This window comes from Pipra filicauda, unplaced genomic scaffold (assembly GCF_003945595.2).
Source record: "Pipra filicauda isolate LSUMZ 115617 unplaced genomic scaffold, ASM394559v2 scaffold366_size716523_pilon, whole genome shotgun sequence".
Classification (NCBI taxonomy): Eukaryota; Metazoa; Chordata; class Aves; order Passeriformes; family Pipridae; genus Pipra; species Pipra filicauda.
Window position 1 is genome coordinate 549748 of NW_024104494.1, and position 144179 is coordinate 693926.

General features: G+C 39.1%; 2 protein-coding genes across 3 annotated transcripts; one reads left to right on the forward strand and one right to left on the reverse strand.

The window, feature by feature from the left end:
* The first annotated feature begins 1524 nt into the window (after positions 1–1524).
* On the forward strand, positions 1525–119876 carry CDH2 (cadherin 2). 2 transcript variants are annotated; one of them, XM_027731326.2, is made up of 16 exons: positions 1525–1779; positions 13610–13724; positions 81015–81238; positions 83055–83201; positions 84291–84446; positions 86148–86292; positions 87352–87524; positions 92816–92953; positions 93314–93499; positions 95573–95829; positions 97179–97321; positions 98526–98759; positions 99088–99321; positions 100573–100712; positions 111812–111976; positions 119082–119876. In XM_027731326.2, exons 1-16 carry the CDS (start codon positions 1540–1542, stop codon positions 119286–119288), a joined length of 2904 nt encoding a protein of 967 aa, XP_027587127.1. In that variant the 5' UTR covers positions 1525–1539; the 3' UTR covers positions 119289–119876. The 2 variants fall into 2 exon arrangements, with proteins under 2 accessions (XP_027587127.1, XP_027587124.1); XM_027731323.2 differs by lacking the exon at positions 1525–1779 and adding an exon at positions 1932–2499.
* On the reverse strand, positions 17349–18070 carry LOC120323894 (zinc finger MYND domain-containing protein 19-like). Its single transcript, XM_039384643.1, is given in 2 exon segments — positions 17349–17486; positions 17489–18070. Coding segments are annotated over 2 exon segments (720 nt in total).
* Positions 119877–144179: the final 24303 nt, after the last annotated feature.

Below are 144179 nucleotides of genomic sequence, written 5' to 3' on the forward strand. Positions count from 1 at the left end.
TCTTTTATTTTTTTCAGGCCTTTAGGGATGGATGGGTTGAAGGATGTGTGGGGCCAGGCTCATTTAGGTGACAGGTAATTACTCTCACCGGACAGTTGTTTATGGAATTGTTTATGCTGGGTGCTTTGCATTTTGTAGAACACTTGTAAGAGTGAATAAATGCTCAAATACAGTCATTAGTAAATGCTAATATTTTGCTTACCTACCAGAAAATACAAACAGGAGTCTATTACTCAGGGAAAGTCACTGTTTCAGAAGCAAATCCAAGCAATTCTCGTTAGAATTGCTAAAGAGACTGAACACGTGTTCCATGAGGTGCAAATCCGGGAAACTCTTCCTTGTACCAATGTTTAAACATCAGCTATGCCCTTCTTGCTTACTTTCACTAAGTCTTGGGCTAAATTTTAATCCGAAATTCATGACCAGGTGGTGTTTCCCTCACTTACTGTTCTTCACAACTCCTGGGATCGGTGCAATTGCATGGGCTACAACTTTAAAGAGGGCCCGTGAAGGGAGGGGTTGGCGGGGGTCTGTTTTTCTGATTGAGGCTGCTCGTCTCGGCTGAGTCTCATTTAGTTGTTATGACTTGCAGGTGGTGAGTGGCTCGCTCGCTGCCCGGGCCCTGCTCTGCCCCGCGGAGGCGGCGGGCGGCGCGGTTCCCGCTCCGGCACCGGCGGGCGCGCATCTCCCCCGCGGCTTCTGGGCCTGTCCTCCCTCTTCCCTGACTTGGGTACAGAGCTGTATCGCAGCTCACAAGGGACCACTATTTCCAGTTTCAAGACTAATGAAATCAGCATCGTAAAAGCGCGTACTTACCCTGCCTTTCCCCGACAAAAAATATAAAAGCAAATCCGCTGTTTCCTTTCAAAACATGAGCATGACGGTTTGTTTTATTTTCTAAAGCGGGGGGAGGAAGTATTTTGCTTCCAAGTTCAAGTGTAAAACAAGATGCCTTAAAATAAATAACGCACCATTTTGAATCACTACTTCATGAGACTGTCTAGGGGCCAATGCCTACAAATCCTCCCCTTATTATATCCAAGGATGGAAGCTCTGATGCAGGGACACAAAACAACTTCGCCGACTGACCTATGGGCGAGAGAAAATCTGTGCCAGCTCCGCAAATGATCCAGCACTGGTACTCGCTTCTCTAACTGTTCGCTCAGCAGCACTTCCCACCTCTCTTCCACACGCTGACGTTTATGGACAAGCCAAGCTTTTGAAAACATTTGCTGATAAAATTCAGCAGGTAGATTAGGAAAAAAAATACGGAGGGGAGGTGGTTAAGAAAAACAAAAAAAGCTAAGCAGTAACAGCTGAGCGGAACTTGCCGAGCCGCCAGCACCCGGGCAGCGGGCGAGCACCAGCGGCGCCCCCGCAGCTTCTCACTGCACCGACTGTTCCCTGCCGAGCACGGCAGCTCCTTCCTTCCCCAGCAAGTTCTCGCCCCCCCCCCCCCAAACCATTTCAGTGCACCAAGTGTGTGGGTTGGAATTTATTTCGCTCCCCCGCTCCTGAGCTGCTGGTGTTGCAGGGTGAATGGGCGCTGGCGCCTGCCCCGCTGCCCTCAGCGCCCGCTCTCCGGGGACCGAGGAGGGGCAGCGCTATTCGCAGGCACAGCGGCGAATTTCCCCGGCGCTCACTCTGCCGTGCCGTTCCCATTGGCCGTGCGGCCGGCAGGGAGCGACGGGAGGGGAAGAGGGAGCTGCCAGCAGCAGGGAGGCAGGCAGGCACCGGGCGAGCGCGTACACAGGCGCACGGCAGGCAGAGGCTGCTGGGGTATTGTTATCATTGTGCTTCGGCGGAGGGCTTTGCCTGCAGGGGGAGGGGTGGAGGGAGGAGAAGAAAGAGGGGGAGAGAGAAAGTGCGGGGCGAGCATGCAGCAGGGCTGGGGCCGGCGAAGCGGCGGTGCTGGCGTGCCCGGGCTGAGGCGCTGAGAGGAGCCGCCTGCCCGAGCTCGCTGAGGGCCACCGGCGGGAGGAGCGAGGTGGGCACGATCCAGACGTGGGGAAGTCAGCCAGCCGAAGGGAGCCGCCACCGCACTGGCCTCGCAGCAGCAGCAGCGTCTACTTCTTTCTTATCTCCCAGCCTTTTGTTCGCCCATCCTCCTCCTCCTCCTCTTCCCTGCCCACCCTCTGCACCGCGTAGGGGGCTCGGCAGAGAGACAAGCAGGCTGACCCAGAGCTGAGTTTCATCCATCCTCCGCCCCCCGCTCTCTCTGCCGTCTCTCTCTTCCTCCGCTGCATCGCTGCCCATGAGCTAGAGCGGCAGCCGGCTCCGGCAGGCGGGGGCAGACGCCGACCGCAGCTCCCGGCAGCTGCCGCTGCCCGACCCTCCCCGCCGCTCCCCTCGCCCCGCTCCGCGGGCTCCAGCCGCGCTCCGGAACTGCTGGGGGCCGCCCTGCCGCCGCCCCTTCTCGCCTCCATGTGCCGGGTAGCGGGAGCGCCGCCGCGGATCCTGCCGCCGCTAGCGCTGATGCTGCTGGCGGCCCTGCAGCAGGTAAGCACCGCCGGCGGGGAGCGGGCCGGGCTGCGGCTCTTTGTTCTCCTACGGGCGGCGATGCCCGGGGAAGGCGGGAGAGCCGGGGGGCAAATGGGAGGGGGGGGGGACAGGCAGGCTCCGCTTTGAGGAGGGGGAGTCTCGGGGAGGGGTTCGGGGAAGGTGGCAGTCGCCGCTGCCCCGCTGCCGGTGTGCCCCGCGATGGCTTGTGGCCGCTTGCGCGGAGCCACCTGCTCGGGGCAGCCCCGCCGGGCTCCGGTTCCGCGCTCCGGGGAGACAGGGGAGCTCGTGCCCAGGGCCGGCTGAGAGGGAGAGGGTGGTCCCCGAGACGCGAGAGGTGACGGGGCGCGGATTCCCCCCCCTCGCTACCGGGAGAGCAGGTGCCGCGGGACGGGGGGGCCGGCCGGTCCCCGCGCGGCCGGCAGGAGCACGGGAGCTCGGCCCCGCCATGAGCGCGGGGGACAAAGTAACGGAGCGGGGAACGGAGCGCACATCCCACTCTCCCGCCCCGCGTGGGGAAGGGCGGGCGGGGGTGCCAGAGAAGTGCGGGGAAGGGGGCGGCCCCCGCGTCTCGACTACCCCCTGCTCCCGTGCCCACTAATCCCTTCCCGGGAAGAATTTAATCAGCCTCCGCCTGGGCGCTGGGCTTCCCCACCCCCTGCCGCTAACGGGAATTTCCACTGGGACGGGCTCGGGCTCCGAAGTGTTTAATTTATTATTATCCGAGTCCTGCTGCTGCCTCGCCGGGGCCCTCCAGGCGGGCTCTGTCCCGAGTGACGGGGTCCTGGGCAGGTGGTCGCGGGACGCGGGGAGGCGCCGGGCACCGCCAGCCGCGATGTGCTCCCCGTGGGGTGCAGAAAGTAGGGGTCTGCGGCGAGATAGGACTGCCGGGACGCTGGGGGGGGGGAGAACGAGGAGACGACAAAATGGATCCCGGTTGGGGCAGCGAGGGCAATGCCCGCGGGACGGTGGTTGGGCTCCCCTCCGGCAGCGCGCGGTGTCCGGAGCGGGCGCGGAGCCCGCGGAGCTCCCCGAGCGGAGGTGGGAGGGTGGCGGTGGGTTCCCCGTTCGCTTTGTGCTGGCTGAGCTCGTATCCGGCGCCGCGCCGGGGGTGGAGAGGGCGGTAAGTCCGAAGGACAGATGGCGCAGATCATCGCCTCTTAATGGTATTTACGGTTGGGGCATTTCTGCCGGGCCGGGGGAGCGGGTTGAGGCGAGGCCGGCAGCGGGGCCGGGGTGCTGGGGCGGGCAGGGCGCCCTCCCGCCGAGCCCGCAGCGGCTGGCGCAGGGCGGGGGTGGCGGCGGGCGACAGCCACTGTCCATGGTGCGGCCCCGCCGCCTCCGCCGCAGCGGGGGGCAGGAGGAGCCCGGCCGTCCGCCCGTCTCCGCTTCTCCGTCCCTCTGACACCCCCATCCCCTCACGGGTCCCTAGGCGAATGAGTCCCTCCCGCAGTTTCTGAGGCTGTCTCGGGGGCTGATGACTTGCACCAGGCGAGGTACGAGGATTTTCCCTTGAGTCTTAGGGGGACGCAAGGCAGGCTGGCTGGCGTGACACGGGAGTATCCGGCTGGGCATGAGCGGCTGCATGTGAGAGCAGCCACCCTGTTCAGAAACTTGTGATGTGCCACTTACCGGCTGTTGTTATGTTGGGTTGTGTTGTTTTTTTTTTAAAGTCCTTATGTGCTGTTTACTGTATGTGCTTTCAGTTCTGTTTAGTCTTCCTATCTCAATAAATCTTTAAAGCACAAAATCTGCAGTAAGCTTTTATTCCGGTTTTTTTTTTTTTTTTCTTTTACCCAAGGCAGGTTTGAAATTGAAGCACAAGCTATGAATTAAGGACAGGAGCTAACCGTGTTGCTTTTATGTATCACTCAGTGTCACTGGCACGTTACGGTTGGGGAATCCAATTTCCCCCTTGTTTGGGTATCCATTAAATCAGGTTAGGGTTGATTTTTAATAGTGTGTAACAAAATTGGAACTTGGGTATGAAATCAGATTTATAGACCTGTGTCTGTACGACACTTTCATTTTAAAAGCTCTTTTTTCCTCTCCCCTTCTTCTTTCACGCATACTGCGGAGAACCTTCCCAAGCTAGGTGCAGTGCTAACTTTTTATTCCCCTGTCATCGCACCTACTAGTTTTGGTTTGTAGGAGGTTATCTGTGTCAGGTTCTTTTGAAATGCTGAACCTTTCCGCTTAGTTTTTCCTCTGTGCAACACAACTGCTATCTACCTTTGTTTTCTACAGTTACTAATCAGTTTGTTGTTTGTTAGTGGTGTAGAAAAGCTGACATTATGGAATTACTTGAGAGATTGTAACTGGAATCAGATTTTATGGCAGATCTGTGGATGTTGTTTATGTACAGGAAACGGGGCTCTAGAGTTTTAGCAATATGTAACCTGCTCAAGACAGAAGAGAATGAAAACTGCACTTTATTTTGCTGGTTAGCAGATCAGTATGAGTCTGAGAGTATTATGTGAAAAAAATCCTGACAGAAAAGAGGATAAAAGGAGTGAGTCTTGTTTTTCTGGCTAAAACAACAGTTCCAGTCCAGCAGGATTTAAGAAGGAATGGGAAAGCTAGCATGAGTTTACAGGAATGAAAATACTGTTAGAAATAAACTGGAAAGGGGAGTAGAAATTGTGCTCAAAAAGGGAATAATTTTTTTTTAACATATAAGGTGATTGAAGCACTCTGTGGATGTTGTCCATTTCTAAATCAAAAGCAAGTAAACAATTAAGCAGTTTTGGAGCCTTTGGAGCTTAGGTGACAGGTTTGAATTCGATTTATGATGACAGAGGACATAAGTTATTACCCTCTGCAGGCAATTTTGGTCATCTTCCAGGTCTTAGCGAATGTATCCAGGTGATAAAGCTACTACCCTAAATGACACTCCCGTTAAGCTGCCTCAGCTGAGAATTCGGCAATGGCGTTTCTTTCCACCTCTACCCCTCTAGTAATCAGCACCAGCAGTAGTTGCTGGCAGAATTGGGATGAGAAATATTAATGTGGTTTTATGAAGAAGTGGCAGCGAGATTTCCTGTTGTGGTTACATATTCTGTCTCTCACAATATACCTGTGTCTTAGATATTTTTTTATCAGTCTATTTTAAGTAATACAGTAAATATACAATTGTATAAACATAAGTTTTAGGATGTTTCTGATTTTCAACCCCATTAACAGACTCCAACATCATTAACTCCTTACAAAGTGAACTGAAATGAATTGAATGCATTTTATAACACATCTCATAAGCCCCAGACCAGGATAGCTATGTGAGTACCTCAGTCTTTTTGGAAGTAGATCTTTCTGTTCTGGTTTTACTTTGTCTTCAAAGAATCTATTGGAAAAGTTAAATGTGGCAGGCTGTTGCAGCAGAGAGCTCTCTAATCATTGTCTCTCTGGTCTAGGTGATAGTGATACCACTGACACAGCCTCAAAATTCAGATACTTTTTTTCCTTCAGTTCTGCAATTATCTCTTTGGATATTAAACTGAATATATTATTTAAATATATATTTTGTTACAATAATTTCTAAAAACTACTTTTTGCATCTATTATAGGACAGATAAGGTTGCGTAATTCAGCAGCGAGGTTTTGGAATTTAAATCATTGGTTGACAAAGCAGGAGATAATTTTGTGTATTAAATGAGTTCTAATTGTCTGGCCAGATATTATAGCAAGCTCAGGAATACATATACTGCTTACATAACCAAAGGTCTATGTTCTCTTCTGTTGTCAATTTATGTATTTTTAATAAATATGTGTTTTCTAGAGAGCCTTCTAGTGCTCTCTCTCCTCGTGGGTAGTACTGCTACCTAGGCATGCAGCTTAGCGTGCTAGGAAGATGAATGTATAGTTTTGATACCAGGTTTTAAAATATTGTCTCAAATTACCATATTTTTGAACTACATCTAGTCAAGAGTGTGCAATTCAAAAACTTTCTATCCCTTGTTTTCCCTTCTGCTCCCAGAAGTTGGGGGACCTCCCAGAAACATCACTGGAAGAACCCTGTCATGTTCTATCTTTCTTAGTTTCATTGATGCTTTTATATCAATAATTTAATTTATTAGTTTTTTAAATAGCTGAATACTAACACATGAGACAATTTAGCTGTGACAGAGTTGCATGTGTATATTTAAAAATAGCTTGAGGAAGCTGTGAGTAAAGTTATTTTTACTCAGTACAGACACTATTGTGTAAGGGACTTTTTATCATGTGGTAAGGAGAAGGAATTTTTGAATGGCTTTTTCTGCCTGAGTTAGAGAATAATTTGCCAGTTAAACTCTTTCTGTTTCTCATTGGTTTTGTAAATGCTTTTGTAGATTAACAAAAAAGTTTAGAAAACTTGCAGTAGTTTCAGTAGTTCACCACTGCTCCCGTTAGGAGGAGAATTTAATTTATTTCAGACAGTGTATACATACATACAAAACATAAATCCATTCCCCAAAGGTTCCCTGGCATTTTTATTTTAGATTTTTGTTACAAAGTGTGGGAGGAACCTGTAGTGGCCTTGCTGAATACCTGTGTACTTCCAGTAACCCAGTGGCACTAGTTGTACGTAAGGTGCAGTGAGACATGTCAGAGTGAAGAGTAATAAAAGCAAAACGAATACTTGATGTCTTTTACAGTAGCAGTGGTAAAGTACTTCTCACGTACCACTGAACTGGGACTTGCTCATTGGCCAAGTTAATACTGGTATACAAAGAAATGAGTCTTGAGAGGAAAGAAAGGTATTGTACGTTACTGCAGGATGAATTTAGTGAAGATTTGTATTTTGCTAAAGTGTGTTTGTAGTTTGTGAGATGAGCTGAGAGGGACCTTTTTCACCCAGATGTCAGGCCATGTTGCAGTTCACCTTGAGAGGTGTATAACCAAGTCTGCATGATTCATCATTTGATTTGATCTTGCAGTTCTCGTTGAAAGATCATGGGAGCTCCGTCTGAATAAAGAAGAGAAATTAGGCTTTCTATTTTTAAATGGTTTATGAAAACAGATACAAGATCAGCAGCTTCCAAGATGGAAGGTATATCACTGCCAAATCTTTTCAGTGTTTCAGTTAAACTATTTGGTTTTAGTCAGTATTCGTGTATTTAATTAAATATCATGTTTCCAAAAGGCGCATTTATCCTCTCCTCTAGGCACTCCTTGACATATTTAAAAAATATATTTTTACCAACAGACTCCTCTAGGGACTCTTCCATTCCTTATAATTAGCATATAATTATCACCCAGCAGCTGAAGACATAGTTAAGATTTTGTGATCCCCCCAAAGAGGCCCAGCAAGGCCTCCCCAAAGCTCAGGAAAAAGCAGCATCCTCCTGTACACATTAGCAGCAGTTTTCATGTGCTGAGACGTTCAGTGTGAGCAATACAATGGGTATTATCAAATCAGAGAGAGGTCATTTCCTCTTGTAGAGAAATTAGAATGTATGGTCCAATACAGGACTGGTTTATTTGGTTGAGATGTTTTTATTATTATAAAAACAATGTAGCTTAGACTTACAGAAATTCTATTTAGTTTTATTATTGCAGTTGAAATTTTAAGACACCCTACTCTGAACTGTGACTTACTTGAAGAACCACGTGTTTTGAAAGATGCAGCACTCCCATGTTCTCCTAGTTGAGGGAGGGGAAACGTCCATATCGGGTGATGGCTTTGAACTATGTGGGATATACTAAATGTCTTCTTTTTTAGTAAAGCAAATGAACATTGTTTCTCAGTTGGAGTTAACAGAATAGGCTATGAACATGTTTTGTAAAGCTGGCAGATGAACAGGTTGAGAGTCCTTGCTGAGAAGGACTTGGGGGTGCTGGTGGATGAGAGGCTGGACGTGACCCAACAAGGTGTGTTTGCAGCCCAGAAAAGCAACAATATCCTGGGCTGCACCAAAACTGTGAGCAGCAGGTCAAGGGAGGTGATTCTGCCCCTCTATTCTGCTGTGATGAGACCCCACCTGGAGTGCTGCATCCAGCTCTGGGGTCCCAAGCAGAGGAAGGACATTGACCTGTTGGAGGGTCATGAAGATGAGTAGTAGAGGGATGGAACACCTCTCCTATGAGGAAAGTGTGAGAGAATTGTTCAGCCTGGAAAAGAGAAGGCTTCAGTGACCTTGTTGCAGCCTTCCAGTATCTGAAGGGAGCCTACAAGGAAGGTGGAGGGAGACTTTCTGCCAGGGCATGTAGTGACAGGACAAGGGGGAATAGCTACAAACTGAAAGAAGGGAGGTTTAGATTAGATACTAGGAAGAAATTCTTTACTATGACAGTGGTAAAGCACTGGAACAGGTTGCCCAGAGAAGTAGAGGATGCCCCATACTTCAACTTGTTCAAGGTCAAGCTGGATGGGGCTTTGAGCAACATGGTCTAGTGGAAGGTGTCCGTGCCCATGGCAGAGGGATTGAAACTGGGTGATCTTTAAGGTTGCTTACAACCCAAGGCATTCTATGATTCTATGAACCTTTGGTGGTTTAAAACAACTTTCTTTTAAAACACAGATGTTGCAGATTTTGTCACTTGGGGGAGGTGCTTGAGAGCTGTAAGTATTGGTTTAATTTCTGATCTAAATCTTGTGGTTCATGAAACAGAGCATTAAGTAGAAGTGAAGATGGCCTAACGAAAACCCTTTCTGGTGTAACTGAATGACCTCTGGGAGGATGTAGCCTGGCACCCACTTTGGAAGCTCTTGGCTTCCTGAACAATTTGAATGAAAGGCACATTTCTTTTGCTTCAGTTGCACTCTACAGTTGAAAACAAATTATACTTGACTACATTTGCTGAAGTACTGAGTACTGTGGGGGTATAAACTGTTGCAGCTTTTCTTTGCAGCAAGTTGGAGATTTAAGAGAGTTGCTTAACAGTTTGAATTTTAGCATCTAAAGCTTTTCAGAGATGTTCTGTCATCCTGCAGAGTATCTTTTGTATGCCTTATGGCAGTAAGTAGAAACTTGCTATGAAATAACACCCACCTTTTACAGCATATCCCACTGTGTCAGATAATGTCTCTACACAAAACTAAAAATGGACAGGACAATCTCTAGAGTTGCAACCTAAGTTGCAAATGAGTATTGGGTACCATCCTGCCTTTCAAATTAATGAAGAAACACCCAGTCTTTAAACACAGTCACAAATGTTTCTGTGATCTGTGCTTAAGTTCAGTATTACTGTCATAACTGCAAATTAATATTGGTTATTAAGGAGGAAAAGCTCGAATACCCTGTTCTTGCTTAGTCATACATATAATTATGTCAGACATTGTTTTGAACTTCATACAATAATGTCCTGGTGAATTGGCTGGACTTGGCAACTAGTAGCTGTACTGTGTTCAATTATACTCTATAGTATGATATTTTATCTGGTGCATACCCCTCTGTTTCTCATTTTACTACCTAGGCTTATTTTCCTATAGGAGTAAATTACATTGATTATAAAAGAAAGCAGTCTTTCAAAAGCAACTTCCCTTGCATTTTGGTACAATTGCTATTAAGAAATCTTATGTTGTAATACATGCAGAAGAAGAGACTTTGAAGAACAGAGACTTTGATATTTCAGATTAATGTAGCTACTATTGAACTCCTGTGGTGTATGGCATATTCGGAAGTGGTGAGCTTACATTTTGAAATAGATGTTTCTTTAAACGGATGTTTCCAGACGTTTGGAATTGCATTTTAAATATGTCTGCTTTTTAGAAACTATGGAAATTGGAAAGGGTTATTAATCCAGAACTGTCAAGACTAGTGAAGAAATCCTGCTTGGCTTTATTTTTATTTCAGTTTACAAACTTCACAACTGTGAGGCCCATATTGGAAAACTTCTACTGGTGATGTTTAGAAAAAGATGTAAATGTGAATCCTTTAGAATTATAAAATTGAGATTGTCAACAGGTTGTTGTGGTGGTTTTGTAATTTATTTTTTTTAAACTGAGCTGAAATATAACCTTGGAATTAAAACACAGATTTCTAGATATGAAACTAAAGTGAGGAGCACGGTATCAAAATTGCAAACTTAACTGTCTAAGTATATCAAAACGGTGAATTCTTTTAATTGATTGAATAACAGTTTTGGCAAAGGACTTCTAATTTACATCATGATGCTTCAAAATTGCAGTTTGTGTGTTGCATTTAATCTGAGATTTTACAGTACTGAGTTTATATGCATGATCTGACACCATGTTTGACCAGGTGTTAGCTCTCTAGCATCTGAAGATAGTAATGCTTATTACTCATTTTGCAGCTAAAAATGACTAAATAAGTCATAAACGATGAGGAAAGCAGAAGAATACTTTTTCAATAGTAACTCTATTTTGCTCTAGCAAAGTCTGTCAGCACTTGAGAGGAGAATTTTCCAAGTGCTGAACTTGTTTAAAGTTTTGTAACTGCACTGAGTAGGTTTTATGTGGGTACAAGCTAAAGTAATTGCTTTCCATCTTAAAAGACAGAGTTTTTTTGAGTAGAGTCCTTCTGTAGATGAATGTACTAGTAATATTATCTTATGTTTGAAACAGTCTTGGGAATTGTACTAGTCACACAAAACTCTGTAAATTACAATAATGTAATTTGTAATCATGATCTTCATTAGCTTTCACCTTTTGCCCCAGATAAGGGGATAAAAATATTTCAGCATCCTCCTTTGCTTGGAGTTAAAATGCTTTAAATCTTGAAGTACTCTTAGGCTGAACTCGATATGACCTGGTGTGTCTGAAGTTGCAACTTCAACTTAATTCAGAACGCTTAACATAGGGCAATTAAGAATTGCTGAAAATTTGAATTCTTCTTTCCCTTGTGTTTTCATTCTGAAACAATCTTTACAAAGGGCTGTTTTTGGAGAGCAGAGTACAGTCTTTTGTTTCTGGATAAAATCGATGGCTGCAAATGAAAGAATAAAGAAGGCTCTCTATTCATGTCCCCCAGCCTTTGTTTCAGTGGGCATTGTTTCAGTTTATAAGAGCTGTTTAGTACATATAGATTACTGGAAAGGCTGAAAGATTCCCAGGCACATGGGTGCAGACTTGTTAAAAATCCTGCTGTCTCCTCAGCTGCCCACCAAACCACCCAGTACCTTTTTATATCAATGATACCACGAAAGTCTATTTTTTTTTCTTTTCCACCACATTTACTTTGACATCATCTTTTGTAGAGTAGTTTAAATGAGTCTCTTACTATTTTTCTTTCAAAGTATGGGAACCTTATCAAACTTGTGATTTGAGTTCTAAAGCTGAGGAAACTGGCAGTTGGAATTTTAATTATTTCTGATTTACCATCTTTTTATCTTAAAAACTCAGTGTTTAAATAGACTGTTTGGGCTTAGCTACAGATCCAAGTTCCAGTTTTGCAGGTAACATAGTCCCATGGTAATTTAAACTGTTGCTTTATGTTTGCTTTCTCTTTAGGGTCCACATATAAACATTTTCAAGTACATAAGCAATTGTACATGGGGAGATACCTCTGTAGAGGTTAAGTCACAAGTGAATCCACACCACAGTTTCCATTAACCTGAAACTCGATAGTTATGAAGTTGTCTCACTGAGCACTTACCTGGATAGTGAATTAACTTGCTAGTTATGTAGTAAATTTTTAAATTTTTTAATTTTTGCTAGTGTGAGTGTTGAGTTGCACAGTTAGGAATGTGTTGGTGTTAATGTAGAGCAGTGTGTTACAAATGCCTCCTTGTATTAGTGATAAAATTATTCTAGTAGGGCTTGGCAGGCTGAGCTTGACCATGTGTATATCAGTGGAGAGATTATGCTTCTGTCCAGTCCCTTTTCCGTGACGAAACCCTTGTGGTTTGAGGTGCTCCTGTCCCACCTCTGCTTTAATACTCTTTTTCCCTGAAATTACTATTGTAAATTGGTGAATAACATCATCCTGTCCTCTTTCTCTGTCCTTTTTTTTTTCTTTTTCGTATAGGGCTTTCTTTGTCAAGTGTATGCAGATGTGCTTACATGGCCTTGAACAGGTCTGCTTGGTGGAAGACCATCTGAGAAAATAAAAAGGAAAATCTAATTTAAGTCTTGATTAGATTTAAGTATGACATAGCGGCACAGTTGCTTGTGCTTTCAAAGACCATGTACTACATCTGGGCATGCATGTGGATAGGCCTTTATTTGGCACGTAGGCATGTTTGAGATTGTGCGAGGGCTCTCGCGATTTCTTGTACGTATCTCAGCCCAGGCTGGCGTGGGAGCTGGTCTGTCTGCCTTGTGCAGTGTGAAAGGGATTTTGCCATGTATCGTTAGGTACTCACATGTAAGATGGGCTGTTGTCTTATGCAGCACTGAAAGGAGACAAAAACAACCCACTGAAAAGTCCTTTGCCACAGAACTGTCCTGGAAAATAGCTTAGCTATCAGAAGTATCTTCTGAATGTGGAAGATACAGAAAAAACAAGTTTCCAAATGCTGTATTATATTTTTTAATAAAAAGACATTTATGAAACTCTTTTAAGACTGTGATTTGAAGGTAAACTTTCTTAACAAGTGAGAGAAAAAACAGTTTCAGTGGCTCAGCTCTACCCTTGTTGTGCAGATTTGATAATGAGCTGCTCTGCTTTTAACTTAATGTCCCTTTGAAATGGAAGGAGATTGCATTGGAAACATTTGGCTTTATATGGTATCTTTTTGAATGCTAACACAAATGTTAACGTAGTGCAAATGTAACATTTTATCTTGGTTTAGTTGTTCTGGTACAACCTCACATAGAAATACTCTAAATAAAGCATTTTAAAGCAGTGGTTGAAGTCATTCCTCTCAAGTTATCTGTCTGTGAAAAAGTTGCCAAAGGGTTTTGTGCAACATTTATTTCCAGAGGAAGGAATGTTTTTGTTCCCCTTATGATTCCCCTTCAGTCTTGATGGCTGGTTTAGTGGAAATGCTCAGTTGTCAGAAGAATCAAGATTGTGTATTATTTAGATCTTACCAGACAAGTGGGATTTGTTCCTTCCATTCCAGTTATCAGAAAGATTAACCCTTTGCCCTCGCGGTCCTAATTGCAGGCATTCAGAAACAAAGATTCTGCTTGTACAAGACAGCAGCAAAATGGAGTACATGCCAACCCGAATGTTTCTCTGGTGAATGAGGGTTGCAAGTATTACATAAATTTTGTCTTATGTTTCAGGCACCGATAAAAGCAACCTGTGAAGAAGATATGTCATGCAAGACTGGGTTTCCTGAAGATGTTCACAGTGCAGTGGTGTCAAGGAGTGTACATGGAGGACAGCCTCTTCTCAACGGTATGGTTAGAAAGCATATTTTGATTTTGTTATTATTTTTTTCTTTGGTTCCTCTAATTTTAACCATAAATCACTCTGAAGCGTTTTTATCCTTAAATAGGGCAGAAACTCGTGCAGGAAAGAACATCAGCTGCTCTGTGATTATTTTTTGATTACTGTCATAGGACTTGGAAAATCTGTTGGCATTAATGGCAGCACATGCACCTCTGACTGTAATTTGAAAACTCCAAATGTTGGAGGACTTCCTGTTGTTGTCCACTAATTCTCATTCTCAGCACATCATTCGCACTGATGTTTCAGTCTATACCTAGAGCCCAAGTATGCATGATGAAGAGGCAATGAAAATTTTCTTTGTGCGTTATATCTTTCATAGAAATACTGCACTTACACCCAGTCCTAGCACTCATATTAATGCAGAGACAGTTCCCTTACTGCTTTTTTGTGGCAACCTGAGAAGAGACACCTATGAAAAGCAAGTAACAGGACAGACAGCAACATGAGAGAGTGATTGTCTGTGAGCCCTCGGTCAGTGACTGCAGCACTGCAGGCTCTGTAAGAAGCAGTGCCAGGGCTGTCTCATAGACAGCGTGCTGCTCTCTCACCCTGGCACCTACCTGCATCTGAATGGCACAGTGCCCAGGCTCAGGATGCTGGTGCTCACGTTGTGCTTGGTGAGTGCAAGCCCTTGCCTCCGCCGGGGATGCCCTGCGGTCAGTACATCTGCCCGCGGGTTGTCCAGGTTGGGAATACAGTTCGTTGTTCTTCTTGTGTCTCTATTTTTCAGGGATAGAGTAGGACACAGAGGCACATGCTCTGAATCTTTCCTAGGTTTCCCAGCCACTTGAGTTTCAGTATACAAGTTTGCAGAAGTACAACATTTTAAAAAATGTGCATTAATTCGTCTGCTTTCTGAACTGGTAACATAATTTTTTTTAAATCTAATTTAGAAATTGTGGAACTAAGAACATCAGTTTTAGATGGTTTCAAAAACAGCTTAAATAAGGGCTAATTTAGTTTAATTTGTTGTTTCTTTCATATATAAATTTGGCTACACAGTTCAAGATATTTAAATGAAAAAAATTCTAATGAGCCTGCAAAACAAATGAAATAAAAGCTATAGTCTTGACTTTACAGGCTGTATGTAGCAGTCTCTCCTTAATTATATTTTACAGACCTGTTTTGTGCTTTCTTAGAAGTATAATGGAAACTTGAGTGCGGGATGAATCGATTAGCTTTAGTGTGTATTTAAACTTGAGTTGTTAAAGTTTTTTTCTGTTCAGTTTCAAGGAAATATATTCTACCACCACAGACTTTTCTTTTATTAAAGGATAGCTTAGAAATTTATGTATTAAAGTAAATGTTCTGCCAATTGAGAAAATAATAAAAAGGAAAGAGAATGTTCCTCACTTTCCCACCAAATGGGAGTTAATAGATGGCTCTACTATAGACTTTTGCAATAGCTATCAGCACTGAGAACTCCTTGGTGGGCGATGAACAAACATGGATGGGGGTGGAAACAGGAACACACAGCACAGCAGACAAGTGCTTGCCAAAGGTGCCACCTTGAAATCACCACGTGTTTTTTACTGGTTAACTGTCAGTTTGTCTTAAAATGGAGATCACACAAGTTGTGAGATCTACTCTGTCTTGTGAAAGTTCTCTTCATTCTATGAAATCAAGACCCTTTCTGCAACTTCTCCCCTTTCTTTTTCCACCAGGAAACACAGTGGACTGGACACTAATTATCTGTTGGTATTGCTCATGCAAACCTGATGATAATGACTGACCAGCATTAGCTGAATCTCAACTAATAACATAGGATGACAGACTGACTTCCTTTTTCATTACTCGTGCCATTCCCACAGTCCCCTCCCTTGCTTCTCAGAAGTGAGTGAAGCATGACTGTTGGTTTGTCCTTGAATGGTATTAAAATGCATAGCATTTTAGGGAAGTAAGAATTGGAAACACTGTATGAGGCAAACGCTATGTATCACACCATATCAGCTGGTTGAAAAATGACCTGGGGGAGTCTTTTTCCTGCCACCGTTTCCTCAACTGAATTTCTGCAGTGGTTAATTCTTTTGAAAATTCTGATGTGCTTAAAAGCATATAATTTGCTGGTTACACATAAGCATGCAGTCCATCATTGCATAGCTTTGACTTAAATTTAATTATACTGTCATTTTGAAATACTATTGTTGTCAAAAGCCTATTTTCTGGTTATTAAACTAGATTCAGATGATGCTGCAAGTTAACTATAGTTGCATGACATTTGCTTCTTGGGGATAATCATATGCCTGATTCTGATCTCTGTTGCCTTTCCAACTTAGGTTGGAAAAGACCTCTAAAATCATCAAGTTCAACCATTAACACAACACTGCCGAGTCTGTTATTACACTGTCCCCCTAACCACCTCATCTGCACATCCTTTAAATACCTCCAGGTTTGTGACTCCACCACTTTCCTGGGCAGCCTGATCCTATGTTTGACAGCCATTTAGCTGAAAAGAATTTCCTAATATCCGACCTAAACCTCCCCTGATGGAAGGTGATGCCTATTGCTTGTTTCTGCGACTAGAGACCAACTGCCACTTCAATACAACCTCCTTTCAGGTAGCTGTAGAGAGCAGTAAGGTCACATGGTTGGCCTTGGCCCACTGATCCTCTGCAGAACCTTCCTACTCTCCAGCAGATCAACACTCCTAACTAGCTTGGTGTCATCTGCAAACTGACTGAGTGTGCGCTTGATCCTCTCTTCCAGATCATCAGTAAATATACTGAACAGGACTGGCCCCAACACTGAGCCCTGGGGAACACCACTAGTGATCGGCTGCCAGTTGGTTGTAACTCCATTTGCCACCACTCTGTGGGCTCAGTCATCAAGCTAGTTTTTTTTATACAGTAAATAGTGCACCCATCCAAACCATGAGCAGCCAGTTTCTCCAGGAGAATACTGTGGAAAATGGCATCAAAGGCTTTGCTAAAGTCAGGGTAGACATTATCCTCGTCCACTAAGTGGGTCATGGTAGGAGATTTTGTCAGGCAAGCAGAACCTGCCTTTTCTAAACCCATGCTGACTGGGCCTGGTCCCCTGGTTGTCCTCTGTATGCCACACAACAGCACTCAAGGTGATCTGCTCCAAGACCTTCCCCTGCACCGAGGCTGACAGGCCTATAGTTCCCCATATCCTCCTTCCAGTCCTTCCTGTAGATGGGCGTCATACTTGCTCACCTCCAATCAACTGGAACCTCCCTGGTTATCCAGGACTTCTGTAAATGATGGAAAGTTGCTTGGTGACCACTTTTGCTAGCTCCCTCAGTTCCCTTGGATGGAACCCATCGAGCCCCATAGATTTGTGTATGTCTAAGTGGTGTACCAGGTCCCTGACCATTTCCCCTTGGATTATGGGGCTTCCTTCTGCTCCCCCTCCCTGTCTCCCAGCTCAGGAGGCTGCATACCTGGAGAACAACTGATCTACTATTAGACGAAGGCAAAGGAGGCACTGAGTACCTTAGACTTTTCCTCATCCTTTGTCACTATAATTCCCCCCACATTCGGTAAAGGATGGAGATTTTCCTTAGCCCTCGTTTAGTTGGATGGATTTTTAGAAAGATTTTTTTTTTAATTATCTTTTAGGCTGTAGCCAGATTATGTTCCACTCTTGGCAGTGTTTCTTGTGGGCAGGCCAGTCCTCCTGCTGGCGCTGCGGCCCACAGTACTGTGGGACCTGGCAGTGCCCACAGATACTGAACTCATGTAACTCATTTTTTCAGTCATTGTGCATGAGGGGTAGTGACATTCATAGTATGTGCAGGAGTTATTTTTCTGCTCCAGGATGTCCCCTTTAGTGTTGTAATATCTTGTTACGTTGAGGACAACAAACTGCTCTTCTGGAGGGTCTGTAGGAAACTGTTGGATTGCCAGCCAATACAGAATTTGTTCCCTTTCTTTGCTAGAGGTTTCTTCAGCTTTGGGCTTCCACCCCCAAGGGGCAAGGCGCAGATTGTCCAGGCAGTTGTCCACTGTCACTGAGTTCAGATGTACCACCTGAAAATCAGGAGCAATCCTCTCCCAGTGTCTCTTCCACAGCAGCTCATGCAGGAGGCGGCCGGATTCCCTTCCACGATTCTTGTTGAATGCATAAGCAAATCTTTTAGCACCATTTCCATCAGCATCTACCTCTACTTTGGCCTTTCTAATTTTCTCCCTGTATAACCTTGTGACATCCTTGTAGATGCTTATACTAGTTTCTGAATGATTTAGAGATGAAAGCCTTAATTTCCTTTGGTTTTGTGCATTGATACCAGAAGCACAGAGACTTTGTGGAATTCTCAGCTGCAGAGTCATTTGAACCTAACTTGATGCTTTCTTGACAAGTTGCTTCTTAAAATACTGACCAAGAAAATGATGATATATTTATTATCTGTCTTGTTCATTTGCTTTGGTCTAGTACAGTGGGGGACAGGCTTCTCTTAAGTGCTTTGGCTTCCATCTCACCAAAATTTAAATAAAATTAGTGCTGTCGTATGACTTGTTGGTCTGCATTCCAGCTTTTACAATAAGATAGGATATCTGGCTTTTAAGTACTGTTGTAAGAAATCTTTATTTTAAAAGTATCAGCAGGGTTCCATCATGTACTACATGATACTGTATGTTTTCTGAAGAGGTTTCTCTTTATTCTTGTATTCAGGTGGTGCTTGTTTTTGAGGGAGGATTGGATTTGTTCCCATTGCATTTAAAAAAAATATATATTTGATAATAGGTGTGTTCATTCATATGGTTAGGACATTCATATGGCATCTACTAATTTGTCCTTTTGTGCATGAGAGGCAACTACACGTTCAGTTGTTATCTAGGTGTTCAGTTGTCCCAGTATGTGAAAAATTAGTGGAGCAGCATATTCAGAATAACATAAATTGGTGAAGGGAAAAGAAACCCTACATTTATTAATGTGGGTAGAGGGGGGGAAAAGAGACAAAGATAGCTGCCCCTGCTGTCCTTGGTTTCAGGATGAGTAAACAGGGAAAAGCATCTAGTTGGGGAGTCACAGCAAAAGAAGTTGGAAACTACTCCTTTAGTAGGTTGTGACTGAGCTGTGTAGGAGGTAACCCACACTATATAGGCTGTGTCCTGTTGCCTCCTTCTGGCGGAGTATCACCAATGCCCCATGCTCCCTTAAACACTCTTCACTGGTCATAGCCTTGGAGACTTCAAAGCTGATGTCTTACAACTTGTCTTGCACAATGTCTGGCAAGTCTGACTTTAAGATATAACATGCTTAGGTCACTGTACACATTTAAGCTAAGTCTTGTAGGCCTGGTTTTGAATTTGTTTATTTTGTTTTACATGTTGTTCCACTTGGTTCCAGTCACTTCAATGAAATTACGGTGAATTTTACCAAAGAACTCAGAATTACTACCTTAATTTCTGTAAAGGGAGAAAAAATGAAGTAATAATTTTGGAAACAGAAGTAAAAGAAACTTCATGCACTGCTAAAAACCATCTTAGTAATAAATCCATGGAGTTTTTAGAATTTAATATACTTTGAATTATTTTAGGACTTAAATGTTCCAACATTTAAAAAAAGAAAATAATAATAGGCAAATAACTCTGCAGCCATCACCTAGCAGAACTAGATATCTAACCCAAATTTGTAGACACGGTACTTATGACTTGTTTCTGTAAACAAAATGCGATTGCTGTTTGGAGGGCCATAAATAAGATGTGATATTCAGAGAAGGAGAGATTAAGTTAAGAGAGAGTTCCATTTAATATATTAAATGCCCTTGTTTGTGCTGGTTTTATCACATTTTTGTAGTTCATCCAGGAAAAAGTACTTGTGGCAGTTCAATGTGTCCAGCCAGTTTATCTAATCTTTGTTCTATATCCTGCAAATTTTAAGATACAAATAATGCATTTCAGCTAAAATCATTCACCTAGAAAGGTTACTTGAATGGTTATTTGGTGAATCATTTCTTAGAGATTCTTACTCTGATAACTTATTGTAGCAGTTTCTTATCTTTCAAAGACATTATTTTAACGTTGTCTGTCTTGTTACTAAGTGCATGATTTTAGTTTTCTGCTAAGCAAATTCATTCCTAAATGTATCCTTGGAGCGCTGTGTAGCTATAAAATATTTCTAATCTCTTTGAGTGGCACGATGATAAAGAAAAAAATATGTTTTGGTGTTGATCACAGAGATAAGCAGTGATTATGGATGAGTAACGCCGCAGTTTCATGAGCCATTTGAGCCAGAGTAAGCATGGGCGTCAGCTTTGCCGAAAGAGGCACGCTTGCACCTTCCTTCCTCTTTGAGCCTGGTACCAAGTGCTCATAAAATGAACAGGGTTAGCCAATTTATCTGGGGTAAACTTGCACTCCTACTCCTTTAGATTTTTTTACTCAAAGACCTTGTATGTTTAAACAGAACTATGGTCTCCCTGCTGCCTTTTCTCTTCTAGCAGTGAAATGCTTAGAAAATAATATTTGTTTTGATGCTTTCAAACTGAGTGACAAAACTTGATTTTGGCATTCCCACAGATTTATTTTGTAGTTTGCTGTTGAAAATGCCAATTGGTCTGAAACAATGCAGAAATGTGTTGCTGGGAGAGCGGCACTCAGGCATTGCCTGGCATTTAAGAGTAACTAACATTTCTTCTTGACATAGTAGCGGAGGGTTGCATGGATGCTGTCTGTCCCAGGTGAAGTCACTTGGCTTTCTCTTATTGCTAGTGGTGTTTTATTATTCTACAAATGTCTATCATCAGCTAAGAATAGAATTCTTTCTAAAAAACTCATAATGCTTCAAACTGAAGACGGCAGCACATCTTTTAAGATTTATGTGTTGTTCTTTTCTGTGAACAGCTCTCATATAGTTGTATTCTTACTATGGCAGCATACACTGGGGGCTTTGATATTCCAGTGCATATTAACTGTAGAGCCAGGGGAAGTGCTTTTAGCAGAATCATATTTTCCAAGAGGGAAACTAGTTTTTCCCTGGGAAAAAAAAAATTGTCCTTTTTTTTTCTTTCCATGAAAAAAATGAAAATGGTAACCACTTTGTTTGAAGTCTCCTTGCCTTAAGCAAAAAGACAAGTTGACAAGTTCCTTCCAGGCAGACAGCCAAAGAATCTCAGATGGATGGGGTCTCTCTATGAGCTGCTGGCAAGCTGGGGAAGAAGTGTTTCAATTCTTCCCAAAAGTATTGTTTTCTGAAATTCTTTTCCTATACTCTTCATCTTGCCCACCCTTGCAAAAATAAAAAAAAGAAGAATCGCACAACCCACCATCCTTCTAGTTATTCTTTTAAGCCTTAGTGGGAGTAGAATTTTTTTTCCCCAGAAACTTGTGTTGGGAATATGTGGTTTAGTTCTTTTTCCCTTCAGTTATCTTAATATTTAGTAGATCTAGTTTTGTCCTCTTCCATGTGAAGCAGAGTAAATTTTAATGCTGTTGCTTGGTGATGCTGTGCCTCGTTGTTTTATTTTATGTTACAATTGCATTGCAGTTTTTCGTTTCTTGCCTTTTTAATCCTTTTCCTCTTCTTTTCTTGAACAGTTTTCCTGTTTGTACTCTTTCCATGCCCCACAGCATCCTAAATTCTCCAGTGTCAGTTTTGAGCTTACTATCCTGGATTGAAAGAACTGCTTCTGTTTACTTTAACTACACTAGCACAGTACCTGTTTTATGATGCCTCTTATCTGTTCACGTACCAAGCTCTTAATGTGTTCTTAGATACTTTTCCCCTGAAAATCAGAACTTTCTTCTGCTGAAGCAAGAGACTGCTTTTCTTGAGATATGGTTTCCTTACTCCTTTTTCCTCATTCCTTAAGCATAGAATATATCCTGGAGTACACATAGCATATGTTCACCTTGATGAACAGTGGTAAAAAACCTATTTGAATGATGACTCCTTTTTGTCTGACTTGTATGTGATATCTGATTTTACTCTTGAGTATTAAACTATTGACTAATGTTGGTATCTTCTCATTGCAAGCTTGTATATTGAACATTACATATATATAAACAGAGAACAAGGATAAATAATGAAATGTGGTGATGTTTTGAATATGTACAAAGGACAAATATTTCAGAAGCATAACTCACATTATCCCTCGGTGGACTGTAAAGCTATTATGGAATTGTAGTATGTGCATCAATTTGTATATCCAGTATCAAAGAATTAATCACTTGAGTTCTAGATGAGAAGAAATTCTTAAAGAAACCTATAAACATATACTAAAGAAAATGTTTTCCTTTTATGGAATATTTGGATTAGAGGTGGAAATATATTTTGTAGTGAAATCCTGAATGAACTATTCTGTCTGCTTTTTCCAAAGAAGAAACATGATTTACCCTTATTCCGTGCATTTATTTCTAGTGTAGGCTTTTATATCTACGTCTTGATAAAGAGAAAAATACGGAGAAGTTATGGAAATCTGGAATGGTTGCAGTGTTCTGGGATCTGTAAATTACTCTCTTAGTGAATTAGTCCAGCTCAGATAGTAATTTCCATTTATGATGCATTTACTTGGAATGCACTGAATTACTTAGTACTTATTCCCTTTTCCTGTATTCAGCTGGTTACTTGCAAGGGTCTCAAAGGTAGTGTCCTTTTTGTGTGCAGAAATATGAATTATGAGAACTGAGTTGTCAGCTGCTCCAGTAAGCTCTGGGCATGGCTCAATGGAGGATGGCAAAGGAGTTGTTTGTTTCTGCCCTCTGGAGCTGGGTCTAGCATTATGCTCTTTCTAACACCATTTAGTGTAGCCTCAGTTCAGTTTTGAACTATGCCATCTGGCTTTGATTCCCATGGGGCCGTTATTTCTCCTGGAATCACTATAGTTAGAGCCAGTTCAAAGCTGACCAATGCTCTAGGGAAGGCTGGGAGGAATGATCGTTGCAAAGCTGTGGCAGAAAGCCTCCCCAGCAGGCAAAGGTGCCTTTAGGTATGGCTGATTTATTTAGAGATAGAAGAAGAGTTGCTGTTGCATGCAAGAGCTGCAAGGAAAAAAAAAATTGTGTCTTTGGTATATAACTGTATGAAATACATGGAGCAAAAATTCAGGTGAGGCCATCTGTGTTAGCATAACGTGAGACACATGGTATGTATAATTACGCATTCGAATTCTCGCTTAAGACCACAATACATCTTTTGTTGACTTGTCATTTTTCTAACAATCTGGAAGACAAATTTACTAGAGCATCCTACTGGACTGATATTTCAGGAAAACGTCCTTTATTGTAAAACACATTACCATACTAAATACAGATAAATTCCTGTAGTATTTAAACACTTAAAGACTACATCAAATCAAATACTGCTGTGTTGAAAACTTGGATGTGAGTCAACAAATCCAAGTACAGTTTGAACTGCTCTGATTTGGGTTGAATGCAGTGAGGCAGATTCATTGTTTTGGTTTGAACTTGAGACACTCAATGTGGGGGCATTTTTTTAGTCTGGAAATGATAATTTTTGGAAGAGTTCACTTCCAAGCTTTCACAACACATCCAAGGCACTATAGTTAGCCCTGCTGAACTGAGGAGAAGGGAGGAAGAGAAGGAAAGTGCAAAGGAACAGGGTCGGATTTTTTGGATGAAATTTACTAGAGTTTGTTGTTATTTTCTAATTAGGCTGTAGAAGGAGCGACTGGCCTTTGGTACACTTTAAATCTTTCCAATTTAAGGCCACAGGTGGTTTTCAACTCCTCTCCATATGCCCCTGCTGGTTGATGTGTCCTCCACAGGGCAAGGAAAATAACACTAGGGGATAAATGGAGTGAAACTCTGGAGTAGAAAATGGAGCTGAGTCTAGGGAGAAGATGAAAGCAGAAGAATCCAGGTTATGAAGGATGGTGGAATGAATGGAGGAATGAACCCTGGTGTTGTTCAAGGGGGAAAGGAAAGCACAGGTTCTCCACAACCCTATCACAGAGAAATTTGGAATTAGTTGGAAGAAGAGAGCAGAAGCAACCTAAGATAGAAAGGAAGGTATCTTGTAGTACTTTCAGATTTCTTCGTGACATCCAATTTGACTTAGTCATGGCCATCTGAACCCACCCTAAAGGAAATGCTGAGGACCCAGTGGAGCTCGCCAGTGTGAATTAGGTGAGCAGCTAGTGCTGAGAAGCTTTTCTGGGAGAAACAGCTTGGCCTTTTTGACACCAAAATGACAGCAGGATGTCTGTATCTTCCCTTTTTTTGCAATTTATACTAATGCTAAAAAAATTAATTGTCTGGGTATTCATCCAAGATCAGAACATGCACAGGGAAGAGCCTTTTTAAGATATACTGATCCTATAGCCAAGACATCAGGTTGGCTAAAGAAGTACCTACAGCTGCACATCATGGCTTGTCCACTGTTCTGGAGGCATCACTGGGTTTGAGCATTGTGAGTCCATCAGTGTCTGTTGAGTGATCTGAAAACATGTGATTTGGTACCAGTAATATTTTTTTTCCTTGTTTCTCACCTTGTGTATAGATGTGCAGTTTTAAGTGCTTATGAAAACATAAACCTTAAATGAAGCTAGGAGAGGATATGCCAAGAATGTAACTCTCTTTTCTATAGGGATAAATACATCACAATGATGTAGCTGCAGGACAAGTGAGTTAGATCAGCAAGATATTCTGTCACAGAATTGTTCCTGCTTTTTCTGGTGGGCTTTAGGTCAGCTTGTGTTGCTGATTTGCTGGGACCTGTTGCAGTAAAGGAGATAAGTTAATGAGAAATGTGGTCTGTTAGTGGTGATGAGAGAAAGGAGGTCATAACAGAATGAAACTCCACTGTGTTGGATTCTCTATTAGTTTTTTTGGTTTTGTTTTGGTTGGATTTTTTCCTCTCCTCTTTTCTTCCTGCAGTGCAACTGAGAGCTCTCTTCCTGTTTTAATTTATTCCAGGATTGGGCAACTGAGGATCAGTTCCCTCCCATCCCTTGCTGCCTGCTGCATCCCAGCCCTACCCAGGCATAGTAGTGAATTGTGCTGGCGGTTCTTAGCCAGCAATCCCATTAACCCGCCAGCCTGGCTGCAGATAATCCTGGAGAACCAGGGCACCCACCACCGCCCGCTGCTGCCATCCCTCACCTCACTGGCTGCAGCCCCTGCCTGCCCGTTGGCACTGATGCTCCGGGCAGAGGAGCAGCACAACATGGCTCGGGTGCATCTCCTCCTTCTCTGAGCTGCCTGCAGAGCTTCGGAAACTGGCCCATTTTGGTTTTTTTTCCTCTTCCTTTTTACTGTCTGCTGCAGTTTGGCAGACCTGTGAGCAGGGGCAGATAATTATGATCTTGTCTGCTCGCCTGCAGGAGCAAGCTCTTTCTTGTGCATTGTGCTGCCTTTTAAGAAGTAGATTTTGTTTGGTTTTGAAAGTTAATGGCATATGATTCTCAGGTTGTAGAGAGGAGGAATTATTTAAGGCCTTCTGTGAGTTCCAGTTTAACATTCTCTTAAATAGGAAAGTTAGGAATCCCTAAAAGCAGAATTCGTAACATAAAAGCTATCAAAATAGCACTGCAATCTGTTAAAACGATTCACTGCAGTTTAAAATGTGAAATAAATGTACACTAATTGTTTTGAATGGAGACGAAGATGTTGTTTGAAGCCAGTCTTAGAAGGAATTAGTGAGATAGCACTGCAGTTAATGGTGGAGCACTATTTTTCTGTAATGGGCTCAGCAATGTTCTCTAATTAGCTTGCAAATTGATATTCAAATACAAGTAAACTGGCAATCAAATACAAGCAAAACATCTATGTAAGTAGACTTTGGTGTCTGCATTTAGCATACCTATATTGAAATTATGTGTGGGTGAAGGGTAAGCTCTTAGTTGTTTTCAGGATAGAGCTTTATTAATGGTGGCTCATTGGTTACAATAGGTCAGTGTTTTGGCTTAAGCGCATGAAAAGAGGAAAAAGAAATTCCTTTTTTCCACAAGTGAGTAGCTTTTAAACATTAGTAACATAATGCTAAATGTGTATGAGTTTTTTCCCTGTCTTTCTTTCAGGTTTTGCCAACTTGTGCACAGATTTAATACATAGCTGAGTCAGTGGAGGTTGTGTTGGATTTTGGTCATATTTGTGTTCATTATTAAAATTATTGCTGTATGGTGTAGCCATTTAATTTCAAGCCTTATGCCAGAAACTGGATGCATAAAATACTTTTGGTGTTTATGTTGTAAGGTTTTCTACAGCATAAGGTACAGGTTCTTGAATTTAATGCCTTGCTCAAGTAGTTTTCCACAAAGGAGAATCACAGAATGGTTTGGGTTGGAAGGAACTTAAAGATCACCTAGTTTCAAGTTCCCTGCTGTAGGCAGTGGCACCCTCCACTAGAACAGGTTGCTCAAAGCCCCATCCAACCTGACCTTGAACACTACCAGGGTTGGGGCATCCACAGCTTCTCTGGGCAACCTGTTCCAATGTCTCACCACGCACAAAGTAAAGAATTTCTTTCTAATGGTACAAGAAAGCTAGTGCATAAGAACTGTTGTTGGGAAAGGTAATTAAAGATCATACTTTTAAAATTTGGTTTTCAGGTTCTTTTAATGTCTTTATTTTCTAATCTGTAAAACATCTCTCAATCATTGACACACTGATAACTTGCCAACTACCCTCTGTGAGCATATTGTTTATTGACCAATGGAAATGTGACTCTATCTGTGAGGCAGCTGTGTGGTTTTATCAACCCCTCATACTCCTTCCATCATGATGTTTGTTCGGGATCATCTTTATGATAGAAGTTCTTTGGAATGTACTTCCCTAAATCAAATTCTTACCACTATGCATTTGTTAAATTCAATTAATGTTTGCATAGATTTAGCTTTCAGTGCTGATTATTGTCTGAATTCGTCAAGGGGAAAAAAAAAACAAACAAAGCCAAAACAAAAAAACCTTGTGTTGTTTTCTGTAAAGCAACTAGTATGCATTTTACACCATAGAAATAATACATCAGTGAAAGTCTTTGGCTTTCCAAATCCGTATGTGCTCTTCTGTTCAAATACCCACAGTCTTCCCTTTACAGTGCTTCAGTGCACGTTTGTGCTTTTATAAAAAAAATTTATTAGTTTGGTTCTCAGGGGATGGGTAATGGGGGACTGTACGTCCCTTGGAGGTCATGGGTTCAGATCAGACTGTCACCTGCATCCAGTAGCCACTAACTTACAGCTGCTTGGTAGGTTATGCAAAAAGAGCTTTGGTTGATTTGGTTTCTTGTGAAGGAGTCTCTGTTGAAAGGGTACTTATTACATAAGAGCAGAAATACTGCTGAAATTATTTGAAACTGGGACAGCACATGTGGGCAGGGAGTGCTCGTGTGTGCGAAGGTAGCTGCAGAAGGTCAATATCACAGTGCTTTCCCAACTGTCTGAAAGAGAAAAGCAATGAAACAGAGTGGAATTCTAACCTCTTGGAGCATATTTATGCAGAGCTGAGGTGTGTTAGGGTGGGAGTTTTAACGGCTTGGAGCAAAAACCACATCTAGTAGTTCAGGTATCCGAGGTGTTTTTGCCTACATGTAATTGGTTCTATGTGTTTCCCAGAACTGGAATGAAATCTGTATTGCTTTGAAACTTAAAATACAAATTAACAGCAAAAGCAATCCCTTTCATTCTTACCCTGCGTGTCACTATCTGCACTTCTGACCATGTCAGGTCTCAATTAAAATCTGGTCATTGTGCCTGTGTGCAAATTAAATATTTAAGAATTATACGTGTCATTATTTATAAAAATGGAACATTTTTTCGTCAGAGAAGCTGACTTTGTCACTTGTTACAGCTGCAAATGATCTGCAATTTATTTCCTCCTTAAGATTTTTGCAACAAATGCTCCGTAATTTACAGGTGCACCCCAAAAAGCCAAAGTAGTCACTAAAATGGAAAATTTTTGTTAGCCTTCAGTGGGTTTGCTATTTAAAGGAGGTGCTGTTTAAAGCACAGGTGCAGCTGGCTTTAGGACCCAATTTTCCAAGAGAGATCCTGGCAGAACATGGCTGCTCCACTGTGCTGGGCAGATCATAGTGCAGTAATGAAGCCTGGCTTAAGGTGGCCACCTTCTCACAGTCTGTGGTTTTTATATTTCATCTGATTTAAAATAAAAAGGAAAGCTATGGACTCCTAATAGTATTGAGTTGTGTGTTCCTCACAAAAACTGATACAAATATACAGAGATTCTTAATTTTTTAAGCCCCATCTATCATGCAGGCCGTGGATAAAAGACTGAAGAAGTAAGCTCTGAATATTTGTTCCTGTAAGTGACTATCAACTTTAAAGTGGTACCTAAACTTTTTGTAGGGTAACCAAACAAAGTCTCTGAGAAAACTGGTTTTGAAGACTGCCTGCTGTCTGCTCAGAGGCGGTTGTGTGACTTCTGTTGCATACCATGAAAGAACACTGTGCCTGGGTCCGCTTGGGGAAGAAAATGTGTAGTGCTGTTTGTCTTTTTGGAGTGATCCACAGCTGTGTGTCATGCATGGCCTCGCAAGCAGCATGGACCTTGGCAGGAGCCGATCGATGGATGAGGGCCCCTTTGTTTGGGAGATCAATACGCTGTAATGAGCTCGGTGCTCCAGTTCTCTGGTAAGGATCACTGGGGGGATATGAAGGTTCCTGGTTTTTTGCAGTGAATCAAAACGAAATTTACATTTGAAGACTTTTTTTCTCTCATAGAGGGTTTGAATAACTTTTCTAAGTTACCTTTACAAACTCTGAATGTCCTGTAATATGAACTCTGAGGTTATCTGTAGGCTGGATGCTACATGTTTTTCATGATAACTTCTTTTTGAAAATACCATCAAATAAATCAATAACAGCTTAGTTAGTAAGAACACCAGAAGAGTTTTGGAATATTTGATTTGTTTCCTGACCGTTACTGGAGGTGGTCTGTGTTTATTCCTCTGAGTCAGAGTTGATGTTTTTAATATGGAAACAATTAAAATATTGTGAATATGAGCCTAGAAGATGAGCGAAGTCTGGTAAGGGTTTTATGTAGTTCCTTATACATGTTTTTTAATTGCAATAACTTCTCGTAAAGCATTTCTACCCTTGTAGAATGTATAGAGATAGTTAATTAGTTTGGTAAACTGTTACGCCAGTGTTTTAATTAATATCTGTCAACCATGTATATTTATGATGCAGAGAATTTTTTGGACTATGTATAGTGTGAAAATGTCACTGAAGGTCAAAACATGGTTTCTTTGCTTATGGGTCTTTGTTTTTATTTGGTGCTAGAGTTATAAAGTCTGTGTATTACTGTTTTAGTAAGAATCTTGCTATCTTACATTTTAAAATTTTTGCTAGCCGTGCACAGATATGCCACCAGATAAATTGAATTCTGAATGTACTGTGCCATGAACTAAGAGAGAAGAAGGTCACCTTCGTGCCATAAATGCAAACTGTGTTTATAATATTGCTCACATACTTGATGTTAACTTTGCTAATTTTTCCAGCAGCAAAAGGGAAGATGTTTATTAAGGAAATGATAACATTAGACAAGTCTTTAGAAAGAGCTGGAAATGGCAAGAGGACAGTGAGATCTTTAATACTTGGTAAGGGACAGGCAAGCGGGTTTAGGTTGTTTCAGGATGTACTGGATTAGTTCTGATAAAGTCATTGGGGAATTATTATTCATTTTTGCACAATCTCTCTGCTGCCCTTCTGAACGCAAAAATGTGCATGTGGATGAACATGACATTTCTCAACTTTTGGACTGATGCTCCTACCAAACGTTCAAAATACATTCTCCTCACTATAGCGAATACAGTTTAGCTTATAAAAAGCTTTTGCTACAGGCTGCAGAATTTTTAGTGGTTCCCTGACTTGAATCATCAGGTGTCCGGAGCGCTCCAGGGTGGATGTTGCAGGTTCCAGGCACTATTGGTGGCTTTTAAAAAAAAGTTAACTCATCTGTGATTAAAAGACTTAAAAGGTGCTGTCATGGGGGTTATTGGCAATGGCTGGGAAGGTTAGGAGGCCAGTTTAGAAGACTGATTGCCCCAAGTTCCCTCACTGTAAGAGTACAGTTCCCCTAATTTAGAGCAATGCTGATATACAGTATAAGAATTGTAGAGCAGCATCAGCAGCTCCCAAGTAGAGAAGCGTATCTTGCTAGTGAGAGACAAACATAAAACAGATGGGCAGTAAAATAACATTTGCTGATAATAGTCCTACTTGTGCCTCACTCTCCCAGATCCAAATGTACTGGGAGACTTGACTTGGTGTGGAGGCACTTGGATTGCTCTGGATTAGGTGGCTGAATGAAAGCTTCGTCTCTGTTTTTGGTACAGTCATAGGTAGTAGGACTAAAGGGTGATGGACTGGGGGTGGGGGGAAAGAGGTGTTTCAATGAGGAGCTGAATGGTACAACTTCTCTGATGTGAGTCACACTGGCAGAGAAGAAGACAACCCAGTGTCTGTCTTCACTGGTGATATAGGAGCTCAGGTAGGTTTTACTTCTCAAGTGTAAGGCCTAAGTCCTGTATTAGAACAAAGTGATCTAAGGGTAAAATGCCATGGGAGAGGGCAGACCCACATATCTTCCTAGCCCTTCCCAGAGCTCCAGCTGCATCTTTTGTGCTAGATACAGTGATTGTGCAACCTCAGTATGAGTCAATGCATTGGGCTGATCAAACAGCAGGCTTACTCTGGAGTGAAAGAGAAATGATACTCCCATGGATCAGCTGGATAAATCGCCTTGTCCCATGGCGTCACCACAGTGGCTTCTGGGAGAAGAGGGAGATGGGACTATGGGCTGCAAGACCACCTCTTTTAGCAGCATCTTGTGCCTAAATCATTTTAATGGTCCTACCAGAAGGGCATCCTAGCTGTGTCTAAATATTGCTCATCCTCTACTGAGGTCTTCATCCTTTGTCTCTCAGTGGCCAACTGTACTGCTGTGCTGTCGTTTTAGATCTGCAAAACCAAGGTGGTTGATTTGAGCATCTAGTATGCAAATGAGATGACCTTTTCACTGTGATTACATTTTTTTATTAATGTATAAATCATGGATATTTCACCATTAACTCAAGCCCTTCTGTGAAATATGAGAATGCTTTGCAGCATTTTAATCTTTTCTCCAATCTGTCCAGTCTCTCTCCCTCCACAGAGACAATACAGCAGTAAACCCCTAAACAAGTGACAGTCTCTTCAGACAAGAAAAGTTGTAGGGCTTACTGCAAAGGCAAAATGCAACAAGCAAATTTGACTACTGTATATGTAAGCCATTTTTGCATGCACTGCCTCTTGAACTCTTTCTTTAGTCACCTGACAGTCTACCTGAGGTGCTCCAGGGGCTTCAGCACTGTACTTGATCCTCAAACTCTTCCATGTAAAGAGCTTCGAGGGACAGTTCTGCTGGAGCCTCCTGCTGTAACAGAGGATGCTGCTGCCTCCTGTAAGGACTTAAAGAGCACAGTGAACTGTCTCAAGAGAAGCCACCACAACAGATAAACACAGATGCAAAACAGGAAGGCGTTAATTCCAAGGCCTAAATGGAGGTGAAGGTTTGGAATTAGCACACTGGACAGAATTGTGCTGTGCAAACTGTGAGAAAATGCAGACTGGCAACAATAGAAAGCCAGGCCTGATGAGGCATATCTGGGTAACCTGTCTGGACAAAAATTCCCGCCTGCAGACTGTAAGCACACCAGACAAAACTCTGACCATGGCAAGGTGTGGAAAAGGGAAGTAAGTCCTTATGCACATGCCAGCCCACATTGTGGGAATGGCACCCCCATGAATACTTGGGTCTTGGACTGTATAAATGTGGTACCCCAGAAGCACAACTTCGGGACCCCCACCACCAAGCAAACTAGAATGAGTGAAGAAGGACTGGTGGGACGTGGCAGGGATCCACGTGATAGGGATCTGTTTACACAATCTCTGTCTCACTCTCCTTCTCCCCTCCCACTTCCTTTCTCTCCTTCTCTCTCTACCTCATATTTACTGTTAAATAAAATCTGTACTATTGACTTCGGGGCATGGTCTTGTTTGCACCTTAATTCGGACAGGGGCATCTTTTAATAAGCAGATCCTAACACCTCCATGTATCCATCCTGGTTCTCTGCTGGAGGCAGCCATCCTGCAGCAAGGCTGGTGACGCAGGCTGCCTGTCCGGGCTTTGCCTCTGAGGGTCGAAGCCTCCTGTGAATTATCAATAAAGATGTGCTGACGCCAAGGCAGCAGCAAAAGAACTGGAGCAGCAAGACAAGGATCCGTGTGCCCTGCTGTCAGGTTTTACTTGGCACTGTCCTCAGCAAAGAGTCAAGATAGATGTCTAGAGATGGGAGTATTTTGTGGTGGGAAGGCAAAAGAGCCGCAGGCCTCCCTGTTTGGTTACAGGGACATTTGAAGTGGTCTTTGGAAAGTGGTCTACAGCGCTTTCTGAAGTAATTTTCTGCAGCAGCTGGGCTTCCTGCTCCTCAACTAAGGCTGAAGTCTAGTTCCAGGTGCTTCTACTGTGGCAATTGGGGTTAAAAAGAAACATTCTCTGTGATTTATAATAATCAGCTTAATTAAGTTGGGGTTGAAAACAACAGGAATGTTCCCTCTTAAGCTGAAGATGATGATTTGTTTTGGAAAACATTTTTCAAGCTTCCCATTAAGGGAGAGGAAAAAAAGGCAGTCTTCTAAACTATCTACTACAAAGTTCTTTAAATAGCACAATCTATCTCTCCTCTTAAATTAGTGGTCAGATTAAAAGTAATTCATCAAAACCAGTGGATTTACATAAGTATGTAGTATAAGAAAGAGGAAAACTAGGTCCAGAGTTTCTGGGAATACTTGGAGTTCAAGGCAAATCTGGATAGTCTAAAATCAACCACAAACTTAGTAAGTTTCTAGTATTTGGGTTTGGGGTTTTGTTTGTTTTTTATTTTGGAATATCTCAACTGGAAAAGAGAGATTCTGTGGAAACTGCTGGGGATATTACATTCTAGAAAAGATTTACAAATTATTTTTGTGAATGTTACTGGGACTGACAGGGATGCTGATTTATTGCTCAGGGATGAATAGGAATAAAGATGTCTCTACAGACTAATAATTAGTGTGCTTTTGTGTATGATGAAGAAGAGAATGTATCTAATGACACAGATGTGATTCTTCAGATAAAGATTTTTTTGATATCTGATTTTATTTTAAACTGACACAGTGGTCAAGATTTCTGTTACTTTTTCTTATGACTTACATGTTTTCCTAGTATGGTTTTCCCTTGAAGTTGAGTGTTTGTTAGTTCTTTTTAATTAGAATACTGATGTGCAGTTGCATAACTAAACATCCCAAGTTACATTAGTGTTTCCTACTCGTTTACATGGATTATTTTTTTATTTGCCCTTGACTTGTAATGAGCCTATGAGCTACAAGCTATCTTTGTGCCCATGGGCAGATCCTGATGCTAAAAGTAAAAGCTGACAGCTGCGGCCAGAGGGGGTTTTTCAATGCAATACAGTGTGGCTTTGCCAATAATTTTAATTTTCTAAGCAGACTTTAAGGGGAGGAGGGGGGAGCTTTCATTGTTGTGTCAAAAATTTAATGAAGGCATTTCTTTTTTATTCTTTTTCCTTTACATATGAAATATTTTGTGCATTTGTGAGAACACCGTGAAAATAAATCTGCAGTATTTAGACAGATGTAGTACAGAATGATTTCCTCATCTGAATTCAATGACTGCCTGCCTTGCATGGGTGGCAGTTGTCATAGTGCAATACTCCAGAAGTAAATTGTACTACTAAAAAAACCAGAGCAATTTCAAGAAGTACTAGGTACTTGATAATATTCAGCTTTTCTGGAATGCTATATAAGGTACTGAACATGAATACTACATTTTAAAATAAGCAATTTTAATACACTTGCAACAGTGCACCTATTAAGCAGAGCTCAAGAAATACTTCAGGATAGTTAAAGAGCATCTCAGTCTTACTACAAGTATTCTAGGTGAGGAAAGAATAAAACACAAGAAAAAAAAATTATTGGAGGGATGAGTCTCAGTTGATTAATGTCACCGTGGATTTTTCTTTTATTCCAAGTCACAAGCTGGGAAATCCATGAGGAGGATTAGAATATGGAAATCAGTAGTTTTCTGCACACTTACCGTTAAGACTGGTAGTTAGACATCAGTGCTTTAACTTTTTCTCAGTTCTGTCAAACTGCAATAGATGTAAAAGCATGGGACATCTGTTATTCTCAAATGATAAATGCAGTACCTCAATGATAATTAAGTTTTATAGGCTCAGGTCTCATTAGATATATTGTTTTGTTTTTTTCTAATTTATGTTCTTGAAGCAACAGAAAACAGTAAAATTTCATCATTATCAGCACAGAGGCTGTGCTCCTAAAGTCTAGAAATTCGTGGTTAATACCGAAGATGAGTAGTGCCATACAGTGCTGAAAAATAGAACATCTTGTCAGCTGATACAGGAACTACAGGGAACATCACACTGCTTTTTGGGAATCCTTTCACTTTCTAGTCTCTGATGCTGTAGGGAGCAAGAGCCTACATCCTGTTGTGTGTCATTAGAAATGCCAAAGGGTTGAAGGTGATTTGGAGGTGGAGTACTTGCTGTGCTTGATGTAGGAGAGTTCAGCTGGGAGACTGCACTGGCCAAAAAGGTCTCCTCCTTTGTTCAAGCACCCTGTTCCCTTGAAGTGTTTCCTGAGTGCTTTCTCCATCTCTCTGTTTTTATACTTAAATTTCTCACTACCTAAATTTCAAAAGCTGTGGTGTTTGGTATTTGGGAACAATTTTAAAGTGGTATGACATTGACTTTGACAGTAACCTTGGAGAACTTGGAGGAACAGGATTTTTAGAGAGGGATGCTAAGAATGACTTAAAAAAATGCAGAGCAGTGTTCATAGTTCAGAGCAATTGTGCCTGAGAACTTCTCAGTAAAAATGTTGAGGTGTGAATGGGCTTTTTCAATAATGCAAGAATTCTGCTACGTACTAAAGGCTTTGATTTTTAAGAAAACAAAGCAAAACCAAGAAGACCCTGGTTTTATGTAATCTGTTGTGCAACCTTTATCTTTTTTTCGATGCTGTTGAACAGCTCAGTATGAAATACTGGTTTTTGAGACCTACTCCAGTTTGTCATCTCCCATGGTGCAGCCTTTGCTCTTACAAGGATACCATTATGCATACAGGAGAATAGCATGTGGATTAAAAATATCTCTCAAAAGTTAGAAGGCTATTTGGAAGTTGGCTAGTTGGAAGTCATTGGTTGCCTTTACTGAAACATTGCCTCCTTAAGTGATGTAATTCATTACAGTTTGTTTGTAGTGCTTGGCTTTGTGTCATTGGTCAAGGTGGCTTGTGTCCTGTGAATCTGAAGGGCTGATCTAAAAAACCTTTGTACTGTGCATCTGGGAAGGAAAGCTGTGGGATCAGATAGCTCTGAACAGAGCCACATGTACTTGGCTGCTGTGTGATGATAGAGGCAGAGGCATGGGCAGCCCCCAGGCATGGTGGCATTTGTGTGCCATGGGAGGGAAGGCAGTGGGTTTACAAGGCACAGTGTGCTACCAGTTCTGTCAAGCAAGACTAATCTGTAGCTGAGGAGATTAGACCTGTGCTCCACCCTTGCACCCGGAATGAAGGCTCAATAGCAATCTTCAAAGTCTTGAGTGACTTGAGATGAATTTCTTAAAAGTGCATTTAAAAAAAAAATAAAAAGCAAGTGTCAAAGCTAATCTCTATATTTAAGAAGGATCTAGCTATAGGACAAGCTTCCAGAGACTATCTCAAGTAGAATAGCCTTTTGAGAAGAAAAATTAAGTCTTAAGTCAAAGAGCAACTGTCTGTTTCACCCGTAAGAGACAATGTAAAAAACCCTTATGTGAAGTCTTTTTATATATTTGGCTGAAACAGTCCATTGTAAAGATAAAGAAGTAAGAAAAATGGGGGAGTCCTCCTCACCTCAGCAGAGGCTTGGAGTTGAAATACTCACAGAAGACAGATTTTGGTAATTGCTAACCTTTTGCTGTCAGTATTTTCATCATGGAGAAGGTTGAGGATGGTTGTTTAACCTTTTATTTTCTTTTTCCTCTTCTTTTCTGCCTCTCTCTTTTTTTAGCCTCTATTAATCTAATGTTAAGCTTTGGAGAAGGGAAATTTTGTTGCTATCAGGTACTGTCTATTCTTTGATAACAGCTCTTACTTTTTTGTCTTTATTTTCTGTGACTTAAAAAAAGAATCCAATGACTGAATTCACAGAGAGACCATAACGTGCACATGCATCAGACTTCTCTTTGAATGCTACAGATACTGAGGCTATTTAAAGCAAATTACTTAAGAGGTGTGGCAGTGAGCTGATGGCCCTTATCTATAACTAGGCCTCACCTCAGTGTCAGATCCCATGAGACTTGGGCATGCAGAACATGTTCCATATGCCCAGCCACCGTCCGGCCACAGCTACGCCAAGGGCACGTGCTCAAGGCACCTCTAGTCATCTCCTGGCAGCTCCCAGGATGGTAACAGCAGGAAGTGTATGTGGTTTATTTTGGTCCTGTGACTTTGTCTCTGGCCACAGAGCAGAGATAGAAACTTAAAAGGACTGCATGCCTCCAAGAGCCTGTAGCGGGTGTGATTTAAGAAGTTATCTGAAGGTGACAAGGTTTTCCATAAACTTCAGTATATGGATTTTGGCTGTACTTTCTGCTAGGCCTATTATTAGTTGGTAGTCATTATTGTTTCATGCCTTAAGTAAAGTTAAAATGTAGAAATGAAATTTTCAGTCAAAAGTGAAGCAAAAATTAGGACTTCAAGGGAAAAAAAAGCAGTGCAGATTTAAATGCTGAATACTTTTAAAAGCAGTGAGTAGCTGAGCACGTTTCTCTGGGCATCCTTTACAGCTAGAAGAGGAAGAATTGGGGTCAAATCCTGCCATGCTGGATGAAGTTCTCATTTGTTTCTCCACTGGCACAGTCTGTAAGACATGATAATCAAACATGCAAAGGTGACACAAAAAATACTGTTAAAAGAAATAACATAACATTAAGGTGGGAAAAAATCATAACAATGTGAGCAAAAGTCTCATGCTTCCCATTTGTTTGACTTCTATGTAAAATAATGTAGATCTAGTAATTTAAAGTTACCAGACATTAATAAAAAGAATCTTTGGTCCTTAGGTGGTTAGACCTGACGTGCAATCATCTGTATCATTTGACTACTAAATTAACCTAGCGATTAAAATGCCTAAAGAAAATACTTACAGGGAAGGAGAGCACTACACCAAGGGTACAGCACCCTGGAATTTGTTACTTTTATGTACTAATACCAGGAATTGTAACAGTTCTGGTAGTGGGATTGAACTTTTTAGCAATTGGAGACAACTGACATTTTTGCATGTGCTGGGTTTTTTGCCTTTACAGATCCAGGTTACTGCTGAAAGACAAGGGAGTTGGATGGGCCTTAGCATGTTGCTTCTTATATGAGCTGAACACTGTTGATTCTGTAGAGCCTGCCCGTGATGTTCCATGCCCTAAAAAAAGGCTCCACTCTCCATTTCTCAGTGCTAGACCTGTGAACCACTGGCAAGTGTGGTTCAGAGGTTTGATATAGAATTAATACATGAGACAATTAACGTGTCATTGCATTCAGTCCAACTTGGTCTTCCTTCATCTTTTGCACTCCCTGAGAGCAAACAGGCTCAAGTTGGCCCACTTACGTGCCAGCTGAAGCCTAAAGAGGGATGTGGTCAAGAAGGAAAGTTGAGAGGAGGATGTCACGGGTTTAAAGCTCTTTCATATTTTTCCAGACAAAATTTTGTTAGGAAGGACCTTTGTGGTGATGCTTTTTTTGTTTGCAAAGCTCTTGGACAATGACAAACCTTGGGTAGTGCAGGCTATCATTATCGCCATCTGTGGTCTAACCATTGCACAGTACGCATATTTTGTGATTTCGTCTATAATCTTCTGACAGGACAGGGCTGTTGAAATGCCACATAAAGTTCATTCCATCTTTTTTACTAGTTAGCTGAATTTTCTTCAAATAGGAGGTTTTGCTTTGTGGCAAACCTTGGAAGACATTCTCTAGGGTTTTCTGAACATAAGAACTAATGACAGTGTTACAAAAATAGCCCCAAACTTCTTTGATTGAGTCATCTTGCTCCACTCCTCGTTTGTTTTCAGAGTAGTTGCACATAGGCTGAATTGACCTTAAGTTTGTGCCATGCAACAAGAGGCTCTGGAGTTACTTTAAGGGCTCTCAAATCTGTCTTCCCTGTGCTCCCACTGTATTCCTACCCTGCTGAAAACAGGACCCAGCCCTGCCCCTCTGCACATTTTCATCTTGCTTTCCTAAATGCAGACCCCACCATTGCTTTTGCCACAGTTCCTACTGCTTTCTTCCTCTTCTGTATCCCTAACCTGCCAAACCAGAAAGACCTCATCTTTTCAAGCGCATACCTCAGTACCCAAATGCACCTTTGCCTTCATCATTGTTGGAACAGTACTCTCCTGCAGGAACAGGTTACCGTTGTCACTTAGCAGCTGAGAACTTCCTTGTTCATATGCTTAAGTGGTGGCACATCCAGAAGGTGGAAAACTGAACTCTACCGTCCATTGCTTGTGTATGCCAAAAACATTTGTAGGTGTAAGGTGCATATTCCTAGTGCTATTAGTTTGAGTTAGATCGCAAAGACAGATCTACCTTTCCGTTCTTGTACAGCCTTCCCATTCCTTGTAGACAGCCCTGTCATGTGTGTAATGTTGGGATTTGGGCATCAGGCCCATGAGAGGTTTGTGTGCTGAGAACTGATCCATCTCTTAAGACTCACAGTGGAGCAGGGGTTGGTTTTAGTTCTTTCTCAAGAGTTGTAGTTAAATGATATGTTGAATAGTGGAATTATTCTTAACAAGACATGATGTGCATTCTTGAGTATGTAATGAAAGACCGAAAGTGCAGGGATTACACAGCAAAGAGGCATAAATGGTTATGTGGGAATAATGAGAAGTTATGCTGCAGTTTTCTCCTGCTCTCTTGGGATGTGGTGCAAGACCAAAGTTAACTTATTTTCTCATAAACTCTATAATCCAGCAAGTTACTTAAATGTTTGTGGTTTTGCTTTGTAGGATGCCATTCCATAGGATGGCAGTACTGAAAGGGCTATGCTCATTCTTAAAGTGAGATTACAGGGTGGGGAGAAGTGGTGTCAGTTTAAAAACAGACAGGGAAATTCACTCTCCACTTTCAATTTTGTGATAATGATAAGGCTAACTAGACTTTGAAGTCAGACTATTTTAAGTTGGTGATTTACTGACTGGTTGATTATACTACAAAGGTATCCAACAAGACCAAGATACTACAAGTTTTGAAAAGTTTTTAGTTAAACGCTGTACCTTTTTACAGTACAAATGAGGTGCGGAAGTCCAACCACCTTCCTACTCAGTTCAAACCTGATGTTTTAATAAATCTGGGTTTGGGTTTGCAGTTGAAGTCTCTTCTGATGGGCTAGAAAGAGTTGGGCAACAACTGTGGGGTGAAGGCCTGAGCACCAGCCCATGGGGGTGCACTGGCAGAGTCGCAGGAACAGGCAGTTGCATTTCGGCTGCTTGCTGTTGCAGCAGCTGGACCCATTTAGCTGGGTACTCTCCCTCTGTCTTTCTGGGAAAAAAAAAAATCCACTCAGATTGCAACTAGAAAAAAAGTTAATGAGCTCATATGTTAGGAATGAATAAATGTCCAGAAGAAGTTTATACTTAGAGATGTTATGAGCGTCGGTAGCTTGCAGGGCTACTTGCCAGGAAGGGACCTCTTGGTCAAATGCCAAGGCTAAAGTGTTAGAAAATGAGTTGGTTTATCTCTTCACCATTTGTCATGCTCATTGAACATGTAGGTTTATTTTTTTTTTATTAACTACCTTGAAAGACCCCTGTCCTCCCATATTTTTCCATTCCCAACCCCCCTGGCCCCTTCCCAGCAGTTGTGGGTTTTTCTTTTATTTGTGGACCAAAAGGGTGCTAGAGGATTTTTAAATAGCTTCAATTAAAAACCCCAAAAAATCTGGATACTTGCATTTAATTAATGGAAGAATAATACATGTACTGTAAACAAGGAGTTCTTTCAAGATAAATCTTGTCAGTAGCTACAAAAATTATACTGAAGGAAACCTACTCTTTTAAGGCTCAGTGTGGGAGGGTTATCTTTTGGTAGAACGTAGAAGGTGAGTTGCAGAATATGTTAACAGTTTGTCTTCATGTCCTTTCTGCACGCTGGCTAACCGAAATGTACAGAGAAAGTTTTTGCTTAGCCCTTTTAACCAAGTATTACCTCAGAATGAGACATTTGTAAACACTGAGTTTTTCCTTTGTGCAGGTGGGCTCAAGAAGGAAGGTGTGTTAGGTTGTACGCAGTTTTAGGAACATGTGTTGATCATTGTACATACATAATTGTCTCTGGCATGTTTTTATTGCATAACAACTAGAAATTTACAAACAAACATAATTTCCTTTACAATAAAAGATCATTTTCTTAAAACTAATTCCTAATTAATGATGAAAAATAAGGATTCTTGTTGAGTTTCTTTTATTATTTTTCACAGCTATATTAACTTGAGAAATGATAGAAGGTGTAATTTTTTTAATGGCTTGTATTTACAAAACTGTTCAAGAGCTGTTTTGTTTTGTTGTTTGGTTTTTTTTAAGTGAAGCTTATTTGGATTCCATGATGGTCATTTTGACACCAAACTGTGCTTTCCACATTTATGTCAGCTGTTTGGACCTAGGTTAAAGCTTCTTGCTTTCCATGAAGTTTAGAGCTTTTGATTGTTTTAAGGCAGTGACTTAGTATCCAAAAAGGAGGTGGCCAAAATGGTGTGCTATGTCATATTGGAATAACTGTTCTTTAAATTTCTTTTTCAGAGAGCAAACTTGAAATACATAATGTTAGCTCAGGAAAACAAGGATCTATTTGACTGAAGACCCTCCCTCCATGCTTTCTTCTCTTTTCCGTTGCAAATCAGATAATCTCATTTCTGATGCTGCTCAGACTTCCATAACATAAATCTGAGTAGACTAAATGTTCAGCTGCATCTAATGACTTCTGTGTACTTTTGAACCGACTGCATAAATTATATAGTAGAAGATTCATGCACAAAATATACAAATACTGAGTAGCAGTAAATGGGGTTTGTGGATGGAATTCACTCCATGCAGATGGCCCATTTAAGATGCTTCTACTTGACAACCTCTGCCAGAGGTATGTTTATGGGAGGAGGGAAGGTAGTAAAAGGATGAAATGTAATCCTGGGGCTGTCTAAAAGGACAGGCTGTAAGTAAGCATATTACTTGACAGCCTGTCCAAGATTTGTCGATCAAATAACTGGGGTGTATATCTTTCTTGTAGTTTTCCATTTGTTTTGGAGGCTGCAAATAAACATTACTTGATAGAAAGTAAAGTAAAATAATGTGAGTTTTTCTTAAGAACTTGGTTGTTAAAAGCGGGCAGCAGTCAAATTAAGGATTGATCACATGGTAGTCTGAGTGCCACCCCTCAAAGAGGGTAAAATCTAATTGCTATCTAGTGTGTGGAGCCAAGGGACACTGTATTGAATAAAGAAAAGGAAATGTAAATTTTGTGTACTGTGCCTAAATTACAGGGAAAAGTCAGAGGGGCTGGTCTGGGCAGGCTGATGGCAGGGCTCTTGGGGAGCCCTTTGGGACGGCACCCTATCATAAAAGTGGCAGGCAAAAATGATTACCTTGTTTAAATAAAATTGACCTTAGAAATATTTTTTTTCTTTAGGAAAAGGCATCATATAAATCTGACATTATTTGAGACCCTTATTTATATTTACTGCTATTAAGAGATAACAATCACATTTAGAGGAAAGTAATTATGCTTTTCTCCTTCTAAACATAATTACTGTAAGAAGCAACATCAAAGGTCAGTGTTACCAGAGCACTCTTTAGGATTTTCGAACAAGCAGTTAGGAGGCTACGTACAATAACTAAGGGGTGGCTTTTTTAAATAGAACCCCTTATGGTGGAGGGAAAGCTTACAAAAGGTATTGTAATGGCCTTTTATCTAAAATTGGAGACTTTCTCAAGCATAGTAATATTTCAAAGAATGGGACTCATTCTAGACGTTTAAATGAAAGCCATGCTATGTGCAGGACTGAGACAAAGTATTAACAAAGAGTCAACAGAGGATGTTGTATTCTGGTCTCACCCTAAAGTCAGTGTCCGTGTGTGTGTATTCTGAAAAACCTGTATGTAAAAGTGGCGTTCTACTTCCCAATGTATTGTTCAGCAGTGAGATCTACATCAAATATGCTTACTCTGCAAGTTTAATTATGTTCCTTCTAATTGCTAGTCTTGCATTTTCAGCCTGGAACCTAAGTTTAAAGTGCATTTTTCTTTATCATTTTCAATATTAAAACTTGTGTGGATTCAGCTGAACTTTTATTTTTGCAACTGTAGTCCTGCAAAGTTTGCCCAATGGTGCTGGTGTGACTGTATTGTAAGAGATACACTGTATACTTAAAAAAATAAAAGAAATTGGTTTTTTCCTGGTACTTAGGCAAGCCTTCCCATCACCCTCCAAAAATAATTTTATTTAACACTCGCATAGGTGTATTGGCTTTTTGCATTTGGCTCACAGTTTACAATCAATGCATAATTTGTTCAGGAAAGCATCTTTGTAGATAGGATACTGTAATGCCATTCTTTGTCTTTCCTTTTCTGTATGTGTGTCTTCTTCATCGTTATGAAGCACGTATCCAGTGATGCATTTGTTTGTTTAGTTGTTTGGGGTTGTTTTGTTGGTTTCTTTTTTCTTAGACAATTAGATAACTTTTCTTATTGCCAGTTAATTTTGATAGATTTATTTTTGTATCTCCCTCTGTAGTAAATCTGAGAACCACAGACCCTTTCAAAGACCAGATATAAATTTGCTCTCCTGGAGCATCGATGTTGCTAATCTTGAGCTGTAGCAGATACTAATCCTTGATCTTGTAGATCTAGGCTTTCATAAGTGAAACATAGCCAAAAACCTGATCTTTTTCTTTTCCCGTGATAGCTTTTTGAAACCAATGCTAGATAGAAAGCCAGTGTGAGGAAATTCCTACATAGAATTACATGAACTTCTGGGATTTAAGTCTTTCTGTCATGTGCCCTGTCTTACACTTGTTTGGCACATGCATGAATATGCAGGTTCAGCAGCCTTGCTGTTTTGCCTCTGCCCTGTTTAGTGCTGTCTCTGGAAAGTGGTTCATAAAACAGTTTTATGGATACTTTTCAGATATTGATGTAATTCTTACTCAACACCTTGAAAAAGGAAAAAAGGGATGATGTTCACTTCTCTCACCTCTTTGTGGTAAACTGTTCATCCCTGGAGCGTGTCAGAGTATTCTCTTCAGATCCTTCTGGGGAAGGAGGTGGGGTGTTTGTTGTTTTATGGGTTTGGTGTTGTTTTTTTATTCAAAAGTTTGGGGTTTTTTCATGTTTGAGAAGGATTCTCTAAGGGCTTTCTTATTTTGCTATTCCTGTTTGTGGTTTTTATTTAAAAAAAAACCAACCTCTTATTCATGTGGCCAGTAACAGTGCTTCCTAAATCCATGTTTTATAATTCCTGCTGTACCAGCAAAACCCATGTGGAAAACCAACAGAATTGCAGAGAAGAAAACAAATCTGCAGGCGAATAACTCACATAAGTTGCAAAGAACTGTTCCCACTTGAAATGCTGTTTTTCTCCAGAGGTGGTGCAAGGTTTTGGAAGTTGAGAGAGTCAAGGGAAGTGCTACTTCTTTGAACATAACTGCGTGGTAAGTGATTCTTATTAAAGGCTCTTACTCTGCTTCCATTGTTCTTATCTAGACAAGCTGGTGCACTTGTGGTACCCTCATGGGTCATGCAGCCTTACAGAATTCCTCCTCCTCCCTAATCTGTGTCCTTCAAATACTTTGCAGATAATATCATGCCTTCCTCAGTAGTTGCTTAGCGAAGATACAGACTATATTCAGCTCTTTAATCATCCAGCATTAATTGCTCTTGCCAGGCTGCTTCTTGGGTTTGTTGCTTAACTTCTTTGGTTTGTCTTTATTCTTCTCTTTCTTAGACTTGGACAAACAAAGGGTTTAGGGTGGTAGTTAGGGAAGATAATAGTACATATTAAGCCTTTATCACTAATAATCCTACCTTCAGTCTTTCTGGATGATGTAGCTATGTGTTCTTTTTTTTCTGCTTTAAGTCATTAGAAGGGGAAAGTCGTCTCTAGTATTACTGGATTTACTTAAAAGGGAGCATCAGCATCCTGTAGATCCAGTGAACGTAAGGTGGATTTTTTTGGTGGTTGGGAAATTGGTTTAAAGAAGCATAGCAGCTTAGCCATACTCCACTTATCAGAGAGGTCATAGGTTTGTAGTCCTTTTGTAGCTGTATTTTCTTGACCTGGTAACCCTGAGTCACTTTGTGTGTTTGAATGATGTTTTTAAAACAAAGATCAAGGAGCAGTTGACAGAAAGAAAAAAAGGAGTTGTTACAAATATGCAAATGATGACAACTCTTATTCTAGTGAGAACTGGTAGAATTTTTACAGCAAGTTACAGAAAAAATATGTATGACTTACTGCCAGACATTTTATGTGAGACAATTAAAATTATTTAGCAAAGCTGGGTATCTGAAACAGAATCAGAAAGCAGATCAGTCTGGGGAATTGTCCCATCTGGCAGCTATCTGCAAGAAATTATTGCAACCAAGAATGATTTTTTTTTTCTTTCCCCCAAATTATATATACTTTTCCAAATTTAACAGCTGCCCTTTAAAAAATATGTGGTTTGAGTTTCATTGCCCCCACTGGGTGCAAGTAAGCACCATTGAGGAAAGACAGATCTCCAGACTGAAGCAAATAAAAGGATTATTGCCTTCCAGAATTGTTATCTGATAGGTAGAACCTCTCAGTCTCCGATTTTTTTCCGGTACAGTGGATATTTTTAAAAAAACATCTAAAGGCAGAATAAAGCAACAAATATAACAGGATTTGAAATGCATTGAGTAATCATGACTTCCTTGTCTCTACAGCCAGCTGTCTTGTATCAGTTCTATATCTCACTTGTAATGACGATAGCTATTTAATTACTATGTTTGCTGTTTCTTGTTTGTGTGTTTTGGAAGGTCTGCTGGAGGTGTATTAAGAAGTTACCTTATCAGGACATTTAAGTTTGTTAGATGGAGAGGTACATGTCCTGTTTAAAATATTTTAGGCCTCCACAAAAAGGAAAAGAAAAATCCAACAGCTGCTTGCTTTCATCTGTTCCTAGATCTTTTTGGATGTCCTGATGAAGGAGATGGTGACTCTGCGCATTTTTTCACCCCTCTGGAAACTAGCTTTTGGTGGATTTTCTTTACTCTTTTTATAAAAATCATGGGCAGATCACTTCAGCTCTATGCTAACAGCACAGAGGTGGTGTCATGCTCGGGGAACTGAAGAACCACGAAGACAAAAGCCTTCCACAGAAGTTTAGACTAAGCCTCTGTGTTACAAAGACTAAATTCTTCTAATCTACATAACTTGTCTGCCTAACAGCATGACAGTCACTTACTTCATGAAATAAAAACTCTGATATGCTTTAAGAAACCTCAAGGAAATAGTACTTTAAGCTAGAGAAGGACCTTCTTGGAATCCCAGTTATTTTCCTATAAAATAGCGGTGCAATTGTAAAGTAGTTTATTGTGTTCTGTTCTTGTTCTCATGCTAGTGGAAGTCATGCTTAATTTTGGCCATAGTGAAAATACTTCCTTTTTTTGTCTGCATGCTTTTAATTCTGAAATGAGCACCGGAGAAAACCATATGTTATGCAGTATATTTCTCGACGTCAGTCAAAACACAATGTTTCTGCCCTAGCTGTCCCTTCAGCACATACCAGCTGTACTGTGCCTGGTGACATGAGGAATTTTAGCTGTTGTGGTGGAGCTGTGGGACACTTCAGTTGTGACCCAGGATTTATACTGTGCTCTGCAGTAGTATGAAAACATTATTCAGTGGAGTCCTGTACTCATCAAGAAACGTGCACTGCAGTGTGAGTTCTGCTCTGAAGACAACAATACATTACCTTTCTGAAAAGAGGTTTTGCGCATCTCTGGTAGTATAATTAATCAGAAATGAAAAAAAATAACAAAAAGGCAACCGTTTTATTCACCATGTCTCAAGGTTTTGAAACAATGTATTTTTAAATGCCTTTAATATTACATTTTAGACTTTTTCTAGTTTTAAGTTGGAGTCGCTTCCAAAGCAGAGAAGTTTGCATGATTCCTTAATAAAAACCTGAGATGAGCACCTTTAAAGCAATATTTGGGATTGATAAATCCATCTTTATTTAATTTTGCCTTTAATGTAACTGTGGTGGTAAACTCTTTTGCACAATATTTATTACTATTTAACTATCATTGACATGAGAGGTAATGTTTTAAAAATGGATCTCGTATCCAGCTCTTGGACCTTGGCTCTATGACTGTGTAAACACCTGCAAGTTATCTTGCTGTGTATAAGAAAAGTACATATTTCCTTGTTCCCAGAAATGGAAAAATGCACTGGCCACAGTTTTGCTGTTCAGAGCATTTGCACATTTTCTGCTGAAACCTTAATATTGAAAGATAAATTAATACCACAAAAAAACCAAACAACAAAACACTGCCACTGATAGCCTTTGTCAAACAATTAAATCTACTTGAAGTTAATTGTGTTACCTAAAGAGAAGCCTTATAAAGCAAAGACTTAAGGGGATAGGAAACAACACTGATGTTTCATTGAAAATTCTGATCTCCTGTAGTGTTGTCGTGCTAGTGATGCACACGTTTTGCACTGCTGTAAAATGTTGCATCCCTTATTTTGTGTCAGTTTGGCATTGGTGCAGCTGCACTGGGGCACAAATGCCAAAGAAAAGAATCTAACTGAGCAATTAAAAAGACCCTTCGTAGAGATGAGGCCTTAAAACTGGTTCTCTCCAGCCTGAATTTTTGTCACTGTTCTTGTTCCTGTTGGTTGTTTGCTAAGTATAGGAACAAAAAGGCTTTTATATCTGAGTTAAGAATAGTTTCTAACAAGGTGGAACCAGTAACTGAGAATTAAGAACCTGGTATTTGGAAGAGCCAGGAGAAGAGTGGGCTTCCCATTTGAAGACATCTATTAACAAACCAAACCAAAACAAAGCACACAAGTTTATTAGCAGTGTTCCATCCATCTTTATCCTTGTTTCAGAATCAAGTTTCCCATAGATTTGCAAGTTTTCCTTTGGTAGACTGCTAAATAGATGACTGCATTGCTACATAAATTAAAGAGATTTGAGACTTAAATTGCGGAAAGGAATCCTATCTGGCATCTTTGTCTAGCATTAAAATTTCATTGACCACGACTGCTAAATTCTAGGAGTAGATTCTTATTATATACAATTAAACTTTAAGCAACGCAATGAAGCAGGCTTTCATATTCAGTTTTCCTAGTGCAGGAGAAGGTAAAATGCTCTCAGGACTAGTACAGCTTGTGTTGAAGCAATCTGAGTTTATCACAACGTCATCCATTGATATATTGTCAGTCAGCCAGGGTTTTCTTCATAATTCAGTTTACTTGCATAAATAATGTTTGAAAAATGTTAAAATGATAGAGTAGAAAATAACGTGGATAAAATGAATGTTAAGGAAACCAAATTTGGTATTATCAAAATCCTTTGCAAATACCGAAGTAGAAAATTATGCATAGCTTTGTTGGTCAAGCTTTTTATTTGTACTTTCAGGAATAGAGTCATGTTCTCTATGGTGCACCTTACATACTTTGTGGGTAGAAATACTGTGTATGCTATTTCAATAATATTTCTTCCAGACAACTGTGCACTTGGAATTTCTGAGAAAACATAGTATACTTTAGCCTGAACCTTATATTCTTAGCAAGCAGAGTGGTCTCAGCAGCAAATTGCCATTTCTGTGCTGTGGTGGTGTGGTTATATTGGGGGAGAGGAATTCTGGAGACAATTTTTCTTGTTTGGTGTATGTTTTTATTAGCAGTTTCCCTCCCCCTTGTCTTTTTATCTGCCCTGTGTGCTTCTCCAGTAAAAATGCATTTTACATGCAAATGATGATAATCAACCTTTGCAAATCCATTTGACTCAGTTTGAAAGGAGCAGAACTGGAATGACTGAGGAGAGAGGAACAGAATTCTTGACAAACTCATGTTATGTACTTTTTGATACGTTGTCTTTTTTTCTATATTTACATGTAAAGAAAAATAATGTATGGGGGATATGGAAAACCACATATCTTTTTGTGGTTAGGTTTAAAGAGACTCTAGTGATTTTACTAAGATATCCGTGTTTGACTAATCAGTTCTTTGATTGAGAACTTACATTGCTTCTGCAAGCAATTCAATTTACAAACTTAACTCATTACCAGTATTTTTTCAAAAGAGGATTAGTTTTAATATACTGTGATACACTTAAATTGTTTTCTTTATATAGTAAATTTCTTTGAAAAGTGCATTTAATAAGCCATTAACATGGAAGACTAAAATAGGACATTAACAAAATGAATGTTTGACAAGCATGATTCTTTAAACGTACATTGTTTTTTCTTTTCATATGATTGTAAAATTAAAAGTGCTCTTAGTATAATTCAATTCAACAAATGGTGCTTTTAACCAACTGAAAAATAATCACTTTTTCTTTCTACTAAGCAAATTAAATATTTTTACCAAGCAACTAGATTATTAGCTTAATGTGTATCAGTCATTTTGACCGACATGAGAGGAAAAAAGCTGTGTATGTTTTAATTAATCTATTCAGCTGTTGTAACCAAAAAACCTGTAAAAGTCTATGCAGTAAATCATATTGCATAAATTTTATAGTATAAAAACTATGATTTTTGTCTTAGTAGCATAAGTTTGTGTAAAAACAATGATGTAGAGAGTCTGGGAAGGTAAGTCAGAACAGCTGAAAATTAGATGCCATGAGTGTTTAAGCTGTTCTTCATGACATTTTTGGAGAGGCTGAGTTCAAAGTTAGAGGCAACAATATATGTGGAAATGCAGGTAGCTGCAGGTAAGGGGACCATACTGACACAGAGTCGAATCTGTTAAAGTGTCCATCCGAACTGGATTTCAGTATTAGTAACTTAGTCTGAGATTTTTTTTGTTGTCACTAATTTGTACTTAGGTGAACTACAGATAAAAATGAGTAGGTAGATGGGTAACTATTTATGTGTCACTTGACAGCAGGCATAATAGTTAAACATTAAAGAAAATATTCTTCCTAGAGTTAGTTTGGAAAAAAGAGTTTTTAAATCCAATGTTACAACAAACACATAGAATTACTTTAATGATTAAAAAGATAATTTTCCATCTTTACTACATTTAGTAGCCCACAAAAGAGTTTTTCATTTTCTGTAAAATCAAGCAGGCAGGCCCAAGACTGTGAAGTACCACAGGAACCTCTTCTTTCTTGCATCCATTTGTAGTTGAGTGGATGTGTGGAGGCATCTGTGCTGTGCAGGTGGAAGGGCCCATTTGAACTCGCTTCCACAGTTCTGGCACCTTATGTGGACATGGAAGAACAAAGTTGTCCAAGACTGCGGGTTGGTAATGTACCTGGTTCTGCTTAGGCTGTTTTTATATCTTTCTGCTTATAGTAACATATTAGTATTTACATAATACATGCACTGTCATCGTTGTCTATATAGTTTTTAAGGCACAATGATGAAAATATGATAGAAAAACTTGCTTTGTCTTTTGGGATGATAGGGCAGTATCTCTATAAATTTTGTTTATTTGTTCTGTGTTATTGTAGTTCAGTTTACTGGATCAGTAATAGCTGACGCTTTCATGGAGTGAGAAGCTCAGTTTCTTTCTTATTGTGTTTTTGTGCATGCTTTTGTTCCTGCTTTAGTTGGTTTCTTTTGATACCCTTGGTTTACCTCATGACATCTTGGTGGTTCATCTTGGATCAGCAGCAGAATTGCTTTATCATGCTTTTCTTTGGGCAGATGCACAACCCTTTGTGCGCCTGCCTTCCAACTTTCATCCCGCCTTTTGTCTCTTTGGTGTGGAAATTGATCCCTCCTAAAGGACACTGTCAAATTCAGCCACGGATAAAAGGATACCCTCCCAAAGCTGGAGGAGAAAATCAACGGGTCCCTGTTTCAGCATGGCTGCATAGCTAAAATATTAAAGCTGGTGGCTCTGTGTGTGCCATCTTAAGAATTTGTCAGTGTGAATAACCCCCGACCCTCTGACTGTATGCAAAGCAAGGCCTGAATAACAGCTTTGTGCTGGAGGAACTTAATACAGGGAGCAGGACTAAAAGCCGGGTTTCATTGGTTATTTTGGACATTTAGCATTCAAGTCTCGTAAAAGAAAAGCTCGTTATGACTCAGTTCCGTTAATTAGACGTAAATTACTGTCTTTAGTGCCTTAACACAAAGGAAGGTAAGGGGAATTCTGCTGGACCAGAGGATACAGAAATTGTAATGAGATGAGGGCATAGGCTGGGAAAGGGTGGCTGAGCACAAGCCCCCATTGAGCTCAGGGGGCTCACACTGAATTGTGCGTGTGCAAGGACTGAAGTCAGAATAATCACTTTTTAACCTCTACACAGATTTGTTGTGTTTCATTCCAAGATGACCAGTGTGGCTGACTCTAAATGATGTGTTGAACAGATGTAGTTCATCTAGTAAAGATTTTATCTACTGCGGAAAGCTTTAAGCAATCTCCGTTTTAAAAAAGGCGATTAGCCTTTCATTCTTAAAAGTTCAAAGGGACATCTGAAGTATTCCCTGACTTCTCATGGTCCTGGGATAGCCCTGGATTTTTCATAGTTTTTGTCATCTCTTTATCATGTACAGGCTAAAAATATTATGCCTGTTACATATGTCAAGCATACACTGTCCTGAAAATTCTGGTTTAGAAGCAGAATTGTAAAAGCATTATAGAAATAAATGAATATACATGTATCTCTGTTCAAAAAGAGGTAGTAATTTGAGTTGAAGCTAACAATCCTTATATTAAATTCTTGTGGTTTTTTTCCATTGCTTGCAAAATTAACCATGTATAAAATGTATGACCTAAAAGATGCTTTAATCCACTAAAAATTATTTCTAAAAAGCATTTTGCAGTTTGGCTTGTTGGTTGCTTCAAGTTGAGAGCTGAAAGGATTGTTGTCCACAGTGTAAACATGGGAATGTTTATTGTCCACCTTGGTAGTAAAGAGCAATGGACACACTCTTTCCTCTTCACTTGGGTTTTGTCCAGTGGTAGCACTAAACAAGCCTCCGACTTAACAGTTGTTTTAGTTTTGTCCTCCTCTCTAGAGTTGAATTCAGAAGTAATATATTGGAATAACGTCCTGATGATCAGAGGCAAGACAATGGAGTAGTCAGTTTTGAGAGAGTGAAAGAAATGGAATTACTTAAAGCAGCATTTCATTTGGTTTTGAATGTTAATATCTAGTAAGGAAAAGCTAGTTGTAAGGAATTAATGATGGGGCAGGCTCATCACTAGAAGATAAACGTGTTGAATAATTTTTATATTACTGCAGTGTTATCTGTCCAGCTGTTCAATGAAAACTTTTTAGAACCAAACAGTAAATCTTTTTGTAACTTCTATGCTGTTTCTCTGAGAATAGTTTTCTGTTCTTCTGGTAATAATGTTGGTAAGCATCTAGGCTGGTTATATGTGGTGTAACTGGGATTTTTGATCTTGCCTCCTTATGTTTAGACTCTGTGTTCAGCAAAAGAACCATTGAAGTATTAATAAAGGCACAAAACAACAGATTGTTTAGCACCATTCAGAAGCCAACACAGGGAGGGGTGTGGGGGGGAGGTAAGGGGAGGACACAGATGGACTTGTAAGTAAATATCAATGAAATGTAATTCCAGGTAATTTTTGTAAAGAGGATTGAATAGAGGTTAAAACCTGTAATGAAATGGTCAGTTTGGGCAACTGACACCTAATGTATTACAGAATATATAAAAAGGGTTTCCCAGTTGGAATGTCACATTTGAAATGCAGGAAGCACAAATGTTATGTTTCTGTGAAGGCTGTTAAAGCAAAAGTATGATTTACTCCATTCCCAGTAATTCCTTTTGGGTTTATTTTTAATTGATACTCATTTTCTATCCCTTGAACTACCTTTGAAGTAACAACCTAAAAAGGACAGAAACAGTTTCACAAACTTTAATACTGCAGAGGCAAATCAGACCCTCAGGCCCATGCTTATCTGCAGGCTATTTGCTCTGTAACTGCTAAGGGTGACTCTGAAAGCAGCTGTCTTGCAGCTATGCTGTTACAGAATTATAAAACATAAACTTGTTCTGAGGTGTCCTAGAAAAGCAAAGCCATTTCTTTGAACAAAGTGAATTCTTTTGTTCTTAGCTCAAACTGTTTGGCTTGTAAATCCCATTTTAGCCTCTTCAGTTACTTCAGCGAGTGGATAGGGAAACATTGCATTCTTCACTATACAGTCTTATTCATTAAGTGTGGTCACTGTAAATCATCAGAGTGACAATCTGTTAGTGACAGGATGGAAGATACCATGTTTACCCATGCAGCTGGAAGAGTGTAACTATTACCACTAAAGGTCATTTCTGAACAAAGAAGGAGTAGTGGATATTTATTGTAGTAGTAGGTTTTGCATGACCAGTGTTAAATGTTTCATTATCCAGATTGTGAGAATGTTTTCTACAGATGGAAAGCATTTTTTTTCTCATTTCAATACAGCTAGCTAAGAATAGCCTTATAGATGTTATTGATGTGATTCTTGTTTGTTACAAGACAGAATTCTACACTGATTCTTTCTGCTCAATCAGTTTACCATATAGACCATTTAGTAAAATGCTTATTAAATAAGAAATCTTATTAACTACATAAATAATTTGAGAATCAAGTCCTGGAGCAGGCCTAGGAGCCTTGCTGGAACAACCTGTGTCCTTCATGTCCCACCTTCAGCATCATCTGATTCTAATCTAGTATACTGGAGCACGTAAAACATAAGCCTAGTTAAGTCTGTAGTTATCAGGTTTCTGTCTGTGGAAGGGTCAGCCTGGTACTTAACTCCTGTGTCCTGGCATGTTTTTCTCCTTCCTGTTAGTAAGTGGAAGAACGACTTTAGAAGAGCTTGAATCTAAGTAATTAGGAATATGAATAGAATAAATGAGGAAATGTTTAAACATAAAAGATTTCTTCCTTAGTCTCAAAGCACAAATAGCAGGGACACCTGTCTCATACATAACTAGGATGGACTTCCTTCCAAGCAATGAATCTTCTGCAGTTAGTCTTTGAGAGTATGTGATTTCTTCTGCCAGCCTGTCTGAAAAGCTCAGCTTCCAGCTGCTGATTTTGCTCCCTTATGTCTGTGTGCATACCTTACTTCAAATCTCAGACATTTTCAAAAAGAATAAATATTCCTTCTCTAAAGAAATAAATGCCTTTAAGATTGGCTTTTATAAGTCTAAGAGTACCAGACTGTGTATCTTTGTTAGCTGGTACTTTTTGGCCTCAAGTTGTGCCAGGGGAGGTTTGATTGGATATAAGGAAAAAATTCTTCACTGAAAGTGTTCTCAAGCATTGGAACAGGCTTCCCAGGGCAGTGGTTGAGTCACCATCCCTAGAGGTGTTTAAAAGACGTGTAGATGTCGTACTTAGAGACATGGTTTAGAGGTGGACTCAGCAGTGTCGCATTAATGCTTGGGACTCAATGATCCTAAAGGTCTTTTCTAACCTTAACAGTTCTATGCTTTTAAACCTTGATGGGTCCTAATTGGGAAGTGCCTTTTTGTAGTTTCATGTTTTGTTTGGCTGCTTAGACATTTTGAGAGAAATGGTATGTTTTCAGTAGCTTTGGTGTTCATGTAAGGTCTTAGCAACACAGAGGGAAGAAATACATGCAAAGATTCAGAAAATTAGAGAAAACTTTGTGACATGTTTTACCCATCGTACTTGATTTCCCTTTGTAATCGCAAGTCCCCTTTTTTTCTGTAAAGATATGAATTGGAAACTACACACCATCTTCTAACTGACCTTTCCTCCCTTTGCTCTTTAGACTTAATAACTTCCCTGCCACCATAGCACTGTGAGGTTGTACCAAGAGAGAAGCAGAGCCTCTATGAAGTGTAGCCTGTGCTCTTTGGGGAATTGTTGCTTGCGTGCAGTGATTAGCAGCACAATGTCCAGGTTTTAAACTTCACACTTACATTTGAGAGATGTCTTACAGGTTGTAGAAACCAGAGGAGAAGGTAAAGTTATCATGAGTCTGTTTCTATTTGAGCATTTGCAAGTTCGAGTGAGGGTTTGTGGGGACTTTACTGGGAGGGGAGCAGGAGCTGGTGGCACAGTGTGCTGCGGACTGCTGAGAGCCAGTGAGGAAGCACAGTCAAATGGCAAGGAAGCATCCCTAGCCATGCAATGAAACTAAATACATCACAGGTTAAAGACAGTAGGAACCTGTTATTTTTATCTGATTCATTGTTCTAAGAATTGCATTGTAATATCTCCTTTTTAGTGTTAGCTCTTCTCTGCTTCCAGCTGGCACATGTTTTCATATTAGGCCTTATGCCCTTGTTTTGCAGTCTTCCACTGTTATTTCTGTTGCTGTTTCATTCTTAGCTCATCACAGTTTTCTTCAATGGCCTATTAAAGCTTCCCTCTGGATTCTTCCTGCTTGGTTGGACACTGCTCAACAGTTTATGGGAAGCTTTTTGTTTGTGCCCGCCAACTGCAACGCAGACTAGAGAAGACATTACTCCTTGTCGAGTGGCAGTGCTAATTGCGACCCACACTGGGGGTGGGTGAAGGCTATTTTGGATCCAGTGATATAAGCCTTTGCTAGGCCAGCTGGTATCCCTTCAAGGTCGGGTCTCGTGTATGAGTCCCCAAGGGGCAAGTATACATATATCTAGCTATAGCTCAGTGGAAGGATTATATCAGATCAGAGACTTTTGAGAGACCTGTCACCCTCAGACACTAATTCTCATCTAGACTATTTACCTGTAGGCAGTCTCAACCTCAGAACTGTAAACAAATATTTCAGTCATTTTTTCCCTCTGGATATCCGTATGTATAAACCACTTCTGATCTGTACTGACTCATTCTCTCCTTTTCAGAGACACTGCCTAAAAACAGGCTCTTATTTCAGTCCAGTTAATTTTATTTAGGACAAATCTGCTTCACTGTAATGTTATAATTTTTTATTAAGAAAAACCCCACCAAGCAACCACAAGTGCCACAAAAAAAAACTGTATTCCACCTTGTAGATGTCTGTTCTTTGACTTTATGGACATACTTGCGTAGGTGGATTAAACATTTTTTTAAAAATAGACAATATTGGTGGAGTGTGGGCTTTTTTCTTACTAAAACTGGTGTCATTTATTATCAGCAACGAATGTATTTGTTGGGTAGATACACCAAAGTACCTTTATCATTTGAATATGTCCTGCAAAAATTCACTTAAGGCATTTTCACAAGTATCTCTTTGTTCAGTGCAAGTTCTCTAGAAATATCAGAGAAGTGATGTTAGATGAGAGTCGTGTGTGTCCCCCGCACTCCCCACCCACACCCCCCAAATCTACATCTAGAACCACTTGATCTTTGATCTTAGTTTACTGGTGGTTTGCACAGTAGCCCAGGGCAAATCTTTTGACTTTGTATGTGAGCCTTTCTTGAACTCCAAAATAAGAATACTTGCCCAACTGAGAATAACACTGGAAAGATTTTAGAATAAAAAAGGCTTTGTGTGCCCCAAATCTTGTGTCATTTTAAAAAACTATGCGAGCTGGCCTAATGAAAGATACTTCTTCATCTAAAACATCATTAATTGTTAAGCCTCTAGTGTATGTTGTCTGGGCTTCTGGCCTCTCCATTGGAGAGGGAGTTATTTTTAGATGGCAGGTTGCCCAGTCTGTCTTAACCCTTTAGCAAAGCAATTTGTCTTTCAGTTGAGTACAGAAAGTGTCCAGATGATGAGATATTTGAACTTGGCTACAGTTGGTTGCAGTGAAACCCACCATCTTCGGGTAGTTGTTCTTGTCTTTAAAATGTTTATATTATTTGATAAATTGGGTAGAAAATGGAGTAAAAGATATGCCAGATAATTTCTGGAAGTCTGCTTCTTTTGAGGATTCCCTGAAGACAGAAGGCATTACATAAATACTACATCAACAAGCATCCCCATATCAAGGACTTAAATACACCGTTCACTTAGGGCGGAGATAAACAGCACTTGGTGTCCTAAGGCATTGATATGCATCCGTATATATTTATTAGTATATGTGTGTAGGGCATCCATGTATACATAAACAATGCAAATGTCCTGAGATAAGGAAAACCTGTTGTTTTACATTCTGAGTACATTCTGCATTTTTCTGTATCCCCTAACAATATCAGTCTTGTTAAGGGTAAACTGAAATTCTGAAAATATACTAGCTGATGGTCCTTTTGAATATATGTGAGGTTTTCTTATGTATTTAGTACTTGTTTTTGGATAAAGGCTAAAGAAAACATTTTTAATGGAAATAAATTAATACAAAATGTTTCAATTTGCCGTCTGTGTTTTATTCTTTTCTTCTGTTCTCAAAATGGAAATTGAACTTTTAATATCAATTACAGATATAATCTTTGAAAAATTAAAGTTTTTCACCAGTGTTATTAGCAAATTTTGACTTTTTACCAGAGAATTTCTAATGCAGGAATGTGTCCACTTTGGAATAAGTGTAGCAATAATCTATATATTTTGAACTTTTAAATGTTGAAACTATTTTGAAATATGATTCCCGACCATCAGAAACTTGAATAAGAAACTCTTATGAGAACTGAAGTGGTTCTGAGTCTTTTAACAACTTCACAGGCAACCAGATCTCTTCTGTGAAGTGTATTTAGTTGTGATTTCAGCTGAAAAGAAACTTGTCAGACTTTGTGTTATGAATATTGCATTAGAGGGGGGAAAAACCCATTTAATTGTTAATGTATAGTTTATTTGACATTACTGACTTTAAGCAGTGATTTACCCCCAACTCCATGAGTTATATACACCTATAATTTGGAAGCAAATTGGAAGACTGTTGATTATAGAACTAGCATTCCTCTTGCTTCTGCACACAGTCAGTGTCTGTAATATTTATTTTATACCAGGATTCCCATTTTGTTTTCCTCCCCTCCCATACATATTTTCTGTATGCTAGAGCTTTGCACTTCTGTTCCTTCCTGTACAGTAAGACTCTCTGTGAGCATTGGTGGGAGTAGAGCAGAGCTGACAGTATATAATTCTAGTGAACTTCTCTCTGCTTTGGTGACACAATCCCACAGCAGGAATACAGGCTTGTTTTGCATTTCTTTTTGCATCTGCACAATAGAAAAGGGATTTAGCTCGAGAAAATGTGGAAGAGATACAATATACAGATTTAAAAAAATAAGGGGAAAATGAGCTAGAGGAAGGAATGTTCAAGTATCGTATTAAGAGCCTACTCTGATGGGTTTGAAGTGATTTTGCTATTTTGGAAGCAGATAACTAAATAAAACAATCAGTCGTAGATACCTTCTTAGTAGCATCTCCTACCAAATTTATTATCCTGCCAGTTTCCACCATAGGAACAGCAGGGATGTAAATACCAGCTAGAGCTAAAAAAGTGCTGTTAGCAGCAGGACTGTAAAACGTCAGTTTTTCAGCTGTTGTATGACTACTGAGATGTCTTATCAGTCCAGGACTGCATCTCCACAATGATTTATATGTATGTCCAGTTCGAAGCATATGAGTAGTCCAAGAGTATTTGTTTTAGTACAAAAATTATTTTAGCGGTTCAGGCTTTGTTTTCCAGTCAGTTAGGCAAATCCTACAAATGACCTCATGGTGATCTGTATTAGCTAAGACTGCAAAATGCAACCTTTTGATTGTGCAGTATAATATTCTGTGTGTTTACCTTACAGATGTCATTCTTCCATGATCATGCTTTGTTCCTATAATTCTTACTTTATCTGTTACGATGAAGGTTTGGCTTTGGAAAATTGGAAACAGACTTGCAGTTATAATTGTATCCAAAAACCATGCAGCCTTTCGTTCTCAAGTCTAAATAAAGAACAGAATTCCCATAAAACAGAGTAATGGAAGCAAGTGGCTTCTGCTGCGAGAAATGAGAAAACCTGTTCTACTTAGTAATAAAAGTTTCAATATGTTAGTTTGCAAATATTTATTTTGGGCACTGATCTTGTGATAACTCAGTCTATTGACGGATTATTGCAAATACTGAAAACATACAGAGGTTTATTGTCCAAATGTTAATAGGTTCACAGAGTCTTCTATGACGAAAGGAAGGAAGAAGATATTCCAGGTTCTGTTTTTTACAGCTATGTCCCTTCTTGTTACTTTTAGGTTTTTCTGTACAAGGACGTGGTAGATGGGTCAGTGGTAACTTTGAAATTTGGCAGTCTGTATACATAACCTACATGAAGCACAGGCCTTTAAAAAAACTCTGGTAAATTGAACTGCAGTGATTTTGAGCTGAGGCAGAGGGGAATGCACTCTAAGGAACAAACCTCTAATTTGTTATTTCCCAGCTTTCTTATGGTGAAATAATTTTAATAAACATCTGATATGCCAAGACCACAATGGTACAATTCAGTTGTCAGTAAAAGCATATTATCTTTTCAACTGCACCTGCCTGTAAATAAATGTGGTAGAAGATCTTAATTACAGTTTGCCTGAAAAATAGGATTAGAACTTTTATTTATTTATTTTGTCTGGGAGTCAAGAGGAGACTTTGCTGTAGTTTTGAGGTTTTTGAATTGGATCTAGGGAAAGATTAAAAGCCTCGCTAAAAATTTGCATGCTATGGATGTACATTATGGTCACTGTGTAATTGTTTTACTAAATGTCCATGGGTTCAATGTATAAAAGCATCTTGTGCCCCAATTCTGAGCAGCATTTGAGAACCTCCTCTAACAGAATGAGGTAGGCTGCAGATGGGAATCAAACCTGAAAAGGGATTTTGATGCAAAAGCATGTGCAATTGCCTACTTTGTTTATCCTGTTTGTTCTGCCTGCCTGTTAGAATGTGTCTCTAGTGCAATTCACAAAATGGATACTGTTGCTTATGAATCTCCTGCAATATTTCATTTGTTTTAAAAATTGAAGTCAATGGAGAAGGAATATTTTATATTGTGTTCTGCCTCTTTCATCATAAGCAAAACATAGTTGTGTGTTTCTGAGTCTAGTCTTTACTGTTGGGATTGGTGTCCGAAATGATGATAGCACAACTTGATTATTTAGTTCCTATAAACTTCACAGCAGGAATCATGATGCCATGAGTACAAAATTAACCTGTATCCATATTGGAGGACCTCTCTGTTGTAGGCAGGATCTTGCACTTCCACCTGTTGGATAGTTGGGTTTTTAATTTTACTAACTCAGGGAATAGAATTTTTTGTCCCTCATAAATCATGCTGAATTGTACTGCCACAGATGCTTCAGGTACACAAATTAGCTACACCAAGGAATAGGTCATCTGTACATGGAGTGTATGGATTTACTCATTATCAAAGAAACTCTAAATGATGCATCAAAGAGACTTCTCTGTTACTTTGACCCAGTCTAGGAAACTAACACAGTTTTCAGATTTGTACTTGCATTACTGAATTTTTTTTAAGAATATGGTGGCAGATTTGCATTATACAGATGATTGACAAGTCAAAGACTGTGCTTCATAAAGAATGACCAAGCATTGGTGACTGGTCATGCTGATGCTGCAGCATCCTAATAAGGTCCTTGGATTTTTGGCTTGTACCCAAGAAAACACTGGGATGCTGGGTAAATCTTTTTTGTTTCAAGTACAGACCCATGACATAGACATACAAGAAGGGGACCTGGCAGGCTTTGTACTGTGAGTGTAAAGAGGTATAGCCATGGCAGTATGTCCTACTCATGGCATGCCTCTCCAAGAAGGTGTTGCTGCCTTAGCAGAAGAGAAAGCATCACAGTCTAAGCCCTGGAAGAGTGCAGTTAACCAGTGTTCAGTGTGGTATCTGAGGACTGGATTTCCAGATTTTATTTTTTTTTTAACCTTGCTGAAATCGTAGGCTCTCCAGCTGAGAGGTATTCTGTCTTGATGATGTTTGACCTGGTCTAGATGTGCCTTATGCCTAACCTATGTGATGCCTGGAATGAGATTCCAAAATTGATATCATGGTATTTATAAATAGTTCGATTTTTAGCGGTCCCAAAAAAACACAGCTGCTCTCAGCAGTTCAGTTAATACCATATACTGTTTTGCATTTAATGGCAAGACAAATGGACCAGAATTAACAGAGATGGGTTGTTTTAACACTATTTTGTGATGTAGATTGTTTTAATACTACTTTGTGATGTAGGCAGCCCTCATTTGGAAATACATTGGATAGCAGTTGATCCCATCAGGTTGAATGTCTTCTGCATCATTTGACCCAGGTTTTCTACCATTGTCAGTCATATTTATGAGAGGGTGGCAGTCGTCTACTGCAGATACACGGTTTTACATAAAGATATCAAGAGGTCTTCTATGATAGTGTTGGTGCTGATTATTTCAATATCCTTTTGTCAGATACCTATTATCTATCTGTTTTATAACCCTTCAGAAGAGACTGGGAAGGCAAGGAGTGAACACCTGTCTGTGTGGCCTCATTACTTCCCTCCTCTTCAATCCAGTGTACAGACAAAAGAGAGGAACAGTGTGAAAGAAGAAGAGGGTATGATGTGAAAAATTATGAGATCCAAATTTTCCCTGTTTGTCTCATCTTCACCTATCCTACTGTCAGTCAGAACTAAGTGTTGATATATCATGCATAATTTTTGGTGTACTCACAGAATTTGAAAGTGGGCATATAAAAGTCAGCAGCCTGTGAAATCAGAAACTTTATGTACTTTCATGCAAGCAGGCGACTTGTGGCAGGGTGAGACCTTCCATCTCTTTTTGTGAGAAATATTTACAGCCCCTGCACTCTTATCATGCATGCTCGCTATCATGCTTGTCCTGCAGGAGATTTAGATGTAGAGACAGGGAGAACCCTTGCAACAAACATTGCACTATAAACTAGATAGTCACTCTATCCAGCTAGACCTTAATGTTAGTGCTTAATTCAGGAACTGATAGGTTATTGTGACTGTGTATCTAAAGCCAGTAGTCACTACTATTGTCATGGCATCCTCTGATGTAGGTCTGAATCACATTATCAATGAAAAGTACTGCAAATTGAAAAAGTCCTTGAACACGATGCACGTTACAGTGCAGTATGGAAGAGGTCCAGTCTAACCAAGTGCAGCTTCATAGTAATAGCCTTCATCTCCAACCAGGTTAAAGGGGACAAAAACTATATGCTTGTCCTGTCTCCTCACAAAGCTAGAATCTGACAGAGTGTGGTAGGGAAGTTACACATTTTAGAGTTACAAGACTTACTCATTAATTGGAATAGGAAGCATTCACTGTTCATGACCTCTTTAAAAAACAGATTTCCATCAAAATTCTTTTCCGTGCTTACCTCAATTACACTGAGGTAAAACTTGTAGTTTTCATAGTTAAAGCCTAAACGTCTCTAGCCATTTCTCTGCTGGTTACCTCATAGTATGTTGCTGGATTTCTACTTCAAGTTTGGAAGGAGCCTAGCAGAAGAACGCTCTAATAAATGGAGAGAGCCCTCAGAGCAGCTCCAGGGCCCTTGCACAAACCAGGAGACGCTGCTTGCTTTATTTCTCATAAAGACCCTTAGGTGGAAGGGTTTAATGCTTGTTCAGGGCTAAACCTTCAAAGTGAGCAAATGTGAATCTCATTTGCTGGAGCTGCCATGTCTCAGGCTCCCGCTCCCAGGGATAAAAGGTGCTCTGGGGCTACATGAAACCTCCTAAGCATGTGCAGATTTCTACCTCAATGAGCTGGTCCTGCTGCCAGCATTCTCTGCATACTCATCCCAGGGAGGCCCTCCTCCGTAAACTCCACATGAAAGAGAGCAGACTAAAAGCCTTAGAAAGTGCATCCAGCTTTTTGTTTCCTTTGTCATCAATACAGTGTGTTCTGGTGTCTCCAAGACAACCATGTCTAAAAGGCTGACTGCATCTTTTACTGCAGCTCTATAGTGAGTTTGCTGAGATGGGCTGTGAGGGCCAACCTCTAGCCATTTTTTTTAACCATGTTTTTAACACTTAGTACCTAAGTGTACTGCAGGTGCTTCCTTTGGTTTCAGTTTTATTTCTAGAATTAAGCTTTAGTTTATCAGATATTTGTTTTAAAGATACTGTTTTAGGGTTTTCTCAGTTCGTCTTTCTTTGAATAGTTGTAAGGAGCAGTTATGATGTTCCCAGTAACAGTCTGCAACAATGCTGGCTTTCTTTGCGTTTCGGGGCCATTCTGCATCTGATAATAGATGCCTTCCTGCCACTGAATAGAGATGTACTGAATTTTGTGTTCTGCCTGCTCTTTGTTGCCCACGTGTGCCGCCTTCTTTCATGATTACTGATTTCAGATTAAAGTTAAGAAAGTCAAAATACTTAGTGTTACGATTTCTGTCTTGTCAGTTTGCATATTTGCAAATCAGAAGAACTGGGGGGAGGAGGGGAATGATGTATGTGTTCTCTGATCAACATCATCACAATCCTTTTCTCATGCTCATCTGCCCCAGATTTGGCCTCTATGTCCCCTTCTGTGTAATGTACTGCTCTGCCACTTGCTTAGAGAAAACTAGTGAATGAAATAGAATTTCATGAGGTCAGGGGCTTTGGGAATTGCTGTTGTTCTGTTTCCTTACAGTTGTCTATGAGAAGCTGGACCAAGGGTGATCTCTTTCTACTGAGGTGAAGAGTAGTTAAAGATCATGTAATTATTTATAGTTCATAGCCATGTCAGTAAAGAACACCACCCCATCCCTGCAATGGGCCTTGTCAAAGTGGTAGCATGGATGTCTGTAGGAGTAAAGCAACTGTTCTTCCTGCTGTCACTTTCCAGAGTGTCTGAGACCCACACACTGAGACAAAAGAAAAAAAATTCTCTCATAGCAAATTCCAGCCTGAGTGTTGGCAATTTCATTCTCTTGGCAACCCCAGTGCACTATAAAGGTATGTAGATAATATACTGTAAAAATATACAGATAAATAGATAACATTTTTGTATGTTGGGAAATCTTTAAATGGATGCAACATCCTTAATAGTGTTTGTTGTAAACCATTAATTTATTTGTACGTCAGAATCCAGTATCTTAGAGATAAAATTGATCTCTGCAAGCACTGTGTTGTTGTTGTTGGAAAGGATAAGCAAAGACTTGCCTGTAGACAGTAAGAAAGGACTGTGGGAATAAGACACTATTAGTGGAGCTGTAGTCTGCAATGGAGTGAATGAGAGCAATCCATAATGTGTATGACGAGGGCCATAACTAACTTGGCAGAAGCATTCCCCCTTGCCTGTGTGCAGTTGTTGAGACAAGCCATGTTTTCCCTTAGCACTGTGTTTAGGAACATCTCCTCTGGTTTTCTACCAGGGTCCCAGCAGAGCAGTCTAAATTGAGGGGCAGGGGGATATACTATAAAGGAGGGGGAGACTGGGATACTCTTCATGCTTTGGCAGCCTTGATTCCCACACACACACTGTACACAACCCCCCCTCCTCTTTTTCTGTTAGCCATGAGAAATTTTGGGAAAAACCACGGGAGCAAATCCTCCATTTGGTGGTAAGATTCCAGGCATCAGAAACTGTGTTGTAGCTCCGTTTCATTTCCCTAGGATGCATTCTTGCAGTTCTTGTGCATACCAACACCCCCCCCCCCAGATCAATACCAGCATGCAGTACAGAGAGTTTTCTGCTATCTACTTGTTTCCCTTTAGCACTTCCTTTGCAAACACAGTGACTTTACTCTGGAAAAGCTGGTTTTAGATTGTTGGCATTTTATTTATTTATTAAGTATCAATTTGAGATGCATGTTCAGGAAGGTTTTTTGTTTAACTTTCAAATGAAATCACAAGTGAAAACTCATGCATTTTTCTGTAGCAGTCTGTTCATTTTTTCGTCTCTTGCCTCATTTAAAGCAAGTATAAATAATACCAAGATTAGTTTAATGCTTTCAATCTTTGAGGTGGGATTTTTTTCAGTGGTTTGTTTGTTTGGGGTTTTTTTCGAAACAACATGAAATTGCATTTCCTTTAGACGCCATCCAAGAGTTTTAACAGGGCAGTGGCATAAATAATACCTAGAAGTTGGAGGGGGGGAGTAGGACATGTGACTTATTTATATTTTTGGGGAGACTTAAATTTTATATAGACTTGTAAGAATTTAAGGTTGATATGGTTGACCTTACTGTAGTAACAGACTGTGGCTGGTTGGTTCAGGCTTTTTAGATCCTGCTTAAATTCACATTTATAATAATGTGGCTGCACTCCTTTGGGTGTTAAGTTGCACCATAAATCATTTGTTTCATGTCTATGTAATGTTTTTAGTAAATTGACTGATGAGGGCATTGAGTTACGTAATAATGAAGACCTTGAAACTATAATTAGTTTTAATCTACTGCGCTATCAAAATAACCTAAAAGACAAAGCACTTTTCTCTGAGTTATTGTTTTAAGTTGCATTTAATAATCACAGTTTATAATCTTAAATATTTAATCATTTTGGTGTTTCCTGTTTCATGTTTTCATTGTGGAAGGTGGATTGTTCCTCTCTGTAAATAGATCAGTATTATCCAAAGTTGCCGCCTTCTGAGATGGTAATATTTTACAGTTAACTTCAGTTTTAGGAGTTTTGACAAAAATTGCACTTTTTCCTAGGTAGGGGTTGGGGGGGATAGGTAAAATGATTGTTTCATGTTATTACTGAAATTCCTAGTTGTCACCAGGTGTGTTATAATTTCTTTAACATGCACTAGTGGTGCAGCCTAAACTACACAATGGTCCACAAATAAACTTTAAAAATCCATGCTTCTGTTTTTACCATTGGTAGCACCTGCTAGTAGGCACTGTCATGTAACTTCTGCCAAGCTGTAAATAAAATAATTTTTCAACCATTTACTGCTTCCTTCAACTTGCCATGCAGATCTTTGGCCTGGGAGAGCTTTTTCTCATGAGGAATTTATGCAGCATTCATTGTGTTTTGCTATGAAGATGAGGGTAGATTGTTGCTCCAGTTGTAAACCTTTGCAAAAACAACTTGCTAAAATACTGAGTTTTGGAGGGATTTGTTTGCCTGCTTTCTGTTTGCTTTTGAACTGGCATGCTTATTACTCTTTCTGGACATGTTATGTAGAATAATTTGGGAGGCAGGAAAGAGAGGAAAAACATAAGTGTGCTACACGTAGCATAGCACTTGGCAAACTTGATAAAGAAACAGACCCTAGGACTCGGCCCAATTTCCCTAGACACCAGTGAAGTACAAACGCTTTTATAGCTTTCGCTGCCCAAGGCAAGCTGGAAAGAATTACCACCCCTCCTAGTCAAAAGCCACTTGCACAGTAAACAAAATAGTCACTAAACAAATTGCTGCCCTTAATATTTGGCTGACCTGCGTGACCCTCTGTCCCGCCTGCATGGCAGAACTGTCCCTGCAGCAGTGTCACTGGAAGACTCAGGGATACAGCATTTCGGTGGCGTTTGATGTTGTATTCTTGAGCTCTGTGTTTGTGGGTCAGAGCATAAATTGCTTGTCTGAGGAGAGGCTGAGATGGCTTCTCTTGTCTGCAAAGACAGAGGTTTGTAACAATTACAGGAGGAGTAGAAACTGCCTGTGGTTAGGTTCAGATGGTGCCTGCCCTGTGCGGTGTGAAACTGCCCAGCTCAGCCATGGCAGCAATAGCAGTGGATCCTGTTCACCTCTCACCTTTCCACTTCCATTTTGCTTCTGCAGGGTAACTCCTGTGTGACTGAGGAGGGATGTTTCTTCAGGTCACCCAGTAGAGCAGCATTAATAGGGGCAGGGATAGATGTATGCCCTGTTCATTCCCTGCCTCCTTTACTGGACAGTTTTATTTACCTTAGATCATGTTCTATAGTAGATGAATTTGAAGCCCATAAGAAGTTTGCTTTTTGTTTTTATTTGAATTTATTATCCATGTCCCAGTCAAACCATTACTATATGCGCATGATGTTTATGAGCAGATGAGAAATGCAGACTTTACTATTGGTCCAGTAAATGTAGTAAAGTACTGTGTCAGGAAACCTAAATGCACCTTTTAAAAGCTTGGTAAATTTAATTTTGGGAAACAGGAATAATTTATGACACAGCATTAAACAATATCAAAAGTGTATTTGGTTCTGATGAGCCAGTTCTCTAATTAAAAGCTGTATACATGTATTGACTAGGTCTTCTAATTGTATTTCAGGCTCAGTTGAAAAAATTAAAGGACAAAGCCTTCTTTCTTAAATTAATAAAAAACTCTCAAATCTCAGCCTTCTGCAACTGATGATCACAATGAGGAAAAGTGTCAAATATTATCAAGTATTTTAAAAATAGTAACTACTACCTGACTGAAGACATTTAGGAAAAGGTGGATTCTTTCCATCTAGATAAATTACATAGCTTTTTTGATCTTAAACATTTAGTTTTTCCTTCAGATCAATGAGCACCGCAAGCTCACCTATGCTTTTGACCCGTTGAGGCTACAAAGAGAGAATGATTCTCTTTGACAAGAGAGGAAACATTTACATGAATCATACTCATTTATATTTTCTAAATAAGAAGACAAAGATTTCTATATGTAGTTTAAGTGGTGACAGAGTTTCAGGACAGTTTTTAGAGAGTAGTATTGTTTTAACTCATTCATGTTTTGATTACTAAGTATGACTTCAAATTTTGTTTTACAGACTTTCATGCTGATTTCTGATTCCTTTGTGGAAGTCCTCTGAATTTAGATCTTGCCTGGTTTTTAGAATTAATTTAAGAATTGTTTCTGAATTTTTGGTAAATACAACATGAGTTGTGTTTGCTCTTCATCTGTCATTAGATAACAGCATCTCGAGTTGTGATGGGGAGAATGCGTTTGACAGAATAGTGGAAAGAAGTGATGTGCCCATGTTGTTGTTTCGTAAAATACTGTGACATAAACTGTCCTAGGTGAGGGAGGTCTGTTTGCATAAGGCATTGCTGGTTGTCCTGGCTCTGCCACACTGCATCAAGATTTTGGGAAGACCATTGGGTCTGCTACCTTTAGAGCTGACATTTTTTTAATTTCCTCTCCATCCTTCCCATTTTGGAGAATGATAGAAAAAATTTCACTGGCACCTGAGAGAAAGGGCCTGTGAATTTCCATGAAAAACATAGACACATTTTATGGCAAACACCTCTTGGACGCATCTAGTTGAAAAAATGTGAAGGTGGACAGTTGGCTTCTGTCACGTGTTAGAAGACAGGCTAAGGAAAGATGTAATGGAGACAAGGTGTATTAAAGATATTAATTAGTACTGAAACAAGTTAACATTGCAGTACTTGGCAAAACTGGAGACATCTCTCGGATCTGAGGGTAAGCTAACATAAACACAAAGCTATGCAGCTGTACGTGAGACAGTTGAATGAGATTTGTAAATAGATCAAATGCAGTTACTGATTTTTTTCCTGGGGGCTTGTCGAGAGTACCACAGTTCCATGACTAAAATTTCAGATGTCTCAAGTTACTCTGTTTCCTTGGTCCTCAATGAAGAAGTTGAATCGTTGTATTGCAGACATCCAACAATAAAGGAGTTAGGGAAAAACCACGTGGATTGGTAATACCAGTTTTTTTGAAAATCTGTAAGTTATGTCTGTAATGGGAAAAATGCCAACAGATGCACATTCAAAGTGACATCTGCATTTATAAAACAATAAACTGCACTTTAGTGAACTTTATCAAATTGTTAACGTCTAATAAGGAACATCAGCCATGTTGTGTGCTTGAGAGCCAAAAGTCTTTTTATTTTACCCAAATGCCTTTCTCCGTACCCACGTTACCATATGTATTTCATTTGTGGCATTATGTGTATGTTCCTTGGTAATTTTTCTGATTTATGACACTACTAAGCATGAATCTGTTAAGACCTTCAAATAAATATTATTATTTTATGACATCATAGTTTGTTGTCTTTTGTAAAATCCTTAAGTTATGTACACAGTATTACAAGGATTATTGAAAAATGGACAGGACTTGAAAATGGAGTTCAATTTTCAATGACTCTTTGCTTTCCCTTGGCAGCATATCAAAGCAAAGTAATAACGTCTCGGTGCCAGTGTTTTAAAATGTAGCTCAGATGTTTATTGTAAGGTCAGATCTGTTCCGTCTCACTTGCTGCTTCCTCCTGCTGCTGAAGAGGCTGCTTTTAGTTTGCAGAAATCCCTTTCTCTTGGGAAGGTGAGCTTTAGATACCACGATCTTGGGCCCTGAGAGGCAAATCAAAATAACACATCACTCATTTACTGTAGGCATTGCCTAACTTAATAAGAGCTATTCTGGGCTCAGAATGCTCGGCTGAGATGGCTGATCAAATTGATTATATTGCTTGCTAACCTGTCTGATTACCTCATCAAAGTGTTATACGCCAGCCATGTGGACTCTCTCCATGGGGCAGGAAGGTCTGCAGCAAAGGGACTGTGAGTAGCCTGTCCAAAAAATCTGGAGATGTGATACCACATTTTCTGGATAATGCCTTTTGGACAACTATTGAGCCTGTGTTTGCAAACTCTCAGGCTGTATTCCTTGTGAGCCTTCTCCTGGGGGCAAGTGAATTCCTCACCTTTGCTTTAAAATGGGGTAGGGTGATGTGAATATGGATCTATTTTCCAATTACGGTGTGCACCTTTTAATAGAAAGTAAAAAGTAGTGAAGAACGTGTGCCCTGACATTCCTTGAAATTAATAGAAAACATTTAGCCTTGGGCTGGTTTTTTTTGTTCAATTTTTTTGGGTGTGCATGTGTGAGGGAGGGTTTGTTTTGTGACTTTTTAGTGTTGGATTAGTTTGGGGGTCGTTTGGTTTTTTTGGGGTGAGTTTTTGTTTTGGTAGTTTTTGTTTGCTTCCTTTGGTCTAGTTTTGTTTGGGGTTTTTTGTTTTATTTTATTTTAATTTTCTAGAATACAGCCGTAAATCCTAGAGAAATAGATCCTAAACATCGCTGCACAGAGTCCAGTCCTTGCCTGCAGGATGTAGTCTGGCCAGACCTGCATGCAGATGGCTTGTCAGTTCCCTCGGACACAGGCGAGAGGAGAGAGCGGTTTTTGTCTGCTACTGACAAACATCAGACTCCCAACATCTGATGACAGGTTGCTATTTCATGCTCTACAGTTTTGTTTCAACAGAAATTCAGTATGCTGTTTCACTGAATGACTTTGTCTTCTCTCTTTAGGTGAAGCAATTGCATTTATGGACTGAAAGCATTTTCACATGCCTACAAAGCCATGCCTGGGTTATAGTATTGGAGAGGAACTGTGCATCATGCACCAAGAAAGGAAAGAATTTTGTCATGAGGAACTTTCACAATTGTTTAGATAGATCATGAATCTGCTTATATTAGCTATCAAAGTACAGCATTTCGGTGATCTTAGCACACAATGTTCATGGTAACACTTAACATAAGGAAAAATATCTCTCGATCAGCAGTCATTACTGTAGGACACGCTGAGTAGTATTTTCTGAAGTACCCAGCAAGTGTATCATAGCTTTCTCTATTCCCTTTGCAAACTGACGTTGTTTTGGGGGAGAGGAAGTGAAAAGAGATGTTTGTTCTCGTGTGTGAATGCCACAGGTGCCTATTTGAGGAAAATTGAGAGGAATACCAATGGCAGTTGAAGTAGCCATTGAAATGTTGAAATGTTTATTACAATGGGGCTTTTCCACTCAGATTCCTTTTGGAAATGAGTATTTAGTATTGTGGTAAGCAAAGCAAGGGGTACCTTCCTATGGGAATAAGACTGTACTTGGGTTTCTAAAGGAAAATTAGTTTCATTTTTGTGACGCATTGATTCGGCAAGTTACCATTGAATGTTTCCATTATTCAGGTGCTTGGACCGTGTTTGACTTATCTAAATGTTAGAAGTTATTACTATTTTCATCTTATACCTAGGACTCTGGTCAGGGATCAGTCCCATTACACTGATTGCTGTAGAAATAATCACCAGACACTTTGCAGTCTAGGCATTTAGAGGGTGTTGCTGCGTAATCTTTACTAAGAAACTTAGAATGTCGTGACTAATAATTGAAAAATCAAGACTGCATAGAGTGCAATAACTCACTGCTTTTCAGCAAAATAGTCTTGACTCGGACAGTAATAGGTTAATTGCCACATCCAGAAATGAATCCTAATGATTCCCTTTAGGAGCCATTATCGCATGTGGGGTTTTCATTGAGATATTTATAACTGTAATCTTTGGTCTCAAAGCTCATGTAACTGTTCAATCCAGCAAAGGGTTTCAGAAAGGTAATATCCTGCTCTCATCCTTAGGCTTTGCTAAAAGTAGAATTTTCAGTTCTAGTTCAATCAGTCAAGCCCCTGCTATTTTCAGGCATTATTCCAATCTAACACAATTTGAATGTCAAGTGTCTTGTGTTTTGCGCTCACAAGGCCCACAGGAAAGTCTAGACACACACACACACACAAAAAGAAAAAAGCTGCATTTATCATAGGCAGTGTATCTTCAAATATATCAGAAAATCTGTTCTTTTTATTCTGTGTTCTTCTGTGACTAGACTGAATCACGACTGTTAAACAAGAGTCTGTTCAACCAGGTCTATCTCTTCTGTTTCCACCTGGAATAAATTGCATAAATTTGCACAGCATTGTCTTGGCTTAGGATCCTTAAGTATGCCTTAATTTTGCAGTGACTGTATTGAAAGTTCTGTTTTGAATGAAGTCTGTGCGTATCTACCTCTCATTTGTCTGTATATGTATCCAAGGATTTATTTTCTTTTTCCCTTTCCTATAATAACCCTGGTACCGTGTTGTGCTGCTGTCATGCTTGTCTGCATTTTGTGAAGAAAATGTTTTTTATCAGTGTTTTTTTCTTTTTCCTGATGGAACGCCTTTTTTGTTTCTGTCAATTCTATTACTGTCAATTTAAATTTTAGGGGATTATCTTAGCCTCATAATTTTGTAATGCCTAGACAAGGTATTCAAAGAATGGTAAAAGATCTTGAAGGAAAGTAGTGTCACTTGAATTTTGACTTAAACTGTGTCAACTGTACACAAGTGACCTCATGTTGGTCATTTTAATGAGTTTGCACTGTATGGTGCAGTCAAACATAAAGTAACAATACTATTTCTGCTTGCAGCTAGTATTTCTCTAACTTATCTAGAGTCAGGTAGACCATACATGAAATAAAACAGTAATGTGAGAAGACTCGAGTGTGGGGTCCCGACTGCAGCTTAGACCCAAAGAAACCAAGTTTCTCTTCCTCTTTTGTTTTTTCCTTTTGTGCTGTTGAGTTTTGGTGACCCTGCAAGGATGGGTGGTTTTTGTCTCATTGAGAGTATGGTTTAGGTAATCAACCAAGAAGATGAGGAAAAACATGTAGAATATGTACTAATTACTCTTTGCTACCATGTGTGGATTGATTACAACACTGAAGTTTTCCTATGGTGTTGCAATGTTTTAGGTAAACTTCCATGCTCAGCAGTGTCAAGTAATTCCCTGTATATTTCTGATTCATTTTAATATTAGTGGTCCTTCGTTTATTTTTAAGGTGTGTACACACATTTATTGGATCTAGGGGAAACATGAGGCATATTTGGAGAGATGCTATAACAAGATGTATGAATGACCCAAATAAAAGAGGTATCTTCAAATAGGTGAAATCCTGATAGTTCTCTTGATATTTCCCCCTCTTTATTGATAATCAATTAATGATTTATTAGCATGTCACCTTTTCCATTTTAAATGTTGAAAGCGATACACAGAAGGAGAATATACCCATCTAGATGTTACTTTTACCCACAGGGGCACCCTTATGATGAGACAGACGTACCGCCCTAGCTTTTTGAGTTCTCTGCTTTGTTATGGGAAGCACTACTGTGGCCTGCCTGTGAAATACTCTGTACTAGCCTGCACCAGTCACCAAGTGCTTTTTTTGATTTTTAAGGTCAGATATCTCTGTTTAAGAATAATAATGATAAAAACCTGAGGTCTGACTAGATTCTATTAAGCTGCCATGCCAACTAGTTTTCTGCCTGAGGCCTATTGGACATGATCCAGTGATAGTGTAATCCATGGGATTTGTGATTTTTATGGCTATCTAACCACATCAGTGTAAATACTGCTAGGCTGTCTCTGCTGTCTCTTCCACCCCCTTTGGCAACTGGCAGGTTTCTTGCCCCTGTGAGGTACAAAAGCACAGCGTTCAAACAAATAGAGTATTTTTTCACCGTTACCATTTGCTGAGGTAATGAGCATCCCTGTGTTACACGATGATTCTGCTTTGAGATCGGCTGTGCCTGCTGTTTGCTGTGGGGATGCTCATGCAGTTGTGCCCATATCCAGCTCTGTTGGCTGGAAGGTTCTCCAGGTTCCCCCCTGAGATAACAGCATTCATCTTTTAGGAACGAAGTGACATGCAGAGCTTCTGCGGTAACTACAGTTACCTGACTAAGGACCTTTTAAAAGTCATAAAGAATAATCGCAGCTTTGGAAAATTAGACTGTAGCATGCCGAGAGCAATGACATGTGAGAGAGGGACAACAGCCACCAGTGTTGGACAGACCAGACGGAGGAAGGAAGGAAGAAAGGAAGGAAGGAGAGGAAAATCTGTACTGATGTTTGTGGAGGATCATCGCATTCAAATGTGTGCTGGTTTGTGAAGCTGAAAGGCAAGTTTAGGGAAAGTTGTTCCCTTTCCCCTCACAGTGTCCATAGCCACGTGGGAGGGACTGCAAAATGTGGTTCCAAGCAACAGATGGTATTGTGGGGTATGCAGCAGAATACAGAATATTGAATGTTCTTGCATCTGCTTCAAGACATTTCTTTTTTAAATGGGAGGCAAGGAATGCTGACCAGATCACTGCCATTTTGTCAGTGCTGGGAATTTTTGTTTGATGCAATGCAATGCAATGCAAATACAACATTCACTTCTGCCTGAGCAGTCCCGTAATTTAATGAGAAACCACCCTATTTTTATTTTATTGTATTTCTTTTCATAGTAAGAAGTGACATATAGCCTAAAAGCGATATATGCTTCTTTCCTATGTTCTGTTGTTGTTCCTAAACCCCTTTTAGTGTGGGGACTTAAGCCACTGTTTAAAACTGCTGAGCGGTTGCATTCATGAAACAGATCATCAGCTCATTTGAAAGTATGCACCCTATGCACCCTTTTGATATTTCAGCAAGTTCTGCTTCTTTACAGAAACTCCAGGAGCCTGCATATTTATTTATGTAGTTCATTTGTTTATTTTTGTAAAGACAACACTCCAGTTATCTTCTGCCTAGGTGTGCTTGAAGCCTGAGCTGCAGCCTGAAATTAGTAAAGCTTTGGCACTTTGGTCAGGGGCACAGTTGAAAGTGGGAACAGGAAAAATGAGAGCATCAGGGAATAAAGTAAGTTTAAAAAACTAGAAAACAGAACACCTGAAGAGATGGGGAGGAGGAAGAAGAAAGAAAGAAAAACTAGGAAAAAAACTTGAAACGTGAAGCATATAAGAACTTCAGGCCAGGAGCGGTTGGCAAAGGGGACATATAAAGGCATCTATTCTCTGTTCTCGCTCTACTTATTGCTTGCAAGGGAAAAGAAACGGGAAAAAAAAAAGAGAAAGCTAACTTTTTTTTTGCATTTTCTAAAGATAGACTAAAAGGCAAAGCTGCTTATCTGGTTTTTACTAGATATTTAAGTCATTACTGTAGCTCTAAAACTGCCCTTTAATTGCTGCACCATAATTGTAGGTATTTGTTTCTTACACTGCTTAAGGTCACATAAAAATGAATAGGGGTAAAAATAGGTTTCTGTTAAGTGCCTCAATTTTGAAACTGTTTTCTGCTAGCTGTCTGCAGAGACAGTACTTTCCCTTTAGTCTCCTGGTTTGGCTGTTAAGTAGATATATTTTTTAATTACCAAGTTGGATTTTAGCAGGTGTAGTCAGTTGATGCATTATGGGTATAAGAGATTAGTGTTTAATCCTTCTTTTTATTACTGTGTAGAATGGTATACTTGGGAAAGTATTAAAGGTGCATTGCGTACTCTCGAGTACAGAAATGACATTTATTACTGAGTTTTCTTTCAGCTAGCATCATTTAGAAAAAGGCTGGCGTAGAACTCTGCAGGGGCCTATAGGCTGTTCTGTAGTGAAACTGCCTTAAACAATACAGAGTGGAAGAAAAGGGAAAGAAACCTTTTTGTGTTTTAAAACAAAAGCAGTTGTCGAAATATAAGTACTTCCCCTTCTTGAAGATGTTTATTCTCTTTTTCTGCATTTTATTTTTTCTGAACTAAAGACAAAAGGGGTGTGAAAGCGCGGAAGATCTTTGTGCCAGTGAGTGGTAGAGGCAAGGACTGAAAAGGGTCAGTGAATCAGATATAATTTGGACTCTGTTTGAGATACCAGTCCTGTGTTTTGCTGATGGCTAGTATTCCCATACTGAAAAGCTGCAGAGGCATTTCTATCGAATAGAAAGAACATTATCCCCATTTTCATTCTGGCATGCCTGTTACGACTTTGTTCTGTAAACAAAAAGGATTATGGGAACTGGAAACTAGATGGCATTTTATTAAAGAACTGTGTTGAGTCTTTCCCTGTGAATACAGAAATTGGGAAGTCTGGTGATAACCACCTGTGAAAGAAAATACTTTAAAAATAGGCATTTGTGTTTGAGTTATTAGGGTTTATGAGGAAGAAGTCCTATTACATATGACAGAACTTTAATATTTCCCAATTGTACCCTGCAACAAAATACTTTAAAAGAAAAAAATCTCAGTGTAATTGTAAAAATTAAGAATGAAAAAAAAATGTTGCGGAGATAGGGAGAGTGAAGTCTATGTCCACTATCGTTCCGTCATGTAGGCTGCCAGATTGCTTTAAAAGTATGTTATTTTAGGAAGTGTGCATATTTATCTATTTAGAACTAGTAGTCTGGGGAGTGGGGCAGGAGAGAGAATTGCATTGAATCATAGTTATAGTAACCAGCACCAGTTATTTTTACCAGCACATCATAAAACTTTTCATGAAACTTTATAGCTTTTGTGCAGTATACTACTTACTTAACATCCTAATTCCACAAGGTAAAGTCATATATTAGTACTAGGTTTTACCTAATGCCTGCTGCAGATCACTCAAACTGCTTTCAGTTAATGAAAAAAGCGTACAGTATGAATTAAACTGAAGTCTTGCATATCACTTTTCCTTTTAATTATTGTTTTCCTAACTGAATAGACAATTAAACAAACAGTACAGCATGGAAATGTAGAAAGTTAAGCTGCTATTAGTCAGATCATGAAACACCTAAAGTTGGTTAATAGCTTGAATGTATCCCTAGTTTTATCTCAGTTGAAACCTTTTGATGTGATGTTTTTTTCACCTCTTGTGAGCTTCATAACCTGACTTTCACATGGCACCAGGTTTTAAAGCTTTTGAAGACAAATGAAATTAGGAATTAGAAGCAAATGGCCATATTCGGCCCTCAGTAAGTGGCAAAACTCCAGTTGGGTTTGTGTGACCTGCTGAAACAGCCCTCTACTTGGCATGGGCTGGGGTGGTAGAACGCAGTGCTCAGCACAAAGGCAGAGATCTTCAAAAGCAATTACTGAATTAGCAGACTTGCCCTTCAGGAAGTGGTGAGTAGCTGCCTTTTGACAGCCAGGCTTTCTTTTGAAGTGTCGCAGGTTGGTTACTCCAGAAAGGCTCAAAATGAGTAATCTCTTTGAGATTTTTCTGGATGGTCTGGAGTACAGGATAAACTAAGTGCATGAATATAAAAGTAGAAAAGAAAGGGAATTAAAAATGAAGGACTAGAAGAACCTTTTAGAAACAATGCTGGTGTATTGAATTGTCTCTAAAGAATATAATGACAAATTGAGTAACTATACCGGTAGGAAAATGGCCATTGCCTAAAATAACCTGATTATATTCCATATGTCTTTTGAATCAGCAAGTAGCTAGTTTTCTCAACTTACAGCTGAAAACAAGACATTTTTCTGGCTGCTGTAGACCACCCATGTATCAAAAATCAAATATTAAATAATTGTTTTAAGCTAGTTTCAGGAAGTTCTAAAATCAGATCCACTTTAAAGGTGCTGCTGGTGATGGAAAAGGCAAGTTAGAATGTAGTTCAGTTCTTTGTCATTGTAACAGTTCACTGTGATGTCAAAACCCCACTTCTCTTGAAGGTCGTCTATAATTGTAGTAAAGGATGTCTCAGGGGCATTTCACATGCCACTCCAACAAGCCATGAACTGAAATACGAGCATGTGCACTGTTTTAGTAGGACTAACAGATCATCTTACAGATACAGAAGTAACCAGTCTGAATAAATTACTAATTTATAAAGGGGGAGATTATGTGAGGGTTTCTGTGTAGTTTTCTCCTGCTTCTCTGTCTGAGAAGACTTGTTAAATACAGAGTTCTTGGAGAAAGCAGCGTTCAGATATTAAGTATGCAAATAGCTAGACAGTTCAAGGAGAATGTTTCCATATAATTTCTCATTCTATCAAAGGTAAAAGTGGTATCTAGTAGGTAGTTGTGTCTAAGATACTTTCTTATTCTATTTATTTTGTCTGCTGCAGAATGATTCCGAGTGGTTTAAATACCCTTAGGTTTTCCATTTTATGATGAACGGTCTCAACTGTATTGCTGAAGTACATGTGTTGTTATCACTTGGCATTCATTGCAATTTCCATAATGTCCTCTTACTGAGCCTTTGCCTTCAGGTCAATGCTTAGGCATTGAGAAGAGCATTCAAGAGGAGTAACACCATTCCAGCAAATTTCCAGCAGGAAGCACACTTGTTTGTATGCATGTGGATGTTATCTAGAAGTGAATTGAATATTTTCAAAGCACAAAAAAGCCAGATGGCAAACTCACTGCAACTTGTCTTGCAATCAAAGCAAGTAAAGAAAATGCGGTATTAATATTCTATATTATACACAAATATGTTCATGAAAAATTTATGTTAATAATATAGCCCATTATATAATTTTTTGCTCAGTCCTTGCTTGGATCAAGTAATTCTGATGTTATTTGCCTAAGAGAAAAAGAGCAGAAGCAAGGTGTCGAAGAGTGCAAACCAACATAAGTAGCTGAAAAAGGTTTCTTATTGTCGGAGAAATGGTTCTAAGTAATTGAAGATTACTAGTCAGGTACACGAGGTTAGACTTAGACATGTATTTTGTAGATACTATGAATCATTCATTTCATTAGACCTGAGCATGAGTGGTAGAGATCTCTAGTGCACTTTAAATGAATTTGCATGTCTAGTTCTTAACGTTTTGTACACTACATATGTATGCATATGTTGTAATTACTTCCATGCAAGAGTGTTAAACTGAGAGCTTCCTTTCATACCACGTAACTTTAGATTTTAATTTCAGAATGTTGCAGTCAGAGGTTCTCTTTTATTCTTGCTTTAATAATATATACTTGTCTTGGGTTTAGGACAGGAAAAGACCCACAAATTAGGATACTAATGGGTTTTTGTCTTAGGGTATAGTATTTAATAATAATTTTATACTAATAAGAAATAAAATGTTTCTTTTGTTTAAAGACCCTAGCTTTATAAATCCTTGTGCACAGCCGTATTTTGAGCCTGGGAACTGATTGCATTTACTCCCATGTTGCATATTACTGCCTTGATCTGACTAAAGGTATTCTCTTTAAAATTGAAACAATATATTTCCTATTATGATTTAATACTTTCTATGGCTTTCAGATAATATACTTTTAAAAAGTAGATACTTTCAGAAGATGCACAAGATACTCAGATGAGAAATACTTAAAAATCCACGAGTTATTTTTACAGATTGTGATACTCACATCTGATCATTTATGCAGTGTTATTAAAAATCAGTAAAATCAGATAATTAATCTCTTTCTGCTGCATACAAAGTGACTGAGATTCTGCATAATGTATCTTGTTAACCTTCTTTTTAAGTGAAAAGAATCCCTGTGATTGATTGGTCAACGTAAAGTGACTTATGGAAAGCATGTCTCCCTTTCCTGTGGTTGTTAGAAAGAACATAGTTGCAGAAACAGTCATTATCCACAGTACAAAAAAAATACCCCTTGTAGCATTTTTGAAAAAAATCTTTGCCTAAAAAGCCACTGTCAGAAATCACTCTTTGTTCATACTAGTTGAACACTGAAAAATGAAGCAAAGTGATCTGAATCAAATTTACGAGACTGATAACCATGCGGCTGGGGGGAGAGTAGCTACTGCACAACCTGTACTCTGCCAAGGGAATTTAATTATAGATGGTTATACTTGAGTATAATTTGATAATATGTGCTCCTTGCAAAGGGAGAATAATTCTCACAAAGCATTGACAATTTTATACGTTTTTACCAGGATACTGTCAAAGGAAAGGAATTTTCATTGAATTTCATAATTTACTGTTGCCTGGAGGAAGAATATCAATGAAGTGGCTAGCGGGGTGTTTTTTTCTTGGTTTTATATTTTTTGTTGCTGGAGTCTGTATGTAAGAAGATGGGAGAGGAAGGAATCCTCTTCTTTATGAGTTTGAAAATCTAAAATGAATAAAGTATGTTACTCTGTAATAGATGGATAATAATTTTTTATAAAATATGGCTGTGATATCTTAATCTTTTGGACCTTAATGGCTCATACTCATTTTAGCTTTTACCTTTTTGCAAAACAATAATGATCAAAGTTTAGATTAATATTCATTCTCTTTCCCGCTCCCTACTTTTCAGAAGTAAGTCAGAGAAGAGCCAGAGGAGGATGTGGCTTGCTCTTCATCCTTTCAGTCAAGACACTCTTTTGAAGAGCAGATTTTGAGAGAAGTCATAACTGAGAGGTCAACAGAGGCACAGGGCTATTGCTGCCTGGCTTTATTTGGGGGGTTTTTTTCGGTGTTTTTAGTGTGGTTGGTTTTTTTGTTTGATTGGTTTTTTGACTTAGTCTCTCAATGTGAACTGTTTCTGAGGGTTTTGTTCGTAAAAAGTGATGGCACTTCAAGGATGCTCAGCTTCCTTTATTACTGGGGTCTGGGTGGTCTGTGCCTCAGAAACCAAGTACAAGTAGCCCTGTTGGTAGACCTGTCATTAACTTCTTAAATAATTAAATGTATACCTTTTGAGTAAGCTCTTCTTGGACATCTTTTTATTTTTGTGCTAGGCAATACAGTGTGTCCAGCTCTAAAAGTTGGACAATCAGAATTACAAAATTAGGACTGTGGTAGTGATTTCTAGGTACTGCAATAGCTGTTTTAACTGGTAGTTTTATATCCTTGTCTTAGAATCATTCCTTTTCTCAGTTGGCTGTTGCATTTCAACATAGTATTTCAGAAAGCTGACTCAAGCTGCAAGGCTTATTTTGAAAAGAATGGGTCAACATCTGGGAGCTGGACCTTCTGCCTGTCAATTTTCTCTTCCCACGTGAACAGCAAAGCAGAAGTTCTGTCACCTTCTCCAAATCCTGCAGACCTGTAGCTTGTAGATCATAGGAAAGGAAGTCACTGTACTTGATGAATCAGGCAGGATGGACTTGAGGAGCCACAGGGATTGCTTAGAGGGTAATATATCTGAAAACTTAAGTGAGAGGCTGAGTGTTAGAATTTCAAAAAAGCACTCTCTTTGCTTATGATGAAGACCTGAAGCAACATCTCCAAGAAGGATCACAGGAGGAGCCCTGCTGGAGGCTTCAGCCTTTTACCCAGGCAGATTGTTTATCCAGCATTCAGTGTTTTGTGGACATGGCATACTCTTCTCCCCAAAGTGAGGCTGGCATTTCACAGGGGAAGACCTTCAAATTCTGCAAGCCATCTGGAAAGAGCAGTATCCCTGCCCAGTCCAGCAAGTTCATTATTAAGAAGGTTGATGCTGTATCATTTATTTGGAGAAGTGCTGTGCTTTGTCTCATTTTTGTACCTGCTGGGGCCTTCTAAAGTACTAAGTCTTAAAGAAAGACTTAAGTCTTTTCTGACAGGAGAGGGCAAATGGGGGATTCTGGAAAACTGAAAGAATGCAATAAGGAAAGAAATTTAGTCTGTCACCTGAACATCATCTCGGTCCTTGAAGTTCAAATACAAAAAAGTATGATTCTTCTTCTCGGTACCTTCCTGGAAACAGTGCATTACAGGAGAAAGTGTATGATGCATGACATTTAGTAGTGATTTTTCTTGAAAGGGACCTTTAGGTTTTGCAGCTAAATAGTTTGTGCATGGTTTAGCACAATATAAAAAGTCCAGTAACTGAAATGAGGCATAAAGTGTCATTTCATCTTCACTATGTGAATTTCAGCACAACCTTCATAATGATGTTTTGCATTTCTGTTTCTCATACAATCAAAATATTTCAGAATGCCTTGGAAACATTAAAGAATGATCATTGATTATAAAAGCACACTTCCATTTTTTTGCTTATTATTATTTGCAGTCATCCAGAAGATAAGTGGTGGTGAAAAGAATTGGGTAAAGAAGGCAGTATCCTGTTACCAGTTCTGTTTTGTGCACTTCACATCATTATCTATACAATTGGTTTTACTGACTTCTTGTTCCAATGTGCATCTTTCAGACATGACAGAAGGAAGAAGGAAGGGAATTAAACAAGAATAGGTAACTCCTAAGTAGACTAATGGATATGTGTAGTACACAAAATAGCTTTAAAAAATAAATAAAAAAGGCAAGGTCTTTAACTTAGGTTTTTTTCTGTGAGGTAAGTATTTACTGCCTCCCCCATCTTGTTGATGAGGGATGAGGAAACTTAGCCCCAGCACTCCTAAATAACCTACCTGAGATGACACAGCTGGATTGCAGGCTGAGCTGGGCACAGAACTTTATCTCTTAACAGATTTCTAGATTTCTGTCATACCCCTATTGACAGGGAACGCGTTGTGTTTGAAATCATGGTTACAGTGTAATTAAATTTTTTGAGTGTTTTTACTGAATTGAATTGACTTGACTGGATCTTTATGAAGCTTGAGGTACAAACCCCTGCAGCCATCCACTGAAAACCAACATGGAAGGAGATGGTTTTCTTGCTGGTGGGGGGGGTCGATCTCTGTGAGGAAGGCAGTCTGTCTAGACTTAAAATCTCTGCCTAGCAGTCCACAGAAGAATACCATTGTTATGAGGACTGACCACTAAAGTACAAGTCTTAACTCATAATTGCATGTGATAATAGCGGTTACAAGTTAAGTATTTCTGCTTTTGAATTTGTTCTTAATGCGTTGTATGTCACACTGAGTTCAAGTGGGCCGCTTTTTCATTTTTTTTTGTTCATCATTTTGTGTCTGTTTTACAGTGAGGTTTCAAAGCTGTGATGGAAACAAAAAAATACACTTTGGAAGCAGTGAGCCGGATTTCAGAGTAGGTGAAGATGGTGTCATCTATGCAGAGCGAAGCTTTCAACTTTCAGCAGAGCCCACAGAGTTTGTTGTGTCTGCTCAAGACAAGGAAACCCAGCAAGAATGGCAAATGAGAGTGAAGCTAACCCCTGAACCAGCCTTCACAGGGGCTTCAGAAAAGGTAAAACAGCAACTAAATACAGCATGTGTAAATGTAGCTCTACAAACAGGCATAAAAATAGGGGTTTGACTCTGCCTGTCATGTACCTCTCCATGAGCCAGCTTATTAATGGACACCTGGTGCATGCAAATCTGGAGCTTCAGAAGGAACTTCTGTAGTCTTACTCTGTAGCTTTGCTAAGGCATGGAAAGACATGCCTGTTTAACTGTATAGGATTCATTTATGTTTGAGCTTTTTGTTTGTATAGTTTGAGATTTATACCTGAATTTAAATCTCACACAGCCATTTCTTTATTTTAAATTTCTTGGAAATATTATTTATTCAAGTGGTTAAATGTAACCGGAAAATAAACAAATCTGTGATAGAATGCATCAGTCACATTTATTAGATGGGAGCTGTAGATTTACAGCAGTAAGTAGGAAAGCAGTTCTGGCAGGGAATATTGGCTTTGTCTTGTCCTTTCATAATCAAATTGGAGATTGTATTAATTATTCATGATTCCAGCACTTACTTGTTAAGGAAGATAGTCTCCCTCTGCTGGAAGCTGCCATAGGATAAACCACTTGCTATAACAAAACTCAGACATAGCAATATGCAATTAACAATGTCTTTACTTTAGGAAAGCATATTAGGTTGTCTACCTCTTTCTGTTATATTACTTGCTACCTGCTGTTTCTTGCCTTCTCTTTTAAAATGCTTAGTTTACAGATAAAGAACAAAATTTATTCATAGATTAACATTCCTGTAATAGGTACACATTAAAGATTTAAGCATAATGTCAAAATAGACGATGTGGTTATGCAAGACAGTTTTCCTGAGAACACACTGGAGACCAGTGCTGTGTAATCCTCATTTTTTTGTTTGCTTACACAATGATTGTGTTAAATCTGGTAAGGCGTGTTTTTACCAATGGAAATACTGTCATTCTGTTCGTGGAAGTGTAGTAAAAGAGCAGATGCTTAGATATGCCAGAGCACGCCCTGTTCATTCCAAAGACATGGTTCAGGTATCCTTACCATCAACAGAATGTAGAGTAGTAGAACTTGGCCTTCAGTCGGGCATCTGTTTATACTTTGTGACATAGTCAATTAAAATAAAAAAAAGTTTTTCTTTTAAAATATTTGGAAAGCATTTTTGTCGCCCTTTCTCCAACCTTAGGCGTGCTAGCTCTGTGTGCTGTCATGCAAAGGATGAAATGACTGCAAATACAGAAGGGAATAGGAAGGGAATGTTGACACCCGGCAGAGATTAATGCCCAATGTGTAAAGTGGGTCATCTACTGCATCCATCATGGTTGACATAGGTTTAAAATAATTACAGCATTAATTCTATGGGATTTAATAGGGTCATAAATATTTGAGACATTCCTTACCAGTTTGTATTAAACTTCTCTCGGAACTCAAATTATATTTTAGAACATCCAGATCTAAATTTAGTGTACAGTAGCACATTACCTGAACTGAAGTTCTAGCTAATGAGAAATACATAAAGGCATACTATTAAATTTGCAAAATATTAACTACTTTTCAGAAATTGCAGAATAGTTTACACAGTAGTGCCATGTTATAAATGGTTTATAATTCCCTTTCTCCTCCAAGTTTAATAAGGAAAAAAGGAGTTCTTATAATTTTGCGGTGCAGTTGTAAATAATATTGGTTATTTTCATACTGCACTGTGAATGCAAATAAAACAGTTCCATGAACAGAGAGGAAAGAAGGCCTTTTAGTCAATTATGTAATTGTATCTGAGTTACTTTATGATGTCTGCTAGTAATTCTCCTTCTAACGTGCTTAATTTTATCTTGTACCTGGGAAAGGACCAAAGGAAAATTGAAGACATCGTATTTCCATGGCAACAATACAAGCACAGCAGCCCTTTGAAGAGGCAGAAGAGAGACTGGGTTATTCCTCCAATCAACCTACCAGAAAATTCCAAAGGACCTTTTCCTCAGGAATTAGTTAGGGTAAGGAAGTTAATGGGAGTGTGGTTTCAGTGTCCCTCTGAGAACTCTTGAAATTTTTTGTAAATGCTGTCTTGTTCATCATCCAGATGTTTATCGGAGTCTTTTGGGCTGGTTTCTTTTCGCTAGCTCTGCATAGCATACTGGGCTGCATCTAATTTCCTGGGTTTTAAGTTGTCCCTATGCTTTTGTACTGGTGGAAGGTGACCTTGGTTTGAGTGGTAAGTGTGATGACTTCCTTAAGTGAATAAGTGGTGTCTCTGTTGGTTCAGGAGTCCTCCAGTCTCCTGCACTGGAGTTCTCTGCCTGGGGAAGGGTGTGGGCATGAGCAGGAGTCGAATACACCAGGAGGAAATAAGATCTGATGAGGTGAGAACAGCAGCTGTTCCACAGGACTTTGCAGCCCAGACATGGCCATTGCAAGGAGCCCAACACCTCTCCTGGACTGGCTTCCAATCCTGGTACTGGCTGGTCATGATGAATTCCTTGGAACTTGGCAGAGCATTAGCCCAAGTTGATAGGGTACAGTTTTACTCTGTTCTGTCAATGTATGTGCTGGTGATTCACCTACTTCTCACAGATGTGCTGCCCTTCAATTTTTTCCTTAAAAGATGAAACAAAAGTTCAGTCTCTAAACAAAAATGCTGAGCTTCTAAAGAGCTTTTGCCAGTAGTGGAAGACAGTCTGTAGCTTTGGTCTGGGAAGATACAGGAAGAGGGGAAAAAACAAAACAGACTTTTTATTTCATATATAGTTTTATGATAGTATATGTTTTCTGTAAGATCTAAATAATGCTGCTTAAGGTAAGAATACTTACTTGTTTTGGTTTAATACAATTCATTCTATTATGAGAAATAGACAGGGATATTTTCAAGTTTCTAAAAATTGATTGACCAGCTTTCTAACAAAGGGTGCTTTTGAAAACTTCAAGCTTTATACCAACTCTTATACTATTTCCAGAATAGTTATTTTTACAAGTTTAGCTAAAAAAAATGAGGAGAAAAAAACCCCAGAGCTGCTGCTTGCCTCAGCAGCCACCCCATCCAGCGGTTGTTTGTAGCTAATGTAAACTTTATCTTTTTTGACATGTAGATTAGGTCCGATCGTGATAAAAGCCTTTCGCTACGGTACAGTGTGACGGGCCCGGGCGCTGACCAACCTCCAACAGGCATCTTCATCATCAACCCCATCTCAGGACAGCTGTCTGTGACAAAGCCTTTAGACCGGGAACAGATTGCTTCTTTTCATGTAAGAGTTTAATTTACCATAAATCAGATTATCAAATTGAAGATGAACATCTGCTTCAAACATGACTTGAGCAGCCAGCATTTAGTTTTCTATGAGATATGATTCGAAGAGTTTGTAGCAGATTTGTATTTACTGAAGTTAATAAGGCTAACTCTTACTATATTTAAGCAGCTTAAATGCATTAACATATGTAAACAGTTATTAAGTGTATTTAGATAAAGTAATTTTAAAAGACTGAAATATGGATACTGTAGCTTATATGTCAAATACAGGCCATTGATCACAGTCTCCACTGAATTGTATACTTCTCAAAAGTTTATTTTTAATTCAACAACTCAAATTAGGATGTGACTGCTATAAGAATTGCAGCAGCTGTGATTTGAGAAATGGATAGGAAGAATAACGTACCAATTTTCATTTTAGGGGCAAATCTAAGCATTTTAATGGAATTGTAAATTAGGTCTGTCAGCTTATGAAAATGATATTCTTTGCACTAAAGAAATTGACACAGTAGACCACAGATTCCAGTATTAGAGGAAAAGGAAGGTTTCAAGGAAAGGGACCAGGCTGTGACCTAAAGTTGTCTGTTCTTTTGCGAAACCATGCTGAAAGCACTACAGAAGTTGCACAGCTCCTAGAGGGAGTTTTCCAGCATGTTGTGGATTAAAACGCTCCTTGCCTTGTGTTCCGGGAAGCCCTTTGAGTGCTGCTCCCAAACAGAGGACACAGCAGGAGATGACAGGGGGAGGAGGGGAGAGAGGGAAAGGCTCTCTCAACAACAGCTCTGGCATCAGTAAGATTTTTACTGAGCATTTGACATTGGTGATTCAAGATTTACTGGCTTGGGAATTTACATTTATATGTCATTTACAGAGTGGTGAGTTAATAATGCTGTCTTGCTCCTTTCTAGTAGGTTTGTAGCCATAAGATATGTGTGTGCATGTATATATGTATACTGAGCATCAGCAGGACTGCTATAGGAGAAAGTTGCTCTTTTTCCTATCAATTGCCACACTCTGGCCTAAATACATAGGTTTACATTTTCAGAAAGTACTGTATTCCTTTTTTTTTTTTTTTGCTCTTGAATTTAGGATGTCAAAGTTAGTTGTTCAGCTCTTTCTGACAATCAGGGCATTAAATTTAAGTATGTCAGTAACTTTTAAACTCAGTCCATAATTTAGCTTCAGCTTAATTTTAGAGTAGAATTTCAGTGTGTTTACTGACAGTGATTTATCACAAACCCTACCTTGGTGTTTTAGATAACACAAATTTATTGTCTATGTTTTTTCTGTGCATTCATGTTTATCCAATATATGTAATATCAGTAAAGAATTTTTGAAAGTGTTCCTTCCCTATCAGTTGTAAGATGTTTCCTGTTTAATATAAATCTGCGTATTTTTTAGAGTCTGTATTCTAATGGTCATTATTAAAAACAGAATTATATGTGGCAGTAGCCACTGGTAGTAATCATAATTACATGATCTGAGATAATTTTCAGCAAATTAAAGAAGTCTGCAACTTAGGATACTTTAGAAGTCTGAAAAGCAGTTCCATTAGCAAGTTGAGAACTTAAAAGTTCGATATGAGGGAACAGTGACGGATAAAAAAATACACTGAGCTAAAAATGTCTGGCCTGAAATTTCCTGTCACCATTATTATATCTATTTGTGCAAATTCTAATACTTTTAATGATTTTTGCAGCTGAGAGCGCACGCAGTGGATGTAAATGGAAACCAGGTGGAAAATCCTATTGACATTGTTATTAATGTCATTGACATGAATGACAATAGACCTGAATTCTTACACCAGGTTTGGAATGGGACAGTCCCTGAAGGATCAAAGCCAGGTAATACATGGGCTTTTGGGAGATGGGGGTATCATTTTGTAGTATCATATTTATGGTATCATTTTGAAGGTGACGAAGGTAGTGCCTTCAGACCTTGTAATACTTTCAAAGGTGTCTTAGTGTGAGGAGCAAAATCTCAGATACTTATCTTCTTATTTCACCCTTTTAAAATTCACTTTTTAGCATGCTAAGATTCATTTCCAAAAGACGAAATTGCTATATAAGTAACCTAAAGCAGGAAAGGCTTTAAGATTATAAGTTTTGGGTTGTGGTTTTGAAAATCCTATTTATAATGTCAGAATTCTTACATTTATTGTTATGATAGACATTGACGTTCATTTAGTTGACAGGTCAGGGTATAAGAGACTTCGGAAATGTCACCAAATCCAGTTCTAGTTCTGATTCTCAGAGGCTTTTGAAATACTGGGATTTGAAATCAATGTCATTTGAATTCTCAAGAAAACCTAAGTGTTGTTCAGATCTCATTAAAATTCTAATCAGCTCAGACTAAAGTTTGCAGTATGACTGAAGCCACTTCCTTAATTTGTCAGTACTGCAAAATGAATTTTTTAGAAAGGTTGGTACAAGAAATGGGTTTTCTCACTTCACAGTGTTGGCTTGGTGTTTGAGATACATCTCAAAGACCTTTGAAAGAGTATTGTTTATATTGATTTTCAGTCACTATCAGTATGTGCACCAATTCTGAACGTTAAGTATATTTCCTTTGGCCCAGTTAATCGCATTTGTATCTAAACATGAGATGCGTTGTTGTTACAGAAATGTTATTTGTGGCAGAACTGTAGGATTTCATTGTTTATGGAGCTTCTTCACTTATAAGCAAATCTGATATTTTATAAACACAGAGTATTTTTATCTCCTCTTATGTATTTTAATTACTCTGTTGGTGAGTCTTGAGTTTAGTTAGTTTGTTTTAAGTAAGGAAGGAATGTGTAGAGTTTACCAAAAGAAATACATGCTTTGACCATTGCTTGTAAAGTGATCTTGTGTAATCTGAGTGTAAACTGTTTATATAACATCAATTATTTATCCTGCTGCTAGGAACCTACGTGATGACTGTTACTGCCATCGATGCTGATGATCCCAATACACAGAATGGGATGCTGAGATACAGAATCTTGTCACAGGCTCCGAGCAGCCCTTCTCCAAACATGTTTACAATCAACAACGAAACCGGTGATATTATCACTGTAGCAGCTGGGCTTGACAGAGAGGTATGGCAGGTCTTATTCCCATAGGCTGGGTTTCACTTAATTAATCACTTAATTCATTAATTGACTTAATTAATCACTTAAAGATGCACATCCTGGGGGCGCAGGTGGATGAGAGGCTGGACATGAGCTGACAATATACACTTGCAGGTAGTCATATCCAGGGCTGCATCAAAAGAAGCATAGCCAACAGGTTGAGGGAGGTGATTCTCCCTTCTATTCTGCTCTTGTGAGACCCCTCCTGGAGTGCTGCATCCAGCTCTGGGGTCCTCAGTGCGGGAAAGACATGGACCTGCTGGAGCAAGTCCAGAGGAGGGACGTGAATATGATAGGAGGGCTGGAGCACCTCTCTTATGAAGACAAGGGGAGAGACCTGGGGTTGTTCAGCATGGAGAAGAGAAGGCTCCTGGGAGACCTTATAGCAGCCTTCCAGTACCTAAATGAGGCCTACAGGAGAGCTGGAGAAGGACTTTTTAGAATGGCATGTGATGGTAGAACGAGGGGGAATGGCTTTAAACTGAAAACGGGTGTGTTTAAATTAGGTAAAAGGAAGAAACTCTTTACTGTGAGGATGGTAAGGCACTGGAACAGGTTGACCAGAGAACTTGTGGATACCCCATCCCTGGAATTGTTAAAGGCCAGGTTGGATGGGGTTCTGAGCTGTGGTGTAGTTGGAGGTGTCCCTGCCAATGGCAGGGGGGTTGGAACTAGATGATTCGTAAGGTTGCTTCCAGCCCAGACGATTTTATGATTCTGTGAAATATTTCTCCCCCTTCCCAGTCTGAACTTCCTCTCTTTCTTCACCTTGTTGACACTAGTCACTATCCTAGGCCCAGAGTACAAAAACCCAGGGGAGAGAAAATTATGATAGAGGGGAAAATTGGACCTACACATTCTTTTTCGTGTAGTCACCCTTGGTTCAATGGGGTCATGGAAAGGATCTTGTGCCATAAGCGTGTTTGCTTTTAAGGAACAGATACACACTAAAGCAGAGCAATGCAATTAAGAAGCTCAGACCTTGGTGCTAAAGTGGGAGTAGCTTCAGACCTTTCCTCTTGATGAACTCTGTGGGCATAGAGGAGATGGAAAATGAATTTGGCTATATGGTTTATTTTTTTTGGAAGCTTCAGGAAAGCTTTTGTGCTCCTCTGTCCTCTTCCTTTCTCTTCACAGAGAGCTAGTAAATATTTTAAATCTTCTGAATTCTGTGTTGCTACATTTGCAGTAATTCCCTGATCTGAATTTTGCTTATTGATACATACCAAGAAAAATGTTACTGAATTTAAAATTTGAAAAGCACACTTCTAAATAAAAAACCAGTCAGCACTGGAAACTGCATAGATATGAACTTGTCTCAAGGACTGGACACACATTCAAAAACTTTGGGGGGAAAAGAAAAATTAAAAGAATCTGTCAGTAAATCACTGCTACATGCCAAGCAAGTCCCATTCTGTCTAGACAGTTCTTCACTGTGCTCACCACCAGAGAAGGGTGCCAGATCCTCTGCTCTAATTCACCCATCTGTGAGGATGGGAATAAAAATATTTCCCTCTCAACTCCAGATCTGTCACATGGACTAACTGTTCTTTTGAACCACTTGAAAACTTCAGAGGAGATAAGCATTATTTTATAAATAAGCTATAAAATCCAAACAAGTCTCTTTTGAACACATCTTGTTTCAACTTCTGTTTTACTAACCTCATTTGAGCTCATTAAATCTGAAGGTTTTTTTAAACTGGATTTGGTGTTCATTTTTTAGCTGTTTGTTTATAGTTATTTGAAATAACTATATATTAGAATAAAAATGCTTTCTGATGTTCTGGGTTGGCTATTAATATTCTGATGCATTTCAGTTTGAAAGGGGTAATCAGTAGATTTGAAAAGCTAAACAGACTGTTAGATATTGCAATTAATTTTTTGAGGTTTTATTAACATTCATTCTATTTAAGTTGGTTTTGAAGAGAAGGGATTTGAGGAAGGGAAAACCCTGAACTTTACAGTGTTGTCTTATTAAATTAAAAAAATGATGGGCAGCTTTGCCCTTGTTTTTAAAATCCCCTGGTCATCTTTGACAGGTGAACTTTCAGAAGGACACAGCGATAATTCTTGAGTTTTATCACTTAGTGACTAGCTGTACTGGAGGGATTTAACTTGGAAGAAACCAGCTGCCTGTGGAGCTTAGACCCTCACATTAACAGCTGGAGAAGCCTTGTCATTTGCCATTGGTTTTCCTGATGGATCACTCCGCTGATATCCAAATTAGTATATATAAACATTTCTCAATCATGTTGAATAGTAATGATTAATGTTAAATCATTCAAATATTAAATTAGACTAATATGAGATAAAATGGGTTTCCTTCCCAAGCCATTGCTTTGCTTCCTCCATTTCCTGAGTCATTTTGTGGAAGTCAATTAAATTAAAATGACTGGGAGTCTAGAAAGCCACATCTGAATTGAGCAGATTGCTGACAGTGGGCCAGGGAGTGCCCTGTTGTCCACGAATCCCAGCTGGTCTGCCCGCTTCTGCCATTCCGCCCTTTTCTCCTAAGTCTTATCTCTCTTTGTAAAGCTCTAATTAAGGTCATAAAATACTAGACACAATTTTAAATTCTTAAATAATGTGACACATTATTTATGGGACCATAAGTGTTGTAGATATTAAAAAAATAAGAGTGGTTCCTCTGATAGTATTTCTCATCTGCTAGTATTTTAGATTAACATTCAAAATGCATTATCTGTGCTAACATACACAGGAGGAGAGTAGCTTAGGTAAGGGAACTCAGCTTAAGGCAGAAGAAATCTTTCACTTGTTATCTCAAAAGGTGCTGTTTTATGAGATCCAACTATTCTTATTTCTTCCGCTGTTTCTGTGGAATTCACTTCAGCGTTAAAACATCTGCCTTACTGCTGGAGGTGCTGAAGAAGTCAGGGAGGGTACTTAAATTTACACACTGACATTCCTGCCTCACGTGAGGTTAATTCAGTGAAGTGCTCTTTTATTTGGCCTGTGTCGAAGTGGAAAGATGTGAACTGATGAGGTCTGTGTTCTTTCTTGAAGCTGCCAGTTCATTTTTGGATGTGTTGCTGCTAAGTGTCTGTGCAGACTGCTGACACATGCTCCCCAGCTTATTCCTGGCTGCTTCTCAACCCACAGTAAAGAGAGGAGACCCACCTCCCCCAGTTTCCCCATGCTTGCAAAGTTGTGTGCTTGTTGATTTCTGAAATTTCATTCTCAGCAGTTGATTTTCTTTATGGGAGTGCTGGGAAGAGGGGAAAAAAACAACCAAGCAACCAAAATCACATATGTGCTGTCTTTTGGCCGCTTTGTGGGGAAAGTTTATAGTACGCTGCTTCTGTTGGAATTATGTAAGAAGACTGTAGGGAAGTTGAGTCTCTGTGTAATAATAGTAGGGTTTCCATAATGAAATTTGCTTCTTGGGATCAATGTGTTAAGACCCAGATGAATCAGAAGCACCTGCTGTTTCAATAACGTGGAATCATATGGCAGTGAGATTTGCTTCAATACTGGTTTAGATTTTATTGCTTCACCATAAGTAAAGTATGTTTCTTTTCCTGGATGAAAGTAGTAAAAGTATTTTTTTGATTCCCTCATGACTGCTTCTCTTGTTGGTGTCATGAAGAAGACCTTTAGGATGCTTATTTAAGCCTTTTGAAGGTCAGTTTGCAAGTATATTTTGCAAACCAGAATTCATATACATATTTATGCATTATTAAACATATATACTGCATTTCTGTATACATGATGCTAGTCTTGCTTTTTTAAAGAACCGTGGGGTACATATATAGCAATACACATTGGGGGTGTCGTGTAAAGGTTTATTCGTGAAAGAGGGCATGAGCAAAAATTATCTTCAGTGGGAGATAAAGATTCATACAGCTTATTTTAAAAACACTTTCTGTTCAGTGACTCATATTTGCTGCTTGGAAGTGTGCATAACCATTAAATCTCTCACGTCTGTCACACTGTCTGGCCAAAAAGAAAGTTAGATATTATCAGTGGTGTTGCCCTTGCTTATTTTTTTGTATCAGTACCTGTAGTTTCTTTTTGTAAATGTGTGATTCTTGAGCTGTCCTGCAAAGGACCAGGAGTTGGACTCGATAATCCTGATGGGCCCCTTCCAACTCAGCATACTACATGATTCTATAAGTTGTTTGCATGAGAAGTAATGTGTCATATACCCAACTCTTTAGACAGTGGGAGAAAATAAAGTACCAAATTGGAAAAAAAAAATGCTTTTCTTAAAGTATTTTTATTTTGCCAGAAGGTTTTTGCCAGTGTTAGTGAACCATTCATGAAAGTGATATTTCAAAGTAATAGCAGCTCCTTATGTTGGTGTGTTTTCTTTTGGGAAAAACTGAATGATAACGCTTCTCTCAAAGGGAGGAAGATGAACTGGTAAATGAAGGAGCATGGACAATATTTGCATGCAGTGAGTTAAAATAAACTTTTCAGCAACTCTACACAGAAGACATCTTTCTGATTTTTTTTTTATTTTTTTTTTTAATAAAACCTTGTCCATGTTGTTTTAAACATCTACCCAGTCTGAGGTCAGGTCTCTGCCAGGCATTTCTGGTGCTTGAGGGACCCTGGCCCTGCTCCAGCTGTGAGCAGGGAGCGAGTGCCTGGCTTGAGGACCGTTAGCGGTGGCGCGCACACAGGGGGAGAGAGGGGGGCCATTGCCGCCATATTCGGCCAGGGTGTTTAACATTTATGGAAATAGCCTGTTTGGTGCTTCCCTCCCCCTTTTTCCCAGTGCCCTCTGTTAGCTTTGACATCTTTGGTTTCCATAGAGATCTCAAGAAGTTGCAGCAGTGGTTTTATACTTGGGCTTGGCTGAAACAAAACCTTGGCAGTTGTGGCCGTTTGGCTGAGAAACCTACCTTGGCTCAGTGCTCTCAAATGCTTTTGAGGAGTTACACTGTTCTAGTATAAACTGCACTCTGGTTCTTTTTTCAGCATTTGAAAAGCGTTGTTAAACCTGTGATCATAGTATTAACTGTATAAAATGGTTTGATTTTTGAGAGTAGGAAGCAGTCAACCTGTCCTTTTCTTGGCGATATGTGAAAAAAGTCAAAGAGTAGTTCAGTATACCTAGATGCATACCTGTATTCCTGTGGCACAAACTTTGTTCCTGTTGTTTTGGGTGATGTTAACTGGAATAAACAGTATGATAGGTTCTATTGCTTAGCGAAGTACAATTTTGGGAACACCTGCTGTCCTATGGTAATGTTAGTTTTGTCTAAAACTTATGTTGTCATCTTGTGTTTTAGAAAGTACAACAATATACATTAATAATTCAAGCTACGGACATGGAAGGAAACCCAACATATGGTCTTTCAAACACAGCAACTGCTGTCATCGCTGTGACAGATGTCAATGACAATCCTCCAGAGTTCACTGCCATGACTGTAAGTACAGGATGGGAGTTACTGAAGGATGCATATATTTATAACCATTCTCCACTTTTCTCATTATATTCACAGACAGTAAATATTTATTGCTTATTAAATACTACGCTGGCAGGCAGAATTGAAATATGTGCAGAGTATATATCACTTAGATACAGTATTCTGCTTTGGTCAAAAGGCAAAAGCTGGCAAGGGAATCAAGCCATCGGTTCTCTGGGTGGCCTCAGGTAAACTTCATTAGGTAAATTGTCAGAGCTCCAGTGAAGAGAGATGCGCTCCCCCACTTTGATGAATATTCAGTATTCAGAAGCTTTCTCATGCTTCTCCAGACAAGGTAAAATGTTTTCTTGTCTTTTGCAGTTCTATGGGGAAGTGCCAGAAAACAGGGTAGATGTGATCGTAGCAAATCTGACGGTAACAGATAAAGATCAGCCCCACACTCCTGCATGGAATGCAATGTACCGAATGACTGGAGGAGACCCGACAGGCCGGTTCACCATCCTCACTGATCCCAACAGCAACGATGGCCTGGTGACTGTTGTAAAGGTAAGAGATGCTCATGTTTCAGAGAATTAAGCAGAGATGGAATAAGTGGGAGAACATTGAAGGGGGGAAATGTGAATTCCTGAGGCCAGCATGAATCTGGAGAGAAAATGGATTGGCACTGTCTGTCTTGTGGGACTTTGCAATCTGTTTCTTCGAGTGTTACCTTGCTTACACTGTCTGTAATACTCCAGCTTATAAGTTTTAAAAATCAGGCTAGGTTATTGAAAATGATGGATTTTGAAGCTTTATTTGCAAGAAGTTAGAAATTAGTCTGTGAAAAAGCATTTGCTTAGCATTTTTTGCTACTCTAAAGGAACAGTGTCCTACCTCGTGGCCTCCGTTTGTAGTCATGCTTGTTGTCTGCACATTTTATGTCAAGATGTTCCCATTAAGGGACAGATATAGGCAGTCAAAGCACAATCAGGGAGGAAAAAGTGATGGGTGGGAGGCTACTTCTACAAGAGACATCTAAAGAGTGGCTATTTTTAAAACCTCATTTAAATACCTTTTATGGAATAACCTGTCTATCTTCGTTCCCTAGCCAACACAGCTCTGTGTTGAGGGGTGGCTTATTTCAAGTGATAATAACAATGTGGTTCTATAATTAAACTACCAAGCAGTAGCAACCTTTTCTCATGGCCTTCCAATAAGTGTCTCATCTCTGATTTGGCCTGCTCTGGTTTTGGCCGATGCATTATGAAGTCAAATGTGAGAGGCCAGTATTCCCATTTGGAAACTAAAACATTCTCTTTTCTTTTTTCTTTTCTTTTCTTTTCTTTTCTTTTCTTTTCTTTTCTTTTCTTTTCTTTTCTTTTCTTTTCTTTTCTTTTCTTTTCTTTTCTTTTCTTTTCTTTTCTGTTCTTTTCTTTTTTCTTTTCTTTTCTTTTCTTTTTTCTTTTCTTTTTTCTTTTCTTTTTTCTTTTCTTTTTTCTTTTCTTTTTTCTTTTCTTTTTTCTTTTCTTTTTTCTTTTCTTTTCTTTTCTCTTCATTCTTTTCCTCCTTGTTTTTTGTTTATTTTTAATATTCTTAGTATCTAGGTGACAAAAAGATACAGCTCTTGTACAACTATAATGGTAATTCACACTGGGTTTTTTTTAAGAACTGTCTCTGTTTTATAACTGCTCTTCCCCAGAGGTATTAATTGTTATAGTGCAGTCTTTCGGCAAGAATTATGTGAGTGTCTGTGCCTTTTAGCACTCCTTTAAGCACATACACATGGGAAGAGTTGGAAGCCTGCCTACAGTTTTTACTGGCATTGCAGTTGAGTTGATCTGTCAACCTGTAATGAAGATTGGATTGTCTCTTGTCACTGACTTCATACTGTCACATGCCAACTGTCCCTGTAAGGTACAGGGTTTCTTCCAGTCTAGAATCTTTGTGAGTAGCACAGTGCACGGTACTAGGGTGAATCAGGTCTCCAACAATACCTCACTCCTGTGCAGCATGACAGAGGAACTCTAGTCTGAAATTGTTTTTACTCCTCCTTAAATTGGACTTCTGGCTCAATGAGGAAGTCTCAAAACTAAAGGTTGTCTGCACTGGCAATATGGGAGCCATATGTATACCAGAAGAAGGGATAGCTGGAATTACCAAGAGTCTTTCCAGTGAATCGTTAAGGTCATGAGAATATCTGATCTGTGGGGCTAGGTATGGTCATGAAGTCGTTTGAAGGAAACTTTCATCCTCCTAACAGAAAGAGGCAGCTTTCTTTCCCCAGGATAGCTCTTCAGGAGCCACATGTGAATGCCTGGCACAAAGCTGGGGATTTTTACATCATTTTGTAATTAAACTGTTTGTTCCCTCATTTACCTCTAATGGCAGTACCAGAATAAGTTAAATCCAAGAATGACAAGGTTTCTAGCTGTTCTGACTTGAAAACTGCTGCTGAGCAAAACCCAAGCCCATGGTCTCCTGTTGAGGTGATGCATTTACTCTGCTCTCTTTAGACCCTGTGCTCATGTTTTTGAGAAAAGCAGTACAAGTAACATTTAAAAATGTGCATGAAATCAAAACTGTTGTGTGTCCATTGCTACTGTTAGTAAACAATAACACTTCTCTCTTTGCTCTTCCCAGCCAATTGACTTCGAGACCAACAGGTTGTTTGTACTTACTGTAGCTGCGGAAAATCAAGTGCCTTTGGCTAAGGGGATTCAGCATCCTCCTCAGTCAACAGCAACTGTGTCCATTACGGTTATTGATGTGAATGAGAGCCCCTATTTTGTTCCAAACCCTAAGCTTGTGCGTCAAGAAGAAGGGCTACTTGCTGGTAGCATGTTGACAACTTTCACTGCTCAGGACCCAGATCGTTACATGCAGCAAACATCTCTAAGGTCTGTATAAATACTTTGCAGTTATTTAACAACTGAAATGCAATATCTGTGTTCTGGAATGGGTGGAGAGCAAAAAGGATGACGTGAAATGACTGCATTTACCGTGGCATGTAGTTGTGCCAATACATCCTGTGGCTTTTGTGCAACTCTCTCTAGAGGGATTTTTACCTGTAGAGAAGGTGACCTGACCAGCATTCATAGATGTGTAAGCTGGGTCACATTCTCATCCTAAGCCCCATTTCATCAAGGTAGAATGCAGTTGTGCATCTGTGTTGATGTTACACCCCAACGTATTCAGTCAGAGCAGACACATACTTGTATGAACTAAGATAATTTGTAATTTAAATTCATCACTAATTTCAACATGGCAGCAAAACCACATCAGATTGTTGATCAAATCTGAAGGGTTTTCTTTAGATTTATTCTCCATCAGTGCAAAGTGCTGCTGTTGTCTATCTTTTTCTACTGATAGCTATGATCATAATTTGAATAAAACTTTGCTAAATGAGACAAGAGAAGAAGACATGGAAATCTTAAAGCATGCTTTCTCATACCTCGTATAAAACATGGTCATTGACTGCGAAGCTGTGGCAGTGACTTGCCTTGGGTCAGAACTCAGCTTATCCAATATTTTTTTTAGCTCATGTAGAAGAGATTCCAGAACTTACTTTCTGTCTTTCCTTTCAAAATCAAGATTATTAGAATTTTATTTTCTCTTCATTGTGATATTTTGCTCGTTTCTGGACATAACTGTCACAGACATGACATCATGAGGACTTAGTGTCAGATACTAAGATAACTTGCACTTGATTAATGTCAAAGGGCAAATTTATCAGATAGAAGGAGGGTTTTGAAAGACACTCCTCTTTCTAATTAAGATGATAAGCATGCAGTAAAACTCTGAAAATTAAGTGATATTGGAAGTGCTAGAACAGCATGAGTTAGTGTGACTGTAACACTCTTTATCCATTTTTACCTCGCTCTGGCTCTTTGCGCTGGATGAAAGTTAATATGAACAGCTCTGTAGGTATAGGAAAACCAAGAAGGATCCTTAATGAATATTTTAACTGAGTCTGGTTATTAATGTTATGTAGTTTATGGTAATTTTATGATCCTCCTGTTACATGATAATTTACATGGCAAGGGACTTCAAGAATCTAAATACAGGACTGGTTTTAATATGTATTTTCAAGAATTTTAGTCATAGGGCTTGATAAATGGAAATTTGTGAAATACTGTCTCCAAATTCCAAAAATGTGTTCAGAATGCAAATTAAAATACTAATACTGTCTTTGTTGTCAATATTTATGTCAGCAAATAAATAACACAATTTATGATTAAATACACAGGTACTCAAAAGTTTCAGATCCTGCAAACTGGCTGAAAATTGACCCTGTTAATGGACAAATAACTACTACAGCTGTTTTGGACAGAGAGTCGATATATGTGCAAAACAATATGTATAATGCAACGTTTCTTGCTTCCGATAATGGTATTTATCAATACTGTATGTTTTTTTTCAAAAAGCTTTCTTTTGTGTGCTTGAATGCCTTTCAGTTTTACTGGGGCAGATAAAAGCATATGCTTAGAATACATCTAGTTGGAAGTCTCTATTCTATCAGACTTTGTATATTTCCCAGCTACTTGGGAAATGGTCTGAAAAATAACTCTCTGAGTTTGTAGAAAGGCACTGGCTTAGCTACATTAGTTGAGTTTACAGAAAATTGAAAAAAACCTGCATGAGAGTGTGGTACATTGAGTGAATGCACAGCATGAGTGGATTTTGTGGGAGTAACATGTTGGTGGAGGGGGTTTATATTTTGCCACATTCAAGCTGCAGCAGTGCAGAGGGAAAAGTATCTTTTCATTGTCAGTTTGTTAATGACAATTGACACTGCTGAGAAATGAGTCCTTTGTTTTCAGCTGGAATGCTGTACTGTTCGTAGCTGATACCAGAAATATGGACAGACACAGTTAGGAACATTCTCACATTAGAGGGAGAACTGAAACACTGGGGCTATTTGCCTTGGAGAGGAGACAAATGGTAAAATTTTGTGAACTGGAAGCTAGATCAGCTGCTTCCATACTTTGGCTCTGTTTTGGAGAAGAAACATAAATGGAACTGGAAGATTATAGGAGGTAGAATGAGAACCATTATTAATTATACTAAGAAATTCAGTGCCAAATCTTCACATAAATGTATGACTTCAGCAAGGTTTATGGAAGCATCACACATTTGTTATGGATAGGAAGAATGTTTAGAAGTAGCATCCTAAAAGTCAGTATTAGAAGGAATTTAAATAGCACGCTTGTGGTAAAGGGTGATCATAAGTCTTCAAAGTTACAAAATAATTTATCCAGAGGACAAACTATCAGAATTTTGCACCTTCTTCTTTGAAACCTTTGATGTAGACCATCTCTGGAGATAACTGTCTGATCAGTGAAGGGGTTGAGTCCCTGATATGCAGATCTACAGTTATTTGCTGAATTTTGCTGAGTAGAGCCATTTCTCTGAGAACAGACTACATAAGAATTAGTATGTTATGAGGAGCAGTGACAGTGTTAGATTGGTTTTTAAAGACAGAATCCCAAAACTTAGGTAAACATGTACATGGTAATTGAAAAGTGTTGGTACAGCTTTATTTAAGTAACTTTGCAAATGGAAACAGGTTTCATATTATTTTCTTTTCTTTAAGGAATACCCCCAATGAGCGGAACTGGCACACTTCAGATATACCTGCTGGACATCAATGATAATGCCCCCCAAGTGCATCCAAAAGAAGCCACCACTTGTGAAACACTACAGCCTAATGCTATTAACATCACTGCTGTAGACCCTGACATAGATCCAAATGCAGGCCCTTTTGCCTTTGAGCTGCCTGACACGCCTGCTAGTATTAAGAGGAATTGGACCATTGTTCGAATTAGTGGTAATTAACATTATAGAAATCTTAATAATTTTTTAAAAAACTATGTCTTCCTGTATTTGACTTCGGTTTACTTTTTATTTCACAACACACACTGATTTTGTTAATAAGAACAGGAAAGCATCTTAGTGTAAGTTCCCCAAAGAACAAGAAATTTTAAGAAAGAAAAGAGAGTAACAGACTTCTGGATTACTGTGAACATAAGTGTCACGTAGTGGTTTGAGCAAGAAGTTAAGGCAGAGCTCAAAGATGAGCCATTTTTGCCAATACGATTTTAAACCCATGTGACCAGTACATTACTTTTTAATAAGTGCCTTATTTTCACACACAGGTGATCACGCCCAGCTCTCCCTAAGAATCAGGTTCCTGGAGGCCGGTATCTATGATGTGCCCATAGTAATTACAGATTCTGGAAATCCACATGCATCTAGCACGTCCTTGCTGAAAGTGAAAGTTTGCCAGTGTGACCTAAACGGAGACTGCACTGACGTTGACCGTATTGTTGGTGCAGGGCTGGGCACTGGTGCCATCATTGCGATTCTGCTTTGTATCATCATCTTGCTCAGTGAGTAGATGCCTTTCTTAGTCCTAACTCCTTTATTCTTGTTTTGCAAGTACAGTCTTATGTTTTAGTCTCAGGTAACTTGACAAAGACAGGGGAGCTATTAAAGTCTCAGGTCCAGGAATTGTTGCTGCATGGTTCGGTGTTTTGAACAAGTTTGAAAACTTTCTCGTAGTACAGAATTTGGAGTCTGTGAGACAGTGTAACTAGCACTTGCATGACAGTCAAGCCCCACAGTGGATTTGTGAAAGAGATTTTCCATTTATACCCGTGGGCGTAATGTTACATCAGTGAAGTGACCAAGTTGAAGGTGCCATTAGTCCCCAGACATCCAATCTCTTTTGTGCTGCTTGGTATTGTGTGGATTTGATGGCACCCACAGTAAGTAACAGTGATTTTAAGGAATGCTCTGGTGTGACTACTCTTGTGGTTCAGTTTAATGAAAGTAGGCTGTTGGATGATTTTGGAATGTAATACATCACAGCCCTTCACATAAGGCCTGAGAGAAGGGCAGCTATGCAGGAGCAAAGATGTGTATGTTTAAGTACTGCATAAAGCTGTGCTAGTATTTTATTTTGTATCAAGTGCATTCATTAAGGGGAATGACTAAACATCGTGACTAAGTGTCTGTCCTTTGTAGTAAATTAGATGCTAGCTCTCCTCCGCATTATAGTTAAGTGATTTCCAATTGTGGTGGAACACAAGGAAGGGATTAGCCTGTTCATAGTATACTATGCACCAGTCTAGAATATAGAAAATTATGGAAAGAAGTAATTTTTAAAAAAATAATATTTGAGCCTGGCTAAGCCCAGGACTGTACACAGGCACACAGTATAATTGTTTTCTTGATACAAGATACTTTTAAAATGTTGGCTATTAAATTAATAGAGCCTTATTGAAGGAGAGATTCCTTTCTGAATCTAGTGGTTTATGAAGCATAGTCTTTCTTAATTCTTTTCTTGACAAGTTTATTTTGCAGATCTGGAATGGATTTGTGACTTACAACCTTGAATATGTGATTGATTCCAAATCAAATTGCCTATGGAGGCCTGAGTTTAAACATCTCTTGCTTAAGCTGTCTCCTGTCAAATTTTTCATTTAAAAAACCCACACCTCATCCAGAACAGTCAAATCCAACTTCGTTGGCTTTTTTTTTTTTTTTAATTTAAATCTTGGTGCTAAATTTGTACAATTGTTCATGGCCTTGTTTCAAAATTAAGACATGGTTTTGTTTCTTCTATTTTTCTATTACAGTTTTAGTTTTAATGTTCGTGGTATGGATGAAACGCCGTGATAAAGAGCGTCAGGCAAAGCAGCTCTTGATTGATCCCGAAGATGATGTGAGGGACAACATTCTGAAATACGATGAAGAAGGGGGTGGAGAAGAAGATCAGGTAAGGAATGATTAGTGGGTTTTATGTATAGATTTGCACTTCACTGTGCACTTTATTTTGTTTCCATTGACACATTATGATAGGTAGCTAATTTTTACATTAAATACTGAAGGCAATAGGTGATGTTTTCAAAACATTAAATAAAACATTGCTTTCTTATGCTGTTTTTTTTGCAGTCCCAGATATACCAATTGCTTGCCATTTGGATAGGATGTAAAACCAATATCTTGCCCTGTTACAACCTTCAGACCAGATTCCAGCTAAGGCTGTTATATTTAAGTGAAAGTTAAAATCCTCTCTCATTTATGTCTAAACTTTCTTCACTTTTTGTGTGGGATCTTGTTGTACTGAATCACCAACTCAGAGTGTCTAATAGCATCTGATCCAAATATGACCCTTACTTGGTGGTAGGTGAATGCCTTTCTAGATATACAGTAATGCTGGCTATTGACAGATTGGCCACCACTGGGATTTCAAGCTTGGAAAGTATTTAGGTTTCAAGTAGCTGTCAGGGCACATCTGTGTTTATTCAAATACCTTTCCAAGCAGGTGCCATATGCATTTACTCTCATGTCACCTCTAGTTGAACCACTGCTGATATGTCAGAGGACTAGGACTGATGTGTATATGCTAAGAATAGCTTCTTTTTTCCTTCTCTCTCAAAGTTAGTGGATTTCCAAGCAGTGCAATTTCCTTCCTTCAGAGGAATTTTTATTAAGTGCTTTATGAACATGACAAACAGTAGATTTATGCACATTATTAGTGGTAGAAGTAAGTCTAATAATTACAAAGATATAATTACAAAGTGGATATAATAGAGTCTAAGAAATTTTCCAGTTAAAAGCCTTGAAAAATTAAGTGTAATTCTGCCACACATCCCCAGTCTCAGTCATCTGGCACTTGAGTTGTCTGAAAAGTCTCTCCCTTCACTGGCACAGACTTCTATAGTTCCCTTCTGCTCATCTGTTTGTTTGTCTGAAATTTGTGTTCCCCTTAGTAATTTCCATGCTTCCTGCATTTCCCCAAGTACTGTTCCTACTTCCTGGCTTTTCTGCATAATGTTCTTTTTAAGCAGTTTGCAGAGGAAACCTCAGTTTATGCACTTCTGGAAAATTGCTTATGTTGTTAAATAAAGTGAAAACAACCCTTTGAGTCTATGCATATATGCCAGTTGTTTGTACATAGATAGTTTGAGTACAAGAACTGCATCCTGTTTGTGCATCTGCTATTGTGCAAAAGAATTACAAGTTTTTTATAAAATTTAAGGCTTCTCAGTGCTGTGAGAACTAATGTTTCAGTTCACATATCCTCAGCTCTTGTTCACCCATAATTCTCTGGAGGATCTGTTCAGCAGTTGCCATGGAGTTTTGATTTTTAATTATTGTCCACACAACCCTCAGGACAGAGTAAGGTTCTGTTAGTATTCCATTGGGAAGTCATAGGTGATGCTAGAGTAGTGTTGGGAGGGACTGTGGTGCAGATCAGAAACTTTAATCGTTGTAACAGTTTACAATGACAGTAAAATAGAAATGGCTCTGAAGACTCTCCTCTGACCTTCTTGTACTGTGCACCTCTCCAATGGAAGTGCTGTCTTAGTGAGAGGTACTGTGGCAGGAGGTAACATTCCATGAATGCCATAGAGATTAGAGGGATGTAAACCATCCATAAACACAACCTTTCACCAGCAGTGAATGAGGGTACTGCAGGCAATGAAAGGATAAATTGCAAATGGGTGGAGTAGCAGTAAAATAGTTAAAAATGTGAAATTAGGATCATTTCTTCTTGCTGTGAGCATAGAAAGCATCTAGTCACAGAGAGGTTTGAGGGCTTCACAAAAGATTCAATGATTTTTATCCACAAAACCTGTACTTACTTTCTTAAGGCAAATTTTAAAGCCACTATTGCAATTTAATTATCTTTGCTGCCAGACATGTTCAGGTACACTGAACCATTGAGCAGTAGATTGGTCTCTGAGGGTCTAAACCATCTTTACACACACTCCAAATGTAACAAACAAGTCAGGAAGAAGAAAATAAAAGCTCCCAGAGAATATAACAAGCTTTTATAACCACTTACATAGATGGAGTTTTAGACCACTGGTAGGGCAAAAAGGGGGTAGATTCTACCATAGCTTCAAAGCTTGGAATTTGTTCCTATACAGAGTGGCTGAAAGGAGAGTACAAACTTTTCATGTAGGCACTTATTTTTCTGTCTACAGTGGATGATGTAAAAAAGTTCTGTTTTGCTTTTCAGGGAGCTTTTTTTACTTGATTTTGATTTGGCATTTTGTAAAATCGAAATTCTGCCTGTGCTTAACTAGAGATAATAGTTCCTAGGTTTGTTTCTTCCTGGTTCCCTCCTGGCCCCCCTCACCTCCTTTGCCCAGGGGAAGGTGGGAGGATTATATTTCATTTGATTTTATTTGGTTTTGCAGACATTTTATATGAGATTTAAGAACTTGGAATGCAAAGCTTTTCAAATGTCCCAAGTTCTCTACAAGTAGTAATCTCATTTTGGCAAACTGTGGCTTAGCAAAATACTGCATAAGCAAAGCTGTGTGCAGAACATGGTGGGCAAAGGATGTTGGCTATAAAGATCTTTACATTTTTGTCAAAGTTAAGAAAAGCATTTAATTGTAAAAGTGAAAATGTTCTAAAAAAGCATGGGACTGACATCAAAAATGTATTTTCAGAATGAGGCCTCAGGCTAAATCTACCATTGTTCTACTAAAATCAAAAAAACTTATTTCATGGTCAATCTTCGATCCAGAAGTCATCAGCAAATGACAGAGGAAAATACTCTGTATCAATATTAACATTTTATGGTGCATTGTCCCCAAAACCCTCAGGATTGATTAAACAAGCAGCTTCAGTAGAAGGCAGAACACAAGGTGACTCAAACACAGAGCCATCCTACCCAGGGTGTATTGCCTGCAGTGAAGTAGAAGGGAATACTCAAAGCTTCCTCTGAATCTTAGTGAGAACAATATTTTAAAAGCTTCAGATATTTTCATAATCATTACCATTACTTCTATTTATAGCTAGCAAATTACTTTTTAAAATCACATGCTTTTCTAGATGAATACTTGAAAATTTTCCCTGTGTGGCCTCATATTTCCCAAATATTTAGGTAACTTGAATATATGGCTGGTAGGGCTTGAAGATAAGTGATAGAACTTTTAGGACTCTCTGTATCCTGAACCAAATTACTTTTAAACTTGTGGCTTTTCTCTTAAAGTAATTGATTTATTTGAGAGGTTTTATTTATTTATTTTGAAGCTATGCAGTTGGGTTTCCTTAGCTGTCATGGCAGACCCAGAAACATCTAAAGCATGTTTAGCATGTTCTTTCAAACTCTTTGTATGTTCTATCTGAGTAATGTCTCCCGTAAAAAATTTGATGTGTTCAAATTCCAGATAAATTTCTCTGAGTCATAGCAACTGCCAGCAACAAGGTGAAATTCCTGTTTGGTTTTGCTTGTGTATTTTTTTAATCCTGTGTTAGGAATTCCAAGGAATCATGATGTGAAATCTGTAATAAAAGAGCAATTTAGTCCATTGTGTAGGTCTTCTGTTAATCCCATCTGATGCCATCTTGGCCTGCTTTGTTTGGTGTGACAGACTGAATTCATGTAAAGAAAATTGAGGATCTTGAATGATTCAGTCTTCCTCTAGCCCGACATAGTGTACACAGGGTCATGTGATATCCACAACATTTCAGAAAAATTCCTTTAATTCTCTAAGTCAAAAAAGCTTTTGATCTGTGGGTCATAACTGAAGTCAGCCTACTCACCACTGAAGAGCGTTGTCAACACTGGAAATGTTCTGGACTGCTTTCACCTAAACTTGTGTTCCTCAGAAAAGTAGGCTGAAAAATGGCCTCCAAAAGCTTTGCAGCTCTCCTGTTGTTCCAGGCAGAAACTCTTTCTTGTTTTGTGAAAGATCACTGTACTAGCAGAAGCTGGGAATAAAGGAGGAATGAGAGGATGCAGAGGTGTTCCAGATAGAAGGTCTTGAGTTCTTCTCAGGATTTTGTTTACTATTTTCTACTTTTAACAGTTTAGCTACCTGATTTATAGGGGAGTGGGCCATAAGAGACTTTGAGTCAGCATCATTCCACAGAAGTCAATGGGACTGGTTTGCTGTGGGGGAGAAGTGTTGTTCATTTTGTGGTTAGTTTGGGGTTTTTTTGTTAAACCTTGGTATTTTGTTTTCTTTTTTCTAAAATTAATCTTAAGCTCATTGGGGTGGGGGACAGTATACTTCTTTATATTCTGAAGCAGATGTGCCTAGTTTAGGTTCAGATTAAGAAACTGGTAGTGACTGTCTTGATTATTAATGGATGCATAATCTACAGCTTGTAGTCGTTTAGCAAATGGGGCGTTGTGAGGCACAAATGGCGAAAATTCTCCCCTGATACAATGTGCTGTGAACTTATAACACCATTCTCAGTTCCAAGTACCAAAATATGCTGTTGGCCAACCATTAAAGCACTTAGCACGTGTCTGCAGCATAGTTCACACACATAGCACATCACAACCCATAAGCATCACTTATTCATTTTCGTCGCATATCTCGGGTCATTATTTGTGTGACTTACATCAAAGCAGTGGGTGCTTGACTGGGATATGTGCAGCATATGTCAGCCTGATAACTGTGATACATTTTTTTTTCATTTAATTGCTTTTGTATACATCTCATTGCACAAGATGATTCTCTCCTCTCCCTTGAGCTCATTTCTATAATGTTTTTTGCATTTTAGTAGTACTCCCTCATGCAGGTGGTCCTGTTGAAACAAGTTGCCCGAGCAGGGGGGTGGTATGCTTTGAAAGTATTGCAGATGAGCTGTTTTGAACATGTATGTTAATCTAACCCTCAAATCTCTTCAGCACAAGAGTTCCCAATGCAATGATTTTACTTTATTCAAAATAGTTTTCTTTCTGAGGATTCTGCGTGGTCCTTCCTGTATCACTTCTTTATTTGGCATTAGTCAATAGCTTACTTTTTGTCATGTTTTATTACATTTTTATGTAAAGAAGAAAAACAGTAGCATTTATTTCAATGGTGTTAATAGCATTAAAAATAAAAGCACAATGATTTACTGTTATGTGTGCAGGATCTAAATTCTAAACAGAAATTGCATCTTTATAGAAAGGGTAGCTTTGTTCCAGCATTTGTGTGTCATAAATAAAAGCAAATTAAGTAATCCTTCCGAACTTGTTTGGGTTTGGTTTTTTCCCTTATTGTCATAACTTTCTGTATGCCTACATTTTAAGATTATATTAGTCTTCTGTGCTTTATCTTGTTACAACCTCTGCTGTATACATGATAATGGTCCTTACTTACTAGATAAACTTTATAAATCCATGTGATTATATTTTGTTTTTCACCGCCCTCTCTGAGTGTTATTCAGATAATTTACTCTCACTTTCTAACCTTTATTTTGCATTGCATTAAAGATGGAACATGTTTTATGTTCAGCAGTTTTAAAGGTAACAAATGAAATAATGATTACTAGGATATACCCTATGAATATACAATATTATAATTAAAAGGTAGTTATTTTGGGGATCGTGTTTGCTTACTAAGATGGTAGCTTCAATTTTTTGAATGAGTAACTCATACAATGCTCCTGTGGAGGAATTACTGTCATTCCTTGATGAATCCTTATCTCATCATATGAAAAGTCATGTTACCATAATTCCATTACAAATTTGTTTTATTTTATCATATCTAAGACCTCTGCCTGTTACTGTGTTTTATCTGCAGCTGGAGTTTAACTTTCACCTTTTTTATTATTAAAAAATTGAGCATCTTGATTATCTTAAAAATTACTAACTTGTAATACTCCAGTTGCATCTATAATAAAAAAAAATAGGAAAAGCAATATGGCAGAATTAATCTAAAAGTAAGTGGCAAATAAAGAGCAACTGTTGGTGCAAGTATTTTAACTGGCCTCCCACCTGCAGCCTACATCTAGTCAGTCCTCTGTGCTTTATTTTTCTTGAAGTCCTATTTTTTCAGCAAATGTAAGATTTAGGGTGGGTTGGAGCATTATGCAGTACTCAGGCAATATTTTAAGTGCAAATTTCTAACAGTTGTTTAGGGTGATGTTTGGTGGGTTTGGGGGTAGAATGGTAAGATATAGCAGCACTGGGTTTTGCGTCGTTTTTCTTTGTTTTTAAAAGACCTCAGTGGGAACATTCAGCTTAAAATATTTCTTCCCTTTCATTCAGCTTAAAATATTTCATCCCATTTCACTTGGAATAGACAGTAATTGTCTTTGGAACGCAAAGGAGAACACATTTTTTATCCGTAGGTACTTCGTGTCATAATTTGCTCTGTTCTCTTTGGAAAATAAAAAAATGAGTTTATACTAAGGCACCATCCTGTAGAAGGGGCAAATGAAATGCAAATTTCTGCCAATGTTGCTTTACATGCAATTAAACCACAGCAGCTGATTGTGTTCAGTGAATGACACCATCAAATTAAGTGATCTGATGACAATTAAGTTGATTGTTTCCTGTATGGAGATAGATCTGAACTTTCATATCTCTTTGCAAAGGCTGCATCCTTTGAAAATGAGAAACGGGTGTAGTGTATTTGTTATATTGCTCATATTTCCAGGCCTATGTTCATGACTACCAAAGCTTTAGTTCTGTAGAAGGTAAAAACCCAAGTCACCCCTAGAAGTGTATAACACAGTCTCATGAGCAGCCAGGAAATAAACGGAGAGCTCTGAGATAACAGAGAAGCCAGATTCATAAATCATTAATGAATGTCAGTCAGATTCCAGGTACTACACTATTATAGTGGAAAGCTCAATTTAGATGTAATATATTACAATATTTTCAGAGTTTTCCTATCTCAAAAAAAGTCAATCCTGTCTATGCATAGCATTTTATAGTTTCAGTAAGTTGTAGTTTTATTCTGTTGTTTGCAGTTCTGCTTTTTAATGTTCCAGTAAACATTCATATAAGGCAGGTTCAGTTACTCTAAGAATTTTTACTTTAAGTTTTTTTTCCCCAGAAACTAAGTAAATCTTCAAATTTAGAACAGCTAATCCAGGAGAAAGAAAAATGAAAGCTGTATAAAACTAGAAGTTTCCGAGAAACTCTTATTTCCTGACCTATACCCCTCTTTTTTTTTCCAGGGATTGTAGGATCTGTTGAATGTCAGTCAGAAAGTGAGTTACTTTTAAAAAAATCTCTTCTGCTGTAACTGATGACTGCTGTATGAGGGCTTATTACTCAGGTGCTGTTCTAGGAATAGCTGGCTTGCCCAAGAGGAAGTTGTTTAAGGAGGAGATTTTGAAGGCTGCATTATCTTGTTTCTCAGTGATTACTGGGGAATATAAAATAGCCTTTTCTTTTATTCTGGATGTTTTTTCTATTCAAGTTGAGATACTTGGATTCTGCATATTCTTAAAGAAATGCTTTTTGGGGTTTTGGAGACTTCTGCTTACACATCTGGTAAGGGGGTTAATTCGTAGGACCTGGCTAGCTGATTTTGACATTGAGCACTGTCTCACTGGGATCTCTCACATCTCAGGAACCTAAGGTGTGAACTAGTAATGGTGTAAGTCTTTGCTAGAGCTGTCTAGAACTAAGTGAAGCTAATAAGGTCAATGTTGTAATCAACTTGGAGGGGAAGGGATTATTGGGGTTTTGTGGGGGGTTTGTTTGACATTCACTGATTTTACAAGATGCAACTTCTGATAAAATGTCCTTTTAGTACATCGTGATTTTATTTTATTAAGAGCAACCAGATGTTGCTTTTTAATACATATGTCAAGGCTTTTTTCAGCAAGAACAAATAGCGATGCCAAAGATGCTAACCAAAGAGACAGAAATGCTGGTGATTGCATCGAGAGAGTTCTACTGATAAAGCATTAAGGTTGTCATCTCTTTAACCACCAGTTATCTAAAAGGTAGCTATAGTGTCTCCGATGATCATAGGTCCCTTAATAAACAAAGGGAAAGACAACGGATTGTTCAGCTTGCTTCACCTAGATTCCTGTCATAGAATGTGAGGTTTCTGTTTCCCTGTTGCCTGTAGACTGTAGATTGGGACTATCAGATTAGTCTTAATTTTTTGTATCTAAGGCCCGAGTTTTTTCTAGATGCAAAATGAGTACAAATTTAGTGGCCATCCAATACAGGAAAACTAAGTAGATTCTCTCTTCCATTAACAGTCTAAGTTTGTCCAGAAGTTTGAGGAGAAAAACTCAAACCCTTTGGATTTGCTTAAGTCCAAACTGAAGGAAGGGAAAGAGTTATTTGTTCTAGAATTGCAGGAGTTAGGCCTAAACAGTGTAAATAAATGCCTTGGACAAAAATTAGCAGCCCCATGAATTAATTCTCACAACTTTCTCTGAAGTACACCTCCAGTGGAGGGACAAGTCTTGTTCCTCAAGAACTGCTGTCAGTAGTCTCTCAGCAGATTGTAATTATGAACAGGTTATATGGAAAAAGACTGGTGCAAAAACCAAAACACTGTTGACTTGTGGTCCTGAAATTAACAGTAAAAATAATGACCCAGAATATTGCTCAAAGCTGGCTGTCCCAGCTTACCCCAGCATGTCTTGTTCTCTCTCTGATGAGGTGCTTTTCCATTTAGCTGTCAATTCTGCAGTTAACTATCTTAAGAAACTCTGCTTGGGGCTAACCTTGAAGTCTGTTCAGAAGCTTTAGGTAATATGTGAAAAGCTTTCCCACTTTTCTGTCTGTGAAAGCAGCACTGAGTGAAGAGATGGAACTTCAGCAGCCCTGAACAGCTTATACCCTGGCACTTTAGAACATTTTTACTTCTGTTACTTTGCAATAATTGAGTAGAGTCAACTTTAGACAGAATGTTGAAACAGCTGGAGTCGTTGCATGATGCTATGTTTGCCTGGCAGTAAAGCAGTTTGGGGAGATGGTGGATGACTTGCCCATACTCAGCTGATGCACAGCTAGTATTGATTCTAATAATACGAGGGGTTTGAGAGTCCAAGGTAATAAGTACAATGGATCTTCTCTTCCTGTCTGGACACTAATAGACCTGCAAAATAAATTTCCTCTGACACAAGGCTAAATGGCAATGTCATAAATTACCATAGAAAAGAAAACCAAAGTGGGAGTCCATGTAAGGACACATTCTGCACTGCTGTTACCTCATGGATGGCAGTTTTTGCTGTGTTTTTAGCTATGAGAGCCTGGATATGTCTCAAACTGTAAATACACACAAAAAGATGTCCTTAAGTGTGAAGATTCTAGACTGACTGACTTGATTCATTTTACATTTCTGTGTGACCACTAACCAGTAAAAAAGAATTGTGTACATGTATGCATGGGTGAAAAAAAAAACATCTTCTCTGTCTAGAATTGAAATGACCAGAGACTCTTCGAGTTTTAATACATTTTTATTTAACCATACCAATTTGAAGTCCTCCATAATGAAATGCTTAGAATTGAAAAAAAATGTATTTTTCATTTCTCCCTGTTGGTGTTTTCCGCCTTTATCTCTTGGGTGGGTATGAAAAGCACTCGTGTTACGTATTTATAAATTCTAAAAAGTACATTCTTCTCTTTTTGATAGGATTTTCTGATAGCATGTCTCTAAACTATTTTGATTTTACGTAATAAAAAGGAAAAGGATAAAAAGTTCTATTCTGTTTACTTTTCTCCAATTCATACCGCTTCCTGGAGATCACTTACTATTCTGTTTGGTACATGAAGTACCGAAGGGTAGGAGTTACAGCTCTGCCTCAAGGAACTTGTAATCTAATTAAAGCATATGAAACTGCGTTCTCAGATCTCAGTGGAGCTGTTCCACCTTTTTTTTGCCTATATATTTGTGTGCAATCATCTGAGGACCCAAGTAACAAGAAGGTGTAGTGGATTTGGTAATCAGTTACTGTTGTCCTCACAAACCACCATCACTGCTATCAACAGACTTCTCATGTTGGAAGTCTGGTTTTGAGGGTGCAGTAGGTCACACTCTGAAAAAGGACCTACATCCCGTGAGGTAACAGCAGAAGTAAAAGCTTGCATTCCTTTCTTGAGAAGCCAGTAAGGAACTAATAAAAATATAATTGTCTGCGCAGATGACTTCCAGCAAGTTGTGATTATAAATAAGATTTTTACCAGAACATCACTGTTGAAAAATGGATATTGATGGTTGATAAAGTAGCTTATTTAGGATGCTTTTTACCCTGCCCCACAAATAATCCAATCAGTTATCTGGCATATGGTAGAGTTGGCATGAGCCCCCATCTACTGATAGTTCTTGAACGGCATCCTAGAGCACGACTACCCTCTCGACATGACAACAGTGAGGTCATGGAGTCAGGTGAATGACAGTGCTGAAATGCATCACACTGTGCAAAGAGAACTGTGGTGTGTCTATCTTAAGTGCATAAACATTGATCTAATTAAAACTGTTACATACATACACATTGCATATTGGAATTCATAGTGCTGTGCTAACTTCTTCAGTACGCCAGAGTTTGAAACTGCGGCATCAAGTACTTAATGAACAGATTCATGAGTAATCTCTAGAAAGTGCTTAGAATTAAGGCCAAATCTGAGGAGCTTTGTACTTCTTACGACATTTTTCCCCCCTTTGGCTTTCGTATTATGGAAGCCACATGAAATCAGCAAGGAGTCTTAAATTCATTCTTTGCAGATATTAGAAAACACTGCAGAGCACTGTGCTTGCCCTTTTCTCAGAATGGGTGATATTTATCTGCTTAGAAAAATGAGGGTTGGATTTGGCATCTTTGCTCTATGCAGTAAATTATTGTTACTAGGTAAAGTGTTTAGTCTCTTAATAGTACTACTCAAATCCTTACTTCTCAATGGAAAACTTATGAGAAGCTCTACAAATCTGATGGAATAGAATCAAAATGGTAGATGCAGAGAGTATAAATCAAATAACATCCTGTTGGTATGCAAATAAGAATGTTACTGACTTATTCTCAGTAAACATTACAATCCTGAAAATAGAACCTCAGGTGAAATTGTACTTTGGGTTTTCCCTTTTTTCCTCATCATGTTTTACCCTGACAGATATTGTTTGAAATTCTGCTAACGTCCTGTCTTTGTTTCATATTTTGCAGGATTATGACTTGAGCCAGCTCCAGCAGCCTGACACTGTGGAACCAGATGCCATCAAACCTGTTGGAATCAGACGTCTTGATGAAAGGCCAATTCATGCAGAACCTCAGTATCCAGTCAGATCAGCTGCTCCTCATCCTGGGGACATTGGGGACTTCATTAATGAGGTAGAAGAGTGAAAAAGAGTTTCCTCCTAAGATCTGATAAGCTTTTATATTTTGTTTATTCTACTCTGCATGAGTAGCTGTTATGTTAGAACATAATAACTTTTTAAAACATCCTTAGACAATTAAAATTGTCTTGCTAGACAGAAGTAAATATGTTCTTTTAAAGTGCAGGCAAATTTAATTAACTTATTCAAACAGAAAGAGAAGATATATCAATTAACTTCTGTACATTTGTATTAATTACATTCATAATACATTATCAGCTGCAACCACAATATCTCCAAGCAGGATTATTCAGTGGGTTCCAAGTAATAAACAGACTAACAAAATTATAGTATAGGCTAAATTCATTTATTAACTCACAGTAATTTAATCGTGGAAGAAGTTAATTTTCATTCTCCTCATACATTACCCTCTGAATCCAGACAATAGTGGAAATTCACTGCCTTCAATAAGACCAAAGGAATTCCATCAAATACAGTTAGCGAGCAGGGCAACTAAATTAAATGTTATATAAGTACTTTTAATACTACTTTTCTTGTCATAGGGCTTTCAAAATTTTGCATTATTTTTGATTCTTCAATCTAGTAAAGATAAATGTAATTAAGATTCAGAGTATACCAGATTATTCACAGTTCTGAAAGAAATGCTCCTACAAATATTTGTTTCATTATTTCTGTCACTGGTCAGTCTCAAATCATTGGCGTTGTGGTACTTATGATAGAATGTGTTTCCTTTGTTTGCTGGTTATAGAAAAAAAAAAAAAGGTTAACCCGAAATTTACCACTATTTTTTACTATATTCTCTACATGAATAATTGTAGTTTATTATTTTCTCTACTTTTCTCATATCTTCTTTGGTAACTAGACCTGGACACATTCTGCAGAGTATTGCAGAACTGTTTCTGCCAACATGTTTATTCTTGTTTGCCTTGAAGAAAAATCAGGCTAATATACTACAGTCTTTTGTGTTAGAAAGCTGCAGAAAATTGTGTTTGCCCCTTTTATGTATACAACAATACAGTTGTAAAAAGATCTACAGGAAACTGACTAGCAGGAAATGTCCAAATATTCTTATATAACATTGTATTTTAAGAGACTTCAGGTTTCTGCATGCATTACACCTCTAAATATTACAGTTATAACTGGCTTCTGAAAGTAGTGGAGAAATGGGACAATAAAAAGTCCACATTGTTGGTCAAGGCAGTGTACACAGAAAAACTTCCTTGTGCTTCCTCACCTTCTTCCAAACAATCAGAGATTCCCATCCTGTTCTCACACAGCTGTGACCAGACACTGTCCACCTGGCAGGCAGTGGCACAGAACCCTGATTTTTCTTGTTATCAAAGCAGCTGTCAAGCTCTGTTACAGAGCAAAGGCAGGGAATGGGTGTGTTTCTCCTGGAAAGCCAGGAAGGGGCCAGAGTTTGTCTAGCCTTCTACAATTTTTAAATTACTTAGCAAGCTGTTCTGGCAATATTATTTTTCAGTAGGCTATTGCTCTTGAAGGCGAGGGCATCAATGTGTACACATGGAGCTGAAGAAACAGTACTTGCTGGCTTGATTTAACCCAGTATGTTTATATTGCAGTAAGGATGAGCATGTTTTCTTCCTGCTGTCTACTGTATTATATCACTACCTCACTTTATGCTTCCCCTTACCACCCACCAAAAAAGAAGGCTTCTCCCAGCTATTCATACACAGTAAAATAATGTCATTAATGTCATTGACTCTAAGATAAACCTTGGAAATATATACGAAGTTAAAGAAAACATGGCAATTTTCTTGTCTGCAACTTAGCTCAGAATTAATTATATCCTCTGACTGAAAGGAACTATATGAGGTATTTTCTATGTTTTAAGCATTATGTATTTAGCATATCTTCTTCATAAGGTGTTTCTTTCTTAGGATTTCACAGCAGTGTATCATTTTACTGTGGGGCCTAACCTCTGTCTAGCAGACAGTAGCCACCCAAAGGTTGTCAATGCTCTGTCTGTTTTGCCAAAAGTCTGAGCAAAATGGACAATGGTGATTCTAAAATGTCTTGGGTGTGTGTGGGGGAAATAGGTCTCTCACAATAGTATTCACTATTATAGTTACATTTCAAAATTATCAGTATCTAGAGCATAAACATTCAGACTGCACAGGTTTTCAGACTCTCTTCAGAGAACTCCCTTTGCAGTCCTGGTAAGATTATACTCAAATAATTTGGTAAGTTTCTCTCAGTTTTACTTGAAGTAAGTGAAATAAATATCTCAAGTAAAACCTGTACCAGATGTTTCTTAGAGCAGTTCATCCAGATGATAGACTGAGCTGTAAGAATAACATAGCAGGATAAGAAAGAGCAAAGTTCATATATCTCTGCGTCCAACTTCATTATTATTAGATGTAATTTTTCCTTGGGCATTTCTAATCCAAACCACTCACAAAACTAGCCCAGTCACTAGCTGAGCAGGGAGAGGCTGCCTTTGAGTTGTCAGTACCTCGGTAGCAAAGTCTGTATTTATCCCCTTGGTTTGAAAAGATGCAACACTTTTGGAGATGTCTACTCTTTGGAGATGTCTGCTCTTTTGGAGGACTTGACCTTATTCCCAGAGATGCTGCTCAGTATGATCCTTTGGAAGAATTAATTTAGTCTGTTGAATGTTCACCAGCACCTCAGAAACACAGCCAGCATTGTTCAGATTAGCCTCTGAATTACTCCAGCCTTTGACAAAAAAGAACTTGATTGATTTCAGTTTTTAGCAGGTTTAGCTACTGTTGCCAAGAAAGCATGTTTGGGGTTTTTTTCTTATTATTTTTATTACAGAGTTATAAAACAAAAAGTGAAAAAGACCTAGTGGGTCATTTTGGGTTTTTTTCCTTTTAGCAATACTCCGTTTCTCCTTGTATATTATTTTCTAGCTGTCATCCATTGTGTTAAATCTACTTAACTCAATGAGACGTGCATAAATAAGAGTATTTTGTAGTGTTCTGATGACTTCTCAGTTGAAAAACAAGTTAAAAGCATGATAAAAAGTCATGTGTTTTTATAACACTTAGAAAGTTGAGATAATATATACAGATCTATGAACTGTCTAAAATGAGAAGGTTCCAGAGGTATCTTATAGTCAAAATATGTTTTGCAGGCAAAAGCTAAATGACCTTGGGGACTTCGGTGTTTTGTCTGTTTCAATGGATAGATGAATCTCTAATTTAAGAGGGGAAGGGAAAAACCTCCTTTTCTTCCAGTCCACTGTACAAACAAGTCAGTGAAATAAGTCATGTGTTATTAAGAATCCTCTGTAGACCTTGTTTTCCATTTTGAGCCTTTTAAAGCATAACCTGCAGAGTGTGGAGCATAATTAACACTTAGAATAGTCAGGATTTGCAGGACAGTATAAATTAGTCCTGTTTGAAGTACCTTTGTTAATCCTGTTTTCAAGAACCACCTATATTGTCCCTAGAAATCTCAAGCAAATTATATTGTGGTGGAGAATTTGTGGCTAAGAATATGTTTATAATCAATCGAGGACATAGCCTGAGGTAAACTAAATTTAAATTACAAACTAAAAGTCTCATCCCATGAGGACATGGAGGACCCTCAATTCATTCTTGGTAAATGGTTATTGATAGGGTGCACCTCCATGCAGAACAGAGTCCCTTCGATGTTTTCTGTTTTCTCTTGTCAAGTCAAAAAATGGTTCCAGATATAAACTATTTTTTTTTTTATTTCTCTGGAGGACTCTGTTCTTCCTTTCCTTCTCATCAAAAGTCTGCTGAATCTGATTAAGTAGTAGAATTAATGAAAATAAAAGCATTACATTTTGTAATGTTTCATGTTAATTCAAGATTTGAAGGGTTTTCTTTCCTTTGATTTGAGAGAAATTGAGAATGCTACACGTACTAAGGCAAGTATAACTTGCACTGTAGATTCTCCCATTCTGCCCCTTATCTCATCCTTAGTGAAAGTTGCTACAACTTATATAAAAGAGGAAGAGGAAAAAAGTGAGATTGTGACTCAGTCTGTTTTGGGTCTCAAGCTGACCCTTGTGTTGCCATGGTTCTTCTGCGACTTCTTGCTGTGCACTAGTGGTATAGCAGGTGCAAGGAAATGTGACTTAGTCCACTATCCCAGCAGGTTCCCCTGGTCCCAAGTATGTGCCCCAGAAATTCTGTTGTTGAATGAGCTTCTCTCTCCAGTGAAAACTTTGGGTTTTCAGATCAGGAAACTGTAAACCAAGTAATTCTAACAATTCTGCTGCTCTGAGATTCTTCAACACATCTGGCAAAAACTGAGATCTCTCTTCAGAAGCTGCTGACAACACCATGGCAGCAAAATCAGTAGAAGCCACTTCTGGCAGCCATTTGTTGCCTTTTCAGTTGTGCAGATACAGAAGGCTGTGGTACCACCCACTGAAAGGAGTGGCATAATACACAAAAAAGGTGGCAGTGCTGAAACCAAAGGGAGCTTCATAAGCCGATATCACTGCCAGAGCTGTCAGACATGCTGCAGAACCCAACAGCAACACCCAGAAGTAGACTGGGTACGTTCAAAGCATAGGCTTAGCAGGGGGAGAGTGAAGACATCATAGTATTTCTTTCTCATTTTAATTTGTAACCGTCCACACAAATATAGGAGAAAGCTTGGTTGTCATTTGAAGAGTTAGATACTAAGCTGAATCACTATACTATGAATCTGAGGAATTTTAATCCAGAAGATAAGTGCAAATGTTAGTGTAACTTGTGCTTTAGGGTTGAATCAATACCTCCATAACGTGACCCATAGCTACATTCTCTGAATGAAATGGATTACACTGCTAGCACAACCTTTGAAACTGTGAATTTGTTAGTGAGATACTATCTTGTAAGTCAGTAGCTCAAACCAGTTTTCTTTTTAAATGCTATCGTGAGATACCAACAGCAAATTGAAAACAAAAATTACAGCTTCCCCTTTGGAAAAGCATATAGAAAGAGGCTGCCTTCTGCCTTGCCATGGATGGCTGATAGATATCAGAATCTCTGCAGTGATGTAGGAAAATGTTTTGCTGACTGATTTTATTAATAAATTCTTATCCCATGGTTGGCTGGCTGTAAGTAGGTGGAACTGCAGGGAAATAGCATTTCTTTTCCAAACTGACTTTCTAAATGACTTTAACACATGGATACCTGGGATTCATACCTCAGCACTCCTTAACCTCAAGTGCTATTTATTCTTCTTCTGTGTCACCTGTGTTCCAAATGCATGGGTGTCTGTCATCCCAAGCAGGCTCAAGGAAAGATATAGATACCATAAAGCCATTTACTGCCTAAGAAATAAAATTGAATTTGTGCATCAGCAGCAGAAGTTGAGAGAAAGTCTTAGAACTGTCTGCTGCTTTGAAGTTGGTAAGGAGAGTCTTCCAGCACTGGCAATTGCCTTTTCGAAATCTCAGATCTTTTGTGCTTATTATGGCCATCAGGATGGGAAACGCCAAAGAAGAGAGATAACAAGCATCACCAATTATTCTTATCAGATAATTCAAAATTGTGCTTCTAATGCAGGCTATTAATAACCTGCTTGATGTTGTTGCACAACATGAAATGATCATTTCAAGTCCAAAATGTGTTCTTGATTAGAGGTCATTAGTTTGATAAATACGCTGGGCCTTTCCACCACCGATTTGCAAATTATTTTACGTACATTTTGCACACATCTGAATTATTTTAGATAGGCAATAAAGAACCAGGATTTGCTTCTACCTTATCAATGCCATATGCTTTAATTAATAGGTTTAGCTGTAATGTGTATTTCTAGAAGAAAAATCAACATCTGGTTCCATTATGTCAGATTTGGACTAAACACACTTGAGAGTAAAACAGACTTTCCTAGAACCAGAATATGTTAAATAATTTGAAGGAGGCACGCTCATTCCTTCAAATAAGTGGGAGTATAATAAAGCCATTCTTTAAATAAATAAACATTAAAAATTAAAAGCAAAACCAGCACAAATAGCACTGGTTAAAATTAATAGTGTGCAATTTAAAATCTCAGCACAGCCTTATAGAATTCTGGAAGATAGATTATCCTATGTCAGTGACTGCCTGAGTAGATCCTATTCAAAGTGGAAGATCTTGAAAAAAATTGCTAATCCCGTGGAAGAAACTGTGAGGCTGAAAAATACAAAATATAATAGTCCTTTTTAACTTCAGAGTTCAGCCTTTTATATTCAACATGTCAATCTTCTGTGGGTAAGCACAGAGCAGTTGTCTCATATTTTAAAATTAGTTACTCATATAATTTTTTTGGGTTGGACTTATGTAACAAAACAGGGAGGGAAGAGACTTTTCTCTGTAAATGTGGTTCTTTCCTGGATTTTCCTCTTACTCTGTTTGTGTTGGTTTTAGTTTGGGTTATTAAGTTCCGTAGACTAGAAATTTAAAATTACTGAAGACCCACTATTCTTGTTTTGATAACTTCAGTACCTTGAAACGAGAAAACAAAAATGTTTATAATCTTGTATTTAGCTTTGATATCGCTCTGTGCGTGTTTTTTCTGAAGAGCAGGTGGAATCTCATGGGTAGCTATGGGAAAACACATAAGGCTTAAGCCAACATACCATACCTTTTTCTCACAGCAGCCTACAGAGGTGCATGAATTTACAGGACTAACTAAATAAGGATTTTGGCACATGCAAATGGACTGCAGGCCAGAAAAGTCAGTGGGTATGTTATTGGCCATGTGAGATGGCTGTTAAAGGGAATCTCTGCAAACATGCCTATTTCTCCTTCCCCGTCTGCCTGCTTAACCATTCTCATATTGCCCATGCTGCAGGTTGTGAGCTGTATAGCTCTGAAACTGTTTATGTATTAGCTTTGGTCCCAGTGCCATGATGCTCTCTTAAGGTTTTGTTAGACCTGTAATTGCAGCTACATTTGAAATGTCCAGTGCTGTAATGCTGGAAACCTGGTCATTCTAAAAGGAGTTACAAAAATAACTGTCCTGTTTTGCACTGAACAGGAGAAGAGGAAGAACTTTGTTTTCTCAGGTGCTGCTTAATAGATGACTGCACTGCAGTATTCCAGTTATGTTTTGTCTTGTCCTCAGATACAGAACTTTATCTTCTTTTCTCCCTCTCCTTCTTGCAGGGACTTAAAGCAGCTGACAATGACCCTACAGCCCCACCATATGACTCGCTCTTAGTCTTTGACTATGAAGGAAGTGGCTCCACTGCTGGATCCTTGAGCTCTCTTAACTCCTCAAGTAGTGGTGGTGAGCAAGACTATGACTACCTAAATGACTGGGGCCCACGTTTCAAGAAACTTGCTGATATGTACGGTGGAGGCGATGACTGAACTTCAAAGTGAACTTTGGTTTTGGACAAGTACAAACATTTCAACTGATATTCCCCAAAAGCATACAGAAGCTAGGCTTTAACTTTGTAGTCTACTAGCACAAGTGCTTGCTGAAGGCTTTGGCTTAGGCTGCAAACCAATTTGGGCTCCGTGGAATATCAGTGATCCAATGCTGTTTGGAAAAAAATATTGAGCTCAGTTACACTTGAATTTTACAGTACAGAAGCACTGGGATTTTATGTGCCTTTTTGTACCTTTTTCAGATCGGAATTAGTTTTATGTTTAAGGCTTTAATGGTACTGATTTATGAAATGATGCATTAAAGAGACAAAATATGTTGGGGTGGGGAGGAGTAAGGTGAAACACAATATGCTTCAACATGCTTTTGTTACATCGCATTGCTTTTATTAAAATAAGGAGATTAAAAATAAACAAAAAAATCCTCATGGAACAATTTTATTATCTGGGAGAGAAGACCATGAGGTGGAACAATGTACATTACTTCTAGTTTTAGATGTTAGGGGACTTTTTTCACTAAAATTCTAAAACTTATGCAGCTGGTTGCAAATAAAGGGAGTTTTCATATCACCAGTTTGTAGCAGAATTGATTTTTTTTTCTTAATGCTAGAATGTTAGACACATTTTGGTCTTAATCCATGTACACTTTTGGTTTGTTTTTTTTTTTTAATTTCTAGTATTTTTTTCCCACTTCACTGTAAAAAATGGTATGTGTACATAATGTTTTATTGGCATAGTCTGTGGAGAAGTGCAGAAACTTCAGAACACGTGTATGTATTATTTGGACTATGGATTCAGGTTTTTGCATGTTTATATCTTTCGTTATGGATAAAGTATTTACAAAACAGGTTGCAAACAAGTGACATTGATTCAATTGTTGAACTGTAGTTAGAGTACTCAATATTTTTTTTATTTTTATTTTTATTATTTTTTTTGGTTTGGGGAGGGAGAAAAGTTCTTAGCACAAAAAAGTTTTACATAATTTGTACCAAAAAAAGGGGGGGGGGGGGGGGGGGGGGGGGGGGGGGGGGGGGGGGGGAAGTTGGCCTGATACTGGTGGCACGAGAAAATATACAGTATGTTTTGGGGGTGGGGAGGGATGGGAGAAGAAGCTTTCAAACTGGAGAGACTTCTGAGAACAGCTTTGCCTCTGTATTGTGTACCAGAATATGAATGATACACCTCTGACCCCAACGTTCTGAATAAAATGCTAATTTTGGATCTGGTGCTTGGTTTGGCATTTTTTTTTCTTCTACCTGAGCAGCCCTGACTATAATAAATAAAAAGTGCATAAAATGTGTTTGAATTTTATGAGAATTTATATGCACTTCTTTAGCATTTCATACTTATTGCTGGACTGAAAATAAGCTGCATATAGAAGAAAGCCTGGCACAAATTTGAAAGGCAAGTTCCCCAGTAAAAGCGAAGTAACTGTGCTGGGATGTCTGGGAATTCAAAATTTTCAGTTCCACATGGGTGGCTAGCTCTTTGGTTTAATGTAAATTATCTAAATAATAGAACTTGCAATATTTTTGGCTCATTTCTAGACTGACAGTGTAATGATTGTGTGATTATGCTGCAGGTTGCGTAAATAAAATAATTTGCAGATTGTGGCAGTCATCTGCCACCTGGACTTTCTTATACTGAAGGAAAGACAAGCCCCTGCTAACTTCAGGGCACACCAAGTCATGTCCATCAAGGAGGTGCTCGTGGTCATGGAGCCCCATCGAAAAGCCCAATTAGGAGATTAGTCATTACTAAACATGTTTCTGACCTGTTGCGATGATTTCTCTGCAAACAAAGTAAACGTAGGTACAGCAGTTCTGTCTTTGTTCACTTTCAGCAATGTGCTCAGGTCCAGTGTCTACATTTACAGTCATTAAGGACCTAATTGTGAACAGTATGAAGCTCAAAGTCAGCAGAAACACCACAGTTCCTTAGTTGAGAGAAGGGGAGCAGTGGGAGGGGGTCCGGCCTTTGGCACTGGCATAGCAGCCTTCTGTGTTGGGACAGCTGGATGGGCAGGGAGTTAATCTGGGTAATGCTGTTCACTGGTGCCACTTCAGTGCTTCCTCAGCACTCACACTCTAATTTGCATAATTTGACTGTGACTTTGGGAGGTAAATCCTGAAATCCAAGTTGGGGAGCGTTAAACACTGCTTGTGGGGTAACTCCACTTTTTGTGGGCATGTCTCCTTTCTTCCTCTTGCTCCTGACACAGGTGAGAAGTAGCAATCCTCAGACTGGGATATAGTATTTCAGCCTCTGCATGCCTGGCTGTCATTTATCTCGTGCATTTACAACTATACCTTGATGCTGTAACAAAGCCTTGATTTTTCAGTAGTGTGTCAAAGTTGCCAATGACCACCTGTAAACTATTTCCATAGTTTGCAGAGTGAGGGGGAAAAAAGATATAGATCAGGACACAAAAATGAAAATCTGACCATGCATAGTTAAGTAAGGAAAATTTTGGTGAAGGGCAGGATTTAAACTGTAAATGCATGTTAAATAAGCAAAATGCTGCTTTTAGCACATTGATTTTCTGTCTTATGTAATTTATGTATTTTAAGCATAATTCTATTATTATTACTTGGAACAAACAAACTAGAAAAGCTAAATGAACTTTAAAAAATACAGAGGGGGAAAGATCTGTGAAAGATTTCCAGTTTGAGCTATAGCACATTTTTTTGTTAAAAGTGGGCAGAGGTTATCTTTTATGAGCATCTGGCTCTTCTGTGCAGCAGTAGGAGGTTTATCTTGATCAGACAATCTTCCAGCTCTATCTGCAGCTGCTTTGAAATTGTAGCCATGGTTCTCAGACCTAGTGTTAGATCATCATTGTGTCTGCTGAGCAGAACAAAAGGCAAATGATTTTTCTGCATCTCAGATGCTTATTCAAGAAGAAAAAAGACATTTGAACTGATCCTCTTTCATCAAGTTTCAGTTTGGTTTTTATTCTAGAAATGGGCAACCAGGTTTTGTACCCATGATACATGCTTCAATCCCAGCAGAGGACTGCACTGAGAGGAAGATGGCTGAGTTTTGACCCTACAGTTATCCTGGGAAATTTTCACAGCCTAATTTGTAAATGGGATTTGGCAGTTCTACATATTATCTCTGCCAGGTAGACACCATATCCAAGGCAGTTACTGGCAAGAAATGAGGCCTTAGGAAATATAAACCTTTCTACAATTTGTATTTTCTCTCAATGATAGTCCTTCATAGCCTATATCCTTCTGAACTTCATGGTCAATAAAGGTGGAGAAGAGTGGTTTTGGGGAATAAACATCTTAAATGGATACCAGTGACTTTATGTGTGGATGGATCTAGCTTACTGTGTTTTCTCTGTGATTGCCAAATATTGGTGAAGAATGCTAATACTCATCCTGAAAACAGACTAAAGTCTACTTACCATGCTCTCTCCAAATAGTTCAACTCTAAGTGTTTGTTCTCGTGCCAAAGTAGCAAAGTCACTAAAAGCCACGTGAAGGATGCTCCTTGGGAGTTCTGTAGTATTGTTTTTCGAACCTTAACAGATTCCTTACTTAGAAGAACATTTGTATCTACTCTGCCATGGTCCCATTCACCTTAACACGCAAGGCAAAACCTCTTCTGACAGGTGATGAGACACACAACCTGGAAAGGGTCTCTCAAACTTGTCTGTAGTCATTAAAGATGTCTCATGTAAACCGCTGCCAATTCTTCATTTACACAACTATTCCTACCTTCCTGCTAGCGGTGGTAGTATGGTTTTTGCAGATTTACCTTGATGGGTCATAAATGAAAAAGCAAAGTCCCTGCTTTTACCTCAGTCGATATTTAGTATTCAAATAAAATCAGGAAAGTCACTCAAATGCTTTAATACCTAATTCACAATGGTATATTTTATACACAGCCAAGGATGATATAGATTTTTATTATGTCCTTCCTTGTTTCACTTCCTCTACATTTATTTACATAACTTTAATTTTTAGTCTTTCTATAGAAAAGGTTCTTTCCTAGGAATATTGTTAAGGCATAGGATAATTGCACTTTACTTATATCTCACTGGAATAATGAAAATCTTTCCCCTTAGCAACAAAGCTAAGGGAAATGGAAGTGGAGAAGAATGGCTAAAGAAAAAAGGCTAAGTGCTCCTCACAGGGACTCAAGGTGCCTTCCATCATACGGATAGGGAAAGAGCATCCCATTTGTTAGGGACCCTTTGATCAATCAATGCAAGACACTCTCCAGCCAAGCTGCTGCATCTGTACTGGCCAAACAGCTTTTTTTGGTATAACGGAGAACTTGGAGATGCCCCTTCTCTGTAGCTCCCAGTATCAGTGCTGCTGCCTTTCCTGTTGGGTTACGTTCCAGCACTGAGCTTTCCCAGTTTTCCCCCTCAGTTTACATAGATAGTTGAACACTGCCAAATCTCACATCAGATTCTATATATTCTTCAGTTTGCAGCCTCAAGGAATCAAGTTCTTAATCTTGTTGTTTGGTTGTTTTGCTGTAGACTTCAGGATGTATTCTCAACATAGAAATAGCTGGGTAGAGTTTTCTTCCTTCTCAAAGTTTAATGTCCTGAGCAGTATTTTATGCATGAAACCTCTATGGGTTTCTAGAACATCTAAAAATGCAGCGATTGCCAGTGGGTACTTATAGTCAGATTTCATATTTGTATGCTCTCTTGATTTTTCTGTCACAGAATGACATACACTGTGGTGAAAATGTGAATTGCAACAGCCCGCTTAGAGTTCTTTGGAAAGATCAAGTCAGGGTGAGGTGGTGGACATGTACTCTCTGAGTTGCTCTCCTTGTAGCTCTGGCTGCAGAGAATGCATTTGTGTGTATGTAACTTTTGCCACTCAGAAGATTCAAGCATTGTCGCAGATCTCTTGCCCTTTTTCCCTGAGCACACAAAAGCCACCCATGTGGGACCCTTGGAATGCAAAACTTGGACCTCACAAGCACCGACACATCTCTTCTTTATGCCTTGTCACCTTTACAATTGGTTACTGCCTAGACAAGGTGGTCATTATTTTCTATTGGCGTCTGTCTTTCTTCTCCTCCCCTCACCTTGTGAGAGACTAAATTTTAGAAAGTATTTAGGACCATTTGTCTCTTATTAACAAAGGGAATGTGCTCTGGTATATGAATTATTCTTGTTCCCTGATGTATTTCCCATCTAATGCATACTTTTAAAGCCCTTTTGTTTTGCATAAACAGATTCTACTTGGTTCTCTTCGCAAGGCTGAGAGAATGTTTCTGCATTTGTTTCTGTTTCCTCTTCCCCATTTTCAGTTTCTGTAACCATTTCTTTTGCTGCTGTTTTCAGACCTTGAATCAATATCCTGTAACAAAACAAAATGCCAACCTCCTCTTCTTTGAAGTGGCTATTTTTTGTCCTCCTAGTGGAGCACATTCTTGTAGACTTCCTATTTTCCTGTGTTGCATTGTGTTGCACCCAGAAAAAAAATTAGATTTTGCATTGTTCACAATGGATCATATTTGTTACTATTTCTTAAAATATATTCATTTTGAGACACTTTTATTTTTTTTCTTTTAGCACCAATGCATTTATAAATCTCATAGTGGTACAGTACACATTTATGTAATTTCATCAAACCACCTTCAGGTGTTTCACTCCCTCCCAAAGAGCCTAAATACTGGTTCTGAAAGCAACATATTTTGCTCTGGGTATGAATAATGAATAGTAGCAATGAGGAAATTACTTTATATTCCTGCTTCTTAAGATAAAATTTGTTGATATGGTATGGGTATATATAGACAGATCTGTGGGCCCACCCATTCTGTGTTCCAAATTACAGCAGTTTGATTATTACATTACATTTGTTATCTGCAGTACTGCAGAGTGAGCTTATAAAAACCCAGCTGTCTCTATGTGCCATAAATCAAAAGTAATGGCTAGATAATCAAAATTATGTTCCAATTCTAGAACATTCATTACTGGTGGCATTGTGTGAAGCAGATATAAAAACAAGCAGTGTGCTAGGATGATTAGAGGGAATTACGCTAAAAACGTAGAATCATTACTGGTATGTTTTGACTTGAAGTTAACAAAGAGCAGTTTGCTCAGCAAGGTTATTTCAAGATAAACTGAGAAATAAACAAAAATTAATCTTTTAGCCTGACCTAGTCAGGAAGCAATATTCAGTGCCCTATCTTTCTGAGAACTGACTTTTCCTCATTTGGGCAAAATGAGAGCAAACAAGAAAATGACCAAAAATAGTAAACCCAACCCTTAAAAACCCTTCATGGAATGGGAGAGGCAACTTCAAAGACCTTCTCTGCTGTCATGTTTCATAACAGAAGAATTCCAGGCTATTGCCACGTTTTTTGATCTTTCCATTTTTTTACGTGGCAAGAATTCACACTGACTAGAGCCCAAATAATCTGACTGCGGAATGTATAAATCCAAGCTCTAACTTTTGAGTTAGTAACTTTGGTGTTTCCTGTTGTTTCTTGTTGGTATGACTAATTAAATATTTGCTATTCCCGAGAAAAGACTTTAAAGCCTTAATTACTGTTTGGGATGTAAAAAACCCCAGTCCATGCTCAGTAACTGTACCTTGGTGTTTACATGCTGAGAGAATGCCATTATTTTGAAAATAATGAGCTTTTACGTGAAGATCTCTGGAAAGCTCTGGACTTTACCGTGAAGGAAACAGATCACAAATCCTTTGCATTTATTTACAAAATATATTGTTTTCTGGACATTCCCACTTAGCCTTCGTCTCTTTGGAGGCAAAATTGAAATGGCAAGGTTTTCATATGGGATGATGACCACAAGGAAATATTTTGAACCCTAGCCTTCAGGCTTGTCCTTCAGAGGCTGGAAAGCAATCCTTTTTGCCGAACAGCAGTCCATCAGGTCAAGTTCTCATGAAAAATTTTTCCCCTTTAAAACTCAGTAGTGTCAACATAGATACTGGAGCAACGCACTACAGAACGTAACTGAGAGTGGCAGAACACAGCCTTCTGAAAGTGGGTTCAGAGCCAAAGCTCCTGAGTCAACTGAGAGGCTCCCACTGTCAGTACCCTCAAAGCAGCATTCAGTTCAGAGAAAACATTTACATCTGTAATACTCCTGAAGCCATATATGATAGCATTTGAGGCTAAACAATCTTGAATCACCAGTAATATATGCATGAATACATTTTTTTCTGAAAATAGAGACTGACATAACAATTCCAAGTTGTTATCAATTGTCAGTTGGCTTCCTTTTCAAAAATGTCCTTTAATGACTTCATATTTTTGATAACTCACTTTATTCACAAAGGTGCTTTGTTTGATGAACTCTGGACCAAGTTGTGATGACAGGTGACCCTGTTTAAATGAGCTTTTACAGAAATCTATTTCAGAACTGAGTATTTGGAAGAGAATTTTGATGACAATTTTGCTGGCTGATGGTCTCAAAGACCACTAGACACTCGGACTTTTCGTAGCTGTCACAGGAATATCAGATCAGCTACCATTCTGGAGGAGAGGGAAAAGATGATGCTGTGAAATTAGATTTCAACACTACTCCAGTCATACATAGAGTAGCAAAAAGCATATAGAAAAGTGCTGGGTCTTGAACTATATAATGTATAAGTATTTATTGCAGGTTTGTGGGCCACCTGCACAGTGATTGTGGTTTTACAAGCATAGGATTCATATTCAGTCTCAAATAAATATCAGGCTTTTCTGAAGATTGTCACAAGGTTGTTTATCCTCCCAGCTCACAGGAATATGATGCTCTTCTGCATATTTGTGCATCTAATTGGAGGGGAGATTTTCTCCACCACTTGAAAATCCTTACGAGTCTTAAGAGTGTAAATTTTTGTTCCTTGAATATAACACTGTGTGGGATCCCCCACAAAAAAAAAAAAAAAAAAAAAAAAAAAAAAAAAAAAAAAAAAAAAAAAAAAAAAAAAAAGGCAAGCAACAACCAACCAAAAAAAAAAGTTTGAGAATGTCCACTTAATAAAGACTATAATGAAATTAGAGTAGAAAGGGTAGATTATAACAGCACCACATCTCCAACACCATAAAAATTTGCCCATTGCAGAAAATTAAAGAGATGTTTCATAGCAACATCATCTAGTTGTGACCTTTTTTTAATTCTAAAAATGAGTAAAAATGGATATAATTTTAGAACTAGAGAAGTAAGGATAGAATGGGCACTTATTCTGTGATCTTGAAGATTTGGAACTTGTGATCCCCCTCAGTGAAAATGAAATTGCTTATGTCAACCCATCTTTGGCAGACAGCACCTCTCATTGATTTTATACATAATTCAGCACAATTGACAGCTTTTTCAGGACAAGCTGGAGACTGATATGTTATCAAGGCTAAATTGCTTCTCCCTCCTGGAAAAGGGGGTCTTTTGAGGCCTCAATTTATGTTTAATGGTGTAGAGTTGAGACTGTGAAGAAGTGGGACTATGTTATGGCTGATGTGAAGACACAGTGAAGTATTGGCACAGTAAAAAACTGCCTCCACCGAAATTGTTACTGTCTTAAGATATCCAAAAAACCCTTTTTCTCCCTTTGTCTTACCCCAAAGTGCAGTGAAAGAAATCAGAGTACCTTACCAATGTTTATTTTTGCATATGCAGTACCAAATATATTGTCTGTGCAATCAGTGGGCAGGCCAGTCATGGTAAGACTTATCAACAGGAAAGCTGATGGAAAAAGAGCACAGCATCATTACTGATGCTCTTCTGCTTTTGTCACCTGTTGAATTGCTCAGACAAATAAGCAGCTGTGGGGTAAACCTGCGCATAAAACTGAAATTTATCCATTTTCTTTAACTGTCTGTGTCCGAGTTTCCTCCAGGGCTCTTGGATGGTTATGCTGAGATGTTTCCAGGGTAAGAGTGAGCACACATGCACTTCTCATGAAGTAGCTGCTAATCCCCACCCTCCTTCACACCACAGCAATTTATGTACTGGCCCCAGCTGCCCTCCAAAGGGCTTCTTGTACAGTGGTAGGGGCAGGCAAATGTGAAATAATAAGGCTAAAGGTGCATTTTTTTACTTCATCCTCCCACCTTTGCCGAACAGCTGGTGCACAGCTCTCATTGTGGTGGCTACCCAGATGGCCAGTCTCTGGCCACCACACACCTTGTGCAGGGCCAGAACAGAACAGAACAAACTTCTGTTCCTGAGCTGGATGTCCCCAGAATTCCCACTGTTATTTTGAAGGACTAGCTAAAATATCTCAGCAGTTTAGGAACAATAGTAGCAGAAACCCATTGTTTTATCTTATTTTCATTTTTTCTTGTGTTTATGCGAGTCCCAGATGAACATAGTCTTCATTGATGGTATGCAAAATTCAGTGCATGTAAGAAACTATTCTTGCAGTGTAATCAGATAATTAGATGTTTTGTCGCTGTCTTGCACTGTTTAGTATAAAGTACTTTGAATGACAATATGGCAGCTCTTTTCCAGAAAATTTTACAGGCTGCTTGTTGCAAACTGCAACTTGATTTTAATTGGGTGTCCGGAGATTTACTTCTAGGAAGGTAATAACCTTAGCACAATAGCACAAAGCTGCATCGTTGCCAGTGTTGTAAACAAAGGCTAATTTTCCAACAGACTTGCTCTTTCTTCAGTGATCAGGTTTACCAAAAGAAGTAGAACCTGATCCCATAACTTCTGCAGACTCTGTCATATGCAAAGACATGAGCAATCCAGGTGGCATTGTGTGTGAATGAGTATTTGGGGGTGGGGGCTGACAAAGGAGAACTACATTTTGAAATAATAACATGAATTTTATTGAAAAAGCATTGAGTTGTTTGCCCTCTTATGATAGAAAATAGAAATTATTTGGCTTGCCAATCAGACCTAGAAATGTGAAGGTGAAAAAAAAGCAGCCCAAAACCTCAGTGTAATTTTGAGTCAAATGAGGTTTGGATCAAACTCAAAGCAATTTATTTTTATATACTGTCCTCCATACAGAGTATTACAAAGCAGTTTACAGGGAAAGTTAATCATCAGAAGCTAAAGGGAAAAGATTTTAAAAGCAAGAATAATTTGGTAGCTGGGAGGAATCATGGGGATTTTTTATTGAAGTTCTGAGAAAAATGAGAAAAGTTCTAGGCAGAGCACTTTTTTTTCTGTCTCTTGGTAGGCTAAATACTGCATTCAGTTGTGTCAGAAAATGGCACATTCTTTTTAATGACACTGCTTTTGAATGGCTCATCTTGTCAGAGACCCATGTTAGTGTCACCCAACCTCAGATCTGCTCCAGTTCAACTCTGAAGAGTAGCAACGTAGAATACTGGCCATAATTAGGAAACACTACTGCTGAGATAGAGCTTCACTTATTTCCCCCTTTTTTTTTAATAAAACCTGATGTCTTCAAAATATTATCCACTTGGTCCATTTTGAGGTTGATATTAAAAAATATTAGAACAGAATGCTGCTATTTTATTATGATTTTATGGATATGAACACACATTTACACCCATACCCACACATGTATGCAATATACTCTGCTATTTAATATTTTCTATACTGGGGAAGAATCCCTGATCTCTTTATTCAGTTTTTCATAGCTGCTGAAACCATTCAGGCTAGGCTGATTTACACTAGCTGAGAATTTTATTTATTTCAGTTGCTTTGTATTTGCAGGTATCAATCAGTATTTCTGAGAGTGATGTTGTAGTGATACAGGATGTAGAAGGAGCAACAGAGTAATCGAGTCCAGCCCCAAAATGATGGGTACCCTTGGAGTCATCATTCCCCAGGCTGACTTTCCCTCCAGACTCTCATGGGCACCCCAATACACAAAGTGCTTTCCAAACCTTCAAAACACTCCAGGCAAACCAGAATTTTCACCTGATGGCTCTTCTTCTTTAGCTGAGAATGTCCTTCCCTGAAAGAGAAAAATAATTCCTACTGCTCCCTATGTCATGTTCACTGAGTGGTCTTTGTCTTACACTAACAACTCAGCCTGGAACATACCTCAGAAAACAAGAAGAAAATGGATATGAATACTTTTGGTTTGGTTTGGTCAGCTTAAAATCTTAACCAACCCAATCATTTGTTGCTGTTCAGATTCTCCAAATTCTTCCAACAGCTGTATGTATGAAGTGTCAAAGAATTTGATGTATGAGTGTCAGCTTGGTGGGGAGATGGGGTCCTACCAGAGCCTGGAAGCTGTTCAGCCACTTTTCAGGAAGGAAAAGGAGGTGTGAAATAGAAGGGATCAATTACAGCCCTACTGTAAACAGAGAAAAGGAAAGGGAAGAGGTGTAAACCTATACACAGTGATGGGAGTACAGCAAGGCAGGGTTCTGCCTCTTAGCACTTGCCCGGAGAGGAAGCAGCGCTCCATGCTGCACCCTGGTGAGCTGCTTTGTTTCTGCGTGAGTTGGAATGTGCTTTATTCTCACCAGCCTTAAGTATGTGGTAGAATACTGCGATAGAAAGCTGTTAGTCTAGCTTACAGAAGAGATAAGAAGATGCAAAATGCTTTCCATTTCACATGGGTGATATGAAATGCTTTTGTTGTGTATTCAATAAGGGTGTCATTTTAGGAAGCACTAACTATAGGAGATTTTATGCCTCAAGCTTTCTTCAAGAATAGTTTCAAAGAATATTGTGATTCCATTCATCACTTTTCTAAATGATGACCTCTAACCACACAGTTTTTACTCAAGTGTAACTTAACAGACCTTGATATTCATGTTTATTACTGCAAGGCAAATGTTGAGCCCATGACTGTCCGTGTAAGAGAATGATGATGACTCAGATGGTATGTGATATTGTGTTACAACACTTGTGCATTGTTATAACACCAGACTCTGGATATTAGTCTCTTCCTAGTTCAAACATTTTTTTTTACTGAAAGCAGTGCTTGCCTCACCCTCCAAATTGCCCTTCAGTCTGAAGGTGCTAAGTTGTTTTTTTTATTCACACATTTTCACTTAAAAATAGGGGTTCCTATTGCAAAAGTTTGCAGCATTTGGAAACAAAAACATTTGGCTGTAAAAATCAAAGAAGAAAATACTTGCAATGAACTTTCTAGTTCAGAAACTTCAGAAAACTACTGCTGCCTCATATTTGCTCTGTGGTCACCCAGATCTTCTTGTGAGGCCAAAGATGCACAAATAAACGCAAAATGCATCCAATCTCTTTTGCTTATTTGCTCTTTTGATATTTTAGCCCTCACTTCCCTGTCTCCTATGATTTCTTTGCTTTTCATACTCATGAACTTCCAGCTTTATCTGTATTTAGTATCTAGTACAAACAGGTCTTTAGGAAACCGGTAGGGCTGCGAATTACTTGTTCAGGAGGCCAATCCTTCTTGGTTTAACAAGAAAACAAGACACGCACGTTAGCTTTTTTTTCTCAGCCGACTACTTTTAAGATTCACAGCTCACAGTATTGTGATACCAATGGAAAAAAAAAATCAGATTTCTAAGATTTTCAAAGGTGTCCTTGATGCCCACTACGTTCCAAGCTAAATTCTGTTTTGAAGTTAAAAAAAAATGCATTTGGTTTATGTTGCACAGTTTTGGTAGCAAGCGAGGCTGCAGGAGTGGCCTCTGTGAGAAGAAATCAAGAGTTGGCCCCATGTGGGCCAGAGATGTTTCCAGCTGGCTCAGAAAAGGATCTGCTGCTGCCCAAAACTGAGCCTCTCAGCAACACTGTTACAAAGAATAAAAAAACGTGAGGTAGCATCTGTGAGAGGAGTGTAAAAATGTGTAAAAAACAGCCCTGCGGATACCAAGGTGAGAGAGGAAGGAGGGAAAAGAGCTGCTCCAGGTGCTGGAGCAGAGATTCTCCTGCAGCCCCTGGAGAAGAACGTAATGGAGCAGGTTGTACCCCTGCAGCCCATGAAGGACCGTGGTGAAACAGGTGAACATGCCCTGAAGGAAGCTGCAGTCCATGGAGAGGAGCCCTTGCAGGAGCATATTTTCTGGCAGGAGCTGCTGCCCATGGGGCACCCATGCTGGAGCAGCTCTTGAAGAACTGTTCTCCATGGAAGAGACCCCATGATGGAGGAGGGGAACAGTGAAGAGGAAGAAGTAGCAGACACGAAATGTTATGGACTGACCACAACCCCTACCCCCCATTACTCCCTCCCTACCTCCTCCAGAAGAAGAGTTAGAAATGAAGGAGTGAAATTGAGCCTGGCAAGAAGGAGGAATGGAGGATGGTGTTTTAGTTTTGTCTGGTTTTCTCACTATCCTACTCTAATTGGCAATAAATTAAATTCATTTTCCCCGGGTTGAATTTGTTTTACCCATGACAGTAATTGGTGAGTGATCTACCGGTCTGTATCGTGACCCTGTCTTATTTTCTCCTGCATCTGTTGAGGAGGGAGAGTGAAAGAGCAGCTGGGTAGGCACCTGGTGGCCAGCCAAGGTCAACCCACCACAAAAACATATCACCAATAATATTTGAGTGGCAGTATCACTGCATCATTAACTTTTCAAAACATATATAGAAACAAACACACACACTTGTCCCTTAGTTCTGTCAGCTCTGTGCAGCATGAATAAAACAGTGAAATATCCTAGGAATTTTGCAACCCTAAGGATCTGAGAGAGGAGAGGCCAAAAAAAAAACAACGCTGAAGGGAAGCTGGTGAAACAGATCCAGGGGATTGAATGGGTTTAAAAAAACAGCAAGTGGTTTAGAGCTGTAATGAGGAAAACAACCCTCTGGTTCAAAAGCAACTGCTTTCTTGTCCATTTGCAGGATAATCAATATCTCATCCTAAAACATCTGTGAGCAAATATAGAAAAGAAAGAATGTTTTATTCTGGAAAAGATTTGCTGACCCAGCCCAAATTCCATCAGAAATGGAAGGATAAATAACTTCAGAATATTGATAATGATTCTCAAGGGAAAAGAGCTGAATAAACAGCACTGAATAAAATGTAAAATTGCATTTTATCTTTCTGTTTTCTTGTAAACCTCTGCACTAGCAGACCTGGACTGTATCTGCCTCTAGCATTTGATCAGAATTCTTTCTCAGTCAGCCTTTTTTGTTTCCCTCCCTTATTTTAAGCATAATTATCAGATTGATAAATATGTGCATCAAGCATAGCATTAGCAGAGCCTGTGTTCTGAATTACTGTGGGATTGGTGCTTCTAGGGAGCACAGGCAACTTAGGACCAGAAAATGAGCATGTTTCACTGAACAGATTATCTTTTTCAGCTAATAATAATTCATATCAAATACCATTTTGTGAAAGATAGAGACCAACTTGCACACTCTCTGCAAAAAAAAAAAAAAAAAAAAAAAAAGTGAGAAATTTTCCCTGCAGTACTCACATATTATGAAATCAATTTTGCCTTAAAGGAAAATTTTCAGTCGTTTCAATCCTAAAGTAGATCTGTATGTCGTTGTGCTCCTTATATATTTATGTCACAGTGAGCAGTAAAAGGACCCAATAGTGCTCACATTTCAGGCCCTGTGTAAAATTAGGCTTAAACTCACAGTAACGATAATGGATATTGAATTGTTCACATCCTGAAAATTTTTGTCTTGAAGGTTGCACTTAGACCCTACAATACACGAACCAGCTTAAACTAAACATCTAACTCTGCCAGGACATCGAGGTACTTATCTTTGTAGCTCCATTATAAAGTATTGTTCAATCTGCTTTCTTCTCCACAAACCAAGGTTCACTTTCCACACCAATACGCCTAAAAAATATCTTCTCCTCCTTAGTACCACAATTTCCTTTAGGAATAGTTCAGTCTGCTTCTTGGAAGGAGCAGCAACTTAATTGCCAAGAGAAAAAGATGAGCTGTCTGAAACAACATGCTATGTCCAATGAGCTCAAATCCAGTACACAACTTGGTGCTGGACAACACAATGGTATAGGAGGTTGGCAATCAGCCAAGCAGCAGCTAGATCCATGTTTGTCATGGAGTGCTCTTTCCCTCTATTTTTTATCATCTCAGATGGGCAGTGACAATAGCTGCTCAACAGTGTCTTCCAGTCCCTCAGTGCCTGCAGCACAGAGCTGACTGGTGGTGCTGGGTGCTGCAGGTGAGGTGCTCTTAGGCTGTGAGAGGGCTGAGCTGAAGGCTACTCAACAAACATGAGAACAAGTTTCTGAATGAGATCTGTGTGGGCTAAGCACAGATCCCTTTTGAGTATCAAAAACAATGGGTTTTAAGCTTGCTTGCTCTGAGAGCAACATTCCCAACCTAAGGCTTTCAGAAGGCCATTATGGTCACATAGAATCTTATAATCATAGAATGGTTTGTGTTGGAAGGGGCTATAAAGATCATCTCGTTCCAACCCCTCTGCCACAGGCAGGGACACCTCCCACTAGACCAGGTAGCTCAAAGCCCCATCCAACCTTGCCTTGAACACTTCCAGGGATGGGGTATCCACAGCTTCTCTGAGCAACCTGTTCCAGTGTCTCACCACACTGTCAGTTAAGAATTTTTTACTAATATCCAATCTAAACCTACCCTCTTCCAAGACATTCTCTTTCAAGACATTCTCCCTTGCCCTATCACTATCTGCCCGTGTAAAAAGTCCCCCTCCAGCTCTCTTGTAAGCCTCCTGCAGATACTGGAAGTCTGAAGAATTGTGTCGAGGCTTTAAATGGTCCAGCCGCAAAGCCTTGGACAGGCCTGAGCTGCAAGATTGGCAAAAAAAAAGGTATTTTGGATGGATTACAGTCACATACAAGACTGTCTTTTGGAAGATTTCAGCTTCTCCCTTAACTGGGTAAGGAGATGAGATATTTTAGCCAAGAGATACTGTACATTCTCAACCACTGGGAAACTGTCCACAAGCTTGTATACCTGATTGAAAGTGTTGTCATGTGTTACAGAAACAAGGAGAAAATACAGCAATGCTGTCCATGCTCCAAAAGGTTTTTCAATCTATGTAGGTTACATTCAGGAGCTGCACAGCCTTCTTTTGCTTGTGCAACCATACAGACTGTATTACTGCACGTTTTCCAATTATCCAATTTCTGTGGGAACAGAAGGTCAGCAGACTCTCCTAGATAAATATTTTTGTCACCTTGTGCTTGATAATTAAGCTTGCCAAAGGGTAAACAGCCATGATTTCATCATCAATCTTGGAATGACAAGGTTCTGAAGTGCATGGAGTGCATGGCACGTTGCTTCAATATCAGGGGCAGAAGATGAGCATTGACAAATGGAGCAAAGGGTAATATTTTTATTGATTGTTTGCATAGGAGCTTATTGGTGAGGCCTGAGAACTTTGATAAGATACAAAGATGAAGATATAAAATTTAAACTCAAAAATTTATGTTTCTGTTGCAGCTCTGGGGAGAAATGTAGACGGAAGAGAGTTTGAACAGTACGAAAAGACTTAAAATTCTCTAAGAAAGGAGTAATTTCAAATGCAATAATAAATTAATTAAACACTATTAGAAATATAATGAAACTAGCACTGCCTCCCACAGGAAACCCACTGTCTTAAATAAGCATTTAAATAATCCCCCTGTGAATTTTTTGTCTGACCTTTATTTAAAGACCACCAACAGGGCAATTGAATAGGGCTGGTCAGCCTCTGTGAATAGGCTTTAACCTAGAGTCAGTTCTCTTTATTTCTTTGCCTATTTTCTTCCTCTTTATTTTAAAATACAGCCATCCTTTTAGGGGTCATTTTTTCTTCATCAAAATCTGCTGCATTTTTATATCCTCCTGTGGCTATTGGTCTCTCATTTTCTTCTCCTTAAAGCTTTTGTAGTCAGCTCCCGATATTTAGAGGTTTTTTCTTTGTTAGAAACAGCTTTTAAAATCAAAACCTTTTTTGGCTGTCCTAAAAATCAGTTTAATACCTATTAAGAAAATAGAGGACTGTGTTCACTCCCTGAATAGCCACAGTCACATTCAACACATCTTGCAGCGAGAAATTTTTTTAGTACTGCAAGTGTTGTCCCCTAGCACTGCTCCCATATCAGGACCAAGCGTTGAGTCTCCGTACAGAGATTGGTAGAGATAGGGATTTCATCCTTGAGTGTGCAACTCTGCCTTTTAGAGCCTGCAAGATTTGTACTGTTGAATAAGGACTGCAAGAGCCCTGAGATTAGCTCGGTTGGTTAGAGAGTGGTGCTAATAACACCAAAGTTGTGGGTTTGATCCCCCTATGGGCCATTCACATAAGAGCTGGACGTGATGATCCTTGTGTGTCCCTTACAACTCAGAATATTCTGTGATTCAGAGGAGCCAAACTGAAAATATATGCATAGCTGTGCATGACCAGCACAGTCATTTTCCTCCTGGATTTCCTCTTTTTTAAAAGAAGATGGTACATCCCTCCAATATCAGATATTCTTTCAAACTTAACAAACTGCTGCTGACAACCATAGCCACCACACAGAAAAATGATCTGTCCAAAGGTAAGAGATTTTGGAGTAGTAGTTCTTCAGCCCTAATTCATACTGTTAAAGAAGAGGGATATATACAGCTGCTCTGCTGTCAAAGACATGAAGATTTTTTAACTCCCACATTTAGCATATGTTTTAGCCATGCATAAGATTTTTCCAGAGTGGGGGGAACATGAGAGGAGGAAGAGGGCCAGGGAGGAGGCAAAATTGTCTTCCTTTTTAAAATGCAATCTGAAGTGATTATAGAAATACTCACTTTAGCTGTACATATTTTTGAAGATAAGACTTGTTCATATCAATCAAAACAGAGTGGCAGCAGCAGAGTGAATTGCTTTAAGTAGTTCTGCTTTTCAGAATCTGATGCAGCCCTTTGATATGTTTTTTTCAGTTGTAGAGGGGCCCTAATGTCACAGGCACAGCTGGCTTCCCACTCGACTATCACACATAACAGTGGGGGGCTCTCCTGCATTGCAAGTGCCTCTGACATCAGTACTACAGGTATTCCAAAGGCCACAGCTTTCATGGGCCCATGGCCTCTCCCATTTTACTTTCATTTTACTAAGTTGATAAATTGTTCATAAGATTTCTTTTTTAAAACCGAATGACTCAATTCCAGCCACAGGTGATTCCAAATGAATCACCAGCTGCTTTGCATGAAGACATTGCAAATCTACTCATGGTAGAGGTAATCAAGGAATGGTGGTGGAACCAGGAGAGACCTGGCCAAAAAGAGGAAAGCGCTGAACGACATCCAGGTAGAAAGTGATGCAGAGTTAATCATCTGAAGAAGCAGAGGGTGAAAGGGTCATGGGAAATTCCAATTTTCTGCTTTCTGAGCTTATCTTAACCTGTTATGCACAGTGCAGCAACTGTTAGACCTACTAAACCATTTCTACTGACATCATTGCCAACCATTCCACTGCCTACAGTGAGAATACAGTTGGGCTGATTCCATAACCTTACCCTAGAAAGTAAAATTTTGAAGCACTTAATTTGTGTTTTTAAAAGTGTGTTTTGTGGATGAACAGTCTTTGTTTCCATCTCTTTGAGCTGCAACTAAAATTGAAGGTCACTTATTTTTCTGTTAATATTAGGTAAACTATAAAATATCAGGAAAATTTTAGTAGCATTTTTCTGCCTTGAGTAAAACAGGAAATGTAGAAATTAATATTTTAAGAGCTGCCTTTTATTATTTAAAAACTGTGATTACTGCAGGTTTGGTGACAATATTTTTTGCAAGTTCTGACTGCATTTGAATTGGTCTGCATTTACTTGCATAGTATAAGGCAAATGAAGGGATGGCTATATATAGCTTTTATCTATACCTGTTAAAGGTAGACAGTCAATAGTTGCCATAGAGAATAGTTTGTTTATATTTATGTGTCAATTATTAACTGTTCTGGAAGCAATATCTCTATGTCCACCCTAAGCAGTGCTGGTCATTCTTTAAGGTCTGAATATTAAACAGTTTGATAATGGGACTTGTGCAGAACCATACTATCCTAGACTGACTCTTTCTTGGCTTGAAGACAATAGACTTCAGCCTTGCAGGGCAGGACCCACGTTCGGATCCTGGATCCGAATCTCACTGAATTATGGATGTGGGTCAGAACCAACTCACAGTGAGTGTCTGAGTGCGTGTGGGGAAGGGCTGGGCCTGGACCTGCAGGAACATGGCAGGGCCTGCACATCAGGCCTGTGCTGAGGGCACAGGGCAGAGCTGAAGGCGAGGCTGTCAGAGGCTGAAATGTTTAATGATTTATGCATTCTAGGAGACTTTTGCAGGCTTTTGACTTGCATTTTGGATGGACAGTTGGGCCCATCCCTCCCTCCAGTAAAGAGCCAAGTTTGCAGACTTTTGACTTGCATTATACCTCTGATGAACAATTGTTAAAATAAACCCTACCTATGTATGTTTTCAGACACCGATTATTCAGTGTCGTTTCACTCTAATCCACCCCAAGGGAATTATTGATAAGAACCTGGGTTACTCCTCTCCCCTTTTTCTGGGGTGGGTCGTAACAAAGGCCTGCAGCCCACGCAGAGCACAGGGCAGAGCTGCAGGCCCTGCAGCCGGGCTGTCAGTCCAGGCAGAGCTGCCTGGTAGCCCGACCACACCATGACCCCTGGAGCCTGTGACTGCTACAGCACAACTCACTCTGGCCTGGAAGGCAAGGACAGGATATCCTGCCTGGGAGCGAAAACGGAACTCTATAATACAGGAGACTCCACGTGGTCTCTCTCTTCTCCTCCTTTCCCTCTCCAGCTGGCACCCTGTGAATCATAGAATCTTGTCAGTAACTTGTTTTCCTTTCCTTTTCTCTCTTTCCTTTCTTTCTTTACTCTTTTAATCTGTTTTCTTCTTTTACTATTTTCCTTCTCTTGTGAGTAACTTAAAACCAATTAATTGTGTTTTACTAAAGCTGGTATATGGGTTATTTTAGTGGGTGTTTCCTGTGGAGTGGGTGTGCTGAATTTTTTAGTGAAATGCCTTTTCTTGGTTGTATTTTACTCCTGTAAAAATCTTTTGCCAAAATATCTTATTTTTCTCACTAAATTAAAAGAATTTCTCTTACAGAAGAGTGTGTGACTCTTTCTCCAAATGTTAATTAGAGGTTATAATTAACCAAAAGGCTTGTAACAAGTCTTAAATAACATGTAACCACTCTGCACAGATTATGGCTTAAAATCCAGGGTGTAACAAGCCACCTTCTTATGAATATTGCTAAAATTCCACAAGGAAGGAATCTGGGACCACTGTCACTTGAGATGGAGAGTGGTAAACTCAGGTGGCCAAGTGCAGCATGCAGAAATAGTGGCATGGAGAGTCTTTCAGCTGATAGGGAGCTCTGAAGCACATTCAGATATTGTGTGCAGATTAGCCCCTAACCATGTAAAGACAGAAGTCAAAGGCTAACCTTGGAGAGAGCCTGGGACATGCTCAAGGCATAGGAAGGACAATAGGGCCTCTTTTTTGAAAAGTATTATAAATTCTCTACAGTATGACATCATCATCAACCAGGTATATCTATGAGTGTGTTCAACAGCAAATTTAGCAAGAACATGTGTGCCATGCAGCCACACTCTCACAGACTGCTTATGTCTTCCCATCTGAAAGCTGCTCTTTGGAGTGTTGTTTCATCACTTCTTCCCAACAGCTGTTTAAATTCTACAGTCTGATATTCTGGTACAGAAGAAAGTACTTGAAGAAGAGGCGGTGTAGAGACCACTAGTTATTCAGTGGATAAATGTGTCAGCAGTGGAGTGCATTGAAAATTATCTGTCTTAGAAGAGTCCTAAGAAAAATAGACATAGTCAGGTGGTCCTCAAAAAGCTTTTTCAGTCCCCCCACGAAGATGCTGCAAAACAAAGTATTTGCATCTTTAGAATAGGAACCTGGAAATGATGTATACTCATGAGAAAGTGCTACAGAAGCCAGTGCTGTAGTTTCCAGCTTCAACATGAAATACATCACATGGCTTTAGCAGGCAGACAGAGCTAGTTTGTAATTGGCCTTTCTTGGAATTCAGAGGCAGACCCCAGATTGTGACTGCCATTCTAAAATGCTGCAACACGTAATAATAAATCTTAAATACAGAAAAACTGCAGTAATGTATATTCCTTGTGTCATCCATACAATGGCCATTTACAATGCTAGAGAAATTATTGTAAATATAACAGGTTTGCCAAGTTGCTCGAAATTTATTAATGTTCACATATTCTTAACTGTCAGAAATAGACAAAAACATCATATATGGCAAAAAATAAATACACTGTACTAAAAAGGGGTCATCAGCTTCTCTAAGAGCAATTTAGGCTAAATTCAAGATGCAGATGGCATAATCTTCAGTAAGGATCATAGCCAGATTCAAATATAGGGCTTAAGCTAGGTATAGCAAGACTTCTGTGTAACCCTAACTGATGTTTATGGGCATTGCTGTAACGGTAACAGAAGAACTAAAGTATTCAAGAATAACAGAGAGATGCAATTTAGCTTAAAAATCACATGTGATTTGTAGTGATCTCCTACCTAATTACCTGATAGTCAGAATGGGCATGAAGAAGGTAATTTGTTCAAAGGAGTTGTCTGGAAAGGGTTGACAGGGGCGGGTACTTTGCTGGCTGTCCTTCCATCAGGTCAAAGAGCTGATCATATGCTGTTAATGTCATTGTAAAAAAAAAAATAGAAGTCAGAAAGGCAGGCTTTAAATGACTCTCTCAGTCACCTACCCAATTAAAAATAGGCTAGTTGAAAAATCACAAGACATTCACTATAACTGCTGTAGACACTTGGGAAAAAACAGTGGGATGCTAGTACTTTATACTATTGTTCTCTCTTTACCTATATCACTATTGTATTTTGGATTTGGTTTTTTCTGTGTGTTTGGTTTTTTTCCACATGACCTGCTAAGTTATTGCATCCAGCCTTTGCATAAAATACAGAGGATCAAATCTGTGCTGTTTTGTACAGCTAAATGCAGCCCACGCAGCATTTAATTGACCATCATTTTGCTGGTCATGTCATGTGTGGGTGGCAAGATGTAGAAATATCCTTTAAAGGGTAGTCTCCCTAAGTTAACACAGAATGGAACAGGAGACCAAAATAAATAGATAAATTCTATTTATCATTTCTCAGAAAAAAAACCTGTAATAAATAACAGAAATTACATCATGACCATGAAGATAGCAAGTGAATAACTGAACTGAATTGTTTTAGTGCAACTGGCTTATGTTTCTAACTAAGAACTATTTCACTATCTCATATTTCTGGCACACAGAAGTCTTCGTTAAACATCCAGACCACCTATTTCTTCAATTAAGATCTGAGAGCTAGCAGTACATATTTTGTGGCATTTTTAATCAGCACTTTAGCAGGCCACAAAAGATCAAAAACAAGAAGTAAAGTACTTTTACTGGGAGATTGTTCTGGCATTTATACATCACGTTGAAGACATCAGAAAACAAAGCCAATTTAAGAACAGATCTTTTCCTCCTCCTAATGCACCAAAAAGCGCGGAAATTGTTCACTTTAGATTCAGTGAAAAGGCCTCCCTACCTTTAATGTGTTACATCAAGTTCCCACTAAAATGTCAATATTTACAGTTGCCACCAAGTGACATCAAGCTCTTACAGCACTTGCCTTTTGCGCTAGCACAAAGCTAGCTCTCCTTGGTTAACACCACATAGAAAGTACTGGGAATAGCAGTCACAGTAGAGATAAAACGTTTGATGAAATCCAGGCACTGAAATCCACAGTGCCTTTCTCTTCAGAGGCACTCCAAATGCAATCTGTCTACAGTGGCACAGTAAGTAACTCCCACATCAACCTCTCTCAGATAAAATAATTAAGTCTACATCAGTGATTTAGAATGACAGACCATTGCCACAGGATCATCGTTGTGCAATTTGAAGAACAAAGAACATGAGCTGCATCATGCCGTTTATTTTCCATAAAAGTTTGGGCTTTGCCGTGCTATTCTTGCATCTGCAAGAGCCTGTTATCCTGGATAAAATTCCGTTCCTTTGACAATTAACTCTTCCTGTCCTTTAAGTAGCCACTAATTTGAGGATTTCTCATTATGTGATGCAATTTTCATCACTGAAGCTCCTTTCCATTTCACTGTCAGGACTGCATTTTTATAGTAACCCTTGCTAGTATCCAGCAACACCACCTCGGAGTCAGCAATCTGGTAGAATTTTGATGGCTGCAGCAGGATGATCAGAGCTTAGGAACGAACTGATTTGTATTTAACTGGTCAGCAGGGACAATAGAAATCCCAGGACTCAGAAGAAAATGAATAGGTTTAGGCTTTTCCCACATGCTGTGTTCTCAATAATACGAGCTTTCACTAAAAAAACCCCCCAAACTTCTAGCCCTTCCGATTGCAATAATAGTCTTCGCTATGTAAATCCCATCGCTGCTGTTTTGTTGAGTCTGCAGCCAGCCAGACTGAAACAATGGCACCCAAAGAGCCCACAACTCCCCGGTTGCATCTTAATGGGCTGTTTGTTAACTTCAAAGCTGACCATTTAAATGCTAACATTATTAGGCAAGTAATCCAAAACATAAGCACCCAGCTTGAATCATTAGCATTTAATTACCTAACATTTTCTCTTGTTTAATCTACAACGCTGTACTAACTGGTCTTAATTTTGGTTTTGAACAGTGCAGCGCTCACAGTTACTCTGCACTCTGAGGAGGGTCTCATGGAGAAAAAGGAAAATATTTGAGCTTACAAAAACCTGGGTCTTTTAATGCCACAAACAATGTCGCTTTACTAAAGTTTTCTCAGCATTTCGTGGATTTATTTAGGTTATTTCCCTTGACTGGGATCCTTGGTACCTGCTCTGGACAAGGACTGTCGTTAAGAAGTAAGTGAAGATTCAACTGCTAATGAAAGAGTTCACAGTTGTTTCCTCTCTTCTTTCTTCAAGCAAATGAGGAAAAAAGTTTCTATTGCTTTTTCAAGGTAGTATAAAGGTCACTGACAATAGCTCCCCTATAGATGCCAACGCGTGACATTTTGCCTGAATACAACAGAAACATGATAAGCTACAGAAAAATTCAAATTCTTTTCTAGATAAAGCTGTTCCTGAAACGTGACTTGTTCCTTAAAATAAAGTACAGAATTTAACTGTTATCTTCTAATCTTACCCGAAGCTTAGAGCATGTCTCCTGAATGTAAATAACTACAAACAGGTGAAGTAACACTATTCATGTAAAATACATACAGTGAGGACAAAGGCGATCTAATATCTATAAACTGATGATAAAAGCAAAGAGATTATTTGAAGTTTTAGTTTTTAACAGCTGATTTCAAGCCTGGAGTACGAAGATGGATATTCCATCCAAATCCTCAGAGAGATATCCCCTCACCAAAAAATAATTCCCTAACTCCTTTCTTATTACTGAGAGACACCTTGTTGTACATTTCAGGGGCAATAAGAAAGATGACAAAAACAGGCAATAGTGGTGTATTTTTGACATTTTGTCCTCTGAGATTTCTGTTCTGCTGTTCACTTCTTTTTTTTCAGTGCTTCTCTGGCATCTGGTCTCCATTGCTAAACCAGTAGGTTATTTTCCCTTGATCTAGGAAGTATTTTCTATCCCAAAGAAAAAGCATAATGAAAACAAAATACCAAAGTTTCACTTCAAGGTAAATTCACCTCGACCAACCCCATTTCCCTCTTGCAGTTAAGGTCGGAGTAAATTTTACCTGGAAGGAAATGTTATTCAACTGGTCCTCATTTGGTGGCCCATTTCTATTCACTTCTCTGCAGCTAGAAATACAACTTTTTTGGCTGTGAAGAGAAGCCCTGAAGTAGATGGACATATCAAACCTAGGTATGCAGGAGAACAAAGCTGCCATGTGGCATGTTTAAATATTTTTTTTAATTACTTTTTCACTCAGAGACTAATTCATGGAAGATTATTTTATGTTAAGCCTGTGAAACTCCCTGGATTCACCATTACACAATATTAACCTCTGTGCACTGCACTGATCCATGCTGAAGAATTGCATTAAGGACTGTTTTCATC

Excerpts from the sequence above, each read along its gene's own strand:
- CDH2 (XM_027731326.2), top strand. The coding sequence starts at position 1,540 with ATGGGCGCTGGCGCCTGCCCCGCTGCCCTCAGCGCCCGCTCTCCGGGG. Across the intron at positions 83,202-84,290 it reads TTCCTCAGGAATTAGTTAGG|ATTAGGTCCGATCGTGATAA; the intron begins GTAAGGAAGTTA and ends TTTGACATGTAG. Across the intron at positions 93,500-95,572 it reads GCCTGGTGACTGTTGTAAAG|CCAATTGACTTCGAGACCAA; the intron begins GTAAGAGATGCT and ends TGCTCTTCCCAG.